The following is a 144,179-nucleotide window of genomic DNA, read 5'->3' on the forward strand; positions in this document are numbered from 1 at the left end:
ATTCATTAAAGGTCTGATGCTGAAGCTGAAGCTTCAGAACTTTGGCCACCTGAATAAAGAGCCAATTCATTGGAAAAGACTTTGATGCTGGGAAAGAGTGAGGCCAGCAGCAGAAAGGGGTGACAGAGGATGAGACGGTTGGATGGCCTCATCAATTCAATAGACATGAGTTTGAGCACACTTAGGAGCTAGTGAAAGACAGGGAAGCCTGGCTTGCTGCAGTACGTGTGGTCTCAAAGAGTTGGACATGACTTACAGATTGAACAACAAAGACTTGTTAAAGCAGTGCTATGATATATATACACTGAATAATATTAAAAGAAATATGAGAAATATTCTAGTAGCTTAGATTAAGAATAAATTTAAATTTCTACTTTAATGTTATATTTTCAAGTTTTCTTAAATTGTAATCAACTGCTTTAACACATGGTGAATTATTTCATTTTCATACCTCTTCTAGAGATTATGTGACTTGTCTTAGAATTTAGGGAAAGTGACTTTAATAACTATGAACATAAAGTGAATGTGCAAGGCTTTTTTAATTTAGGCTTTATTGATTTTGTTTGTTTGTTTTTTTGTTTTTGACCACATAGCATGGCTTTTGAGATCTTAATTCCCCTCCCGGGGATTGAACCTAGGCCCTCTGCAGTGAATGCATGGAGATAACCATGAACCATTAACCACTGGACTGCTAGCCCTTAACCGTTGAACTGGCATTCCAGCAAGTGTGCAAGGCTTTAGTTAACACAAACCTGATAAAACTAGGAAACCTGCAATTTGGTCCCTAATCTTCAATTTGATTTAAGATCAATTCACTTCAAGCATAACTTTTATACACTACTGAATATGTTGATGATGCAGTTGTGTATACTCAGATTATTTAATATATTAAATAATAAATTATAAATATAAATAATAAATTATAAATAGGATAAATATATTAATATTTAATATACTCAGTTTTATTTAACACTAAAAATAATCAAGTGATGTTTAAATGTTCCAATTTATTATATACTGTATAAATAATTTATTTCCAACTTTGATGTCAAAATTATTATGACAAGAGAAGAGAACTTGCTTTTTCTACAATGTTTTTTCCAAAGAAAAACCAAATAAGCCTTTCACTATATAGTTCATTAAACTGACACTGCCAGTCAAGTTTCCCTAAGAGCCAAAGTGGATGAAAACGTCAAAGTTTTATATTTATATCTTGATTCACTCTGTTTGGATTTATCACATTGTGACAAATTTATTACCAGAGCTTTACCCACTCTGAAGATCCTGAAGTGTTTCATTATGAAATACAAAATATGTCTACAGGATCATACAAATACCCAATGATTGAATGCAATCTTTGCTAGATATTAGAAACTCTATATTGTATCCATTGTTGGTAAACAGCATCTACTTTATATCTTTGACTCTATTTTTATGATGATTCTACTTTTATGATTTTATGACAGCTTTTAAGATGGTGTCCTATCTTTACTCTTTTCTAATATTTTCACAATTTTTCACTGAATAACTTTTGACATGGTTTTTAAATTGTCGGCTTATGAGCATCTGGTAGTTGGTGTAAAAGGGGTCACTTTGCTGTGTATTTTGTCTAGAAGTTACAATTAGTTCAGTTCTTATGTTCCATCTTAATGTACAGTTCAAATACATGTTGTATTTAGTTAAACTGAGCAACAATGTCACATACTATAACTTCTCATCCAGAAAGAACTGAGCACACTGCAGAGATAAATGTCTCACTGGGCAATACACAAAGCAGTTTATGTTAGTGAAAAATAAAACCTAAAATTAAAATTACATGAACAACAAATGACACTCATATTTTTAGAGGAAAAAAAATGCCTAGAGCTATTTTATTTAACTTGGCCTTGCCATAGGGAGATGAAAATTTTTTGACTGCTCTTATCCATCCACCCATCCAAGATAATTTTAATACTTATCAAAACATATTTTAGCAAAAAAAAAAAAAAAACCCTCTGGAAGCCAGGATTTGAAATTATGTAGAATGCTTAGTTTGAACTAAAATAATGTTGATTAGAATTTCTGGTTTGTCTATCTGTATAGAATCATTTCTGATACTTTATAGCTATTCTGTCATGAAGTATTTGAAATATTTAGAGAGGGTTAGCTGGAATAGCCCAACTAGGAAATTCTTTCGTTGGAACTGCAGATTTCTGAAAACAATATTTTGAAGAACTATACTTCTCTTAACCATGATTATTTGATCCCATCTTAAATTTCAGATAGTGCACACATAGATTGTTAATGGAAGACATATAATCTGACACATAGTCAGATTAATGGAATTAGAAATTCAATCCACGAAGTGGCATATAGCCTAATAAATTACTTACTACTCTAAAATAAATCACACTTTACTATATTTCTAAAACACATCAATTATATGTTAATTATTTATTTATAAAGGAGTTTCACAAACAATAAATTTAATGAAAGTTTAACTTAAGAAAGGAAATAATTCTAATAGTATAACCAAACAGGACTCTATAGGGCCTTCCCAGGAGAGATCCCCCCAAGTCTTCCACTTGCATCTAGTTTGTAGAAAAGCTTTAGTCTCCCAGGCCTCCTTTCTGAGTCACAGAAATTTGGCTCAAGAGTTATGATTGGGAAAATGTGAACACATAGTAATAAAAAATAGCAGTAGGGCCAAAAGAACTGGTAACAATTTAAACAACAGATCAGTCATACAGCAGAGTCACAGAATCTCTAGTTCCCCTCAAAGGACACAGATAACAGTGTCTGAAGCACATTCCTGAATTGTTTTTCGGGTGCTAAAACCCACACTAGATGGAAGAAGATAATTGTATGATGGCCATGAAACACACAGCCCCCAGACCAGCTGGAGCCTGAGGTCTGACGGCATTAACCTCTGTGGCATCACCCTATTTCCTCACCATCAGCCAATCAGAGATCATACAGGAGCTGATCACATACCCTGTGACCATCTCTCACCTTGCCTTTAAAAACCCTTCCCTGAACTCCATTGGCGAACGCTGGTCTTTTGAGTATGAGCCATCCATTTCCCTTCCTTGGCCCCATGTTAGACATCTTGCCATAAACACTGTGCTTTTCCTTCACAACTCAGTGTCAGCAGATTGGCTTCACTGAGCCTGGGCAAGCAGACCCAAGTTTGGTTCAATAACAGAAGGATTGAGAATTTATAATTTATAAACTTTGATTCAATTTATAACTTCAAACTATTATCAATGTTGTGCATTATGTTCTAGTTTTATATTTAATTGCATTTAATCACAAACCATACAATTCATGCTCTTTAAATTTTGTTGCTTTGGGTGCACATGGGCTAAGTCACTGCAGGCATATCTAACTCTTTGCGACCATATGACTATAGCCCACCAGGCTTTTCTGTCCATGGGGCTCTCCAGGCAAGAATACTGGACTGGGTTGCCATTTATTCCTTCAGGGGATCTTCACAAATTAGGGATCAAGCCAGCATCTCTTATGTCTCCTGGACTGGCAGGTGGGTTCTTTCACTAGCGCCACTTCCCTTTGTTGCATTAATTTAGTTTAAATCATGTATGGGCTACAATGATGGCTGAGCAGGTAAGGAGTCCACCTGCAGTGCAGGGGATGCAGGAGATGGGGGTTCAATCCTTGGGTCAGGAAGACCACCTGGAGGAGGAAAATGGCAACACACTCCAATATTTTTGCTTGATAAATCCCATGGACAGAGTAGCCTGGTGGGCTACAGTCCATGGGTCACAAAGAGTCGGACACGACTGAGTATATACACTTAATTTTTTTTTCCAAATTGATTTAAGTAACTGATATTCACTGTGGGATTAACTCTGTTTCAAATCAAATGACTGGCACTTAGCTGGCATCATCTCTGGGACTATATTGAATCTTTCTATGACCATCTGCCTTATTGTCAAAAAAGCAAAAAAAAAAAAAAAAAAAAAAGTTAAAAAATAGCAAAAAAAAAAGCAAAATAGCAAAAAAATTTTAGCAAAATAGCAAATAAAAGTTGTTATGAGGTTTGAAAGAGTTAACATTTATTAAGAGTCTAGATCACTGCCCGGCAAACATTTAACAGAATAGTATTATAATGTAAATTTCATCTATTTGTATATTTTTACTAGTAAGTAGTTTTTTCACTATCAAAGATTTCATATCTTATTTGTTTTCTAGTTTGAGTTTATATTCCTATTCAAATATTTTCATTCTTCTCTTAGAAATTTTTCTCAATTCCTCCAATTATTTTAAAAATGAACGTTCCCTTGGATTTCATCTTAGCCTCACTTCTGCATCTACATGCTTTGCTTAAAGGATGCCATACAGTGCTCTGGCCTTAAATGCCATCTATATAACAGTAACTGGAAGATTTATAGATACATCCCCATTTTTTCCTTGAACCACAGAATCATATATACTACTACCTGCTATATTTCCATTAGTCTGTCAAACTGGCCTCAACTTGAGGTGCCCCAACAGAATTCTTGTTTGGCCTCACTTTTCTCAAGACATAGCTTCCCCTTGATCTTCCCCATGTTTGTAGACAGCAATTGTACTACTCTCCCTCAGTTGCCCACGCTGAGAGCCTAAGGGATACCTTGATTCTACTCATCCCTTCTCTTCCACTCTTAATTTTTCAAAAAGCTTTTAGACTCAACCTTAGAATAAATGCCTCTTCATTCCATCTTAACTATAATCACTATCATTCAAGACTCTTATTTTTTAATTTGAATTATTGTTAATAGCCTATCAACTCAATCCCCTGCTACATTCAGTCCTCTTTTAACATATACTTATTATAGAACCCAGAGGGATTTTGTATTAGATAATTTTTCTCATCTATTAAAACTCTCCAGGTTAGGGTTCATACTTTTCTACATTTGAAGACAATTTTAAAGCATAAACCTACATGATCTTTTAACTGCCTATATTTCAGATTGTGCCTCAGTGATACTGTGGTTTATAATAAGAAATATATATTTGCTCTTCCTAGTTTGTAACTAAAACACTTGGAATTTCCTAAATGCTGATAGCAACAAAGGTATCCTTTGCTGTGTGAATGAGCTGACTTTGGAAAACATCTAAGGACAGGGCCTGTTTACCATGAAAGCCAACCAAGAATAGAGGACTGAAACTTTCACTCCCTCCCACTAATTTCCTCACAGTTCTGAGAGGCTGGTAAGTCCAAGATCAAAGCACTGGCAGGTTCTGTGCCTGAGGAGAGTTCACTTCCTCGTGGAGGGCACTTTCTAGCTGTAACTTCACATGGTAAAAGAAGTAAGACAGCTCTCAGTTCTCTTTTATTAAAAATATTACTCTCATTCGTAAGAGCTCTGTTCCTATGACTTAACTGCTTCCAAATGGACCTACCTCCTAATACCATAACATTGGGAATTGGGTTTTAACATATAAGTCTTTATGAACATTCAGATCACAGCATTAACTAATGTATTAAACATACATAAACTAATACTTATATGTATGAATTTATAAGATGTGAAGTAATATTCACAAGGAATCTATGTTTAATGTTGTTCTTATTAATCTCTATCTTACAAATAATGAAAATGCAGCATAAGAGAGTCAAATAATGCTCCCACAATTATAAAACCTGTAAATCAAGAATCAGGATCAAATTCAGACATTCTGAAACAAAGCCCATAGACTTGATTTCTAAGCCATTAGATCGATAAAGACAGAATTAATTGTGTGCTTGCTGATATGGAATGCTGAACTTTTACCTTGCCATTCTATTTTTTACTAAGATACATATTTTTCAATCAATTATTGCACCAAATTTCTTTGCTTCCATTATCGACTATTCAGACTCCCTACCATAAAGTTAGAAATACTTCTTAGTGATACAGATTACTAAAAAAATACATTTGAAATATAAAAATAGTGCTCATCTGCATATTTACTGACAAATCTAAGGAAATAAGAATGTGATGCTACATTTCTCAAGTCATTTCTGGTGACTGACATAATGTTTACTGAATTGATATATTTTTATATTGACATATATATTCAATACATTTTAAAAAGCTAGGTAAAAGAAACCCACTCCCTCTAATGTGACTCTTTGTTTTCACCACTCTGCTCAGTGAATTTCTGCAGCACAACCATACCATGGTGGACCTGGTGTTTCAATCTTCACAAAAATTATATTAGGAAGTAGAAGAGTTGTCAGCAACAATCCATCAGAGATACCAGGAAAAGCGATTTTTGTATTTAAAATAATTATCCTTAGATGCTGAGGTCATGAGTCTCAAGGAAAATCCTAGTATGCCTTTTTTTTCTTATTTATAATTTATTGAATGTGATTTATCTTCATTCATTTAGAGAATTCCTGCTGCTAGCTTTATGGCAGAATTTTGCATATATTTTGCTATAGGTGACATTCATTTTTGTTACATATTTTATTCATGTTTAATATGCAAATGTTTCTCAAACCAAATTACCATATATATATTTGATAAAATGCAACATGATATTTTTAAAAATTAAAATATGACACATATTTAAAAGAGGCAGAATACTGTCTTCAGAGAGAACTTTAAAACTCATCAGTGTTTAATATATTTGCTATATTTCTTGTTGTTCAGTTAACCTCACAGGCTGTAACACTGACCGTGGTTTCTACTAATCTTATCACAGCACTCAGCAAGAGTTTGAAACTGCTAACAAACCTCTGATTTTTGAACAGATGTAGGAGTCACAGTAATACTTTTCTATTCTCGACTAAAATTGGATACTCCTTCCAATTTACATAATCAATACTACATTAAATATATTATGGTTGATTTTAATAGTTAAAGAAGATCATAAAAGTTAATGTTAGAGGCTGGATGTTATGGCAAGTTGTATTGTACGAGCTTTTAAAAAACTGTAACTTTCACTTTGTCATAATTACTATATATCTCAATCTCAAATTTTCCCAACTATAACAAATGTACTTGACTCCCAGCACAATCTTCTAAAGCTGATATCATATTGAATATTATTTTTCCTTTTTATTTTTTCCATTTGTTTTTATTAGTCAGAGGCTAATTACTTTACAATATTGTAGTGGTTTTTGCCATACATTGACATGAATCAGCCATGGATTTACATGTGTTCCCCATCCTGAACCCCCCTCCCCTCCTCCCTCTCCATCCTATCCCTCTGGGTCTTCCCAGTGCACCAGCCCTGAGCACTTGTCTCATGCATCCAACCTGGGCTGGTGATCTGTTTCACCCTTGATAGTATACTTGTTTCAATGCTATTCTCTCAGAACTTCCCACCCTCGCCTTCTCCTACAGTCTAAAAGTCTGTTCTGTACATTTGTGTCTCTTTTTCTGTTTTGCATATAGGGTTATCATTACCATCTTTCTAAAGTTCATAGATATGTGTTAGTATACTGTATTAATGTTTATTTTTCTGGTTTACTTCACTCTGTATAATGGACTCCAGTTTCATCCATCTCATCAGAACTGATTCAAATGAATTCCTTTTAATGGCTGAGTAATATTGCATGGTGTATATGTATCACAGCTTCCTTATCCATTCATCTGCTGATGGGCATCTAGGTTGTTTCCATGTCCTGGCTTTTATAAACAGTGCTGCGATGAATATTGGGGTGCACGTGTCTCTTTCAGATCTGGTTTCCTCAGTGTGTATGCCCAGGAGTGGGATTGCTGGGTCATATGGCAGTTCTATTTCCAGTTTTTTAAGGAATCTCCACACTGTTTTCCATAGTGGCTGCACTAGTTTGCATTCCCACCAACAGTTTAAGAGGGTTCCCTTTTCTCCACACCCTCTCCAGCATTTATTGCTTGTAGACTTTTGGATAGCAGCCATTCTGACTGGCGTGTAATGGTATTTCATTGAGGTTTTGATTTGTATTTCTCTGATAATGAATGGTGTTGAGCATCTTTTCATGTGTTTGTTAGCCATCTGTATGTCTTCTTTGGAGAAATGTCTGTTTAGATCTTTGGCCCATTTTTTGATTGGGTCATTTATTTTTCTGGAATTGAGCTGCAGAGTTGCTTGTATATGTTTGAGATTAATCCTTTGTCTGTTTCTTCATTTGCTATTATTTTCTCCCATTCTGAAGGCTGTCTTTTCACCTTGCTTATAGTTCCCTTTGTTGTGCAAAATCTTTTAAGTTTAATTAGGCCACCATCAGCCTAATTCCAAAACTAGACAAAGATGCCACAAAAAAGGAAAACTACAGGCCAATATCACTGATGAACATAGATGCAAAAATCCTTAACAAAATTCTAGCAAACAGAATCCAACAACATATTAAAAAGATCATACATCATGACCAAGTGGGCTTTATCCCAGGAATGCAAGGATTCTTTAATATCTGTAAATCAACCAATGTAATACACCACATTAACAAACTGAAAGACAAAAACCATATGATTATCTCAATAGATGTAGAAAAAGCCTTTGACAAAATTCAACATCCATTTTATGATAAATACTCTCCAGAAAGCAGGAATAGAAGGAACATACCTCAACATAATGAAAGCTATATATGACACACCCACAGCAAACATTATCCTCAATGGTGAAAAATTGAAAGCATTTCCCCTAAATTCAGGAACAAGACAAGGGTGCCCACTCTCACCACTACTATTCAACATAGTTTTGGAAGTATTGGCCACAGCAATCAGAGCAGAAAAAGAAATAAAAGGAATCCAGATAGGAAAAGAAGAAGTGAAACTCTCTCTGTTTGCAGATGACATGATCCTCTACATAGAAAACCCTAAAGACTCTACCAGAAAATTACTAGAGCTAATCAACAAATATAGTAAAGTTGCAGGATATAAAATTAACACACAGAAATCCCTTGCTTTCCTATACACTAGCAATGAGAAAACAGAAAGAGAAATTAAGGATACAATACCATTCACCATTGCAACAGAAAGACTAAAATACTTAGGAGAATATCTACCTAAAGAAACAAAAGACTTATACATAGAAAACTATAAAACGCTGATGAAAGAAATCAAAGAGGACACAAATAGATGGAGAAATATACCATGTTCATGCATTGGAAGAATCAATATTGTGAAAATGAGTATACTACCCAAAGCAATCCATAGATTCACTGCAATCCCTATCAAACTACCAATGGTATTCTTCACAAAACTAGAACAAATAATTTCACAATTTGTATGGAAATCCAAAAAACCTTGAATAGCCAAAGCAATCTTGAGAAAGAAGAATGGAACTGGAGGAATCAACCTGCCTGACTTCAGGCTCTACTACAAAGCCACAGTCATCAAGACAGTATGGTACTGGCACAAAGACAGAAACATAGATCAATGGAACAGAATAGAAAGCCCAGAGATAAATCCATGCACCTATGGACACCTTATCTTTGACAAAGAAGGCAAGAATATACAATGGAAAAAAGACAACCTCTTTAACAAGTGGTGCTGAGAAAACTGGTCAACCACTTGTAAAATGAAACTAGAACACTTTCTAATACCATACACAAAAATAAACTCAAAATGGATTAAAGATCTAACTGTAAGACCAGAAACTATAAAACTCCTAGAGGAGAACATAGGCAAAACACTCTCTGACATAAATCACAGCAGGATCCTCTATGACCCACCTCCTAGAATATTGGCAGTAAAAGCAAAAATAAACAAATGGGTCCTTTTTATTTTAATGTCAATTTTCTAACATAAATTGATGTCTCATGTTTCATTATTATAATTCACTATTTTATTATAGATGAGGATTAATCTCTTCTATTTCACACCAACGTTGAAGTAGTTCAGTTACTAAGTTGTATCCAACTCTTTGTGACCCCATAGATTGCAGCATACAGGCTGCCCTGTCTCTCACTATCTCCCAGAGTTGCTCAAACTCATGTCCATTGGAGTCAGTGATGCCATACAGTCATATCACCATTATGAACATTTTAATTGCAAGTAAATACAATTATGTGATTCCTTTAATTTTCTAATGAACATCAATAATATTATTTACTTCCTTGATAACTTCATTTTACCTGAATCTTGAGAGGCAAAATTGTAAAGCAGACACTTTGTTATAAATTATGAAAACAGTTTTTTGGTGTACCATATTAACCTTTTGGAACTTGTTAATTTAACCTGTTTTACTATAAACGCAAGTTGGCCTTTTCCATTTAAGGCTATGGTTCAAACTTAATGAAAAATTAAAATAACATGAATATCTTTCTTTCCAACATTTCTTTACAAAAGTGCCAAAGTTTGTATCCAGCATAGTCACAGATGAATAGTTTTTGGATGGAAAAAAAAAAAAAAAAAAAAACCTGTTTCCTTCAATATTTTCAATGAGCAATAGCAGACTAAAATTTCAATAAGTCCTAAAAACTCTTTAAATCATGCTTTAACAAGCCTTTTAAAATATGCTGCTTCTGTACTCCCTTCTCTCTTCCCGATTTTTTTCCTCTTCTCTCTCCTCCTCTGACCCTTCCCTTCCTCTTCCCTCTCTTCTCTCTTGTCTTCTGTTCTCTTCTTGTCTCTTCTTTTCTCTACAATTTAAAGCCAGTAAGCTGAGCACACATGTTTATAAGTAACATGCACTCTGGAGTCAGACTTATTGAGGTAAAATCCTTGCTCTGGGTCACAGCACTGTTGACCTTTCTACTTTGTTAACATGAGTTCTTTCTTTTGTGTGTGTTTGTGTGGGGGGGCGGGGTGGTGGTGGTGGGAGGTCTTTATTAAGTGACACTTAACTTTGGCCACCTCATGCGAAGAGTTGACTCATTGGAGAATACCCTGATGCTGGGAGGGATTGGGGCAGGAGGAGAAGGGGACGACAGAAGACAGAAGATGAGATGGCTGGATGGTATCAGTGACTCAATGGGCATGAGTTTGAGTAAACTCTGGGAGTTGGTGAGGGACAGGGAGGCCTGGCATGCTGCAATTCATGGGGTCGCAAAGAGTCGGACACAACTGAGTGACTGAACTAAACTGAACTGAATATTAGTCTTTATTAGTCTCAAACATGAAATTTTATAATGATTGTCTTTTATGATGTTTGCATTCAAAACAATTTAAACAAAGTTATATTTGCTTTTATATGTTCTGAAAATATCCACGACAGGGGAAAAATGTTACTCTTAGTAGAGAGAAAACAGCAAGATAAATATTTTTAATGACAAATCTGTAAGCAGTTTTACATTCATTTTCTTACTTAATCCTGAGAATAGAACATTGAAATCAATGTTCACAATGCTCATTATATAGTAAGGAAAGAAACTGGAACTAGTTGCTAGAGTGATCTGAAGCCAGTATATATAGTATACTATAGTTCTTTATGGTATTCCAAGACAGAATTAACATACACTATTCAACATACTTATTTGCAACAATCCTTGATTTCAGAAAAGACAGAAAAGAATATGCTTGTATCTACTTTCTAAGATTGTTTTCTGTCCTATACTTTACTTAATCCAAAGTAATTCATCAGTAGAAAGTTAAATGGTATTCATAATTTTTTTTTTTTGGATTTTAGGACAAAAATATTACAGAGACACAATCACTCTAAATATGTAAGAGGTAATTTGTTTGCATTATAATTAGCTATTCTTCCTTAACAAGGTGATTTGACATTGTGAAGTATCGATGCTGCCATTAAAATGCCTGTGAAGTCATGTTCTTTATTGCTAATTAGGAAGTCTTTTAATATAGCTGAAGTCCATTGTCACTAATTACTACCCTAATAGAATATGTCTGTATACATACTGATTGCTTGAAATACACTTTGCTTTTTGTGAGAATAGAAATGATCTGACAGGGATGCTGCCTTGGCTCATCTTTTCTTTAAACAGCAAAGAGGAGGAGAATGAAAACAGGAGAAGGGGAAGAAAGAGGTGTAGTGGGGAGCAGGAGCGGAAATGGGAGAAAGAGGAAAGGAGGGGAAGGGAGTAAGGAAGAATGAAAAGAAAGATATACAGTGTATTTGGTTATTATATTTCCCAGAGCAATAGATTGAGTTGGAAGGTGGTGAATATAAAATGTAAACTTCCATTAAATCATTTTATAAACCTTTGATGGCAAATTTTAGTTCTCATGTATGCTTATACTAATATATCCACTTTTCCTGGAGCAATTTGCATCTTTTTGAGTCTGTATACTTTACCTAACAAAAATTCTCCCCTACCACACAAGGAAAGAATATAAATAAAGCAAGAAAATAAAAGGAAGTGAAGTAATTGGACAAAGGGAGAATAGTCACTGAATATGCATGCTCTACTAGAGTTTAGTCCCATCAATATTTCCACATTATTGAAGCTATTACACTCTCTGTGGCTATAGTTCCAGCATATATACAGTGAAATAATTGAGCTAAGTAAAAAACTTAGGTGATTTTCAGTTATATAATTTATGATGATTTCAAATATGAAAGGTCATTTAAGGTATTATCAGAGAGGAGTGAATGACAGAGGAGTGGATAAAGAAGTTGTGCTACATATGTACAATGGAATATTACTCAGCCATAAAATATAAAATAATGTCATCTGCACCAACATGGCTGAATCTAGATATTGTCAGAGTGAGTGAAGTAAGTCAGAGAAAGACAAATATATGATACTGCTTATATGTGGAATCAAAAAATACAAATGAACTTATTTATGAAACAAAAATAGAGTCACATATGTAGAAAGCAAATGTATGGTCAGCAGTGGCTAAGAAGCTGGGAGGGACAAATCGGGAGACTCAGAATGACACACAGGCTGCCTAACAGGTAATTAGTGAGGACCTGCCCCACGCACAGGGAGCCCTCCTCAATACTACACAGTGACCTAGACGGGAAACGAGCCTAAAAAAAAATGGATATACGTGCATGTATAACTGAGTCACTGTGTCATACACCTAAAATTAACACAACATCGTAAATCAACTACACTCCAACAAGTATTTTAAAAAGAAAAGAAAAAAAAAAACAACAAAAATCAAAATGATGTGAATGTCAAAATCAGGTATTTTAAATTATTTTCTGCTACCTCCCTCAGGCTCTTCCCTTTTATTAAACTCTGCTTTCTCAGTATGCTTAATGTTTATCTAAAGGAGTGTTTCTTGGCAATCTGTATTTTTAATCTTGCCCCAAGTAGAGTTGATGCTGTAGGTTCCAACCACACCTTGAATTTCAAGGTTCCAGGGAATCAGATGTCATCAGTTTAAATCTCCTCTCTTTTATTTCCCTATTATAAAAATACTACTTCTCCTTTTTTTAATCAATATATGTACTACTTAAATGCCAGGTAAAATTACAGGGTTGCCTCACAATTCTGAGACTTAGGAGTTTAATTTAAAACATGCAGCAATAAGGTATAACATTTTCTCTTAGTTATTACAGGGATGCTATCTAACTCTGCATCCCAGACACTATTTAGCAAAGCAGAGTTCCATATATATTGCTGTGATTTCAAAACCATAAAAACATGCATGGGTAGCTTTGTGTTTGAAGGCAATCCACAGGCTAGATCCAGACATTGACGGAGGTTTCATTCTTTTCTACAGGTGATTTTCTTCAACTATTGTACCTAATAATAAGAAAGCATCACCTGTCACATTTGCTTTCTAATGAGTTCTTTAAAACCTTCTGGGGGCAGCTATCTTCTCACCCTGAAGTATCAAATAGCTGTCGTGTTGCACTAAATTATTCTCTCCCTTTCTGAACCTAGAAAGCCTAAAAAACTTTTTATCCTTGTCTATTTAATTTTTTAAATTCCTTGCAGAATACTTTTTTGTTATTACAGAATAATTGAGGCTTTGCAGATATTCCTTATACCAATAAGAATAATTTATTTGTGCCATTAAGATTCTTATACTTTTCTGATGTACTCCCTGAAATTAGACTCCAGAAACAAATATGATGTTGACAGAGTTAAAGTGAAAGTCGCTCAGTCATGTCTAACTCTTTGTGACCCCAGGGACTCTATAGTATAAAGACTGTATACATATATAGTACATAGACTGTACAGAATTCTCCAGGCCAGAATACTGGAGAGGGTAGACTTTCCCTTCTCCAGCAGATCTTTCCAACCCAGGAATTGAACTGGGGTCTCCTGCATTGCAGGTGAATTCTTTACCAGCTGAGCTCCAGTTGGAGGTTAGCAAATTAATAAGAATCCTCTTTAAGTCAAAGTTAAGTTGACTTATAGCACCAAATCTGATCAAATCTAATTGATGTTTTTCAGAAAACTCTATAAGATATATTTTTGGAAAAACAAAACAAACAAACAAAAAAAAAACTCAAGCAGTTTTCTTTCCTTAGTGAGCAGAAACTTCTGCTCACATGAAGGAACAGAGAAACAGAGCAAATGCAGAGTAGCAAACCAATATGAAAAACCCATGTTGGTGGCTGAGAGTTCACCACCATGATGTTTTGGGGAGCCCTCTACTCACAGGTTCATGTGTCTAATTACAGAGCAGACCAATCAATTTTGTTCACAGACCAAATTAAATGAATATGGATAGCCCTTTCACATAAAATCCCCCAAAGACACGAAGTCTGGATTCAGACCCCAAAGAGGAATTGTTAAATTTTCCCTCCATGACCACACTCCTTTACAAATAACAACAATACAAGATTCAGTTCTTTTTGTGGAAAAGCAATAATGTGGTCACTTAAAACACAATTTTATCACTTATACCTAATTACTTCTCAGCCATTAAGAGTCACACTTATCAATAAGAGTCAGATCTTCATTGTGAATTTTATTTGGTTTCCATTCTAAAATTTGTGTAAATATGCTCAGTCTCTAAGTTATTGAGAAGCCCCATGCTCATCCATTATATTTTAAATAATCTCAAACTTTATTTATAATACTATGTGCATCAATTAGTGACATGTTTAAGAAAGTGACTTTGTTATCAATTTACAACCATGAGAACCAAAGAAAAATAAGTGAGAAAAGAGCACACAGATAGAATTTTGCAATTTTAATAGAACAGTAGCAGGAAACTAAAATCTAAACAGATAATTTTTTTTCTATCTAACTGGAAGTTTTCAAAGATATCATGGCACTAAAAGCTAAACTTTTCCTTTCTTAAAGTGAAGAGATTTTTGATTGGTTAATTAGTCATTCTAGAAGAAACATTTAATAAGTCATAATTGGCAGGATAAATATTGCCACCCTTACAAGCAGTTCAAAACCTGTTTGTGAGAGAATTTTTGCAAACATCTGTATTCATTATTATGTTTTGTAACTGTAATTAGAAATTCAGAGGAATGTTAAACAAAGGTTAGTTTTGAAGCAATCTCCACTGTATATTTTATATTGCTGTGTGCATTACTCTAGTTTAAAGTGATGCATTTATCCTGATGTCCACAATACAGAAAGACAGCTCTTTCGTGGTAATTCTGAGAATTAGAAAAACTGTCTAATATTAATATGGCTTGAAAAGTAATTTGCAATATATGCAATGAATTTGCATTTATTACTGTTGCTGTATTGTTACAGAGAATTTTCCATGTATTCTATTTGGCATATGCTGTAGTGCATATAGAATTTTTTTTTTTTTCCTTCAACTGACAGATATTGAACAGAGTGAAGCTAATCAGTACAGTTTAGCTCTCTGGCTCTAGTAAACTCTGCAATGATTCTCATGGGATATGCTAAGGTAATGCTAAAATAGGTTATTATAAGTCAAAATATCTTTGGGCAAAACTAAATTGCTTCCAGAATCATTAAGCCTGCTGACTAAGGTTTTGTAGCCTGTTAAACATGATTCCTCCTTTCATACAGCTTTTCTTAATTCCTCTCAGTTTTTATTGCAGCTTCCATTTTTTTATTCATTCACAATTGCATTATATCTTATTTTTTTTTAAACATATCTGAGTTGAATTTTACTTTCATTGATTGGAGGACTTTAGAAGGGATTTGTGAAGGAAATAAAAAACTTTCTCAGGTACCAGACATAAACAATGAGTAAGGAATAGAAGTAAGACAAAGAACTGTACTAAGGAGTGGTACATGGGTGAACAGTCACTGTAATTTCTACTCTTCCTCAAATTACTAGTATCCTTCAGTTATTAGACATATTTTGTCTGCAGTGTTCCCAAATGTGCTATATGTATATAGCAATTTAGCACCAATTTTGTAGTATTTGCTTTTGTACCATTTTGACAACTTGCCAAAAGTTATAAAGTTGCTAGGATCTATACCCTCATCTATAAGGGCATAACCTTTTCAATAGTAAGGCTGTGTCTCTGATTCAGAACAAGTAATTTAATCTTAATGAAGGGCAGACAAGAATCAGCAGAACACTGGGCTCGACTTCAGTAAGGCATAAACGTGAAGTGTCACAGAGGTCATCTGGCAGATAGGGAAGCAGTGGCCTGCTGTCATTGAGACACAGAAGAAGGTATATCATACCATGATTTTGGAGAATTTTCAAATAATTCATGACTTTTGATATTTAATTTAATGAATTTATTTCACCATTTTATATTCACATATTTACCAAGTACCCTATTCACCATTTGGAACATACATACAATATGAAAATACTGACACTGTATCTAGACTCATTCAGTTTCTAGTTAATAATGAGTGAGCAATGGCTCCACCTTAGGCAATGACAAAAACCTTACTTTAAATCTGTCACAGTAATTTAGCAAAAATAAATAAAGATGTGCCATGAAAGTAACTATAGCGAACAAAGGATCCTGTGACTTATTTTAATATAAATCCTGATAATGAAGTCAAGGTGAGAGGAAGGAAACAATGCTTGCATTGCAAGTAGAAACTGGGTGGAGGCGGTGGGGTAGTCACTACGTCGTGTCCAACTCTTGAGGCCCCACTGACTGTGGTCCACCAGGCGCCTCTGCCCAGGGAATTTCACCGGCAGGAATGCTGGAGGAGATTGCCATTTCCTTCTCCAGGGGATCTTCCCGACCCAGGGATGGGACCTGGGTCTCTGGCATTGCAGGCAGAGTCTTTTATCACTGATCAACCAGGGAAGCCAGAGAGACTGGATAGGGGTTAGGATAATTTCTGAAGTGACGCATTTTGGTTAGGCTTTTAATCATGTTAGAATTAGCTTTAAACAGTATGTGCAAAAGGTGGTAGAAAAATATAATTTCATAATATGTTTATGAAATACAAGCATAGAAATGCTAGCAATATATTTTATAATATATCACTTATATAATATCAATGGGACAACTTATTCATTAGTTCAAAACCTTTTTGATAGTCCATTCTGATTCTGGATCAATTACTATGTTAAGAACAATAATGATGAACTTAACAAATATATATTAACCTTTAAGGAGTCTAGTGGGGGAAATAAAGGCCATTAAAATAATTGCAGAACATGCATGAATTAAAAAACAGAAGTGAAATGTACCAAAGAAACATATATTTGACTTTAACCAGAAGTCAGAGAAAGACTCTTGCAGAAAAAACATCTTAGTGGAACTTTAAAGCATGAAGAGGAGATAGATGGTGGTGTGTTAGAACCAAGAGGAGACAATTTTCCAGACACAGGAGAGTGAATCTGTAGTAACAGAATTTAAAAAGCAATTTCATATTCAATAACTTGAAAGTCCTCCACTATTTCAAATATAATTAAAAAAGGGGGGGGGGAGGGATTAAGACACAGTCAGAGACTAGATTTTGAAGGTACATTCAGGTCATGGACATCACCAGATGGCCAGTATCAAAATCAGACTGATTATATTCTTTGCAGCCAGAGATGGAGAAGTTCTAAACAGTCAGCAAAAACAAGACTGGGAGCTGACTATGGCTCAGATCATGAACACCTTATTGCCAAATTCAGACTAAAATTGAAGAAAGTGGAGAAAACCACTAAACCATTCAGGTATAACCTAAGTTAAATCCCTTTTGACCATACAGTGGAAGTGGGAAATAGATTTAAGGGACTAGATCTGATAGACACAGTGCGTGATGAGCTATGGAAGGAGGTTCGTGACACTGTACAGGAGACAGGGATCAAGACCATCCCCAAGAAAAAGAAATGAAAAAAGGAAAATGGTTGTCTGAGGAGGCCTTAAAAATAGCTGTGAAAATAAGAGAAGTGAAAACCAAAGGAGAAAAGGAAAGATATTCCCATTTGAATGAAGAGTTCCAAAGAAAAGCAAGGAGAGATAAGAAAACCTTCCTCAGGGATCAATGCAAAGAAATAGAGGAAAACAACAGAAAGGGAAAAACTAGAGATCTCTTCAAGAAAATTAGAGATACCAAGGGAACATTTCATGCAAAGATGGGCTCAATAAAGGACAGAAATGGTAGGGACTTAACAGAAGCAGAAGATATTAAGAAGAGGTGGCAAGAATACACAGAACTGTACAAAAAAGATCTTCATGACCCAGATAATCAAGACGGTGTGATCACTCACTTAGAGCCAGACATCCTGGAATGTGAAGTCAAGTGGGGGTTAGGAAACACCACTGTGAACAAAGCTAGTGGAGGTGATGGAATTCCAGTTTAGCTATTTCAAATCTTAAAAAAAAAAAATGATGCTGTTAAAGTGCTGCACTGAATATGCGAGCAAATCTGGAAAACTGATCAGCAGCTGAAGTACTCGAAATGGTCAGTTTTCATTCCAATCCCAAAGAGAGGCAATGCCAAAGAATGCTCAAACTACTGCACAATTGCATTCATCTTACACACTAGTAATTTAATGCTCAAAAATCTCCAAGCCAGGCTTCAGCAACACATGAACTGTGAACTTCCAGATGTTCAAGCTGGTTTCAGAAAAGGCAGAGGAACCAGAGATCAAATTGCCAACATCAGATGGATCATTGAAAAAGCAAGAGAGTCCCAGAAAAACATCTATTTCTGCTTTATTGACTGTGCCAAAGCCTTTCACTGTGTGGATCATAATAAACTGGAAAATTCTGAAAGAGATGGGAATACCAGAACACCTGACCTGTCCCTTGAGAAACCTGTATGCAGGTCAGGAAGCAATAGTTAGAACTGGATATGGAAAAACAGACTGGTTCCAAATAGGAAAAGGAGTATGTCAAGGCTGTATATTGTCACCCTGCTTATTTAACTTATATGCAGAGTACATCATGAGAAACGCTGGGTTGGAAGAAGCACAGCTGGAATCAAGATTGCTGGGAGAAATATCAATAACCTCAGATACACAGATGACACCACCCTTATGGCAGGAAGTGAAGAGGAACTAAAAAGCTTCTTGATGAAAGTGAAAGAGGAGAGTGAAAAAGTTGGCTTAAAGCTCAACATTCAGAAAACTGAGATCATGGCTTCTGGTCCCATCACCTCATGGGAAATAGATGGGGAAACAGTGGAAACAGTATCAGACTTTATTTTTCTGGGCTCCAAAATCACTGCAGATGGTGACTGCAGCCATGAAATTAAAGGATGCTTACTCCTCTGAAGGAAGTTATGACCAACCTAGACAACATATTAAAAAGCAGAGACATTACTTTGTTAACAAAGGTCCATTAAGTCAAGGCTATGGTTTTTCCAGTAGTCATGTATGGATGTGAGAGTTGGAATATAAAGAAAGCTAAGCGCAGAAGAATTGATGCTTTTGAACTGTGGTTTTGGAAAAGACTCTTGAGAGTCCTTTGGACTGCAAGGAGATCCAACTAGTCCATCCTAAAGATCAGTCTTGGGTGTTCATTGGAAGGACTGATGTTGAAGCTGAAACTCCAATACTTTGGCCACTGGATGTGAAGAGCTGACTCACTGGAAAAGGCCCTGATGCTTGGAAAGATTGAGGGCAGGAGAAGAAGGGGACAATAGAGGATGAGATGACTGGATGGCATCACCAGCTCAATGGACATGAGTTTGGGTAGGCTCTGGGAGCTGGTGATGGACAGGGAGGCCTGGCGTGCTGCGGTTCACGGGGTCGCAAAGAGTCAGACATGACTGAGCGACTGAACTGAACTCCCGTCTCTGTGTTCATATGCAACAATTTTTATTTTATTCCAAAGAAATAAGTGATATAAAGTTCTTTTTCTTTTCCTAATGTCAAAAAGATACAATAATCTTTGCAATAAAATTTTGTTCTCTTTATTGTGGAAAATAAATTGTTATGGTTGTGTGAACTTAAGTGCTTTGAGTATTCTCTAATTATTGAATGAAGAACTGTGTGTGTGTCTATATGTGTCTGTACACATGTCCATTAGATTACGTATGTTAACTTTGTTTTCCAACGTCTGTTATTGCTTTAACAAGTTGATTTATTAATTTCATGTAATAATGGTGAATTATTAATCTTATTCTTATTGACAACCTTCTTCAAACTGTGATTCCTTTAGGTCAGTAGCTAGTCTAGCTCTACTTAACATGCAGTTGCCAAATGCAGCATACAACCCCATATACTTTTACCAAATGTTCTCATGAACACCAAGTACTGTAAAAATACTTGATTGTAGTATCTTTTAAAAGTTACTCTACAGTTAAATTAGGTAACAGTTAATGATTTTCTCCATTTTTCCCAATGATTATTATTTCTGTTTTCCCTTTTGTCTTGTCATTGTTTGAGCATTTTTATACCTCTACCATTATATTTTTTAGTATTTCTTTTTCCATAAAACTTGATTATTACTCTAGGGTTTATTCTGCACATATTTGATGTTTCACATATTTGATCTGCATGGGAGTGCACTTCCCGACCAGAGACTGGACCTAGTCCACGAGAGTCCTAAGCACTAGAACGCCCGGGAACTCCCTCAGTCTACATTCAACTAACAAATGCTGACTCATTCTGGGATGAAGATGTGAGTCCTTAGGGGATTACCAAAGAATGCTGCATTACTATCTTGGGGAATGTACTCTTTTTGTTTTTACAGGATGTATGTTTGGGGTGATGTCAACAGAAGGTTGCCCTATTTTGCATCTGTATTCAGTCATGTCCAGCTCTCTGCATCCCTATGGACGATAGCCAGTCAAGCTTCTATGTCCATGGGATTTTCCACGCAAGAATACTGGAGTGGGTTGCCATTTTCTCCTCCAGGGGACCTTGCCAACCCATTCATTGAACCTGCATCTCTTATGTCTCCTGCGTTTAGCAGGTGGATTCTTTAATGGCTGAGACAACAGGGAAGCTTTTTATTGGTGAGTATCAATGGTGATTATCTCATCTTCTTCAGGATCTAGTTAGTACACAGGAAATGTATAGTATACACCACACTGTACAATATATGCCAAACAGTGATAGCTCAGGATGTCTATCTCTGTCCTCTCTCTCTCTCTGTTTTAACATCTATGACACCTCCATGTGATCAGATTGCTTTTCTAGCAAAGATGGGCACGAAAAAGGACAGAAATGATATGGACCTAAAAGAAGCAGAAGATATTAAGAAGAGGTGACAAAAACACACAGAAGAACTATGCAAAAAAGAACTTCATGACCCAGATAACCACCATGGTGTGACCACTCACCAGACATCCTGGAATGCAAAGTCAAGTGGTCCTTAGGAAGCATCACTATGAACAAAGCTAGTGGAGGTAATGGAATTTCAGTTGAGCTATTTCAAATCCTAAAAAATGATGCTGCTAAAGTGCTTCACTCAGTATGCAAGCACATTTGGAAAACTCAGAAGTGGCCACAGGGCTGGAAATGGTCACTTTTCATTGCAAATCCAAAGAAAGGAAATGCCAAAGAATGCACAAACTACCACACAACTGCATTCATCTCACACACTACCAAAGTAATGCTCAAAATTTTCAAGACAGGCTTGAACAGTTCATGAACCATAAACTTCCAGATGTCCAGGCTGGATTTAGAAAGGCCAGAGGAACCAAATATTGAATTGCCAACATCCGTTGAATCATCAAAAAAGCAAGAGGTTTCCAGAAAAACATCTGCTTCATTGACTATGCCAAAGCCTTTGACTGTGGCTTACTTCACTCTGTATAATGGGCTCCAGTTTCATCCATCTCATTAGAACTGACTCAAACGAATTCTTTTTAATGGCTGAGTAATACTCCATTGCGTATATGTACCATTGCTTCCTTATCCATTCGTCTGCTGATGGGCATCTAGGTTGCTTCCATGTCCTGGCTATTATAAACAGTGCTGCAATGAACATTGGGGTACATGTGTCTCTTTCAGATCTGGTTTCCTCAGTGTGTGTGCCCAGCAGTGGGGTTGCTGGGACATATGGCACTTCTATTTCTAGTCTTTAAAGGAATCTCCACACTGTTCTCCATAGTGGCTGTACTAGTTTGCAGTCCCACCAACAGTGTAAGAGGGTTCCCTTTTCTCCACACCCTCGCCAGCAATTTTTGCTTGTAGACTTTTGGATAGCAGCCGGTCTGACTGCCATGTAATGGTACCTCATTGAGGTGGTTTTGATTTGCAAGAAATGCCAGGCTTGATGAAGCTCAAGCTGGATTCAAGATTGCCAGGAGAAATATCAATAAACTCAGATATGCAGATGATACCACACTTATGGGAGAAAGTGAAACTAAAGAGCCTCTTGGTGAAAGTGTAAAAGAAAGGTGAAAAAGTTGGCCTAAAACTCAACATTCAGAAAACTAAGATCATGGCATCTGGTCCCCATTACTTCATGGCAAATAGATGGGGAAACAATGTAAACAAGAAAAGAGTTTATTTTGGGGGGCCCCAAAATTACTGCAGATGGTGACTGCACCCATGAAATTAAAAGACATTTTTTCCTTGGAAGAAAAATTATACCAATCTAGACATCAAAATTAAAAGCAGAGACATTACTTTGCCAACAAAGTACAGCTAGTCAAAGCTATGGTTTTTGCAGTAGTCATGTATGGGTGTGAGAGCTGGACTCTAAATAAGCTTAGCACTGAGAATTGATGCTTTTGAATTGTAGTGTCAGAGAAGACTCTTGAGAGTCCCTTGGACTGCAAGGAGATGCAGCCAGTCCATCCTAAAGGAAATCAGTCCTGAATATTCATTGGAAGGACTGTTGCTGAAGCTGAAACTCCAATACTTTGGCCACCTGATGTGAAGAACTGATTCGTTGGTAAAGACCTTGATGCTGGGAAAGACTGAAGGTGGGAGGAGAAGGGGATGACAGAGGAAGAGATGTTTGGATGGCATCACCGACTCAATGGACATGAGTTTGAGTAATCTCCAGGAGTTGGTGTTGGACAGGGAAGCCTGGCATGCTGCAGTTAATGGGGTCACAAATATTCAGACACACCTGAGCAAATGAACTGAACTAATTCATAGTCAGTCATCCCTATTAATAAGAATCACAAAGTTTGAACAGTGGACATCAGCATCCAAGCTGTTATGTGAACAAAATTTTATGATATAGAGGCCACGTTCTGTAGGAATTCTCAGCTGAATTTTCACTATAGCTCAAGGATGGGCCTAGGGACAAAATATAAATGCACCAACACTTTATATATGGCAAAGGTGGCATTATTATTATTTTTTTTTTACTTAAAAGGTTCTTCCTCCATATCAGTCAGTTTAGTTCCTCAGTCATGTCTGACTTTGTGATCCCATGGACTGCAGCACGCCAGGCTTCCCTGTCTATCACCAACTCCCGGAGCCTACTCAAACTCATGTTCATTGAGTTGGTGATACCATCCAACCATTTCATCCTCTGCTGTCCCCTTCTCCAGCCTTCAATCTTTACCAGCATCAGGGTCTTTTCAAATAAGTCGGTTCTTTGCATCAGGTGGCCAAAGTATTGGAGATCAGCTTCAGCATCATTCCTTCCAATGAATATTTAGGACTGATTTTCTTAAGGATTGACTTGCAGTGGATCTACTTGCAGTCCAAGGGACTCTCAAGAGTCTTCTCCAACACCACAGTTCAAAAGCATCAATTCTTCAGCACTCAGCTTTCTTTATAGTCCAACTCTCACATCTATACATTTCCTTTATATAAGTCATTTAGTTTGGAGAAGAGAGTGATTATCAAGGCATGTAAAATCATACACTAGATAATAATTAAATTACCCAAATCCTGACTTAAACTTTTAAAGGTATTCTCTAGTGAATATGATGATTTTTCAACATTAAAATTATGTATCAACCATGGTGATAGGGAAAAAATGCAAAAGTTTTAAGTATTTAAAGTACTTAAGGGAATCATTCGTCTTTTTTGGCATGAGTTTTTCAAATCATATTTCTATTGTTTCCTCTCTTAAAAGTGTTTTAAAATGTATTACCTAAATTTTAAAAACCCTGAACAAGTGGTAAGCATAATAGAAAGTATACAATCATAAATGCACATTGCACAGATTAATTGTAATTTTGCAAAAATAAATATAAAATCACAGATTTTATAAATAACTAAGATATTTTTAAAAAGTATCTTTACATTCTGAAGCCACACATGCTTAGTGTTTTGTTTCATAATAAATTTAATTGTGGTCCAATATACATATCAATATTTCCTAAAATTAATTGCAAAAATTAATCAAGATTTTAAAAAGTTATTATATCATTTTATTTGAAAATAAATAAATAAATAATCGAAGAACCAATGGAAAGGGAGAGGAATACAAATTAGATAAATTTACAAATCAATTATGATTCTTTAAGTATGCAATACCATATCACAAATAAGACACTCTCCTATATCACAAGAATATATGTTTATATATATTTATCTCTATAGTGTCATTGCTATCAAGACTACAACTCCAAAGTAAACATTTCTAGTAGGACACCCAATCAACAACTGGAATTTACTATGAATTAAATACAAACATCCTTCTTGCTTTCAAAATTTTCATTTTATATTTCAGTCTGAAATAGCCTTCAAAATCTAATAAAGTCTCTCATTCTCCAAGGCTTTTTCAAACATCTGCTGCACAACTGTATTTCTGTCCTTTGTATATTTTTGTGATTTATAACTTTAAATGCTATAGCAATTAAATGCTATATGAGTTCTGTTTTCAGGTAGAATATAATACAACTGATGGTAACAGTCTTATTTATTTTCTATTATACATATACTTAATGCTTTGTGTTCAGTATCCCAGATACTCAAAAAATGTTAGTTAATTATTAATTAAATGGTATGATCATTTCTAAAATTGTTATTTACATTGATGAACATGTGTAAAATTAAGAGTAAAACTGTGTATAATCATTGAAACATATTAAGTAGTGTTTCAAGATTATGTGCACTATTTGCTACATCGAAGATATGATTAAAATTTTATATCAGTAAAACAAAACAGAAGATATATGGCTAAGCCTTTAAAAAGAGTATTTGATATGTATTACTGGTAAATTTTGTACTAATCAAAAAATTTACAGGAGACAGTATGTCATCACATTTTATCTTTAACAGGTATCACTGTAGGAAATTATATTTCCTGATATCCTGTATTTTCCACTACCAGAATGGAACGTCACTTGCAGAAGCATATTTACTATAATTAAGCATTATTTCCAAATTACTGCTATCAAAATTAAAATAAACTTCAGAACTGAAATTATTCTAAACCTACAAAAGCTATTACTCAAACGAATGAATACATTCTAGAACATGAAAAGAAAGAATACCACATGTTCCCAAGGAATAGAAAAATAACTTATTAAACAGTAAGATATAGAACACAGGCCATGAAGCCAAGTATTAAGCAAAGTGAAGAGCAGTGGTTGAGCTGGACTCCAAGTACGTCCAGCCCCAAATGATATATGCTGATATCAAAATAAATAGAAACCTTATTTTTTGCAGAGAATTGTTTCAAATCATCAAATAAATGGAAACCGTGAACTTATCAAAGTAACCTAACTTGTATTGCCATCTCAAGAAAGATAAGCAAATATCTGGCTTAATAATATTCAGACTAAAGCAAATCTAAAATGTGTAATATATAAATTATTAAAATAACAATGTTACAACAGCAGTTTTATAAGGAAGAAAATGTTTCACAAATAATACTAGTATAGTGTATTTGATTTTGTTATTTATATTAACAAATATTAATTAATGAATAAAATAAATGAATGGAAGATTAAAATTTAATTGAATATTTGAAAATAACATGAAAAATAACTTCCATACCTCATCATCAGCATATAAATTTTTTTCACTTTTAAACACTTATCAAGGCCAATTACAAAATGTTTATAGAAAATTAATGAATTTGATAAGTTGCAGACTAAGAAATTCAGAAAATCAGTGGATGATTTGATTTTTTTTTATCTGTTCTGCTCCTTAACTCTTTGAGTTTTACTATAACTTGTTGCTGTTTTTTCTCCTTTTTCATTTCCATTTATTGAACAAATATTTCCTCGGTACTGAATGAGTCATGCTCTATTATAGATATTTATAGTACATCAGTGAACAAACAAACAAAAATTCTATATGCAGGAGCCATTAGTAGAGATCTAATAAACCTAATGAATGACTAAAATATATAATGCTTCTGAAGGTGAAAATTTCTATTGAAAAAATTGAATAGTAACAATACTAAAGAATGTGAAGGAGAAATAACATTTTTAAATGTGTTTAAATGTACTAACTCACATTTAAGTTCAGAACGATTTATCCATGATGCTGTGAAAGTGCTGCACTCAATATGCCAGCAAATTTGGAAAACTCAGCAGTGGCCATAGGACTGGAAAAGGTCAGTTTTCACCCCAATCCCAAAGAAAGGATATGCCAAAGAATGCTCAAACTACCACACAACTGCACTCATCCTACACGCTAGAAAAGTTAATGCTCAAAATTCTCCAAGACAGGCTTCAACAGGACGTGAACCATGAACTTCCAGATATTCAAGCTGGATTTACAAAAAGCAGAGGAAACAGAGATCAAATTGCCAACATCCACTGGATCATCGAAAAAGCAAGAGGGTTCCAGAAAAACATCTACTTCTGCTTCATTGACTATGCCACAGCCTTTGACTGTGTGGATCACAACAAACTGTGGGAATTCTGAAAGAGATGGGAATACCAGACCACCTGAACTGCCTTATGAGAAACCTGTATGCAGGTCAGGAAGCAACAGTTAGAACTGGACATGGAACAACAGACTGGTTCCAAACAGGAAAAGGAGTACATTAAAGCTGTACATTGTCACCCTGCTTATTTAACTTATATGCAGAGTACATCATGAGAAATGCTGGGCTGGATGAAGCACAAGCTGGAATCAAGATTGCCAGATGATATATCAATAACCTCAGATATGCAGATAACACCACCATTATGGCAGAAAGTGAAGAAAAACTAAAGAACCTCTTGGTGGAAGTGAAAGAGGACAGTGAAAAAGTTGTCTTAAAACTCAACATTCAGAAAACTAAAATCATGGCCACTGGTCCCATCACTTCATAGCAAATAAATGGGGGACAATGGAAACACTGATGACTTTATTTTTTGGGGTTCCAAAATCACTGCAGATGGTGAGTGCTGCCATGAAATTAGAAGCCACTTGCTCCTTGGAAGAAACACTATGACCAACTTAGACAGCATATTAAAAAGCAGAGACATTACTTTGTCAATGGTTCAGGTAGTCAAAGCTATGGTTTTTCCAGTAGTCATGTATGGATGTGGGAATTGGACTATAAAGAAAGCTGAGCGTAGAAAAATCGATGCTTTTGAACTGTGATGTTGGAGAAGACTCATGAGAATCCCTTGGACTGCAAGGAGATCTAACCAGTCCATCCTATAGGAACAGTTCTGAATATTCATTGGAAGGACCGAGGCTGAAGCTGAAACTCCAATACTTTGGCCACCTGATATGAAGAAATGGCTCATCTGAAAAGACCTTCGTGCTGGGAGGGATTGAGGGCAGGAGAAGAAGGGGATGACAGAGGATGAGATGACTGGATGACATCACCAACTCAATGGACATGAGTTTGAGTAAACTCTAGGAGTTTGTGATGGACAGGGAGGCCTGGAGTGCTGCAGTCCATGGGGTCGCAGAGAGTCTGGCACGACTGAGCGACTAAAATGAACTGAACTGAACTGAACCAGTTCTTAAAAGTGAAAGAGTTAATCACTCAGTCTTGTTTGACTGTCTGTAACGCCAGAACTGTAGTCTACCAAGCTGCTCTGTCCATGGAATTCTCCAGGAAGGAATATTGGAGTGGGTTGCCTTTCCCTTCTTCAGGGGATCTTCCAGACCCAGGGATCGAATCCAGGTCTCCTGCATTCCAGGCAGATCCTCTACCATCTGAGCCACTGTACTTGGTGTTGACTAACTCTCTTTTATGTTATTATAAAAAAATCACATCATGTCAATTATATGTTGATGGTTTTTTAATGGAAACAAAATATATTTTTACAAGTTTTTCTTTAGGAATTTTAAAGAAATTCCATTTGGCTTCTGTATTACAATTTTTTATATAAGGTGATCGAGCCCTCCTTTGTATCATAATTACTTTATATATTATATGATGTTTGTGTTCGACTATTTTCCAAATTTTCTCCATTTTTTTAAATTAGTTTTCTATGTTGTACCTATTTATCTTACTATTTTTGAATAAGATAAAACTCCTTGGCTTGGGTTAATAAACTCCTTATATATATGAAAACTCTGTGTTTCATAAAATTTGGGAGTTTTCTAGTCTTTAAAAAAAAAATCCCTTATTTTTTTTCCAATTGCCTCTGAAATTCCAATGACACATATGCTAAATGATTGTTACTGTTTCACATTTTAGTGATGTTCTTTTCTTAATGTTTTAAGTCTTCATGCATATTCTGTATCTATAGACTATCTTCAATTTCAATTATCCACTTTTCTGCTACGTCCAATCTACTGCTAATTCTATTCATTAGATTTTTTTTTACAGATACTGTACATTTTTTCTATAACTTACATATCTTTAAAAACAGTTTCTATCTTTATACTGTAGTTCAGTTCAGTCGCTCAGTCATGTCCGACTCTTTGCGACCCCATGAATTGCAGCATGCCAGGCTTCCCTGTACATCACCAACTCAAAGTCATGTCCATCGAGTGGGTGAGGCCATCCAGCCATCTCATTCTCTGTCGTCCCCTTCTCCTCCTGCCTCCAATCCCTCCCAGCATCAGGGTCTTTTCCAATGAATCAACTCTTCGCATGAGGTGGCCAAAGTATTGGAGTTTCAGCTTCAGCATCAGTCCTTCCAATGAACACCCAGGACTGATTTCCTTTAGGATGGACTGGTTGGATCTCCTTGCAGTCCAACAGACTCTCAAGAGTCTTCTCCAACACCACAGTTCAAAAGCATCTATTCTTCTGCACTCAGCTTTCTTCACAGTTCAACTCTCACATCCATACATGACCACTGGAAAAACCATAGCCTTGACTAGACGAACCTTTGTTGGCAAAGTAATGTCTCTGCTTTTTAATATGCTATCTAGTTTGGTCATAACTTTTCTTCCAAGGAGTAAGCATCTTTTAATTTCATGGCTGCAATCACCATCTGAAGTGATTTTGGAACCCCCCAAAATAAAATCTGACACTGTTTCCAATGTTTCCCTATCTATTTGCCATGAAGTGATGAGAACAGATGCCAAGATCTTAGTTTTCTGAATGCTGAGCTTTAAGCCAACTTTTTCACTCTCCTCCTTCACTTTCATCAAAAGACTTTTTAGTTCCTCTTTACTTCCTGCCATAAGGGTGGTGTCATCTGCATATCTGATGTTATTGATATTTCTCCTGGCAATCTTGATTCCAGCTTGTGCTTCTTCCAGCCCAGTGTTTCTCATGATGTACTCTGAATATAAGTTAAATAAGCAGGGTGACAGTATACAACCTCGACGTACTCCTTTTCCTATTTGGAACCAGTCTGTTGTTCCACATCCAGTTCTAACTGTTGCTTCCTGACCTGCACATAAGTATTTCAAGAGGCAGGTCAGGTGGTCTGGTATGCCCATCTCTTTCAGAATTTTCCACATTTATTGTGATCCACATAGTCAAAGGCTTTGGCATAGTCAATAAAGCAGAAATAGATGTTTTCCTGGAACTCTCTTGCTTTTTCAATGATCCAGTGGATGTTGGCAATTTGATCTCTGGTTCCTCTGCCTTTTCTAAAACCAGCTTGAACATCTGGACATGCACAGTTCAGATATTGCTGAAGCCTGGCTTGGAGAATTTTGAGCATTACTTTACTAGCATGTGAATTGAGTGCAATTGTGCAGTACTTTGAGCAGTCTTTGGCATTGCCTTTCTTTGGGATTGGAATGAAAACTGACCTTTTCCAGTCCTGGGGGCCACTGCTGAGTTTCCAAATTTGCTGGCATATTGAGTGCAGCACTTTCACAGCATCATCTTTTAGGATTTGAAATAGCTCAACTGGAATTCCATCACCTCCACTAGCTTTGTTCATAGTGATGCTTTCTAAGGCCCACTTGACTTCACATTCCAGGATGTCTGGCTCTAGGTGAGTGATCACACCATTGTGATTATCTGGGTCATGAAGATCTTTTTTATACAGTTCTTCTGTGTATTCTTGCCACCTCTTCTTAATATCTTCTACTTCTGTTAGGTCCATACCATTTCTGTCCTTTATTCAGCCCATCTTTACATGAAATGTTCCCTTGGTATCTCTAATTTTCTTGAAGAGATCTCTAGTCTTTCCCATTCTGTTGTTTTCCTTTATTTCTTTGCATTGATCCTGAGGAAGGCTTTCTTATCTCTCCTTGCTATTCTTTGGAACTGTGCATTCAAATGGGAATATCTTTCCTTTTTTTCTTTGCTTTTTGCTTCTCTTCTTTTTAACAGCTATTTGTAAGGCCTCCTTAGACACTGTAGTTACCTACCTGTTAATTTTTATATCCATATTTTCTTTAATTTCTTAACTGCAAATTGCAATTCTTTTGCCAACTTTTATTGACTGCTTTTTTCCTTAAGCATAGTGTAAAATTTCTTCTCATGCCTAATATTTTTGCTTCTTGTTCATTTTTAGACTAGATATTGCAAATGGAAAATTTTTAAAAATTTTTGATTGTGTTAATTTCTTCTGCATATGAGTGATGTTGGTCTATGTAGTATTTATCTATAGTGAACTTAAGCTCCAAATGCTGTCTCCCTGTAATGGAAGGCAGCTGAACTCTTTGCTTAGGTTTTTCAATCTTTCAGTTATTCCTTTTCTTTTGAAGCCTGATGTCGCTCCCACCCATGTGGGACTTCCCACTTTCATGTTCCTCTCCTTACTAGAATCCATCCCATGTTTTAACAACAGCTATGCAAGCTCTTGACTTTGCAAGCAGCAACGCCATGGCTTTCTGCTGGATTTCTGCTTGCTCTCTAATGTACAAACTTCAGTGTGCATTTATGTATAAAGCCGTAGAAATGCAAATGTTCTATTATACAGTAACCTTTTTAAACCACATATTCATTCCTAGGGTTTCATTTAGTTTCCATTTTGGTTGCTTTCCAGTTCCTCTGGATACTTAAATTTTTAAAAATGTACTTTGTTCACAGTTAATAATAATTATTCTGAATATCTGGAAACAGAACCCAATGTCATGCTTTTTCAGCATAGAAAATGAACATTATAGTGCTTCTGTGTCTTCTAAAAATCTAAGAAAAGTAATCCTCATCAGTTTCAGGCTAAATCACTTTATGCAAACAAACACATAATTAGAATATCAGTAAACTCATGTGGTTATAATTAATGTAGCACACCTGCAAAGTGATTACCTAAATCAGTCTAAATTAGATGTCCCAGATACTTACATTTACCATTAAGAGAAAAACAAAACTTTTATATTTAATTTTGTTTGCAGAAAAAGTATGACTCATTTGTGTTCCGAAGTCCCAGAATAGTGATTACTGTTGCATTAAACATTGACAGTACCTCTAAATGTGCAATGAGCGCTACTTCATTTCATATATAATTTGAAGTCCTCATAGGCTATTAAGAAAAATTGTTAACATTTATGGACAAATAAGAGAAATGGTTTACTTTATGTTTAACATCTCCCTAGAAGGGGGAAGAATGACAGAAAAAAAAAATGGTAATGCACACAGAGCTTTGACTGTCTCAGAGTAATACACAACATATCCATTATTTATATCTATTATTACTTTCAAACAATATTTCCTGACATTAAAAAAATAAGAATATCCCTCACTTACTAGTGACCTATTTTTACCACTCTTTCCATTCCTGTTACTAAGCAACTAAAAGACCCTAAAAAATATTAAGACAATCTGTACATATCTCATACACAGTAATGTACATCAAATGCACTCTAAAAGCAAATAAAAAATAATCCTTTCCTATTTGTATTTTTGAGGATTTACAGGACTGTCACAACATCATATACCAACATTTTCTATCACAATACATTTTATATAGGGTTTTACTTGAGGAATTTTTTCTATGTACTAGACAAGAAGATTCAATGCTTTAAAAATCTTTTAAAATGGAAATTGTACTGTGAGGATTTAAGTTGTCTTCATTTCCTTCCTGACTTTCAGTGGTAAGAATACCCAAAGTTCTTTCACATTCTTTTTGAATATATCTGTCAACTTCAGCCTTCCTTTTGTTTTATGTACCCTATCACTTCATCCTCGATTACATTTTTCTTATCAATATTGTCTTCTCTCATTAAAAAAAATAAAAATAAGAACTATAATCTTCCCAGCCAAGCAATCACTGCTTTAGTTCTTAGTAGGAAGATCTGATCCAGATCTTGCATTTAGTATAAAATCTAGATAGGACCTTGTTACTCAATAATAGACTCAGCAAGCAAACTTTATGCAACAATATAACATTCTGCTACAGGTTCTCTATTTATTTCCCCACCTTTTCTTGACTAAAGATTACACATAATTTTTCAGAAGACTTAAACACAGAGAGAGAAAAAATTATTGAAGTTATGAAGTCATCATACCAGCAACAGAGTAGTGAGGTTTTTGAGTCCTTTTGTTTTTTTAACATGTAAAGAAGCATGAGGAAAAATCAGCTTTCCTCAGTTAACTTCAATAAAATCTTCAGCTCAAAATTTTCTGTTGAGTAAGCGACACTCACAAGCATATATCTAAAAATATCTTTGGCAGTACTATATTTTTACTATGTTTTAGAAATCTTGTTAAGAGTGATATACATATATGACTGATATGCAGTGTCAGTAAACTCAGCATTTGAATTTAACACTGAATTTTAGTATACTTTTAAGAGAAGTTTCAACTTGTATGTTAATGATTTATGTTACCAAACAACTCACAGCATTGGTATCACTGACTTACATTTTATTCTTGGATTTCACTCTGCTGTTTGACCTAACTTAATCTCTCTTTCTCATCCAATTCCATTCCATATTTGAAACAGGAAGAAAAAAGATAATATGGCATTTCACTTTTGAGAGACATTTATCACTAGGAAATTCTCACTCTTTATATAGAGGTATGGCCCAACATTAACCTTGGATTTTATAGTTTTGAAGCCTTAAGCTTTTCAAAGATTTCCTCAAATTTGCTGAGTCATGAATTTTATATTTTCCATGACTCTAGATTCTGTGTTCTCATATGTTATATTTATACCACACTTAAGTAGTTGAAACAAAAGCTGAGTTACTGTAACAAGTGAAGTGGAAGTTGCTCAGTGGTATCCGAATATTTGCAAACCCCACGGACTATCATCCAGTTCTCAGGCCATGATACTGCAGTGCATAGCCATGTTCTTCTGCAGGGGATCTTCCCAGCCTGGGGATCAACACCAGGCCTCCCGTATTGCGAGTGGACGCTTCACCCGCTGAGCTACTGGCAGAGTAGCTACCAGGGACGCCCAAGGCTGCCACAGATCCACCTGCTTGCTGATGGAAACTGTTAACCTCCATGAAGCTGGCTACATGGATTATCCAGGTCTATACACATGTCTACTCTAAATAAACTCTTTAAGAGCCCAATTTTCTTCTACTGCAAGGCTGCATCATCCTCTAGGTCATTTAGTTTTCAGGCTGGTTTTTTAGAATTCTGCTGGTTGGATGGGGAAAAAGAGGGGAGTAAATCAGTAATTTAGGATTCTGAGGCATCACTAGCACACATTACTTCTGGTCATAAACCAGTGGACAAGTATAACAGAAAGTAGATGACAAAGTGTTCCCAGAAAGCTTTGTGACCCCACAACTAAAATTCCAAAGAAGAGACAAACAAAATGCATGTGTGTGTAATGGTCTCCTAATATTTGGCCCCCTCTGACGATATTTCTACCTATGCACAGAATATGTTTATTCCCTCCTAAAGTAAGAAAATAAAATCTCATATATTTACTACATTCACTTGAAATTTCAAATATCTAGACGATGTGCAATCCTCTATCAATTTAGATGTAACTTCTCATGACCACCCACTCAACCAAAGTTCAGCACACTTTCAATGTATAGTAGCCCAAAACAGGTTATTTATACCAATAGTGTGCAAATACTTTAGTAAAAACAATAAAAATGGGGAGACTGGAAAACAATTATTGATAGTAATTTTTAAATCTATCTTGGCAGGATTTATGAAACTTCTGACCATAGCAGTGAGATAAACTCTTTCCTTAGACAATCTAGTCACCCCTAGTGCTTCTGTCTGGAATAATTTCATTACCCATCATAGTACATTAGAACTTCTACAATAAAATGCTACAGAATGGGTGGTTTAAACAATTAACATTTATTACTCACAACTCAGGAGGCTACAAAGTGTTGAGGACCTGCTTCTCGTTTATGGATGGCCATCTTCTCTCTGTGTCCTAAGGAAGTGGAAAAGACAAGACAGCTCTTTGGGGTCGCTATTTATAAGAGCACTAATCACTCTCATGAGGGGCCCACACTCATGAACCGATGACCTCCCAAAAGCCCCACCTACTAATACCATCACATTGGAGGTTAAAACTTGAACACATGAATTGGGGGAGACACAAACACTCAGACTATATAACATCCTTTATATTTTATGAACTGTGTTTTTGCCCTATGTGAGGATAAGTAACACATAACCATCTATGTCTACTGTCTGCCATTACATATTTTGCAGTAGGTGTTGGAAAATACACTTTGCCTTGTGGTGTTTATGGTGCGCTATGAAGACCAGGCTTATTATCTCTCTCACATACAATATCCAAAGCTTCACAGGCTTCTAATTTATTGTCTTTTACTCAGCACTATGAGCTAGCTCAGTTCAGTTCAGTCACTCAGCCATGTCTGACTCTGTGATGCCATGGACTGCAGCACTCCACGTTTCCCTGTCCATTATCAACTCTCAGATCTTGCTCAAACTCATGTCCCAAGAGTCAGTGATGCCATCCAACCATCTCAACATCTGTTGTCTGCTTCTCCTGCCTTCAAACTATCCAAGCATCAGGATTCTTTCAAATGAGTCAGTTCTTCGCATCAGGTGGACAAAGTCTTGGAGCTTCAACTTCAATATCAGTCCTTCCAATGAATATTCAGGACTGATTTCTTTTAGGATTGATTGGTTGATCTTGCAGTCTAAGAGACTCTCAGGAGTCCTCTCAAACACCACAGTTTGAAAGCATCAATTCTTTGGCACTCTACCTTCTTTATAGTCCAAAAACTCACATCCATACATGACTAATGGAAATAACATAGCTTTGACTAGACAGACCTTTGTTAGCAAAGAAATGTCTCTGCATTTTAATATACTGTCTAGGTTATTCATAGCTTATCTTCCAAGGAGCAAGTGTCTTTTAATTTCATGGCTGCAATCACCATCTCAGTGATTTTGGAGCCCAGAAAAATAAAATCAGCCACTGTTTCCACTGTTTCCTGATCTATTTCCCATGAAGTGATGAGGCCAGAGGCCAAGATCTTAATTTTTTGAATGTTAAGTTTTAAACCAGTGTTTTCACTCTCCTCTTTCACTTTCATTAAGAGGCTCTTCAGTTCCTCTTCACTTCTGCCATAAGGGTGGTGTCATCTGCCTATCTGAGGTTATTGATATTTCTTCTGGCAATCTTGATTCCAGCTTCTGCTTCATCCAGCCCAGCATTCCACATGATGTACTCTGCATATAAGTTAAATAAGCAGGGTGACAATAAAAAGCCATACTCCTTTTTTATGAACTGTGCTTTTTCCCTGTGTGAGGATAAATAATATGTAACCATCCATGTCTACTGTCTGCCATTACACATTTTGCAGTAGGTGTTGGACACCTACTTTCCCAATTTGACACACTTCTTTCCCAATTTGGAACCAGTCTGTTGTTCCATGTCTGGTTCTAACAGTTGCTTCTTGACCTGCATACAGATTTCTCAGGAGGCAGGGAAGGTGGTCTGGTATTCCCATCACTTGAAGAATTTTCCACAGTTTGCTGCATAGTCAAAGGCTTTAGCATAATCAGTAGTCAAAGCCTTTGGTGTAATCAATAAAGCATTAGATGTTTTACTGGAATCCTATTGCTTTTTCTATGATTCAGAGGATGTTGGCAATTTGATCTCTGGTTCCTCTTCCTTTTCTAAACCAAGACAGAACATCTGGAAGTTCATGGTTCATGTACTCTTGAAGTTCTTGGTTCAGGTCCAGTTGGAGCCTGGTTTGGAGAATTTTGAGCATTACTTTACCAGCGTGTGAGATGAGTGCAATTGTGTGGTAGTTTGAAAATTCTTTGCCATTGCCCTTCTTTGGGACTGGAATTAAAACTGGCCTCAGTCCTGTGGCCACTGCTAAGTTTTCCATATCTTCTAGCAAATTGAGTTCAGCATTGTAACAGCATCGTCTTTTATGATTTGAAATAGTTGAACTGGAATTTTATCACCTCCACTAGTTTTGTTCCTAAGGCCCACCTGACTCCATACTCCAGGATGTGTGGCTCTAGGTGAGTGAGCATGCCATTGTGGTTATCTTTTTTATGAAGATCTTTTTTGTATGGTTCTTCTGTGTATCCTTGCCACTTCTTAATATTTTCTGCTTCTGTTGGGTTCATACCATTTCTGTCCTTTATTTGGCCCATCTTTGCATGAAATGTTCCCTTGGCATCCTTAATTTTCATGACAGATTTCTAGTCTTTCCCATTCTATTGTTTTCCTCACTTTCCCTGCATTGATCACTGAGGAAGGCTTTTTTATCTCTCCTTCATATTCTTTGGAACTCTGCATTCAAATGAGTATATCTTTCCTTTTCTCCTTTGCCTTTAGCTTCTCTTGTTTTCTCAGCTATTTGTAAGGCTTCCTCAGACAACCATTTGCCTTTTTGCATTTCTTTTTCTTAGGGATGGTCTTGATCACTGCCTCTTATACACTGTCATGAACTTCTGTCTATAATTCTTCAGGCACTCTGTCAATCAGATATAATCCGTTGAATCTATTCTCACTTCCACTCTGTAGTCATAAGGGATTTGATCTTGGTCATACCTGAATGGTCTAGTGCTTTTCCCCAGTTTCTTCAATTTAAGTCTGAATTTGACAATAAAGAGCTCATGATCTGATCCACAGTCTGTTCCTGGTCTTGTTTTTACTAACTGTATAGAACTTCTCCATCTTTGGCTGCAAAGAATATAATCAATCTGATTTCGGTGCTGACCATCTGGTGATGTCCATGTGTAGAGTCGTCTCTTGTGTTGTTGGAAGAGGGTGTTTGCTGTGACCAGTGCATTCTCTTGGCAAGACTCTGTTAGCCTTTGCCCTGCTTCATTTTGTACTCTAAGGCCAAATTTGGCAGTTACTCAAGGTATCTCTTGCCTTCCTACTTTTGCATTCCAGTCCCCTGTGATGAAAAGGACTTTTTCTTTCTTTTTTTTTTTTTTTTTTGAGGTTAGTTCTAGAAGGTATTGGAGATCTTCATAGAACCATTCAGCTTCTTCAGCATTAGTGGTTGGGGCACAGGCTTGGATTACTGTGATATTGAATGGTTTGCCTTGTAAAGGAACAGAGTTCATTCTGTCATTTTTGAGATTGTACCCAAGTACTACATTTAGGACTCTTTTTGTTGACTATGAGAGCTACTCCACCTCTTCTAAGGGATTCTTGCTCACATTATTAGATTTAATGGTCATCTGAATTAAATTCACCCAGTCCAGTCTACTTTAACACACTGATTCCTAAAATGTCAATGTTTATTCTTGCCATATCCTGTTTGACCACTTATAATTTACCTTGATTCATGTGCCTGACATTCTATGTTCCTATGCAAAATCGCTCTACACCATCTGACTTTACTTCCATCAGCAGTCACATCCACAGCTGGGCATTGTTTTCGCTTTATGCTCAAGCTCACATTATTGTAACCTCATGGGCTTCCACTCTGTTGGCATTAACTCAGCACTGTGTGTGAGTAGTGCGTGCAGTGCTCAGCCCTACTGTAGTTTTTGGTTTGCACTCTGCACAAATATCCTTCTCTCTCATTTAAGAGGAAGCTACCCTGTGCCACGTAAAACAATAAACTGCCTGTAGAAAGGTGCATCTTTATTTGATACTTGCACTGGGGTCACCCCACCCCCCTTTATTGCATGGTTTAGTAGTCTTAACAAGTCTTAAGGGATATCTTTTTGAATAGCCAAATGTCCTGCTCCTTTGGAAATAGGTACATTTGGTTTCCTCATACTGTGGTTCCCCAAATCTCTAAATTCTTTTCCTTCTATTACTGCTTACTAACTAGCAACTTTTTACCTGAGTTCATGTCTTTCTTTTGCTATTTTGCTAAAGCAGCAAGAAGCAAACATATACTCCTAACTCTCTGGATACTTTCCCTCCAGCTATATCTCAGTAAGCACAGGGTAATTAACAGTAAAAATGTTATCTAATATTTTTGCCAAAGCATTGTAAGTCTAATCAAGTCTAGAAGTCAAATTCTAGCTGCAATAAGTTTTTCCTTTCTGTCAACTTGTCAGCCAATTCTAAATTATTTGTTTTTGTCACATCAACTGCCTTCTGAGATTAAGTATCTCTGCTAGAGTAAAACAATAGCTACTAAAAGAAAAAAAAAAGAGCCCTGAGGATAAGCATTTGAATAAATAAAATTTTTATTTTTCTCTCTTCCAATCCTGTTTTCAGGGAATGATATTTCTTTCATTTTGAGTTTCTAATACCTTTTACAGCAGGGATTCTCAACGTGCATCTGTATTAGTGGAATTCTAGGAATTTCTGAGATTTTCAGGTGACTTCAAATTCAAACTAATTTGCACACCAATACTAAGAGACTATTTGCCTTTTTATCCTGTGTTTATATTTGTACTTATTAATTGCATTATTCACCATCATGCAATTACAATAAAGTATTAAATGCAGGGTTGTGTAACAATTGCCTTGATTAAACAGTAAAATTAAATTTTCTTAAATATCATTAGGCACACAATTTTTTAACATTCTGTGTAACAAAATTATAAATACACATAAAGAAATTCTGCAAATTCTGGAAAATATAATGATTTTCTCTAAGTAAAGCATCTGTGTGATTTTTCTGTTTGTGGGAGTGTGTTTTGCATTTGTTTTTGTTGTTGCTATAGAAAACCAATTTTATTTGAAAAAAAATTTGATGGATGAACATAGGTACAGACTTGGTTATTTGATAGATTGTAATTCTTTTAATTAACATTGTACAAGGATGAAATGACACTGTTACTAAGAACAGAACTTTGATATGAAATAATCCTTTTTTTAGAAAACTCATATCTGCAGCTATAAACTTGACATCTTTCCAACACTTAACTGCTTTTTCTGATGAGACTGGTGAAATATTAACAAATCTGAATGTTGGTATTACCTAAGGACATGTGCCAAAATTGGAAGATCTTATAAACCACTGAGCCAAACTTAAAACAAACTGCACAATATATCAAAATCATTGCTGTATTAAGTTTATTGTAACAGAGTGGAAAGATTTTTTCGACACAGTTTCTATTTTCACATCATGAATAATTTTTATCAAACTAGAACTTGTAAAGCTTTGATGGAATATTGAATATTCACAATTATTGAAAAATGTCATTAAAGTAACTGCATTTGTCCAACTACAGGTCTGTGTGACACTAAATTTTCATTATATACTTTGACCAAAATAATATATTGTCATCTTACCATCAGTTACATAAATAATTAGAAATGAAAATTCAAATGCCTTCCTTTAAACCAGACATTAATGAGATCTGAAGAAAAAAAAAACTAGAATGCTGTTTTTCTCAATAATACTTTTGGAAAGATAATTTTCTTCATAAAATGTGTGATTCACTTGCCGTTCAGTTGCTAAGTCATGCCCAACTCTTTCTGACACCATATCTAAAGATGAGAACCTAGAAAACATATTCCAGCTGCTTGGTCAAGGCCACTTATCTACTATTGTTATGGAGGATTTTAATGGACTTTATAGCTGTTACTCTTCTCTTTCACACAGTCTGCTATGACAGAAAAATAATACATTCTAATTAGATTTTTTACCACACTCAAATATATTTGTGAAAAAAGTGGCCCTTTCTTATGTAAATAGGAAAAGTAGAGAAAGGTATCCATGACAAAAACAAGAGACTTAAATATTTATAATCCCCAAAAATTTCTTATGAGTTGGCTACTCAGCAGCCTCTTTCGGCCATTGCCCTTTTGATGGTTAATGTTTCCATCAATGTGATGGCTAATTTATGTCTCAACTTGGCTGGGCCACCATGTCTTAATAAAATACATGAGGAATATGAGAGAGTGAGAGAGACAGAGGGAGAGAGAGAGATTTTAAGGAATTGGTTCATAACAGGTAGGCTTATATATGTATTTATAAATATATAAATGTATTACCACAAAAGGACCCGCTTCCTGAGAAATATGCATGCAGGTCAAGAAGCAATAGTTACAACGGGACATGGAACAACAGACTGGTTCCAAATTGGGAAAGGAGTAGGTGAAAACACTATATTGTCACCCTGCTTATTTAACTTATATAGAGAATACATCATGCAAAATTCTGAGCTGGATGAAGCATAAGCTGGAATCAAGATTACCAGGGAAAATATCAGTAACCTCAGATATGCAGATGAAAACACCCTTAAGACAGAAAGCAAAGAGGAACTAAGGACCCTTTAATGAAAGTAAAAGAAGAGCGTGAAAAAGGTGACTAATAACTCAACATTCAGAAAACTAAGATCATGTCATCTGGTCCCATCATTTCATGAAAAATAGATGGGGAAACAATGGAAACACTGACAGACATTATTTTCTTAGGCTCCAAAATCACTGATGGTGACTGCAGCCATTAAATTAAATGACACTTGCTCCTTGGAAGAATAACTATGACCAACCTAGACAGCATATTAAAAAGCAGAGACATTACTTTGTCAACAAAGGTCCATCTAGTCAAGGCTATGGTTTTTCCAGTAGTCATGTATGGATGTGAGAGTTGGACTATAAACAAAGCTGAGCACAGAAGAAGTGATGCTTTTGAGCTGTGGTGTTGGAGAAGATTCTTGAGAGTCCCTTGGACTGCAAGAAGATCCACCCAGTCCATCCTAAAGGAAATCAGTCCTGGGTGTTCATTGGAAGGACTGATGTTGAAGCTGAAACTCCAATACTTTGGCCACCTGATGTGAAGAGCTGGCTCATTGGAAAAGACCCTGATGCTGGGAAAGATTAAGGGCAGGAGGAGAAGGGGACGACAGAGGATGAGATGGTTGGATGGCATCACTGACTCAACGGACATGAGTTTGGATAAACTCCGGGAGTTGGGGATGGACAGGGAGGCCTGGCATGCTGCAATTCATGGGGTCACAAAGAGTCGGACATGACTGAGTGACTGAACTGATTCAGATATAATCCCACTGAGCTGTGGTTATTTGACATTGGTTTGTTTATTTTGCAGCTTGGCAGAATAAATTGAAGCTGCAATGAAAAAATGTGCCAACATGACATCATGAGCAGATTGGTAGTAAAACAATATGTTATAGAATATCTGGATTAAGACAGCTGGAGATATTTTTCTTAAATTATTTTCTTGAATTGGAATATATATGCATACACACACACACACACACACACACCTTGGTAAATCTAAAAATTTTGTAGCTATATTTAAGAACGCATATAGAAACCAAACAACATCATTTTATTATTTAATCACCTTTAACTGATTGTGATATGTTTTAAGTAAATTCTGTATGCTAGTAAACTACAGAAACCAGAAGCATACAGCTTGTCAAATTTTCACAAACTGAACACAGCACACACTCATATCAATAAGTCAACATCCATAGAACAGTAGAAATCTTGAAACTTTTCTGTGTCCTTCTCTCAGGAAAACCACCATCCTGACTTCAAACAACATAGATTTGATTTGCTATTTGAGGACTTTAGCTAAATGATAACTGAACAGTTCATGTGCTTTATATCTGGTTTCTTTTAAAATTATGTTTGGAAGTAACATCCACATCACTTATGGAATAGCGGTTTGTTCATTCTCATTACTTTTGTCAGTCCTGAATACTGTTGCTCTGAACCTTCTAATAACTGATTTTAGTTCGATATATGTATGAATTTCTGCTGAAAATACAACTAGAAGTAGAATTGCTGGATTATATTTGTTTTTTCTCTCTCAGTGTCCACCCACAAGTATCTGAGATTTGAAGGTATTCCACATTCCCAGCAACACCTGGTATTATAAGTAATTCTGGCAAGTGTGTAGCTCTATTTCATTGTATTTTTCATTTATATCCTAATTAAATTCAATGCCTATTCATGCATCATTTAGGTATTTAGAAAGCCTCTCTGTGTGAAGTAACTTAAGTTTCTAAGCCTCTTTTGGTTACTGAACAGGGTAGTTTTATCTTATTAATATTTAGGAGTTCTTTGTATACTACAGATATAAGTCCTTGTCAGATACCAGAATTGCAAAGATCTTCACTCAATGTCAGTTTTTCACTTTATCAGTGATTTATTTTGATGCCCAGATGTTATCATTAATACTCAGCATTATAATTTTACCTTTTATGGTTAAAGGTTTCTATGCCCCAGTTGAGAAATCTTTGCTTACCATCTGTCATAAAGATATTCTCATGTGTTTGATTCTGAAAGTATATTGCTTTATCTGTCACATTTACTTTCACAATCTAACTAAAATTGACATTTATGAATATTGTGATTTAGGAATCCAATTTTCACCCCAAAGGATCCAATTGACAGTGTACTAATTATTGAAAGAACCATCATTTTTGCAGGACACAATGGCATTGATTATGTCACAAATAAGTTGACTGTACATGTGGGAGTCTGAGAATATTATTTTTTATTCCATATTTCATTAATTTAATTTCTTATACTAATGCTGCCTTTATTATTTATTTGGATTTGAATAAGCTTTATATTATTCACGTCCGAGGTCAGAGAAATTCCAGTAAGACAGTAGGCACTGGGAGAGGGCATCAGAGGGCTGACAGACTGAAAACCACAGTCACAGAAAACTAACCAATTTGATCTCATGGACCACAGTTACAGAAAACTAACCAATCTGATCACATTGACCAAGGCCTTGTCTAACTCAGTGAAACTATGAGCCATGCCGTGGAGGGCCACCTAAGATGGACGGGTCACGGTGGAGAGTTCTGACAAAACGTGGTCCATTGGAGAAGGGAATGGCAAACCACTTCAGTATTCTTGCCTTGAGAACCCCATGAACAGCATGAAAAGGCAAAAAGATAGGACACTGAAAGATGAACTCCCCAGGTCAGTAGGTGCCCATATGCTATTGGAGAAGAGTGGAGAAATAACTCCAGAAACAATGAAGAGACAGAGCCAAAATGAAAACAACTCCCCCGCTGCGGAGGCGACTGGTGATGGAAGTAAAGTCCGATGCTGTAAAGAGCAATATTGCATGAATATTAGGTCTATGAATCAAGGCAAACTGGAAATGGGTAGAGTGTATGTCGACATTTTAGGAACCAGTGAACTAAAATGGACTAGAATGGGTAAATTTAACTCGAATGAATATTAAATGTAAAAATGTGGGCAAGAATCCCTTAGAAGAAATGGAGTAGCCATTACAATCAACAAAAGAGTCCAAAATGCAGCATTTGGATGCAATCTCAAAAACAACAGAATGACCTCTATTCGTTTCCAAGGCAAACCATCCAATATCACAGTAATCCAAGCATATGCCCCAACTAGTAATGCTGAAGAAGCTGAAGTTGAACAGTTCTATGAAGACCTACAAGACCTTTTAGAACTAAAACCCAAAAAAGATGTTATTTTCATTAAAAGTAGGAAGTCAAGAAACACCTAGAGTAACAGGCAAATTTGGCCTTGGAGTACAGAATGAAGCAAGACAAAAGCGAATAGAGTTTTGCCAAGAGAACGCATTGATCATAGCAAACACCCTCTTCCAATAACACAAGAGAAGACTCTCCACATGGACATCACAGATGGTCAACACAGAAATCAGATTGATTACATTCTTTGCAGCCAAAGATGGAGAAGCTCTATACAGTCAGCAAAAACAAGACTGGGAGCTGAATGTGGCTCAGATCATGAACTCCTTATGGCCAAATTCAGACATAAATTGAAGAAAGTAGGGAAAACCACTAGACCATTCAGGTATGACCTAAATCAAATACATTACGATTATACAGTGGAAGTGGGAAATAGATTTAAGGGACTAGATCTGATAGACAGAGTGCCTGTTGAACTATGGACAGAGGTTCATGACATTCTACAGGAGACAGGGATCAAGACCATCCCCAAGAAAAAGAAATGCAAAAAAGCAAAATGGCTGTCTGAAGACACCTTACAAATACTATGAAAAGAACAGAAGCCAAAAGCAAAGGAGAAAAGGAAAGATATACCCATTTGAATGCAGAGTTCCAAAGGAGAGATAAGAAAGACTTCCTAGGTAATCAATGCAAAGAAATAGAGGACAACAATAGAATGGGAAAGACTAGAGATCTCTTCAGGAAAATAAAGAGATACCAAGGGAACATTTCATGCAAAGATGGGCTCAATAAAGGACAGAAATTGTATGGACCTAACAGAAGCAGAAGATATTAAGAAGAGGTGGCAAGCATACATAGGACTGTAGAAAAAATATTTTCAAGACTCAGATGATCACAATGGTGTGATCACTCACCTAGAGCCAGACATCCTGGAATGTGAAATCGACTTGGCCTTAGGAAGGATCACTATGAACAAAACTAGTGGAGTTGATGGAATTCCAGTTAAGCTGTTTCAAATCCTAAAAGATGATGTCATGAAGTGCTGCACTCAACATGTCAGCAAATTTGGAAAACTAACCAGTGGCCACTGGACTGGAAAAGGTCAGTTTTCATTCCTATCCCAAAGAAAGGTAATGCCAAAAAATGTTCAAACTACCGCAAAATTGCACTCATTTCACACGCTAGTAAAGGAATGCTCAAAATTCTACAAGTCAGGGTTGAACAATACATGAACCATGAACTTCCAGATGTTCAAGCTGGATTTAGAAAAGGCAAAAGAACCAGAGATCAAATTGTTAACATCTGCTGGATCATTGAAAAAGCAAGAGAGTTCCAGAAAAACATCTATTTCTGCTTTATTGACTATGTCAAAGCCTTTGACTGTGTAGATCGCAATAAACTGGAAACTGAAAGAGATGGGAATACCAGACCACATGACCTGCCTCTTGAGAAACCTGTATGCAGGTCAGGAAGCAACAGTTAGAACTGGACATGGCACAACAGACTGGTTCCAAATATGGAAAGGAGTACATCAAGGCTGCATATTGTCACCCTGCTTATTTAACTTATATGCAGAGTACATCATGAGAAACGCTGGGCTGGAAGAAGCACAAGATGGAATTGAGAATGCCGGGAGAAATATCAATAACCTCAGATATGCAGATGACACCACCCTTATGGCAGGAAGTGAAGAAGAACTAAAAAGCCTCTTGATGAAAGTGAAAAAGGAGAGTGAAAAAGTTGGCTTAAAGCTCAACATTCAGAAAACTGAGATCATGGCATCTGGTCCCATCACTTCATGAGAAATAGATGGGGAAACAGTGGAAACAGTGGTAGAATTTATTTTGGGGGGCTCCAAAATCAGTGTAGATGTTGATTGCAGACCTGAAATTAAAAGACACTCCTTGGAAGGAAAGTTATGACCAACCTAGATAGCATATTAAAAAGCAGAGACATTACTTTGCCAACAAAGGTCTGTCTGGTCAAGGCTATGGTTTTTCCAGTGGTCATGTATGGATGTGAGAGTTGGACTGTGAGGAAAGCTGAGCGCCAAAAAATTGATGCTTTTGAACTGTGGTGTTGGAGAAGACTCTTGAGAGTCTGTTGGATTGCAAGGAGATCCAAGCAGTCCATCCTAAAGGAGATCAGTCCTGGGTGTTCATTGGAAGGACTGATGTTGAAGCTAAACTACAGTACTTTGGCCACCTCATGCGAAGGGTTGACTCACTGGAAAAGACCCTGATGCTGGGAGAGAGTGGGGGCAGGAGGAGAAGGGGACGACAGAGGATGAGATGGCTGATGGCATCACCGACTTGGGCATGAGTTTGAGTAAACTACAGGAGTTGGTGATGGACAGGGAGGCCTGGCGTGCTGCAATTCATGGGGTCGCAAAGAGTCAGACAAGACTGAGCAACTGAACTGAACTGAAGTGATTTAGTAGCAGCAGCAGCATCAAGAGTAAAGGGTTACATTTTCTGACTATATATTTGTTTATATTTTTAACATTATTAGTATTATTTATACTTAATCTTATTTTAGAAGGCATATAGATATGGAATTTTAATATTTATCTTTCTTTTGATTCAAAATAAAAGGACATATGGTTTATATTAGGTGATCCTTATATGTGTGTGCATGTACATGTGTGTTTTTGGTAATTGCTAGTTAGTGAGATAATAAATTAATGAGCATTTTTTTCTATTTATCAAGTATGAGTTTTCTATGCTAGAATTACATAAACTTTGTTCTTTAATTTTTAAACTATTTTGAATTGAATATTTGTTATGTGGAGTTGAAAGCATTTTAAGTTGAATATTTGATTGCAGTATACCAGAGCAAATATTAGATGATGCATTGTATGTTTACAAGCAACGAAGATCTGAAACCAAGAATTCAATGCTTGGCAAGGCGTGAGTATCACACACACTTTACCTTACAGTGTCAAAGATTATTTGGGAGCAACAGTGAACAATATATTTGGGGATAATAGGAAACTAAATACTTTGGATTGGTAATAATGGCCTCAAGATGGGCACTAGTGTTAGTGTAAATACTAACTTTCAGTATCTTAAAGGCAACTTAATGAAATTAGAGAAGCCAGAATAGGAGAGGAAGACAACTGAAATAAAATCAATTCTTGGCAGGAAGAAAGTTTCAACTGATAAATGCTTAATGTGGGAGATGCCCCCCCCCCCTTTACACATCCTCTAAAATCATTTAGGACCATATTTCATAGCAAAGCCGAGGCAAGGATTCATCAGTAAGTCATCAGAGGCTTAAACCATCATAATCTAGGTAATAAAATTTAGTGAACACCTCTTTATGTTTACTAGATAGATGAATAAGATGTGTGCAAGTGAAAAAAACTGGATAAACAAGAAATGCAGAAACACAAATTAGCTTAACCATAAAAATCCATATGTCCATTAAAATAAATCTATACCGAATTTCAACAAAAATATTTTGAAATGGTGGGAAGAGGAAAGGATTTTAGGTAGAAGAAGCATTTGCTGCAGCAGCTCTCAGCTGGGAAATAGGCTCATGTATTTGAAGAACAGAAAGAGACTGTAAAGCCTGGAGGATGAAGGGGAAGAGTGGCGTTTGGCATGAAATTATATTAGAGAGATTGTGGCCATGAATGCATGACATCACATTTTGTCATAAACTTTAAATATGATCCAAACTAGTAAAAGGCTATTAAACATTTACATTTGGAAGTCATATAATAATTATTATTATTTTTTAGAAAGATACCTGTCTTTAGATACCTGTCTTTATCTTTGGAAAAGAAACAAACAAACAAAAAAAAGGAATAACAGGGACCAGGTTGTAGACTCTTAAAATAATCTAGTCATGAGAATTGATGATATCTTTACCTTGATGGCTTTGACTAGCATGACAAAAGTGGCAAGTTGTGGGAGCCATTAAGTTAGGAATGTATTTGGTAGAAAAACTAATAAAGTTATATGAACTGGGTGTGGGGATAATATGTATGAGACATATGAAAAATTATTTCTAGATTTTTGACATTATCAATTTGATAAGGGCACATTGGGGGATGAAGTGATCTCTTAATAAATTCTTTTAAAAATGGGGAGCAGGAGGCCCCTTTAAGAATCAAGATTAAAATTCTGAGACAAATACTTATATCTGAACATATTTACAAGACATATTAAGGTATTTATATCCTTGAAAACGGTCCCAAGAACCAGAGTTCAATGAACTCAGTTATGGCAGGTTTGCTATTAATCAATGATACTTCTTTTGACAGAGCTCTGGTGGTTCACACGGTTGGTTGGCCATGATTTTATTTCTTTTCTATCCCTGGAGGCAGGGGCAGCTGTGCCACTAGGTACTGATCAGTAGTACCTGGGTGAAAATGATGTGCACAGCTGTTGCTTAAAAGTGATACAAATGAAGTTAATTGTGCCCCACAATTTCCATTCTCTTATTCCTATTTGAAATACAAACATAGTGACCATATTTTCACTGTAGATATGAAAATAAACTAAGTTATGAAAATAAACTAGCAGTGAAACAAAAAAATCGAATCGAGAGGAGAGGACATCTACTCCTCTTAGACTAGAATCTTACATGAAAGACAAGCTTCTACCATAAGTAATTCTTAATCACCTAGAAAGTGATTAAAAGTGATTAAGATAAGCCTATATCTTAACTAATACTTGCTGAAATAAATGAAAAATATTGAGTTGACATGGACTTTGTCAAGACAGATTTATAGCCTGAATCACATTTTCAAAGACTCCAATAGGATTAATTACTTGGCTGCTCTTGATGATTTGAAAATTAAGTTGGAAAGTGGAAATCCTTTAACATATAGATCATTTAAACCTATAAAATTCTCTGCAGATTAGGAAAGAAACAAGAAACAACATGACAACAACAAAACATCAGCAACTAAAACTTCTTGAAATGGTAACCTCTTCTCTAACTTACAGTAGCAATGTGTGAAATTAGCTTTGGTTTCAGGTCAGTTCAGTTCAGTCGCTCAGCCATGTCCGACTCTTTGCGACCCCATGAATCACAGCACGCCAGGCCTCCCTGTCCATCACCAACTCCTGGAGTTTACTCAAACTCATGCCCATCAAGTCGGTGATGCCATCAGCCATCTCATCCTCTGTCGGCCCCTTCTCCTCCTGCCCTCATTCCCTCCCAGCATCAGGGTCTCTTCCAATGAGTCAACTCTTTGCATGAGGTGGCCAAAGTATTGGAGTTTCAGCTTCAGCATCAGTCTTTCCAATGAACACTCAGGACTTATCTCCTTTAGGATGGACTGCCTGGGTCTCCTTGCAGTCCAAGGGTTAGCAAATAAAAATTCAAGAGATCATCTTCTTCTGGACACAGATGCCTCCTTAATGAACTTGGAACTGGCATTGCCACAGGTGCACAGAATCTAAGGATGTTTAATTGCTTGTTCTTGCAAAATCCTGGCACACTAAAGCCAATATGTTTTACTTGTATATGTCACTTAGAAAATCTTGCATACTCAAGCAAAGCCTGTATTTCTTCCACCTGTGCATGTCAACGTGTCATGACAATAAGGTTGTTCTGGGCATTGAAAGCAGTAAAAGAGCTTGTCAGTTATTATAAGAAAAATGACAAGATCAAAGCACAATAGTGACTGGCTAACTCCAGGGGCTCAGCTTTTTAGCACTTATTCTGTTTCTCATCCTATTAAAATCTCTTATCTGAGATGCCTGTAAGGGCTATTGTTAAATTTAGTACTTGAATACTGTTTCTTGATCAATGTTGACCAATACATTGTGTATTTTTACAAGTCTAAAGGCAACCCACTCCCATATTCTTGCCTGGAAAATCCCATGGACAGAGGAGCCTGGCAGGCTGTAGTCCCTGGGATCACAAAAGAGTCAGACATGACTCAGTGACTAAATAACAACCACAGAAAATAATGCTTTACAGGGTTGGGTTACTTTCTGTTGTGTGGCAAAGTGAATCAGCTACATGTATACACATATCTACAGTTTTTGGATTTTCTTCCCACTCAAGAGAGTCTTGAGTGGGCCAATGGTAGGGAATCCACCTGCAATGCAGGAGACCCGGGTTCGATCCCTGGATCAGGAGGATCCCCTGGAGGAGGGCATGGCAACCCACTCCAATATTCTTGCTTGGAGAATCCCCATGGACAGAGAAGCCTGGTCACAAAGAGTCAGACTCAAGTGACAGCATGCAGGCATGCAAAGTGTTGAGTAGAGTTCCTGTGTTACACAGTAGGCTCTCACTAGTTATCTAGTTATACATAGTAACGTTTACTTTACACATAATAAACTAGGGAACTAGGGAAGAGTTTACTGTTAAAAATTGTGTATTTTTAACATAGTAAACGAGGGAACCTGGCATGCTACAGGCCATGTGGTTGCAAAGAATCAGACATGACTGAGTGACTGAACAAGAACAAATTCTCCAGTAATTCTTTATACTGCATTAATTGTCTATTTTGGTAGGGTAATGGAAATCACTGTGTATAAACTTAAAAAAGCCTCAGAGCAGATTAACATATACTATTTCCATATTTTCAAATGAAAGTGTAATCTACTAAACTTCTAGTCTAACCTTAGTAACTACAATATAAGTAAAACTGAGAAATAAAAAGAAGAAAATGGTATAGTTTCTCAAAGGGAAGTTTTACTGTTTACTAACTTACAATGATTTTCACAGAAGAATTATAATATTGGCATTCTGTGATAGCAAAGTAAGATATATTATGCTGTTTACACATTCTTGTATACATGTGTATGTATATAAATACACTATACATCTTATATGAAATAATTAAAACAAATAAAACACTTTGTATAACGAATCTGTTTAAATTTCTTAACCCTGTTAAAATCACATGGGATACTCTTCATAAAACATCTCTTTTTACCTACATTTCTCTGTTTGCTGTTTAGTATTGATTTTTAAACGCTGAAATAATTATCATACAACCAGTCCATCCTAAAGGAGATCAGTCCTGGGTGTTCATTGGAAGGACTGATGCTGAAGCTGAAACTCCATCACTTTGGCCACCTCATGTGAAAAGCTGACTCATTGGAAAAGACCCTGATGCTGGGAGGGATTGGGGGCAGAAGGAGAAGGGGATGACAGAGGATGAGATGGCGGGATGGCATCACTGACTTGATGGACATGGGTCTGAGTGAACTCCGGAGTTGGTGATGGACAGGGAGGCCTGGCGTGCTGCGATTCATGGGTTCACAAAGAGTCGGACACAACTGAGCGACTGAACTGAACTGATAACTTAGCAGTATGCATTCCTGATTTATGTTAAAATATTTGTTACTTTTGGTTGCTTTTTCTTATCTGTGATTTCAAAATCAGACTTTAACCCTGAAGTTGGTTTTCGCGCATAGAATTTAAGAAATATTCTAAATTTAAGCAACCAAAATCTGAGGTACTCAGAAAATAAGTATTTCTATTTTTTTCTTCTTTTCATACAAAATCAATTTTATTGTAAGTTTTTATGAGAATTCATTGAGATAATGCATTCAAAAACAGTTAATAGAATTCTGGTATATTTCAGTAATAAAGCATTTTTTCCTCACATATTTTAAAATTCCATTGGGAAATGACAGAAATAAGATTTTAACTAGAAATCTCTAACGACTCTGATGGTATGGACTCTGATCAATTTCATTTGTGACAGGTGCATTTTCGAGGATACACCAACTGTGCTATATGTGAGTTACTACTGACACTCCCCCATCAAAGCAGTAAAAGCAGTGAGGAGGAGGAAAATCATAGAACATGATAAAAACTATGCAGAATAAGATGAGAAGAAAATCTTTAAGAGAACCAGAAGTAGGAGCATAAGAGACTAATTAATCAGTTTCTTCCAAAAATAATATTAAGACACGGTAGTGGCCAAATGTATATAAAAATGATTAAGATAGAAGATCTAAACATGATAAATAATTCTGGAACCCTGAATTGGAAATACATATATATACTAGAAGAAGCAACAAAAACAGGAAAATATAACGATATTTGTGAATTTTTTGCTTATACAGAGCAAAGAGAGGTAGAGGCAAAACCAAAAAAAAAAAAAAAATTCTGTGTATTTCATATATAGCAGGAAAGATAACATAAATGCTATCACAAGGTAAGATTCTATAGAAAAACTGAGAGTTTCTAAGAGATCTGCATGCATATATCTTCAAATAATGAACATAAAGTAGGGATGACTACAGGATGCCATGATGTAAATGATGATTAAATAACATCTGAACAAAATTAATTACTTGTGGACAGTTTTGAAAAAATTCACTTTGACAAGATTGAAAGATTTTTTTTTTCTCAAATAAATAAAAAGAAATTTGCCTAATACAAACTGGCTAAAACTTTCTTAAAAGAACCCAAGAAAAGCACCAGATAGTTTACTGTAAAAGTTGAAATGTTATTACTAAATGGAATTAGGTTATGGAGAAATAAGATAGTTACCTCACTGAAGGATTTTTATTTATGAAAGATAAAATGTTACTTGATAAACTAAAGGGCCTCAGATAAACCACAGCCAGAGCATAATTAAATGAGCTTCTGTACAGTGTTTTAGTTTTGAAGGCTAAAGACACAATTGAGCTTCTTTCAAAATGGGAAGAGAATTTTATGTTTTAAAATATGATTCATCAGAGGGGGAAAGTAAATTAAGAGCTATTTGCTTAGACATTGTAAATGGTAAAATTACCTAAAAATGGGGGTAATAGGGAGAATGGAGAGAATACACCCAGATGTTTAAGTGTTCTCAGCACTCCTGGGAATTTATTTATCCCAGAGAAATAAAGATTTATGCTTACATAAAATCCTGCACACAAATGTTTATAGCAATTCTATATATACTATCAAAAACTGATGACAACCCAATGTCCTTCTGTGAGTGAATGGTTATACACATAGATTTGGTATGTACATACTGTGGAATACTACTTAGCAATGAAAAGGGGGAAACTATTAATATTCAAAATAACTCAGATCTCTAGAGAATTATGCCACATGAAAAATGTCAACTGTATGATTCCATTTATACAATACTCTTGAAATGACAAATTTATAACAATGGAGAACAGATCAGTTGTTGTCAGAGGTTAAAGATGAGGTGGAGATGAAAATCAGTGTGGCTATAAAAGGGCAACAGGAGGAATCCTTATGTTAATGGAACTGTTCTGTATTTTAACTATCAATGTCCATATTCTAGATACGATATCTAGTAGTATAGTTTTGCAAACTGTTACAACTGGCAGAAACTGGGTAATGGTACTGTATTCATTTTGTACGGCTATAGATGAATCACCACATTCACAACAAAAAGGATATGAGGAACAGAAGATTTGAGGACATCTTCTGAATTCAGAATAGTACTTAGAAGAAGGAAAAGAGAGAATGCTTCAGAAGCAATTCTGAAATACATAAGAAACTACCATACTATTAAAAAGATTCTCAAGCTCTGGAGTCAAGGTGAACTATAGTTTTGGATTTTTATGTATTTATTTTAATATTCTAAAGTAAAGAATTGAGTTCAAGAAACATCTGGGCTTATGATATACTATTATTATGGTCAAACATCTTTGCAAAATTTGTTCTATTTTGTCTTTGTTTAATCTAGCCCCAGTCCTTAATCACCATCAGCACCCTATCTTTAGTGTTTAATGCATTTTTTAATACACTGTTGATCTGATTATTTAACTTTGCATGCATGTGCATACATACTCCCAACATATATACATGCACACATACATGCAAAATATTGATCTATGTATCTAAACATTTTATAAATAAAGTTGTTATAAGGTTACTTGTTGTATATTTTTCATTCATAATTATATTTTCAATATATGCTTTTATTTTAATATGAAGCAATATTCTTATTTTCTGATTACAATACAATATCATGTTAAAAGTATATATATAAACAAGATCTGCAACAATCAGGTAGGTTACTGCTAACACTTCACTCATAAAAATATGGTAACAAACATTCTTATTTTCCTGTATAATGTCTTTCTGAAATTGCTTATACGATCTTAAATTTTTAAAATATGTCTTGATATTACAAAACTGAAACATATGAATATTAAAATAAGATAATGCAGTACAAATTCAAATATGAACATGAAATACTGATTCCTCTTTCTTAATAATCTCATTTGTTTGATATATTATTAGTCATTAATTAATTTTTAATTCTTCTTATTTTGATTTTAGATGTCTCTTAACCTAGCATAGGGCTTCCCTTGTGGCTGAGCTGGTAAACATTCTGCCTGCAATTCTTTACCTGTGTTCAATCCCTGGGTTGGTAAGATCCCTTGGAGAAGGGAAAGGCTACACACTCCAGTATTCTGGTGGAGAATTCCATGGACTATATACCCCATGGGGTCGCAAAGAGTTGGACACAACTGAGTGACTTTCACTCACTTCACTAACCTAGCATAAAGTGATATTTTTTTCAGTTTAGCCCAATTTTCTCTGCTTTTTAATTAAAAAATTTAACAAAATTTATATAGCATATACTTTTTTTCCTTACTTATAGTAGAACTTTTGGTTTTATTTTTGGAGTGACTAACAAAGTTCTTCTCTAGTACCCATCCCACTTTCTAAGTACTCGTCCCATTTTCTAGCCTAGAATTCATGAGTGTGATTTGGGAGGAGGGATCGGGATGGGGAACACATGTAAATCCATGGCTGATTCATGTCAGTGTATGGCAAAAACCACTACAATATTGTAAAGTAATTAGTCTTCAACTAATAAAAATAAATGAAAAAATAAAACAACGAAAAACTAGTTTGCACTGTAAACTCAGAAAACTTTAATACACAGAAACAAATATATTTTCATCTGAATTTGACAAGAAGCATATCACATTTTCATTCCTCCACATACTGAATTCCCTATATTGGAGTTATCCAGGTGTTTACTCCATTTCCTTGTTCATTTTATAAATTTATGCAAAATAACTTAAATCAAATTACACTTTGCATGTTTGTTTTCTCCCCACTTATTATAAGGTGAAATGTTTCCACTCAAAAATTTATATCTTAAAGTCCTAAGCCGTTAGCACCCAGAATGTGAACTTATTTGGAAATAGAATCACAGAAAATTAATTAATAATTAATGTCACACTGAAGCAAGTTGCCTGCCTAATCCAATATGTCATGTGTCCTTAAAAATGGGGAAATCTGAACAAAGATACGCACACAGGATGAATCCTATGTGAAGATAAATCTAGAGACTAGGGTACTGTTTATACAAGCCACTATTTGAATACTTAAAAATTGTCAGCAAACCACCAGAAACTGAGAAAGGCATGAAGCCGATTTTCCAGAGAGTCAAAAGAAACCAACCTTGTCAATACCTTGATCCAGGACTTCCAGTCTCTATAACTGATATAATAAATTTCTGTTCTTTAAGCTACCTAGTTTGTGGTATTTTGTTGTGGTCACTCAAGCAAGTTAATATACCACCATTTTGAAAGTATATCTTAATCTTTTCCTCTCTGCTAATCTTGAGCTCATGTAATCATTCTCCCACACATTTCTGTGTCAAACATTCTTATCTCCTGTTTTCCTATGCTATGCTCAGTCACATCCAACTCTTTGTGACCCAATGGACTATAGCCTGCCAAGCTAAATGCTCTATCTACTCTGCTTCATTTTCACATCTTACTTTGTCTATCAAGGTTGTCAAAACAATCCCAGTGATAAAGTAAGTTCCTCACCTTCTTCTCATCTTACTTCAATTGATCTTCTCCCTTGCTTTCTTTTCCAAACTCAGAGCACAATATTCAGGCTCATAGGTCCAGCTTTTACTTCGGTTTTCCACAGCTCATACAATTTCATCTATTGGAGTCTTCTGAAATCATTTTAGATCATATATAACTCTGATGATCTGTGCTGTCTTTGATTAAGCAAATCTCAGATGTAGCTTACAGTTTTTGATATATATAATCCATGAAGGACACTGTCTTTCAACATACACTGCTCTGATCATTCTTTCTGTTTATGAAAGTATTTTTAAAGCTTTGTCAGGGCAACTGAGCATACTTGGAGATATTTTTAACCTTCTCTTTTCTCAGATGTACAGTTTTTTGAGACCTTGTTTTTTGGGGGAGGAGGAATGAACATACAGAAGTATAAATCTGATGTAGTCTGGGTGAGTCTTTCTGATTCTGTATCAACTCTTGGAATCATATATTTAGAGACATAATTGGATGCCGCTTGAGAGTATCCATGAAATAAAGCTTTTAACTACAACCATTGGAACTACCTACAATTTTTTTTTTTTTTTTTTTGAGGAGAAGTAGGGCTTACATAATAAGATAAGCACATATATTACTCCAAAAATATGCCTCCCAATCCAGATACATCAATGATTTAGTGACAGAAATCCTTGGTACATGGTCATTTTTAAAATAGAGCTTCCACAGCCAAGATTTATCTTTTTTTCCCTATCTATTGTCAATTTAAAGTAAAGTTAACAGAATATAAATCAGACATGTTTAGTTGATTGAAATGGTAATATTCAAGGCCAATTTCTTTTGAATACTATTTACTATATGCTATTCATGAAACAAAATCAATTATATTGAATAACAAATTTGTCATTTTATTTCATGTTCACAGTGATTTCTATATGTACTACAATAAAGGTGTAAATATTTTTTAAAAAGAGAACTAAAAAGAATAAAAAGTCCAATACTTTTCCTTGATATAAAAGAACTTTCTGTTTTAAATACTGGGAAGTAAATTAACTTATAATTATTATACAAAATATTCAAATATTATTTAAAGAAAAATATTTATTAAACTAGATACTAGATATATGATTTATACTTTTTTTTAAATAAAAGATGACCTTTTTTACCCTGCTATATTTTAAACAGAGTTTTAACACTCCATGATATTCCAGTTGCATGAAATATATATTCCATTATATTTCCCTTTAGGGTTTTTTTAAGCCAAGGTAATCTGATGTGCAGCACGATGATACAGATAAATTGGTAGTGACACATACAATTTTTTAGAATTAATTTATGTGAAAAAGAACCTAAATAAGGCTCTTGGGAACGGTGAACATTATGTATAAGCTATCTTTTTTAAGTCTCTTTCTTTAAACAAAAGTTTCATAGAGCAAGGTAATATTCCTTAAATCCCTGAGCCTATAAATGATTTCCAAATTGAAGAAAATACCCAAATCTCTACAAGAACTATAGTATTACTTATAGTTCTACTCATTGGGAAGTCATTATGTGGATTGAAACATGCATTTTATTCTCTATTGGATCTTTTAGAAATAAAAAAAAAGTCAGTTTAATAGTAAATGGTAAAGTGATAGTAAATAGGTGAAGTGAAGTGAAAGTCGCTCAGTCGTGTCTGACTTTTTGAGACCTCATGGAATATACAGTCCATGGAATTCTCTAGGCCAGAATACTGGAGTGGGTAGACTTTCCCTTCTCCAGGGGATTTGCCCAACCCAGGGATCGATCGAACTCAGGTCTCCCACATTGCAGGCAAATTTTTTACTATCTGAGCCACTATAGTCAGCAAATGAAGTTAGACTAACAAAAAGTGAGATACTGCTTTATTCTTTCTTAAATATTTATTTATTTGACTGCATCAGGTCTTACTTGCCTCATGCAGTATATTTTGTTGGGGTGCAAGGGCTCCTCCTAGGTGCAGGGCATGGGTTCAGCAGTTGGGGCCAGCATGCTGAGTTGCCCTGCAGCATGTGGGATCCCTGTTGTTTCAGTTGTATATCTGCTTAGTTGTGTGGGACCCTGTGAGCCTGTGGACTGTCGCCCGCCAGATCTGGGATCAAACCCATGTGCCCTGCATTGGAAGGTGGATTCTTAACTACAGGACCAACAAGGAAGTCCTAATGTTTTATTCTATACTGAGTCTTAGCCATATAAGTCTATAACCTGAATTAGCTCTAAGCAGAATAAACCAGTTGGGCCAGTCTCAATAAACCCAATCTTCTGAATTAATTTAAATAAGTTCCTACATCAAACATGGGTTTTGCAAAGAAGCACTTAGAGCTCTTCTGTTTTGGGTATGTATTTCTTTTTGAATGAAGGTGATTACTAAAGTCTAAGCCTTCACTGCAGGTATGGTATTTAGTTGCTGTGACTGGCATGTCTGTCCAAGTTCAGTGATGAACTGAGACTAACTTCTTTTTGATTTTAGGACAAAATAATTTTTAACAATTTAGTGTAATAAAGTCAAGTCAAGAGTTTGAAATCACATTTACTCTGGAGAAGGATGTCTCATTCATAAGAACAAGCTGCACTGGAACCATAGTGGAAAAATGAAATTAGGGTGATAACTGATGTGGATTTATTGTCTGTGAATTTACATATATATATTTTTTCATGTAACTGAGTCCAAAGATTAAATTTATATATACCATGAATGAGCAAATAAAACTTTGCATAAATTTCAGACATTTTTTAACCTAGACAAGCCCAGGTACTAAACTTTGTATATTGCCTAGCACAGCAACAAGCACACAGCAGCCTTCTAAGTCATATTAAGCAGATAATTATAGAATTTAACAAGAGTTTCAACCACTTTTAGTTTTCTATCCAGTTCCACAATTTTACATGTAACCTGTATGCAAATGATTCCAAAATTACTCTTGAACCCCAGATATATCAGATATCAGTAACAGAGGATGTTTAAAAGTTGGCACAGGAAATTTAGCTGGAAAAGGAGATACAGAGAGGAAGGGATGATGGGCATACACAAATTACAAGTGTGAACTCTATTGAAGTACACAGTCAAACAATAATTGCTTTCGTAGTGCTTCAGTAAGAATCCTAAAAGGATGAAATATTAAGTTCAAAAGTGGGAATACTAAGTTCAAGAGTGGGTACTCTAAATTCAGACATGAACAAGGAAGTCTGTAGGAGGGCCTCTGGAGACCATCTTGGAGTGCAGGAACAATAAACTAAGTGGCTTTGATATTGGATAGATAGTATGCACTGTTATTCACATCATTCTAGATGACAGTAGGCCATAGGATTAGAAGGAAAGATTAAATTCAGTTTCAAAGTTTTCAGTGAAGGCAGGTAAGTTTTAAAGAAAGGAGTCAATGACAATAGTAAGAAAACAAAATTCAATCTGTCTCAAATAAGTTGTGTTTGTCTCAAGAAAACAGGTTAGTAATGATCTGATACTTTCAGTGACAACAAAAGACACAAGCTCCTGACAATGATGCATGTGAGTGAGATACTGAAAAATAAAAATCTATAACTTGAGAATTTTGCAAGGGAAGGACAGTCAAGATGGATGGCTATATTCCAGTGAAGGTATGCATTTGTAAATAAGATTCATAGAGGAATCAAGGGTAAGGAAGAATTTTGTAATTACTCAAGACAAAGTCAAACAAAAGCATTAAGTCCATGATTAGGGAGAGAAAGGAAAACTGTTAAATAAGAGAAGTACACAGAAGAATAGGCACTGTTCTTATTCACTCAGTCCTGTTCAACTCTTTGTGAAGCTATGGATTATAGCACACCAGGCTCCCTATTCTTCACTATCTCCTGGAATATGCTCAGATTCATGTCCATTGAGTCGGTTATGCTATGTACCCATCTTATCCTCTGCCACCCCTTTCTCCTTCTGCCTTCAATTTCCCCCAGCATCAGGATCTTCTCCAATGAGTCGGCTCTTCACATGAGGTGGCCAAAGTATCAGAGCTTCATCTTCAGCATCAGTCCTTCCAATGAATAGTCAGGATTGAGTTCCTTGAGGATTGACTAGTTTCATCTCCTTGCTGTCCAAGGGACTCTCAAGTGTCTTCTCCAGCACAATTCAGAAGGACTGATTCTTAGGCACACAGCATTTTTATAGTCCAGCTCTCACATCCATACATAACTCCTGGAAAAACCATGGCTTTTACTATACAGAACTTTGCAGACAAATTGATGTCTCTGCTTTTTCATAAGTTTATCATAGCTTTTCCTTCAAGCATCAAGCATCTTTTAACTTCATGGCTGCAATCACAGTCTGCAGTGATTTGGGAGTCCTAGAAAATAAAATCTGTCATTGTTTCCACTTTTTCCCTCCAATTTTCCATGAAGTGATGGGACCAGATGCCATGATTTTATTTTTTCTTTAAATACTGAGTTTCAAGCCAGCTTTTTCACTCTCTTTCACCCTCATCAAGAAGCTCTTTAGACCTCTTCATTTTCTGCCATTAAAGTGATATCACTGCATATCTGAGATGGTTGATATATCTCCCAGAAATCTTAATTCCAGCTTGTGATTCATTCAGCCTGGCACTTCAAATAATATACTCCCTGTGTCTCAGTGGAAAAGAATCCACCTGGAGTGAAAGAGGTTACCTACATGAAGGAGATTCAGTTTGATCCCTGGGTTGGGAAAATCCCTTGGAGAAGGAAATGGCAACCCACTCCAGTACTCTTGGCTAGGAAATCCCATGGACAAAGCAGCTTGGAGGGCTACAGTCCAGGCTGTCGCAAGAGTCAGACAGCATTTAGTGACTAACCCACCACCACCGCCATTCTACATATAAGTTAAACAAGCAGGGTGACAATATACAGCCTTGTCATACTCCTTTCCCAATTTCGAACCAGTCAAGTGTTCTATGTCCAGTTCTGATTGTTACTTCTTGACCTACATACATATTTCTCAGGATACAGGTAAGATGGTCTGGTATTCCCATCTCTTGAAGAATTTTCCAGCTTGTTGTGATCCAAACAGTCAAAGGCTTTAGTGTAATCAGTGAATCAGAAGATGTTTGTTTGGAACTCCCTTGCTTTATCCATGATCCAACAAATGTTGGCAACTTGATCTTTGCTTCTTCTGCCTCTTCAAAACTCAGCATGTACATCTGGACATTCTTGGCTCATGAACTGCTGACGTCTAGCTTGAAGGATTTTGAGCATTACCTTGCTAGCATGTGAAACAAGCACAACTGTATGGCAGTTTGACCATTCTTTGGCCTTGCCCTTCTTTGGACTGGAATGAAAATTGATCATTTCTAGTCGTGTGGCTATAGCTGAGTTTTTCAAATTTCTTGGCATCTTGAGTACAGCACTTTAACAGCATCATCTTTTATAATTTTAAATAGCTCAGCTGGAATTCCATTACCCCCACTAGCTTTGTTTGTAGTAATGATTCCTAAGGCCTACTTGACTTCACACTCAAGGATATCTATCAAGATATCCCAGTTAAGGAAGCTTGTGTCCATGTTTTGGTGGGTGAAGCTGGATTTGTTATCTCTGGAGTGCAAGGAAGTTCTCTGGAGAGCTATACTAACAAAGCTACAGTCATCAAGACTGTATGGTACTGGCTCAAAGACAGAAATACAGACCAATGGAACAAAACAGAAAGCCCAGAGATAAATCCATACACTTATGGACACCTTATTTTTGACAAAGGAGGCAAGAATATACAATGGAGAAAAGACAATCTCTTTAAGAAGTGGTGCTGGGAAAACTGGTCAACCACTTGTAAAAGAATGAAACTAGAACACTTTCTAACATCATACACAAAAGTAAACTCAAAATGGATTAAAGATCTAAATGTAAGACCAGAAACTATAAAACTCCTCAAGGAAAACTTAGGCAAAACACTCTCTGATATAAACCATAGCAGGGTCCTCTATGACCCACCTCCCAGAGTGATGGAAATAAAAGCAAAAATAAAAAAATGGGACCTAATTAAACTTAAAAGCTTTTGCACAATGAAGGAAACTATAAGCAAGGTGAAATGACAGCTTTCAGAATGGGAGAAAATAATAGCAAACCAAGCAACTGACAAAGAATCTCAAATATATATAAGCAGCTCATGCAGCTCAATTCCAGAAAAATAAATGAGCCTGTCAAAAAATGGGCCCAAGAACTAAACAGACATTTCTCCAAAGAAGACATACAGATGGCTAACAAACACATGAAAAAATGTTCAACATCACTATCAGAGAAATCCAAATCAAAACTACAATGAGGTACCATCTCACGCTGGTCAGAATGGCTGCTATCAAAGAGTCTACAAACAATAAATACTGCAGAGTGTGTGGAGAAAAGGGAACCCTCTTGCACTGTTGGTGGGAATGCAAACTAGTACATCCACTATGGAGAACAGTGTGGAGATTCCTTAAAAAACTGAAAATAGAACTGCCATACGACACAGAAATCCCACTGCTGGGCATACACAGCAAGGAAACCAGAATTGAAAGAGACACGTGTACTCCAATGTTCATCGCAGCACTGTTTATAATAGCCAGGACATGGAAGCAACCTCGATGTCCATCGGCAGACAAATGGATAAGAAAGCTGTTGTACATATACACAATGGAATATTACTCAGCTATTATAAAGAATGCATTTGAGTAAGTTCTACTGAGGGGGATGAAACTAGAGCCTATTATACAGAGTGAAGTAAGTCAGAAAGAAAAACACCAATATTAATACATATATATGGAATTTAGAAAAATGGTAATGATGACCCTATATGCGACACAGCAGAAGAGACACAGATGCAAAGAACAGACATTTGAGTTTGGTGGGAGAAGGCGAGGGTGGGATGAGTTGACAGAATAGCACTGAAACATATTTATTATCATATGTGATGTGGATGGCTGGTCCAGGTTCGATGCATGAGACAGGGTGCTCAGGGCTGGTGCACTGGGATGACCCTGAGGGATGGGATGGGGAGGGAGGTGGGAGGGGGGTTCAGGATGGGGAACACATGTGCACCCATGGTGGATTCATGTCAATGTATGGCACAAACCACTACAATAATGTAAAGTAATTAGCCTCCAATTAAAATTAATTAATTAAAAAAAGAAAAGGATGTCTGGCTCTAGATGAGTGACCACAGCAGTCTGGTTATCTGGGTCATTAAGACCTTTCTTGTATAGTTCTTCTGTGCATTTTTGCCACCTCCTCTTAGGGTCTCCTGTTTCTGCTAGGTTCTTACCATTTCTGTCCTTTCCTATGCCCATCCTTACATGAAATATTCCTTTGATATCTCCAGTTTTCTTGAAGAGATCTCTAGTTTTTCCCATTCTGTTTTTCTCCTCTACTCCTTTGTTAGAAACTATATTTAATTAAAGCATATCAAGTTTGGGATATTCCTATGATATTACTGTTCTTACCTAACTTTTTACACCAAATTTGGATTCCCTTCTTTTACTTTTCTTAAAAATCTTATGTTTGGTATTTATTTTACATTTCTCTCAAAATAATATATACATTTTCTTTACAGCATAGGACTTCTCAACTCTAACAGCACACAGGAATTACCTAAGGAGATGTGAAAATAAATGAATATAAAAGATGATGCCCTGGTCCCATCCCAGCTATTGAATTAATTGATAGGATCAGTGCTGGCAGGTATGGAAATCTCCTTCAATGGTTTTAATGTGAAGACAGAGATGAGAACCATGCAAGTAAATTATCTCACAAAGATCCACCAGCCCTTCTTCCTCTACATGTTTCTTGTGAACTCCAGAGTCACCTCTGGGCTTCGATGCTGCACCACAGCAATGCTTCAGTAAAGACGTGGCTGCAGATAGCACGGCATGCTGTAATACCACTCGCAAATGGAAAACTGTACAAAAGGCAATCAGCAACAACATTCAGAGCTTTAGGTGCTCAGTAACTATCATTAAATCCTTTTTGGAGGAGTATGTAATAGCTTAGTCACTTGGTCCAAATAACTTGAATGCTAAATCACAGACAGCTGGGTCCATATCGTCCCCATTGTTCATTCTTGAATAAATACACACAGTAATAAACTATGGTAAATAAAATTAATCACACATGCTTATGTACATAATATGAGCCTGCTGAATGTTGGGCTGTTTTGAATCTATGGGTCTGTTGAAACAGTCTTTGTGGGTAAACAGTCGCAGATGGGCACATTTTCTCTATTAAAAACACCTGCAAAAGGTTGCTGGAAAAGTTTCAAAAAAGCTTGAATGATTTCAAAACTTATTTTACTCCACCTGGTGATTGATGGGTTTGCAGTTTTTTCCTTAGGAATCCATGTATTATTAGAACATTCTGATTACCTCACTGATGCCATCAGAGGAACCAGGCAAGGTGAATATTGTATTTCTATGCTTCATTCCTTTATGTATTAATCTCTTCCTTTCATCACTCAGTCATTACTTACTATATAGAAAGATCTCTGCAGGTAAGTGAATAAAATGCAAATAATTCTGCCCCAATTATATTTCTTTCATATTACCCATTCTAATGAACAGAATTATGTAGAAACTTGAACAAATAATTTTATCTAATTTATTAATCACTTGAAACAATCTTTTTCCCTAGGCTCAGCATTGCTCCTACTTATATTCTGAGATATTTCCACTCCTGAACTAATAATAAAAACTAATAATAAAACGGAGCCTCCTCACCCTTATTTTCATTTATTCTTTATTCACCACACTAACTCTACTCTTACCCTATCATATATCCTTAAATATACTATTAATTCAAGTACAAATTTTGAAAAAAATATATATTTTAACCCTGTACAGAGAGGAGGCATCAAGAAATTGTGAAATTCCAAAACAACTATGGCCACTACCAAGTACAAAATAAAAGAGGACTAGCAGCGTATTAATGAAATGACAAACTCTCTCTTCAAATGTATTTTTATATTATAAGTAAAGTTGTACTTCTGCTGTACTGAAGTCATGTTTGTTTAATCAATGTTTTTAATTTTTCATCTCTCTCTTTGAAACTATTTGACAAAACAAAGAAAGAAACATTGTTGTATTGTCTGTATTTTATTCAATCTGTTTTGTGTTCTAATATCCCTCTTGATCATATGTCAATTTAAGGGAGATTATGCCACGTCCCTAAGACTCTGGAAGTATATGTCTTTGGAATGAGACAAAAGGGATTCATGAATAAATATTACTTAAAGGCAAGGTGTTTAACTTTATTCTTATTTTATGGATACAAATTGTAGTTCACCTTCCACCAAGTATAAAATAAAGGACAAGCGAAAGTTTTATTTTATTATATGCTTGATATAAAGCTTCGGGCTATTAAATGTCAATTGCATCATTAATTTGTATGCTGATAACACACTTCATAGCTACACCCACAGATTTGCGTTTCCGTAAATATGAGTGCGGCTGGCCATCTTTTCACATGCTGGTGTCATCTGTGTGTCCTGTTTGGAAAATGTTCATTCAGTACCTCTGCTTATTGTTTCAGTGGGTCACGTGGGTTTTTTGTTGAGAAGTATTAAGGTTTTAATATATTTTGGACATTAAAAACTTAAAGGTTATATAATTTGCAAATCTTCTTCCAATCAGCAGGTTGTCTTTTTGCATTATTGATGATTTCTTTTGCTGTGTAGAAGCTTTTTTGTTTGATGCAATCACATTTGTTTACTTTCATTTTTGTTTCCCTTGCCTAAGGAGACAAATTAAGAAACATATTTTTAAGACCATGTCAAAGAGCATATTGCCTAGGTTTCCTTCTAGGAGTTTTATGGTTTCAAGTTTCATATTCAGGTCTTTTATAAATGCTGAGTTGATGAATGTGTACAGTGTGAGAATGGTCTAGTTTCCTTTTTTTTTGCATGTTGCTATCATGTTTTCCCAGCTCTATTTATTACACAGACTATGCTTTCTCCATTTGCCTTTTTTTTTTGTTCCTTTGTCATAAATTAATTTTCTATACATGTGTTTGTTTCTTTCTGGGCTCTAAATTCTGTTCCACTGTATGTTCTATCCTATGTATCTTTCTGCCAACACTATCCTGTTCTGTTTGCTACTGGTGTGTGACCCCATAGACGGCAGCCCACCAGGCTCCCCCATCCCCTGGGAGTCTCCAGGCAAGGACACTGGAGTGGGTTGCCATTTCCTTCTCCAATGCATGAAAGTGAAAAGTGAAAGGGAAGTCGCTCAGTCGTGTCCTACTCTTAGCGACCCCATGGACTGCAGCCCACCAGGCTCCTCTGTCCATGGGATTTTCCAGGCAAGAGTACTTGAGTGGGGTGCCATTGCCTTCTCCGGCTGTTCTGTTTAATACGGCTTTATGATGCACTTGAAATCAGAGCGTATGATACCTCCAGCTTTGTTATTTTTCTCAGGATTACTTTGGCTAAAGGGGTCTTTGGTGCTGCCACATAAATTTGAGAAATTTTTTTGTTCTCATGTGAAAAAATATCCTTGGGATTTTGATATGGATTTCACTGAATCTGTAGATTGCTTTAGGATATATGGACATTTAAACAATATTAATTCTTCCAATCTGTGAGCACAGAATATCCATTTGTTTATGTATTTTTCATTTTCTTTATACAATGCCATATAGTTTTCAGTGTATAGATTTTTCACATCCTTGGTTAAATTTATTCCTGTGTATTTTGTTATATATGTTGCTATTATAATTAGGATTGTTTTCTTAATTTCTCTGCTAGTTCACTGTAAGCAAATGGAAGGGCAGAAGTGTTCTGTATGCTGACTTTGCTCACTGAAACTTTAATGTATTCATTTATCTTTGTGGAGTCTTTAGGGTTTTCTATATATAAAATCATGTCATCCACAAGTAGTTAAAGTTCTACTTCTTTCTTTCCAATTTTGATGCCTTTTATTGATTTTTATTGCCTAATTGTTCTGGCTGAGGCTTCCAATATTCTGTTGAATAAGAGTGGTGAGAGTGATCACTGTTGTCTTGTTCCTTGTTGTAGGACAGCTTACAGCTTTTCACCGCTGAGTATGATGTTAGCAGTAGGTTTGTTATAAATGGCTTTTATTATGTTGAGGAACGTTCCTTCTACACTTTATTGAGATTTTTTTTTCATAAATTATAACTGAATTTTGTCAAAGTTATTACTGCATCTACTTAGCTGATCCCAGATTTTGATCTTTCATTTTGTTAATGTGGTCCATCATGTTGATTGATTTGCAAATATTGAACCACCATCGATCCCTGGAATAAGTCCCACTTAATCATGATATGTGATACTTCTAATTTTGTTATTTAGTCGCTAAGTTGTGTCCTACTTTCTTGTGACCCCATAGACTGTGGCCCATCAGGCTCCTCTGTCCATGGGATTTCCCACTGGAGAGGGCTACCACTTCCTTTTCCAGGGTATTGTCCTGATTCAGGGATTGAACCTGCATTTCCAGCACTGGCCGGCAGATTCTTTACCACTGAGCCACCTAGGAAACCCTGATACTTCTAATATATTACACTATTTGACTTGTTAATATTTTGTTGAAGACTTTTATATCTGTGTTCATCAGACATATTGGTTGTACTTTTCATTTTTTTTGTATTGTCTTTGTCTGATATTGGTACCAGGGTGATGTTGGTCTCAAAATTAGACAGAAAGTGCTCTGTCCCCTTCAGTTTTATGGAACAGTTTGAGAAGGACAAGTATTAAATCTTCTTTGACTCTTTGGTAGAACTCACCTGTGAAGCCATATCATTCTGGACTTATATTTTGGAGGAGCTTTTAAAGTATTTTTCAATTTTATTTATGTTTGGCTGTGCTGGTCTTTGTTGCTGCACAGAGCTTTTCTCTATTTGCAGGAAGCAGGGGCTACTCTCCAGCTGTGGTGAATGGGCTTTTCACTGAGTGGCTTCTCTTGTTGAGGAGCATGGACTTCAGTATTTGTGGCACATGGCTTATTTGCTCCACAGAATATGGGATCTTCCCAAATCAGGGATTGAGTCTGTGTCTCCTGCACTGGCAGATGGAATCTTTACCACTGAGCTACCAGGGAAGCCCCTGTGGAGGAGTTGTGTGTTCAATGTTTTAATCTATGTACTACTGATGAATGTATAGCTTTTCTATATCTTCATGACTGAGTTCTGCATGTTTGTATGATTTTAAGAATTTGCCCATTTTTTTTTTCTAAGTTGTCCAATCTGTTGTGCATAGCATAGCAGCTCATATTGTTCCCTTATAATCCTTTTTTTCCCGCCATGGCATCCATTGTAATTTTCCTCTTTCTTCTCTGATTTTAATTATTAGCACTTTCTTTGTTTTCTCACTGAGTCTAGCTAAAAGGTTTGCCAATTTTGTTTATCTTTTCTATTGTGTTTTTAGTCTATTTACTTCCTTCTACTAACTCTGGACTTCATTTGTTCTTACCTTTTTTAGTTCCTTGAGGTGTATGGCTAAATTATTTGAATTTTTTCTTGTTTCTTGAGGTAGGCCTGTATTGTTGTATTGCTATAAACTTTCCTCTTAGTACTATTTTTTTTTTGCACTAAATATATTTTAGTATGTTGTACTGCTGTATTTCATTTTTATTTGCCTTCAGGTATTCTTTTTCTCCTTTGATTTCTTCATTGACCTAATAGCTGTTCTGTAGCAAACTATTCTGTCTAAACATAATTCCAGCTCTTTTTTTCTAGCTTATTTCTAGTTCATGTTGGAAAAGGTACTTGGTATAACTGCTATCTTCTTAAACTTGCTGAGACTTGCTTCATATCCCAACATATGATCTATCTTGAGAAGGTTCCATGTGCACTTCAGAATATGCATTCTGCTACATTTGGATGGAATATTCTGTAGAAACACATCAAACTATCCAGTTTAGTGTTTCATTAAAAGCTGTTTTTCCCTGTTTCCTGTTGACTTTTTACCTGGATGATCCACCCACTGACAAAAGTAGGGTGTTAAAGTCCCCTACTATTATTATCTTGTCAATTCCTCCCTTTAGTTCTGGTAATAAATGCTTTGTATATTTTGGCTGTCCTGTTAGGTGTATATGCATTACTAACTATTGTGTCTTATTGATGAATTATCACCTTTATCATTATACACTCTCCAATTTTGTCTCTTGTTACCTCTTTTGCTTGAAGTCTATTTTTTCTGATATGCGTATTTTTCCTTTTTCCAGCTGTCATTTATTAGGAGTATCACCTTCTATCCCTTCAATTTTAGCCTGTTTGTCTTTAGAACTGGTGAATGTCTTGGAGGCAGCATATATTGGGTCTTTTGTTTTTTTAATCCATTTAGCCACTGTTTGTCTTTTGACAGATAAACTCAATCCACTTACATTTACTGTAACTGTTGGTAGTTGAGGATTTAGTATTGCCATTTTGTTTTCTGGTTGTTCTGTATACAGATTGCTTCTTTTTCCTTCTGCCATTTTAGTTTGGTGGCTTTACATGGTATTTTTCTCAATTTTCCCTTTATTATTTTATGTCTCCACTCTAGACATATTTTGTGGTTACTGTGAGGTTTGTTTAAAAGTCTCATATTTGAAACAATCTTTTTTTCTGCTGATAGCATCTTATCTTCAGTTTCATATATAATAGATACAAGGAGGAAAACAGCATGCTCCATTCAGAGTCTACTGAGCTAGCTTCTTCCCTCTACTGAATTAACTATTAACCAATAATTCTGATGATTTACATAAACATTTTAAATCAGATTAATACCTACATAAGAGTCTAGTCAAAAAGACATATAGGTGTACACAAAATAAGCAAGAACTGAAAAGATTTTATGGTTTATCACCAAATTAGACCTTACCAAATCAATTTTCTCAGTATGCTTTGGAAAGTCACCATTCTTTTCTATCTGTGCCCACCTTCTGTCCATTACACTCATTCCATTGGATCAGAAAACAAATGTGAGAAAATTGCCTCAAAAATATTCCTGCTAAAATATTAATTAATGAAAAGAGAGATGTGTTCTGCAACTCACATTATCAGACAACTGAATTTAACATTCTGATTTTAGAATCCAAAACATGGCCCAAGAAACATCACTAAAGAAAAGAAAATTAAAGTTCAAAATGTTATGCCTATAAAATGGTAGTTTTTAAAAAGTGGAATGCAGGTAGAATGTTAGAAGATAATACTGGACACAGGTGAATTAAGAGCATGAAGTGTAATGGAAAGTTAAGGGATATATGGAATGTGACTTTTACTTGAATTAATGATTTAAAAAAAATAGGTTTACAAAAATTGTTCGTACAATATAAGAAAACTTTACCTTTGAATTTCAGATACATATTTGTCATTGGATGTAAGGCTTGGTATAAAAAACACTGAGTTCTTCCTTACTGTATTTTCCTTCACTAAAAAATTCAGGTCATGTTTTGCAAATTTCTAAAAGTTTCTAAAGGTCAAAAACATTACAAAGCAAAGTCCTCAGATTATCATGCAAAACAGAATAGTTCCATTTTGGGGTATAAAGAAACACAACTTGGTAGTTACCAGCAGTGATAAACTTAAAATTAAAAAATAAAAACATGAATCTTATTTGTACACTGTACATTTTCTAGTACTAAAAAAAGGAGATATATCTCAAGAGATTAAATAGAATAAAGAAAATATCAAAATTAACATTTCCATCGTGACATTTAAAATAAATACTAAAATATGTGAGTGTAGCATTGGTTAAATTATCTTAAAGAACAAGGGTAATGTTAGCACATTTTTTCCTCTCATAAAAAGATGAGTTTATATTTAGAATCAGAATTTCCTACTACACACATGTAAAACAATTCTGAAGAAATTAATCAAACCTATTAAAAATGTTTTACTTTTTTAAGACTTTTTTTCAGTCAAACAACATATATAAGACCCAATATTACAAAACAAAAGCAAAATAACAATTTATACCAATAATTAGCTTGGTACTAATTAAATTCCATAAGTTTCTTTCTAAATTAAAATTACCCATCATATTTAATCTCATTAAAACTAAAATTTACCCAGTTGACAGAGCCTTAAATTTTAGATTTGATGTAATTTTGATAAAAATTATACATGTGATCACTCACTTAGAGCCAGATATCCTGGAATGTGAAGTCAAGTGGGCCTTAGGAAGCATCACAACCAACGAAGCTTGTGAGGTGATGGAATTCCAGTTGAGCTATTTCAAATCCTGAAAGATGATGCTGTGAAAGTGCTACACTCAATATGCAAGCAAATTTGGAAAACTCAGCAGTGGCCACAGAACTGGAAGTGGTCAGTTTTCATTTCAATCCCAGAGAAAGGCAATCCCAAAGAATGCTCAAACTACTGCACAATTGCACTCACCTTATACACTAGTAAAGTGATGCTCAAAATTCTCCAAGCCAGGCTTTCGCAATACGTGAACTGTGAACTTCCAAATGTTCAAGCTGGTTTCAGAAAAGGCAGGGAAACCAGAGATCAAATTGTTAACATCTTCTGGATCATCGAAAAAGCACGAGTTCCAGAAAAACATCTATTTCTGCTGTATTGACTATTTCAAAGCCTTTGACTGTGTGGATCACAATAAATTGTGGAAAATTCTGAAAGAGATGGGAATACCAGAACACCTGACCTGCCTCTTGAGAAACCTGTATGCAGGTCAGGAAGCAACAGTTTGAAATGACATGGCACAACAGACTGGTTCCAAATAGGAAAAGGAGTACGTCAAGGCTGTATATTGTCACCCTGCTTATTTAACTTATATGCAGAGTACATCTTGAGAAAAGCTAGGCTGGAGGAAGCACAAGCTGGAATCAAGATTGCTGGGAGAAATATCAATAACCTCAGATATGCAGATGACACCACCCTTATGGCAGAAAGTGAAGAAGAAATAAAGAACCTCTTGATGAAAGCGAAAGAGGAGAGTGAAAAAGTTGGTTTAAAGCTCAACATTCAGAAAACTAAGATCATGGCATCCGGTCCCATCACTTCATGGCAAATAGAGGGGAAACAGTGGAAACCCTGGCTGACTTTATTTTTCTGGGCTCCAAAATCACTGCAGATGGTGATTGCAGCCATGAAATTACAAGACACTTACTCCTTGGAAGGAAAGTTATGACCAACCTAGATAGCATATTAAAAAGCAGAGACATTACTTTGTTAACAAAGGTCTATCCAGTAAAGGCTATGGTTTTTCCGGTGGTCATGTATGGATGTGAGAGTTGGACTGTGAAGAAAGCTGAGCACTGAAGAATTGATGCTTTTGAACTATGGTGTTGGAGAAGACTCTTGAGAGTCCCTTGGACTGCAAGGAGATCCAACCAGTCCATCCTAAAGGAGATCCGTCCTGGGTATTCATTGGTAGGACTGATGTTGAAGCTGAAACTTCAATATGTTGGCCACCTGATGCGAAGAGCTGACTCACTGGAAAAGACCCTGATGCTGGAAAAGATTGAGGGCAGGAGGAGAAGGGGATGAAAGAGGGTGAGATGGTTGGATGGCATCACCGACTCAATGGACATGGGTTTGGGTGGACTCTGGGAGCTGGTGATGGACAGGGAGGCCTGGTGTGCTGCGCTTCATGGGGTAGCAAAGAGTTGTACATGACTGAGCGACTGAACTGACTGATACAAGTTGAGAAGAGCTCAGCTACATTTTCCCAAGCACTTGAAACTTTTTTTAACATATATTATTTTCATTATCTTTCCACTTCTTGGTTACTATCAATAAGGAGTACATGTATGAGTCTATAAACCATAATCTTAAATTCACTTTGAACGTTGGGAAGTAGAAAAATTGTTCTTCAGTTTAATTCATATTTTCTAGGTGTTTTTTTAGAAAATCTAGATATAGGAAAACCTAATATAGGTAAACATTAAAAGGTAATTGTTTACAAGTGTAAATATGCTACATTTGCCAGTTTGGACTCAGGTATATTCTTCAATTAAATCTGTAACATTTCCATAATTTTAGTTTGGATATCCACATTTCCTGGAAGTAACCCTGTTGCTTTTTAGTAAATTGACCCCATAATTTCCTGGAACTCTTTGGAAAACCTGATTTTCTTAACCTGATTACTACTTCTCATCATTTATCCAGAGTGACTGGCTAAAAAGTGGGCAATAAGCCTGTTTTGTTGAATGAGACATGAGGAAAAATCAGCTGCAGCTCCTTAGAATTTCCATTCACATCCTGCAGATTCTACATGGAAAGTCTTAGCATCAGAGGTTGCTGCCAGTCATTTTGCCTCCATAAGGAAAGCCAGCCTTAGAATGTAGTATGTATGTATACTACAAAACAACCAGCTTCCGTGATGGCTCAAATGTAAAGAATCAGCCTGCAATGCAGGAGTTGCAGGAGACACAGGTTCAATCCCTGGGTCAGGAGGATACCCTAGATGAAGGCATGGAAACCCAGTCCAGTATTCTTGCCTGGAGAATCTCATGGACAGAGGAGCCTTGTGGGCTACAGTCCATAGGGTCGCAGAGTCAGACATGGCTGAAGTGACTTAGCACGCGCACGCACGCATTACAAAACAACAGTTTACAGAAGAGAGTTTGCTTTTTCTGATACTGTCAAATCTAGATCAACATTAAGTTGACACAGTATGTAAGTTTTTCAGTTGTTGAGTCAATGCCCAGGACAATTGTTCTGGGTCTATTTATACTGTTTCACTTAGAACTAAAAATTTCCCCCATTTGTTTCTAAAAGTTAACTTTTTATAAATTCTGTTTTATATCATGACATAATTACATTAACATCTATACAGCAAAATGTGCAAATCTAGGAAGCTGATCATAGGTGGAGATAAATGTTTAAACTCTTTCCATTCACCATTTTTTATAGAGGTTAATTTACACATAAAAATGTATAAAATTGCTTTACTTCTCTTGGTTTATCTATCAATTTCTTGGAAGTGCAAGTGTTCATATATTTTAAACAGAGCAAATCAAATAATAAATATCATATTTGAGATCCTAACTGTTAAAAGAAATCATGTGTATTGAATAGGAGCTTTAAGTGAAAGTTGCTCAGTTGTGTCCGACTCTTTGTGACCCCATGGATACACAGTCCATGGAATTCTCCAGGCCAGAATACTGGAATGAGTAGCCTTTCCCTTCTCCAGGGGATCTTCCCAACCCAGAGATCGAACCCCGGTCTCCCGCATTGAAGACAGATTTTTCACCAGCTGAGCCACAAGGGAAGCCCCAGAATCCTGGAGTGGGGAGCCTATCTCTTCTCCAGTGGATCTTCCAGACCCAGAAAGTAACTGGGGTCTCCTGCATTGCAGGCTGATTCTTTACCAGCTGAGCTACCAGGGAAGCCTGAATAGGAGCTTTAGAGGGCTTAAAAATGAATTAGTGATTATATTTACTTACAATGTATCTCTTCAGTATTTCAATAAAAAGTATTCTAAACTGTTTAATAATAATAATAAATAATCTAAAGTGATTCTTTTGTACATTAATGCATGAACAGTTTTGCATTATAAAATCACAGTATTGCTCACATTTTGCCTTCTAAAGCCTGTACTTGTAGTCTTGAATTTTGTACAATGTGAAATTGTAATGCATATTAAAGAGGATTAGTCATGTGTATTGCTGTTTAAGTTTGGTTACACTTGTAGAGTCCTCTCCCTTCCCCTGCTGTATTTTCCTACATATTTCTGCCCATTTCTGGTAATTATTTGGAAAAAAAATGAATTAGGTCTCACCTATCTGTCCTAGATTTCAAAATCTCATAATTTATTAAGGAAGAATTGGGTTAAAAATCATCATTTTTGTCTCTTAACTGAGAGCTGTAAAATTTCTTATGATATTGGTCTTAAGATGCATTCTAACTGTTGAAACTTTAAAATATCTGAATGTATGAGACAAGGAGATTTATCTCAGAATCAGAACTCAGTTTTGACAGCTTGGTGTCATGTCTTCCCTATAAAGAACACAGGCAATTAAAATGTTTCATTATATCCACAACACAAAACCAACTGAATAAAGATTAGAAACAGCTTGGCTTATGGAGATACAAATAGAGTCACTCTTTCACTTACATTTATTTTTATGTAAATAGATACTCACTATAATAAAATATAATCCTAATACTCTTTTAAAGAATATACTTCATCTTATTAAAATAATAAAGGGCAAAATATTTACATCTTTTTAAATATAAGAATTAGAAGCCTGGAGATTATAACTTTTTCATTACCAGGAATTAGCTCCTAAAATCTGAAATACTTAAACTGTATGTAAATGCTAATAATATCAATTATAGTTTTACTATAGTTTTATAGTTTTAAAACTGTATCTATAGCTTTAAATGGAGAATTGTGAGGAGTATATCATGAATTGATGAATTATATAAGCAATGTGACTTGCTCTTTGTATAGCAAAATCTTCTTTTCAAATAATTTATTCATTTAATACAATTTGAGCAACATATATACATATTCTATAAACTATGTATCTGAACACATACACTTTCTTCTTAAAAATTTAAACTTGGACATATTTTTATATTAAAAATTGTATACTTAAAATTGATTCCAAAATCACGTATTTGGAAGCAGTCTTTTTTATTTTTTTCAGTTACAAAACCCATTGATTTGGAATCCAACCACCTGCTACAGCAGATGAGCACCTCTTCCCCTCTGAAAGGAGAATGCCTCAATCTGTGCCTGGGATCTCTTTTAGGCTATCTTTTCTTTCACTGATTATTATCTATTCTTTCTCTTCAATATGTAATCAGATGCATGTAACTTCATTTTTCTCATTTTAAAAAATATATTTTCAAACCTCATCATTCCAAAAATTAGTAACAACAACAGCAGCAAAGCAATGACAACAAAATTCCGTGGGTCCCACTCTTCCTCCTGTTCTCAAGAAGTAAGCTTTCCTTCATAACCAATGTTCTCAAAACGTTTGGTTATTTTTATTGTTCTGATTCTCTCACCTACACGACTTGTGACTGACCACACTGGATTTTGCCTCAATGACCAAAACTACTGGATCCAAACCACAGCTCCTCTGTCATTAAAACCAGCCTTCCTTCTACCCCAGAGTGTGGCTCCTTCCCCATCCATTCCTGAACTCCGATTTGCTCTACATTCTCTTTCATAATATTCTCATGATTTTCTTTCTTCCTCACTAAACCCCAATTCAGTCTCCTTTGCAGATTTGTTTTCAACTGCAATACAGTTTTAAGTTTAGTCCCTCCAGGTTTGGACCTAAAAAGACTTTTCATCTCAATCGATGTCCTCTCTCTGGATGATCTTACCCATATTCTTGGTGTCAAAATCCACTTACAAATAGAAAACTTAAAAAATATGTCATCAGTTCTGATCTCTCCTCAGAGATTATGATGGAAAAAGATTCTTTGACATCTCTATTTGAATGTCTTAAAAATATTTCATACTCAACATTCTAAACCATAGCAGAAAGTTTACATTTCACTATGTAAGTAAACATTTTGCACTGTTACCTATTAATAAAAGATATTTCCAGTTATTCTGTTATGCAAGATAGAAACTTTGGAGATATTATTTAACCCTTTCCTTCTCTGCTGCTGCTAAGTTGCTTCAGTCGTGTCCGACTCTGTGCGACCCCATAGATGGCAGCCCACCAGGCTCCGCCGTCCCTGGGATTCTCCAGGTAAGAACACTGGAGTGGGTTGCCATTTCCTTCTCCAATGCATGAAAGTGAAAAGTGAAAAGTGAAGTCGCTCAGTCGTGTCTGACTCTTAGTGACCCCATGGACCAGAGCCTACCAGGCTCCTCCGTCCATGGGATTTTCCAGGCAAGAGTACTGGAGTGGGGTGCCATTGCCTTCTCTGATTTCCTTCTCCAGTCATGCCCAAATCAGACCCAGCAGCAAGTCCCGTTGATATAACCTAAATTATATCCATTAAATGTAATCATTTTATTTTGATAGTAACTCCCCCTCCCTGCCCCTCTCCAACCACATCCACAAAGTAATTCAAGTTACAAGTGCTCATTATGTATCTTAGAGAATATTAGTTATTCTGCCAAATCCACTTTCCCGTTTTCATTTCATTCCCCATTTCTGCATTGGGAATTCTAAAGTGCAAGTGAGATGTTGAGGGGAAGTCCTTTATTAAAATATGTAAATGACTTCAATTACCTTATACATAAACAAAAGTCTTTAATATTTGCCTCATGAAATGCTATGTGATTTGACCTCTACTTGTCCCCAGAAACTTCTGGCAATGCGATACCATGATCAACACTAATGCTTTAAATAAACTTATTCACTGAGGTATACTATACATTCATAAAAAAAGAATAAATCATACCTACATCCAGATGAGTTTTCATTACATAATCACACATATACAAAGATAATTTTCTTGAGAAACAGAAACCTTGAAAACATTTTCTAGGTCCAAGATGGAGTCGTTCTGCCTGGGGTGACATGGCAGCAAAGTGAGCTTTCCTGTTCTTATAAATGCTCCTCTTAATCAGAAACATAGAATATCTAGTCAGTCAATCCCAAACCACCGAGCCAACTCTGGGCTCTATACATATTTACCTTTTCCTGGATCTTTCTAAAGAAGGTCAGCCATGCAACCCCAGCCAAAACCGTGCGGTCTCTGCACTGCTGCTTCTGACACCCTATAAAACTTGCTCTTGCCTAGACATCCGTCAGAAAGAGTACCCCACTGCTTGTTAGGCACTGAACTCTCCCAATCCACAGTTTGAATAAAAGCTATCAAACTCATTAAAATTGTTCTATTTTTTTTGGTCATTTAACATCTTTTTTTTTTTCCTTCCTCTATTTACATCATTACCTGTGTATTTTATGTTGATTTGCCCCACTGCTTACAAATTTTCTAAGTAATTTCATTGTTCTATTGAATTTTTTTAGTTGCAATCATTTTATTTTCCTAGGTTAACTTTTTCAGTGAGTGTAGGTTGGTTTGTTTTTCTTTCATTTTTGTTGGTAGTGATTAGCAATCCATTGATTATTTATTCTCCCTCTTTTTTGATCACAAATGTTTGGCAAAATTCTCCATTCTCCATTTTAACACCTGTTTTCTGAATAAATTAAAACATGGTTATTTTAAAATCCATGTACGGTAATTTTATGATCTTATTATCTTCTGATTTTCTTCTCATCTCTGCCCAATCCTCTACTCTTTCTTTTCTCCCTTCTTCCTCTTCATTTTGTATGTGACTCTTTCCATTAACATGATTTATGTTCTTTTATTAAAAGCTGGCTATTTGGTATCAAAAATAATGGAGATAACTTAAATTCTTTCTAATGGTACCTTCTTCTAAACATTTAATTTTTTGCTCTCTAGAATGCTATTAAAGTACATGGGGATTAGTCTATGGGTTGCAGCCCATCTGGAACTAGATAACAGCCTTTGTGAAGATTAGTTTATTGCCTGTTTCACCTTAAAAGGAAGTCTGTGATGTGGTGTTTAGCACTATTTCTATAATTTGGTGAACCTTGAAATCAATTTTTCACTCTTAGCTACTGCTTTTGCAAAAGTTTTAGTCCCTTGGCCCTGTTCACTAAACACCAATGCAAAGTGTTTGTATTTTATGTTGTACCTCTTTTTGCAATTATGGAAATGCTTAGTATCTTTTTAAAAATCATATCTTTTCCATTCTATCATCTTTTACTTGAATATTATTATGTTTATGAGCATTCTTAAATTACTTGTCATGTATCTTAATTTCACAATATTCTTCTAATTACATATCTGGACTATATTTAATGTCTTCACATTTTTTCCAAGTACAAGTTATTAATTTTTTCCTCAAGTTTATCTTAGTGTGCTTCATAAAGAGTCCAGTATGCTTTAATAATATGTATTATGTTTTTTATTTCTAGAATTACTTATTTTTAAACTTCTCCTGGACTTTCTGTAATTCTTATTTTTAGTTTATCTTTTAAGCTTTTGATTTTGATTTAAATTGTATAAATTTCATCTATATTGCATTCTATATAAAATTACCAAAAAAAAGAATTTACCTTATTTTTTGTTTCCCTGTGTCTCTTACTCATGATTCTCTTTTGAATGCATGTATTTTGACATGAGTGCAAATGCTTGGGAAATTAATCTATATTCTTTGAGGTCTGTTTTGAATATGTGCTTTTCCAGAGAGAATTTGAATTTCTAGTTGGCTAAGTGTGATAACAACTTAAACAACTTTATATAAAAATGCCCCCATGGAACCCTCCTACACTGTTGGTGGGAATGTAAATTTGTGTAGCCCCTATGGAGAAAACAGTATAGAGGTTCCTTAAGAAAATAAACACAGAGGTGCCATATGATGCAGTGACCCCACTTTTTGGTATGTATCTGGATGAAACCATAATTCTAACAGAAACAAGCACCCCAATATTCACTGCAGCACTACTTATAATAACCAAGACATGGAGACAACCTAAATGCCCATCAGCAGATGAGTGGGTAAGGACACATGGTGCATACACAGTGGGACATACACACTCAGCCACAGCCGCGTGCAGCAGCATGAACGGACCGAGAGACTCTCACACTGAGAAAGCAAGTCAGGAAGAGAAGGAAAAATACCACATGATACTGCTTATATGTGGAATCTAAAATGTGACACAAATGAACTTAGCTATGAGACAGAAACAAATTCACAGACATAAAAAGGAGAATTATGATTGCCAAGAGGTAGGAAGAAGTGGGGAGGGATGGACTGGGAGTTTCGGGTTAGGATACTCAAAATATTATATATAATCTACAGACAGTTAAGTCCTACTGTATAGCACAGGTAACTGTATTAAATATCTTGTGATAAATGATATGGAAAATAATATGAAAAATAATGCATATATATATAAATGTACATATACATATCATACAGTGTATATGCTATATGGTACATACAGTATAAATTAGCACAACACTGCAAATAAGGAACACTTCAGAATAATTTCTTAAATGGCCTCATTTTATTTTTATATATTTCACAAAATAAAATTTAATTTTATTCATGCTATTTTATGACAGTTGTCTTCTCTGCAAATTAAACATAAATTTTTTTCCCACCTACTCAATAAAAGAATCAGGACAAGAAAGATTCTTCAAAGACATCTTTTTCACAGTGGGTTTAACTTTTTCTTGAATATTATAATGAAAATATATGAAGATGTCTCTCTTTATGATCCTACTTCTATAAAAGTTTCTACTAGATTCCCTAATAATATCTACAGATATTATTTTCTGAGTTATTTTAAAGCACAGACTTCAAAAGAGATATCTAATGTCTAAATTTACTAGAACTTAGCTGGTATATTAAGGGTTATATCTGGCCAGGATAGAGTTAAATAATACTGCACCAAATATTTTACACTGCAGGTGTCTGAGCCACCAGGGAAGCCCTGCACCAAATATTTTAGATTTCCTTATGTAGCTTAAAATGTTCAGTTCAGTTCAGTCGCTCAGTCACGTCTGACTCTTTGTGACCCCATGAATCACAACATGCCAGGCCTCCCTGTCCATCATCAGCTCCCGGAGATTACTCAAACTCATGTCCAGCGAGTGGGTGATGCCACCCAGCCATCTCCTCCTCTGTCGTCCCCTTCTCCTCCTGCCCCCAATCTCTCCCAGCATCAGGGTCTTTTCCAATGAGTCAACTTTTCGCATCAGGTGGCCAAAGTATTGGAGTTTCAGCTTTAACATCAGTCTTTCCAATGAACACCCAGGACTGACTCCTTTAGGATGGACTGGTTGGATCTCCTTGCAGTCCAAGGGACTCTCAAGAGTCTTCTCCAACACCACAGTTCAAAAGCATCAATTCTTCGGTGCTCAGCTTTCTTCACAGTCCAACTCTCACATCCATACATGACCACTGGAAAAACCATAGCCTTGACTAGACGGACCTTTGCTGGCAAAGAATGTCTCTGCTTTTTAATATGCTATCTAGGTTGGTTATAACTTTACTTTCATGGAGTAAGTGTCTTTTAATTTCATGGCTGCAATCACCATCTGCAATGATTTTGGAGCCCCCCAAAACAAAATTCTACCATTGTTTCCACTGTTTACCCATCTATTTCCCATGAAGTGATGGAACCAGATGCCATGATCTTAGTTTTCTGAATGTTGAGCTTTAAGCCAACTTTTCACTCTCCTCTTTCACTTTTATCAAGAGGCTCTTTAGTTTCTCTTCACTTTCTGCCATAAGGGTGGTGTCATCTGCATATCTGAGGTTATTGATATTTCTCCCAGCAATCTTGATTCCAGCCTGTGCTTCTTCTAGCCCAGCGTTTCTCATGATGTACTCTGCATATAAGTTAAATAAGCAGGATGACAATATACAGCCTTGACTTATTCCTTTTCCTATTTGGAACCAGTCTGTTGGTCCATGTCCAGTTCTAACTGTTGCTTCCTGACCTGCATACAAGTTTCTCAAAGGGCAGGTCAGGCAGTCTGGTTTGCTCACCTCTTTCAGAATTTTCCAGTTTATTGTGATCCACACAGTCAAAGGCTTTGGCATTGTCAATAAAGCAGAAATAGATGCTTTTCTGGAACTTTCTTGCTTTTTCAATGATCTAGTGAATGTTGGCAATTTGACCTCTGGTTCCTCTTCCTTTTCTAAAACCAGCTTGAACATCTGGAAGTTCATGGTTCACATATTGCTGAAGCCTAGCTTGGAGAATTTTGAGCATTACTTTACTAGCGTGTGAGATGAGTGCAATATGCGGTAGTTTGAGCATTCTTTGGCATTGCCTTTCTTTGGGATTGGAATGATGTTACTGGGATTTTATTGATCAACCAGGATTCACATTATCTTAGCTCTGTATATTTATGTGTGGTGGTGTGACCAAGTGCCAGGCAATAGAACATGTGCAGAAGTAACAAATGAAAGTTCTAGATATAGACCTAAAAAAATCTCTCACAGAGTCATTTAATTATCTTCTTTGGTCCCCTGGTCAGTGTCCATGTGCTGACAATGGCAGAGCCACAGGACTGTAGGAGCTGCTTCTGCTGCTAAGTCGCTTTTGTCGTGTCCAACTCTTTGCGACCCCATAGACAGCAGACCCTCAGGCTCCCCCGTCCCTGGGATTCTCCAGGCGAGAACACTGGACTGGGTTGCCATTTCCTTCTCCAATGCATGAAAGTGAAAAGTGAAAGTGAAGTTGCTCAGTCATGTCCGACTCTTAGCGACCCCATGGACTTCAGCCTACCAGGCTCCTCCATCCACAGGATTTTCCAGACAAGAGTACTGGACTGGGGTGCCATTGCCTTCGCCAGGACTGTAGGAGAGTAGATCCTAAATCACCTAAAGAAGAGCCTCCAATAGCACTTATTTAACTTTTCATAAACAAGAGGTAAACTTTCTTGTGTTAAGTCAGTGATGTTTTAGGTTTAACCCTTACAGCACTAGCATTACTTTATCTAATCTATAAATTGGTCACTTGCAGTGCTTTCATAATCCACGGGGCATTTCCTTAATGTTAGGTGACAACAGCTAAGATTCATAGAAGATGCTGGTAGAGGCTTCATAGAACACATAAAATCATAAAATTAGAACAAAGAAACATGGATCTATTGTAGTAGTAATTACAGATGTTTCCCAGTATTTCTGTCTCAGCACATTTCCTACATACACGTTATATTTCCCAGTTCCTTCGTGGTTGGAGGAGGTCCTCCTTAACTAATCTCATCCAAATGGGTTTCCCAGGTGGTGCTAGTGGTAAAGAACCTGCCTGACAATGCAGGAAACATAAGAGATGTGGGTTCAATCCCTGGGTCAGGAAGATCCCCTAGAGGAGTACATGGCAACTCACTCCAGTATTCTTGCCTGGAGAATCCCATAGAAGGAGGAGCCTGGAGGGCAATAGTCCATAGTGTCACAAAGAGTCACACAAGACTGAAGCAACTTAGCATGTAATGTGCTTAGTCACATCTGCCAGGTTCCTCTGTCCAAGGGATTTCCAAGGCAAGAATACTGGAGTGGATTGTCATTTCCTCCTAAAGGGTACCTTCAGAACCCAAGATCAAACCTGAGACTACTGCCTCACCTGCATTGCAGGCAGATTCTTCAGTTGCTGAGCCATCATTATGTCATCTTTACTTGTAGCTCACTAGTTCAGGAGGACCTCATTTGTAGTTGAATAAGGTCCTCCTCAACTAGTCCCATCCAATGAACTACAAGTAAAAGTAACATAACACTTTGGGACTAGAGCATTAATTACAAGGTATTAGTTCTACAAAGTTCTCTCTCTTTTTTTTTTTTTTCTGCTCAATTGACCAGCAATCTTCCTGGAAGTAACTGTACTATCAGCTTTGATTCCACAGTAAAGATGTCACAAAGCAAAACTCAGAGTCACATAGTAATTTGATATATAATGGTAATCAGTGAAGGAGAAATGTTTTGTCTCATTCCACTGTGGTAGAAGTTGTTTGGTTCTATAGTGTAACCTGCACTATACCCAAGCTAAATAATGCTGAGATATATAAGTTGCAATATAGACCAAGTGCCTACTAACCTAAAACTGCAGAAGAAATTGAAAATGGTATTTTAGAAGGATATTGGTAGCAAATTGCTACATTTAGCAACACATTAGATACGAAACTGTTGAGCTCAAGAGGATTTGCTCTGTTTACAAGCCAAGTAAAATGGAAGAGGGCAAAAATGTTGTTCCAGCAGAGCTGCAAAAGGTAACTGATTATAAGCTGAAAATGTAAGCAGTGAACTCCAAGTCTCTGAGGAGTATCTATGTGTGAGGAGTAATTTTAGAATTACTACATGGAATTCATCACCAGACACTTGAACTGAATTGCCCTATAGAAGAAGAAAAAAAAAAAACAAAACATGAAGTTCTAATATCTTAAGTTTCTGAGATTTTGGGTTTGTTGAAGCAGTTATTTGATTCTAACATACTAAAACTTTTTATTTCTTATATTCATTTTCTCATTTGATTATTCCTTATTATCTTGTAAAACTAAATATATTTGTAAATATACACTTAAATTTATATTTTAAGAAGCTCTTGTGTTTTTCCCCCACTGGGAGAATTTTGAAATATATATAAGTCATCATATTAACAGAAATAGAAGTATGTTCCCTCAGATTTTAGCAAATAATCCCTAATTCAGGGAAACTTTCTAGGTTTCACTATCTGACATTCTATTCCAATGCAGCAATTATGTAAATTTAACTAAGCCACTTACAATTACTAATATGTATATTTACAATTTTTCTGGGAAGGTATTTTTCAATTACCAATCTATCTCACTTTAAGACCAAGGAAGCAGAGGCTTATTTTTTTCCTTTTAATTTACTTCTGTGTTTGATGACTCTAGTAGAGTTCTTAAAACATGAAAAGATAATAAATATTTATAATTCCTCTTACATATTATCTCTTTTAATTAATGACCTTTTAAATATTATTATTGCACTCATTCATACAAACTTTAAACAATGTAAGTACAGGAAGAGATTTTTCTGATATGGAAGGTCCAACCTCAAATGTATGAAAGCATTCACAAAAATATTTTACCAAATAATGCCAATTATAGTATCAAAATTGAAACACAGCTCAGTAAATATCTGTTTGTCACATCTATGTCCAAGGCAGTATCCAGAAACTTAAAGAAGAAAAAGGTACCAATGGGAAGACTTAGCTGTATCTGTCAATTTAATTAAAGTCAAAATGAGTGTACAATATCTCATACCAAAGCAGAACACAGAGGTATTGCTGGAGCCATACAAAATGGGTCACTATACTATTATTTGTCTTACTTGGGCAATTTTGTGAGTAAAAGGAGATGCTACTGACAACTATGCTGGTACAACAAGCATAATCTGGAATTAACCCTAGCTAACTGGGTTGTCTATACTGATTTACAATATCAGCATCGAAGAATAAGAGTAAAAGAGCCCTTTTTCTTGAGAATAAAAAATGAGAGTTTTTTGGTTGTTATTGGTAATTGATTAAGAAAACTGAATAGAAGTACTGAAAGTATTACAGGTACACAAACTCGTATAATAAAAGGCATTTTACCCCCCAAATCTAGGAAATTTCTATGAACAATTTAATGGTTTATTTAATACATAAAGATGGATATTTTTACAAAGCTCCCAATTCTGTAGAGACCAATATTATTCTTATTTTAAATTTGAGCAAACACATTCAGAAAAATTAAAGCTCATGCATAAGTTATTAATAACACAGATGTTAAACTGCACATTTAATTTTAGTCCCAGTGAAGATCTATTTTTTTCCAGTAGTCATGGACAGATATGAGAGTTCAACTATAAAGAAAGCTGAGTGTCAAAGAATTAATGCTTTTGAACTGTGGTGTTGGAGAAGACTCTTGAGAGTCCCTTGGACTACAAGGAGATCCAACCAGTCCATCCTAAAGGAAATCAGTCCTGAATGTTCACTGGAAGGACTGATGCTGAAGCTGAAACTCCAATACTTTAGCTACCTGATGCGAAGAGCTGCCTCACTGGAAAAGACCCTGATGCTGGGAAAGATTGAAGGTGAAAGGAGAAGGGGACAACAGAGGATGAGATGGTTGGATGGCATCACTGGCTCAATGGACATGAGTTTGAGTAATCTCTGGGTGTTGGTGATGGACAAGGAGGCCTGGTGTGCTTCAGTCCATGGGGTCACAGAGCCGGACACGAGCAACTGAGCTCAAGATCTATTTGGTGCTAGAATAGTCTGTATGAGAAGACAGTACAGGATGTAGTGAATTTGAATACCAAAATTATGAAAGAATACATCATTTTATAGGTAATATTAATTCACTTAAATTTGATTAGGGAAATGGTGTGCAGTTTCAATAGCAAGATGTTCATAACATGCTGCAGTGAATTGCAGTTACACAAGACATTATATTAAGGGCACATTTAACTGTTAAAATAGTAAGAGTATCATTAGACACTGCTGATCTTGTGGGATTTGTTACTTTACTAACCTGTGGGGGGAAATGATGTTCAATCAGTACATGCTACAGATGCTAGTGCTGACAAGCAACAATTATGGTTAAGTCAGAGTAAGGAACTCACCTCTGTTTATCTCCTCCCACATGCCTCATAAAACACTATATGAACTGTATAAAATTCATGTCAAAGTAATTTCTCAAAATAACTAAGAGAATTTGGTTAATGCCTCTGATATTAGTTAACAGAATAACAAACTTACATGAAAAACTGCATTCAAGTAATGATACAATTAGAAACTGATCTTGAGCTAATGCACAAATTCACAAAATACCAACTTTTGTTCAAAGTTTTAAGGATCACAAAATACATGAACTCCTGAAAGCTGTTTCTTAAAGTGTGCGGCATAGATCATTTAATTGAATATATATGAAAAGTAAAACTAAATAATTTCTAGGATACTAAGAAAGTTTTCCTTTGAAGATGCAGATGTGCTTTCATATTTTAAAAGTGCACAATATGCCATCATGAAAGAGTAAATACCTTAAATTTTAATTATTCTAACTATACTTTTTTCTTCTCTTCCTTAGCATTGTGCTAGAGACTTTTAAAAGGAAAGTCATCATCTGCAGTTATTTTTTTCCGATCCCTTTTATGATATTCATGCCCACTGTCCTGCTCTCAGATTTTGGAAGTGCCATGAAAATGCCCAAGAACTTGCTCTGCCCCAGTGAGAGATGTCTAAGACCACTCTAATTGTATCTGGAATGTAGTCATCCATTTCTACCTACATAGGGTGCTTCATGTGTATTCTCTTGTCATAAGTATTTGTTCTGGCTTCCTTATTTTTTTTAACTTGTGCAACTTAGAGTTGTACCTAGGAAAAGTTACTATCATTTTCATTTTCTCATATGTCTGGCTACCCATACTTTTAAATACTTTCAGGAGTATAAAATTCCCTTTGCTTCTATTTTTATACTTCCTGTTTTCCTCGACCAATGTTTCTCGTAGACATTCACCTGCTGCTCAATTCCATAAATGCAGCCTTACTGTGACCTCTGGAATGTTTTATACACATTTTCTCTAAACTTTTCTCCATTTCCAGCCAGTCTCTCAGTAGGTGTCTGTCCATTAAAGGTTTTATTTTCAATTATGGTAATATAATGCCAAGATGCATATAATATGTACAATTAAATGGTCTGAATTGTGTGTACTGGCATATCAGAAGATGATGAAGAAAATGGCACAGAAACAATATTTGATGAATTAATGTCTGAGAATCATCCAAAAATGATGAATATCATGACCAGCAAATTCAAGAAGCTTGGTAAATATCAAGTAGGATAAATAGAAACTAAATCATGTCTAGTCTTGTCTTAGAATGCTGAAAAGACAATACAAGCAGAAAATCTTAAAACTCATCAAAGTTAACAGAGACAATAATTTCAAAGCAGCAACAGTAAGACTAATGCCTTTGTTAACAGAAAATATGAAGGCAGGAGATAATAAAATGATGTCTTTAAAGTAATGAAAATGACAATAACAATACTTGTGCACTTTCCAACCTAAAATTCTGTACCTACCAAATTAGCACAAAAGTGAAGGTGAATGAAGGCATTAATAAACAAAAAGAAAAAAATCAGATTTTTGTTTCAAATAAGTTTCAATTTTAAGAGAAGGTATAGGAATTTCTTTCAGGATAAAGTCAGTAATTTCAGATGAAATCATAAAATTGAAACAAATAATGAAATATACTAAAATAGGCAAACATATAATTAAATATAAAAGTAGCAATGATCTGTAGCAGTAATTATAACAATGTCTTGTGGGGTCTTTTACCATATATATATATATAATATATATTATATAATATATATATGAGTAAAATTTAGTGATTAAATAATGGAAAAGAAGGAATGGGGAATGGAGTTGAATTAAGTTCAGTTATAACAGGTGAAGAATGTAGTCTCAAGAATAATTAATAAAATATTTATATAAGATGTGGACATTAAAAATTAAAGGAAAAGTATGTAAAAAGTATGTAAAATGAAGTTGAGAAATGAGGAATACAATGGCAAAGAACAGACAGGACAGGAAAAAAGAAAAATAGGTAATGGTAAACTAAGCTCAACTAATTTAGAAATTTATATTCATTATGAAAAGACTTATTTCTTTACTGAAAAGCTAAAGCTTGTTACATTAGATAAAAAATAAAATGCATTAAAATTCAAAGCTTACAGATTTTAAAAATAAGGACATGACTAGTTTGAAAGTAAAAAGCTGAAAACCTTAACTAGAAATAAAATGTAAACGTCTATACTAATATCATACAAGAGATTTAAACGAAAGAGGTATTACAGACTCAAAGAGATAGTCCATAAAGATGAAAAAAGGCCAATAAATAGCAAACATATTAATAACATGAATTCCAAGCTTATTTTTTAAAAGGGAACATCAGAGTAAGAGGAATAGATAAATTACAAACATAATCAGATATTTTAACACACTTCTTTTGATAATGAAAGAACAAAACTAAAGATCAGTAAGGACTATGTCTAGTGTATTTTAAGAATGAAAACTTGTGTTATAAATTGCTAAAATCACTGCATTAAGAGAATAAAAGAAAAATAGTGTATTTCAATATACCTTATGATAAAATTTCCAGTAATCTAGTGAAAAAGTGATTGGAGAAGGAAATGGCAACCCACTCCATTGTTCTTGCCTAGAGAATCCCAGGGATGGCGGAGCCTGGTGGGCTGCCGTCTATGGGGTCACATGGAGTCAGACACAACTAAAGTGACTTAGCAGCAGCAGCAGCAGGAGTGAAAAAGTGAAAGTCAAAGTTGCTCTTCGCGTCTGACTCTTTTCTGACCCCATAGACTACACAATCCATTGAATACTCCAGGCCAGAATACTGGAGGGGATAGACATTCCCTTCTCCAGGGATCTTCCCAACCCAGGGATGAAACTCAGGTCTCTAGCATTGCAGGTGGATTCTTTACCAGCAGAACCACAAGGGAAGCCCAAGAATATTGGAGTAGGTAGCCTATCTCTTCTCCAGCGGATCTTCCCAACCCAGGAATCAAACCAGAATCTTCTGCATTGCAGGCGGATTCTTTACCAACTGAGCCATCAGGGAAGCCCTAGAATTATCCGGGAAGTAATCTAGAATCAGAAGCAAATATTTCCAAAGTTATAAAAAATATCTACAAATACCCTATTGGCATCTTATAATTAATTGTTAACTATCAAACTTGTCCTTACAAAAGATGGTAACGATAACCCTATATGCAAAACAGAAAAAGAGACACAGATGTACAGAACAGACTTTTAGATTCTGTGGGAGAAGGCGAGGGTGGGATGTTCTGAGAGAACAGCATTGAAACAAGTATACTATCAATGGTGAAACAGATCACCAATCCAGGTTGGATGCACGAGACAAGTGCTCAGAGCTGGTGCACTGGGAAGACCCAGAGGGATGGGATGGAGAGGGAGGCAGGAGGGGGGACTGGGATAGGGAACACATGTAAATCCATGGCTGATTCATGTCAATGTATGGCAAAAACCACTACAATATTGTAAAGTAATTAGCCTCCAAATAATAAAAATAAATGGGAAAAATAAATAAATAAAAAGAAGCAGCATTAAAAAAAAAGACAAAAGATAAAGATGCATTTTTGTTCACTCTTTGGTTCATTATTATGATGGACTTCCTAACTAATGTAGTAACACAAAATAAAGATTTAAAAGACATAAAGCTCTTATGCAATTGACATGAATATATGAAAACTTTCAAAGTACCTATAAAATGCACTATTAGTAATAAGTCAATTAAATACATACAAATCAACCATATTTCAATATACTGACACATGAAATTAAAAATGTAATCTAAAATTTCATTTAAAATAGCCTAAATAAAAATTAAAAAAATAGCCTAAATATACTAATTATCAAAGAAGAGTCTAATATGGTCAGATCATGTTGCTGACAGAAATTTAAAAGACAAACTCAGCTGTATACCATATTTCTTAATTAGCAAATAACTTAGGATGTCAAGTTATTTTGATATCCCCAAATTATATTGATTCAATACAATATATCGCCAGTCCAGGTTCAATGCATGAGGCAAGGTGCTCAGGGCTGATGCACTGGGATGACCCTGAGGGATGGGATGAGGAGGGAGGTGGGAGGGAGGGTCAGGATGGGGAACACATGTACACCTGTGGCTGATTCATGTCAATGTATGGCAAAAAACACCACAACATTGTAAAGTAATCAGCCTCCAATTAAAATAAAAAAAAATCAGCATAAATAAAAACAGATGTGATAAAAAACAAAATACAATCCCAAGGAGCTTTAACAGTTTTATAGTTGTGAAATTTTGCAACATGATCTTAAAATTTATATTTGAACAAAATTGCTTTAGAATAGCCTAGACAATCTTGAACAAGAATTCCAAGTTGGAGGATTTATTCTACCAGATTTTGAAAGTTACAATCATACAATATTAATTACGAGGGTGTTTCTGATGTGAGTACAGAGATGGAATCAAGTAAGTTGCTGAAGAATATATACACACCTATATACAATTATTTTTTTACAAAGATATAAAGAAAAATCACAGGAGATGCTTGTTCAGTAGCTCAGTCAGAAATGGTTAGTCATTTAAAAAAAATGGTACTGTTTCAAATAACCTTTTTGAAGCACGGTACAATTTTCAAGTTTGAAAATACGTTTTTTTTATGATTCAGTGGTCTGTTGAAAAATTCCCACAAAAATGTAGCATTTTATTTCATTTCTGAGAAAACGGCCTCTTTCTTTAGTTCCTTTTCCAAAGAATTTCCAAACAAAAGTATTACTTATAAACAAAGAAGGATGGACCAAGACAAACAGTATTTACTTACCTAAAACCCTGTTGGAGGAGGTCACGGAAACGACATAACGGCTGACTGAACCGAGAGCAGGACGGGAGGAATCCCCAGGGCTCGGACTAGCAGGCTCGCCAAGGAAGCATCCCCGCCTCTTGGGCCTCGGAATCTAGGCCCCGCCCACTGCTCCCAGTGCGCAGCCGCAGCTCTGCCAAGGCAGCATCCCCGCCTCCTGGGCCTCGGAATCTAGGCCCCGCCCACTGCTCCCAGTGCGCAGCCGCAGCTCTGCCAAGGCAGCATCCCCGCCTCTTGGGCCTCGGAATCTAGGCCCCGCCCACTGCTCCTAGTGCGCCCGCAGCTCTGCCAAGGCACCATCCCCGCCTCCTGGGCTTCGGAATCTAGGCCCCGCCCACTGCTCCCAGTGCGCAGCCGCAGCTCTGCCGCGGGCGCAGCCTGCCGTGAGCTATGCGTTAGTGACACAGTCTAGAGAGAACTGAAGGGTGATGGAACCGCATTAAGGATGCTTTATAAAAAGTTCTAAGCTTCTGGTTGGCGAGAGCAGAGGTCTACCTACTCACTTGTGGCCGCCAAAGACGAACCTTATCAGTAAGTCGCCTTGCTTATTAAAACTTAAATCCACCACCTACCAGTCTGAGGTGGTCTATCCCTCTCTTCGTCCTCTCCTGGCTCTCCTCAGAAGGGATGGCCGGTTTGGAATTTCACCCCAACTCCCCAGATTGTGAACCAACAAATCTGAGACAGATTTGTTTCTGTGCTTGGCTTATTGAAAAAGGAACTGGGAGTTTGTGGAAATGTATATTTGTAGAGTGCAACTTATTTCATGATTTACAATGACAGGTGGGAAATAATTTTTGCTTCGCTTTGATGTTTCAAATAAGTGCTAGGGAGGAGAAAGTTATAAAAACTAAATTATATATTGAAAGTTAACTTATTTTAACAATTTTTAGCAATTAACTGAGTAAACTATATCCAGAAAAAGATAGTGAAAACTTTGCCTTAATCATTTAAAATTAATATATCAAATAGATTACATCATATATTGTTGATAATAATGGAGTTATAGTAGTGTCCTTACATTTCATATCTAAGCACATTATTTCACATTTCATAAGTCATTCCAGTAGATCAATTTACGGGGAACCTATAATGTAGTGTTTGATATGAGACCTTCTCTTTAACATATGCATTTATACAGCTATAAATTTCCTCTAAGCTTTGATTTAGTTTCCTACCACAAGTTTCAGTGTTTGTTTTTCATCTTAAAATGTTTTCAGAGAAATTTTTTTTGTGATTTATTCATTGACCCATTGGCTCTTTTGGAATGTAATGTTATGTAATCATCACATGGTTTTGATTTTTAATTTTTTCCTGTTACTCGTTTCTAATTTTATTCTATTATGGTGTAAGAATAGGTATTGTATTGTTCTGTATCTTTTAAATTCATTGGAATTAGTTTTATGGTCTAGGATTTCAGCTGTTCTGGATTGTGTCCAATGTGTACTTGAGAATAATCTCTGTTCTGCTATTTTATGGTGGAATATTTTATTTATGTCTGATCTAGTTTACAGTTATAGTTTATAGTGTTGTTAAGGTATTTTATTTCTTTATTGATCTTCTGCCTAGTTGTCCAATCAACTGTTGAAAATTAGACATTGGAATTATCATTGCTGTGTTGTCTCCCTCAATTCTGCTATATTATTTATTTCCCTTAATTTTTATTTTGTATACATAGGGGCTTTGTTTTTATGTATACCTATTTTTGTAATTGGTATAGCTTTTTGGTGGATTGCCTCTGTTGCCATTTTTAATGATCCTATTTATCTCTAAGAACTTTTTTGTTTTAAATCTACTTTGATAACAGTATAGCCATTTCAGCTTTAAGTTTGCTCTTTGCATGATATACTTTACATTTTTTAATTTTTCAAACTATTATTAATAGTATGTTGAATCTAGCATGTCTTTGGTAAACAGCATATAGTAGGATCTTGGTTTTTTGTATAGGAGAACAACCTCTGTCTTTCATATTGATAGTATTTATCAATACATATTTAAGGGTATTGTTTATATGGTTGGATCTACCTTTGCCATTTTACACTTCGTCTCTCTCTGTCTTATCTCTTTTTTTCTTTTACTCTGATATTCTCTTTTGCATTATATGAGTATTTTCTAATATATATTTTTAATACCACTAAAGGTTTTTAGCTATGTTAATCTGATTTCCCTCATGGTTATACTGCAGCTTACCATATACATTTTAACTTATCTGAATCTACTTTAGATTTAAAATAGCTTAATTCCAGTGAACATAAAAGCATTTCTCAGATAGTTTTATTACCCCTGCCCACATTTTGTACTAGTATGATATACGTAGTGCATTTTTATATGTTATAAGCCAGAAATGCATTTTGAAAATATTACTCTATATAATTTTATGTCTAGTAGAAATTTTAAAAAATCACATCTATAGGCAGAATTTGTTATATTAACCTCCTTGTTTACCATTTCTGTTTCTCTTCATTTGTTCCTGTGAATTTGAGTTATTGCCTAGTGTTGTTTCCTTACCTTCCTCCTGTGGTTTTGTTCCCAATCACTGTTTCTGTTATTATTGTCAAATATATTTTTTTCTATGTGTTACAGGTACTAGAGTAAAATTATATTCTTATTTTTAAATTGAAAATTTTAGTAAATCAGTTAAAAGAAGAAAGGAGAAGAAATATAAAATCATACTTCTTTTACATTATGTGATTACATTTCAAAGGCCTCTATATGCATGTGTGTGCATGTATTCAAATTACTAAGACACTTGCTTTCAGCCCAAAGAACATCTTTTAGTATTTCCTGTAAAGCCATGTGCAAGAAATAAATTCTCTGAGTATTAGTTTGTTTGAAAATGTCTTTACTTTGCCTTCAGTTTTGAAAGATATTAATAATTTTTTCTGGCTAGCAGACTCTAGACTTTTAGGATTTCTTTAAACACTTTGAATATATCATTCTACAACCTTTTAGACTTCATTGTTCCTGATGATAAATCCACTGTTAATTTCATCAGGGTTCTTGTATATATATAGTGAGGGCATTTCTGTTCCTGCTTTCAAGGTTTTCTTTTGTCTTTGTCTTTCAACACTTAAAAAAGTTTAGACCCCAGGAGGGCTCTTCTTAGTTGTGTCTTTCCTTGGTTCTCTCTCAGTTTGATGCACCAGTTTCACTGGTCAAGGATCCTGCAGGGATATTTAACCTCTGATCCTCACGGGTAGTCCTTATCCAGCACGGCACCTCTAACTTACATCAGCCTTTCAGCCTTGGCAAGGGTCGATTCAGGATACACCATTCTCTGCTATTCTGCCTTATGATTGGGAAGAAAGAATCTTTTGGCCATACTCTTGCCTGGAAGAGAACTTTTGCAATGTGAGGCTGCTGGTTGTGACCTGTCCCTCCAGAAGAAACAATAAGCTTTGGTTGGGGGTGGAAGGTGGATGGGGGGAGTCCATGTTCTTGAACACCTCTGCCCAGAGGTGAGCTTCTGTCACTGAAATGGTACAGTGAGAAAGGGTCATGAAACTAATGCCCCAGACTCATTTTTTCTCCAATATTTGGTATGTTTAGCTTTTTCTTTCATTTGCTGTAATTACTTAGGATAATCTCCATACACTTTAAATAGCTCTTCTTAAGTACTTTTCCTAATTATGATTATGTTACTGGAGATTTCACACAGTTATTCATGCTGCCAACGAGGAACTTGTCCATCCTAAAATTTCTTGTTTAAGCTATGCTTCAAGATTTCTATTACTGGGAAAAATATGGTATCTGATCAAGAGTATATTTAGCCCAAATGTGTTTCAGTGATTTGGGATTATTTTAATTGTTTCTCCTAGTAAAAGCAAGTTACATGTACTTAAATGATACAGTTTCTAATTGAATATTGATAAAGTCTTAGTTGTATCAGTTTTCTACTACCACTGTAACAAATTATAACAACCTGAGTGACTTAAAACAACACAGATATATTGCTTAGTATCAAGAACTCAACTGAGCTGGAATTGAGAGCTAAACTGTTAGGTGTTGGAGTAGCTGATTAAAGCAATGAGCCGAAAATGAGTGTTAAGGCTTTAATATCTCACTATACTGGTATAAGCAAGAGGTTAAAACTGGAGAAACTTCCTGTCCCATTTCCTCTGTGGAATTTTGTACCAGTCGAGTGTTAGAACAATCAGTGCAGATGTGTGAACCCTCACTGATATAGCCCTGAACCAAAGGGTGCAGCAGTTATATGGATTCGTATTGGAAGAGTCTAGAAGTAGAAAAGTACTAGGTACCAAGTTTGGATGGGGGGAAAAAAAATTTGAGATTTCTCCCACCTCCCCTACTTTAGAAGGCCTTGGTAGAGGTGCCTGAAGAGGACCTCTGCACAAGGTCTCAAATAAAGAGACCTAGAAATGAAGGCAATTGAACTAGGAATGCAAATATATAAAGAGCATATAAAGGGGCCTGAGTCCTTCACTGCAACTCCCTTCAGAGATTACAAAGCCCTGGCTGTGCACAAAGCCTGCTGTATGTGTGTGTGTGTGTGTGTGTGTGGGGTGGGGGCGGGGTGGGTAGGAGGGTGGGCAGCTTTTCCTATGAGGCCTGCCTAGTAAAACCTTTGTAGTTGCCTGTAGCCAGTCCTAAACAATCATGGTTTTGCCAGTGCCAGACTCCTCAGTTATGGTTCTGTAGATCTGAAGTCCAAAATTGACTTTCTGTTCTAAGATCAAGAGATAACTGAGTTGTGTTTCCTTTAGAAAGCTTTAGGAAGTCATCTATTTTCTTTTCTAGCTTCTAGAGATCAGCTACATTCCTAGACTCTTGGCTTCTCCCTCATTTTCAAAGTCAGAAAAATGGATCACTCTGACATTGTAGAACTCTAACATTGCTTCCATCTTCACTTCTCTAATTCTGACTCTCCCACTTTCCTCTTTTAAGGTAAAGATACTTGTAATTACAATCAGCCCACCTGGATCATCCTAATCTCTTTATTTTAGTCAGCTGATTAGCAGTCTTAATCACATCTACAACCTAAATTCCCTTTTGCTATGTACTCTTACATATTCATAGATTCCTATGATTGGAGCCATTATTTTTCCTACCATATTTGCATATCTCAAAAACCAGGTAACTGTCCCTCATTCTGCCAATATAGCCAGACCATTTACTTAAATTACTTCTATCATCACCCACATGAGATTTCTGTTCTTTATTCATGTCTCATATAAATATTCAAATCAAGCAAATGTCTGTCTTATAAGTAATTATGGACTCTAGTGTCATATATCCTTTCCCTGTCTTTCTTACTTTCTGCTCCTAAATTACACATCTGTGAACACATCTTTAGACTTTCTTGGTGGTTACTCATGTTCTCAAGGCTGCATCTTTACTGCCATCCTAACATGGTTGCTATTGAGTGTATCCTAACAAGCTATGTCAAGACTCACTCCATTGCTGCCTCAGATTATATGTAGCACTGGTCATTTACCAGAATTTTAGAAAGACACTCCTCAAGAAAGAAAAATACACAAAATCTCTGTATGTCTGTGACTTAGTGGGGGGTGGTGTAAAATCAATAATTAGGCTTATGATTCAGAGACAGTGAATAAAGACAAATAAATTATGTGTATGCAGTGTTGTTTGAGGTATTCACTTACTTTCCCTCTGACACTGGTGGAGTCTGTAGTGATATCCCTTTCATTCTTGATACTGGTAATTTGTTTTCTTTTCTATATATATCTTTCTCTTTCTTTTCTTTTCCCCTCTCTCCAGCCTCTGCCCTCACCTTACCCCATCCCCACACCAGAACTCTATGTTTGTCTCTCTTTGTCTCTTGCAATAGTCTCTGAAAGTTTATCAATTTATTGATCATTTCAAATTTTGATTTTTAATTTTCTCTGTTTTCTGTTTTAAATTTTATTTATTCTTACTCTCATTTGTATTATATCCTTTGTCCTTGTTTTGCATTTAAATTTTTGGATTGTTTTTCTGGTTTGTGAATTTGAAAAGCTTAACTCATTAATTTTATATTTTTCTCCTTCATATGTATATGTATTTTTCTCTAAAGAATGACTTTATTGTCTTCCACAACTTTTGGACTTTTTAACCCATACAGATGTTTCATTTTGAAACTATTTTATGTTAAAAATATTTTTTGTCTTATTTTTTTTCAGCTCCATTTTATTATGGTCAGAAAATATACCCTCTGTAGTATCAATGATTTTAAATGTTTGATATTTGTTTAGTGGATCAGTATTTAGTCTACATTTGTAATTGTTTCACAGGTACTTAAATGTATTTATATGGATTCTGCTGTCATTGGTTGTAGCTTCTGTAAATGTCAGTAAGTAAAGTTAGTTGATGGGGTTTCCCAGATGGCTCAGTGGTAAAGAATCTGCCTGCCAATGCAGGAGAGATGGATTTGATCCCTGATGCAGGAACATCCTCTGGAGAAGGAAATGGCAATTCACTCCAGTATTCTTGCCTGGAGAATTCCATGGATGGAGGAGCCTGGCCTGGTGGGCTATAGTCCATGGGGTCACAAAGAGTTGAACACAACTGAGAACACACACACACACACACACACACACACACATACATATTCTGCCTTTAAGTAATGTTATATCATGTAATATAAAGTGTAAGAAACTTATGATAGTATAATTCATCTCCCCATTTGTGGTATTATCATCCCATATATCTGAAAAATAACAAAAGGACTGTCTAAATACCACAATAAAATAACAATAAAAAATAAAATAAACAAAATAAAAATAATAGCAAAAACTGTCTAAATAACATGATTTCTTTATGAAATAGTCAAGTAAATATATAAATATAATTTGATAAATGTTCATTAATAGTTTATTATATAAGTTTATCCCATTCTATTGTAAATTTTTCCCAAGCCAGGATTAATATATCATGTTTTATTAAATGTTACAAATAATCCATATGAGAAGTTTGCCTTCTCAGTCAAAACATTGCAATTAAGAACATTGGTAAAGGGGGTTTGATTTGTTTTTCATTAGCATACACAATTTAAAAAATTTAGGGGCAAATAAATACATTTACATAAAGGAGGAGTTGAAATATCGACAACCTCAGATATGGAGATCACACCACCCTTATTGCAGAAAGTGAAGAACTAAAGAGACTCTTGATGAATGTGAAAGAGTAGAGTGAAAAAACTGGCTTAATATCAACATTCAAAAAACTAAAATCATGGCATCCTCTCCCGTCTCTTCATGGCAAATAGATGGAAAAGCAGTAGAAACGGTGACAGGCTTTATTTTCTTGGGTTCTAAATCACTGCAGATGGTGATTACAGCCATGAAATTAAAAGATGCTTACTCCTTGGAAGAAAAGTTATGACGAACCTAGACAGCATATTAAAATCAGAGACATTACTTTGCCAACGAAGATCTGTCTAGTCAAAGCTATGGTTTTTCTAGTAGCATTTGTAGATGTGAGAGTTGGACAATAAAGAAAGCTGAGCACCGAAGAATTGATGCTTTTGAACTGTAGTGTTGGAGAAGACTCTTGAGAGTCCCTTGGACTGCAAGGAGATCCAACCAGTCCATCCTAAAGGACATCAACTGAATATTCATTGGAAGAATTGTTGCTGAGGCTGAAGCTCCAGTGTTTTGGCCACCTGATGCAAAGAGCCAACTTATTGGAAAAGACCCTGATGCTGGGAAAGGCTGAAGTCAGAAGGAGATGGGGATGACAGAGATTGAGGTGGTTAGATAGCATCACTAACTAAATGGACATGGGTTTGAGCAGGTTCTGGGAGATGGTGATGGGCAGGGAAACCTGGTGTGCTGCAGTCAATGTGTTCACAAAGAGTCAGGCACACCGAGCGACTGAACAACAACAAAGGAGGAGCTGTGTGTTCCTAAGTGGTTTATATGTAAGTAGAGGAAAATTTGAGTTCATAATATGTCTTCTTTTTGTCTGAAATTTGGGACTGGAGCACGGGTCCTGAGGTGTCCATGCTTCTAGGAATTGTACATGAGGGCCAGATGGACTTCTGTAACTGTAAAATTAGGATTAAAAACTTCAGAGGTTTCGTTTTTCTTTCCTTTTCCAAATTACTACACTTGATTTTGTTGAAATAGTCTCTCTAACTTGAATTTTTATTTCATGAATTTTCCATTTTTTTGATTATGTATTTATAGGCATAGTGTTATTACCACAGTAGTGTCTTTTGCACATATTTCTGATTTTTTATTCATAACAACATTTTAATCACTCTATGGATATCCATCAATTAGTTTTCACTGCAAAAATAATATTATAGTTCATATAAAACAAGATAAAAAATAATAAAACAGACAATATAGAAATAACATATCTGGAATATTTACACTCATGATCACTGATCATTTTCATGAACTGACTCTAGAAATACTGCATTTATTTGGCTCGGAACTTCACATGGGTACCTTGGGGTTTTAACATGGACATTAATGCCCAGTTTATTAATCTGGCTTATGTGTTAATCTGTTTTCATTTGTAATAGTTCAAAAGGCTTTCAGTTTATTAACATGTGTGTGGTAAATATTAAGTACATTTTACTTTAAAGGTATAGGTTATAATTTCTTGTCTAAAAATTGTCCAGTTGCTTTATGTATGAATACATAATTCCAAAACTTTTTGTAAGTTTTATTACTGTTGTTGCTGTTATAAAGATCTTTATTGAGGCATAATTTTACATGCCATAAAATTCACCCATTTTATATGTACAGTTCAGTTATTTCATTTATACAGCTGTGCAGTTATCATCATAATCCAGTATCATGATCAGTTTCTGTTTTCTTAGTCCATCTTTTCTATATGGTGAAGGAGGACTTATTCTTTGAAAGACCTCTTCAGTGAAAGATGGGTGGAGCTGAACTCTAAAATGACCTATATGAGATTTCCTAGTCTAATGATATCTCTCTTTAATTTGACATATGCATCTTTCTGGTACAAAATGAATTCTAACAGTATCAGGACATTTTTTGCTACGTTAGAAGGAAAATTTGAAAGGTTGAACAGGGCAGACATAGACTAGATTCTGTTTGGTTGTTTTTTTTGACCTTTCTGTAAGTGAAAAATTTCCACAGAATATTTCTTACTGTTGAAGTTTCCAACTCAGATGTAGGTATTGAATGGAAGCAAATGTGAGCAGTTCTCTGATGCTCCCAAACCATGCTTGTGGAGAGCATTGCTCACATGCTGCCCACATCTCCAGCTCACCTGAGAAGCCAGTCCTATAGTCCCCAGGCTGGGGCTACCTCTTCTCAGTGATGTACCCAGAGAAGGAAACGTCAGTGTATTCACCTGGCTCCCTACCACAGAGACACCTTCGGAAAGAAGTCACCTGAGACAGGTTAGCACGAAACACCTGCCCAACCCTTGCTCCAGCCTCCTACCTGCAGAGAAGCAGAGCAGGACACCTGGTGCCACAGGTGGACTATACCTGGAACAGTGGGAGCAGAGAGCATGGCTTCATTGTTGGTGTGCTCAGTCATCAGAGGACTCTGGCTTCCACTCCTCAGCAGGCTAGCCTGATCTGGACTCTTCATTCACTCTGAGGAATCCCAACCCCAGAGGAAACCCCATGCCAGGACCTCTGCCCCAGACAGAGGAACACATCTGCCACTTCCGCACCCTGACAGTGTAAGTTTTAAAAGGCAAAAGAGGTCTAAAATGTTTTTACATATCTGCAGGTTATTATAATTCATTTATAATATATATTTTCCAATGGTTGTGGAGAAAAATATTTTCTGTAAAGATTTTATAAAATCTTCTGACTCAACTGACTGGAAAGGAAACACTTGGTAAAGTAGTCTTCAAACATTTGTGAAATAAAATGAAGGGAAAACACTTCCATGGAGCCAACAGGCAGAGTTGTATTGAAATGGACATTAAACCATTTTCGCATGCACAGACTAATGAGTTTATAGGGAATGGTCCCTGATTAAAACAGACTATCTTACTCAAAAAATGTGGAGCAAAAGAATCTTGTTTTTATATTATATTATAAAATATTATATTTACACTATAAATATTATATTAATGCACAATAATATAATTAATACACATAAATATATTAATACACATTATATCAATACTACCATGAACCTATGGTGTTATATAAGGAAAATTGAAGTTTATGTCTACCAAATCTGCAACTTAAATCTTGGCCCTCAGAAATTATTAGAGGTTTTCAACAGTTTCTAAGAAAGTATAAATAGGAGAGTTGATATCAGAATTACATTTGTAGTATTCTCAATTCAGTGCATAAATTTGTGTTTATGTTCATGCCAGTGTGTGATTGTGGGTGTGTTTCCATGCACCATGATGTAAACTTGCTATCAGTATGTTAGTTGACTGTCTTGTTTTGCTAAGTATTATACACACATATTAATTCCTGTTAAATATTTTAAAGAATTTCTGTTTCAAATTATTTATATATACCTATATGTTTTAATATGATTGCATAATATTTTATAAGAAGTGTAGTTTGCATAAATTTACCAATTTGAGTTCTTGGGTCAGGCATGTATTTTAACAGTGGAATAGCAAAGTAGGCTGAAATAGTCTAAGCTTTTAGTCTGTCTTGGAAATGAGACCAATTGCTTGAATAGGGTATCCTCCAGTTTGGGAGCAGGTTCACACAATAGACACAACTGTAGCTCAGTATTATGTTTCTAAATAGAAAATAAGATTGAGAGAATTAAAGTGATTTTAATATTTCTGTATCCTGTTGAGTTATTCTTCTTTATTTTAGAAGTTTATTTCAGTCTAAGTAACTGAGATTGATGATGATCCACCATAAGCCATCTGTTCTCACTTGCCTTTACCCAGAACATCCTAAATTACTTTGAACATTTTTCAAAACATTTTACATTGTTCATGTTTTAACTTTTATTTTAGGCTGCATACTTTCTAAATCATGCAGAATTTCTGTGTTCCATCAATAAAACATTAAAAATAGTAAGAATCATCTTGCTTATTTTGCCAATATTGCTTATCAAATGTTTGGAAAATATTAAATTTGATTCTGTGATAGATCAATCATGAATTCTTTACTTACGAGGGTTAGAGAAATTAGAAGTGCAATGGCATGACCTTTGAGTAAGTATAACACATTATACATGTAAAAATAAAGATACGTATACTAAACACATATGCATGTATACACACATATGTACATGCATTCTGATTGTTATAACAGATTATAATAATTTAATGGCTTAAACCAATGCAAATTTATTATCTTAGAATTCTGGGGTCAGAATTCCAACATGGGTCTCACTTGGCTAAAACCAATGCATCAGCAGGGTTGTATTTCTTCCTGGAGAAAAATAACAGGAAGAATGTAGGAGAGCATCCACTTCCTTACCTCTCTCAGCCTGTGGAGACCACCTGCATCCTTTGTGGCCCTTACCTCCATCTTCAAAGTCAGCAGTGGTGGGCAGATTCCTCATGCTGCCATCTCACTTGGTCGCTCTAAGTAGGAAAGATCCTTTGCTTTTTAAGTGCTCGTAATAGATTGTGCTCACTTAGGATATTCATGATAATCTTCCATCTTTAAGTTATTTAAGCTTAATTATTTTTGCAAAATTCCTTATGCTGTCAAGTTAACCTGTGCAACAATTCTGAGGATTAGAGTGTGGCTATATTTGGGGACTATTACTCTGTATAAACTGCTGAACATGAGACCTATTTAGTAATATTTAATAATATCAAAAGTCATTTGATTCAAAATGTGAAAAATCACAAGTGCTTTCTTTAAGCTTAATATAAAGTATGCAGTTAATATTTTCAATGTAATATTAAGTAAGCATATATTTATTGACAAAATAGGAAATGATTAACTGTAAAAGGAAACATTTATAAAATTGTATTCATTAAAACTGAGAATTTTGGTCACTGAAGGCATTATTAGACTGAAAAGGAAAAGCGAGGGCTCATATCGAGATTATATTAAGTGCACCTAAACATCAATAAAAAGTGATTACAAGATGCAATAGAGAAAAAAAAAGCAAAACGCTTGAATTTTCATTTCATCAAGAATAAATACAAAATTTCTGTTAGCATCTGTAATGGATCTTAATATCATTGGCCAAAGCAAAATGCAAATTAAAACCTTAATGTGGTGGCTTAGATGGTAAATCATGCAATGATTACCATGCAATGTTGGCGATAGATCTGGATTTGGGTTGGGAAGATCCCCTGGAGGAGAGAATGGCAACCCACTCCAGTATTCTTGCCTGGAGAATCCCCATGAACAGAGGAGCCTGGCAGCCTACAATCCATGGGGTCACAGAGAGTCTGACATGACTGAGTGACTAAGCACAGCACATACACCTACCTTAATGCTATTTTTTTTTTAACTGACAATACCAACTTTGATAAAAAATGTGGAATGATTGACACTGATATACTGCTTTTAGAAGTAGAAATTGGTACAACCACTTTGGGAAACTACATAAAATGTATACCAATGTTAAATATATGCTTTCCTTATAACCCATTCATTCCCCTCCTAGATATATATATATCTATATCTATATAGATATAGATATATAATAATGTGAGTACCAATATTTGTCAAAAATGTGGAGAAAGTTTATATTTTTTAACACTTGTTTATATTAGCCTCAAAGGTAAAGCAACTAAAATTCTATCAACACTAAGATAAATAAATTGTGATATGTTAATACAATGGAACATTAAACTCAGTAAAATGTAACAAACCACTACTACATACAACATGTGTCAATTCAGTAGAAATTGAAGAGCAAAAACATTAATACCAAGCAGTATGTAGTATGTAATTGCACCCATATGAAGTTCAAAAACAAGGGTAAATCTCTGGGGATAGAAGTCAGATAGCAATTACTCCCATAGGTGGCTTATAGACAGTAATGTGAAATGAGAGACACCTTTGTGGAAAATGTCATGTATCTTGGTCTAGGGTGCTGGTTATATAAGGATATTTATGTGTAAAATCTTATCAAACTGTATCACATCAAACATTAGTAACATTTTACACTATGCATGTAGTATTTCTGCTAAAAATATAAAGAATCACCTGGAGTGGTGTTTGCTATTAATAAATCAATTTCTGGCAAATACTTCATCAATCTTATATGAATAGAAAGTATGAGAGCTTTTTGGAAAGTCTCCAGGTGATTCTAAACCACAGTTTGGATAGAGAGCCACTTTAATAAAAATTTCTGGAGGACTGAGATGTAAAGAGACTGCTTAAATACTAAATAATCAGCAATTTGGCTAGAGGAGTAGAAATAATAGAGTGCAAAAGCTACAGGGGTAAACCCACTCTGAAACCAACCAACAGTACCAGATAAGGAGATAATGGCCACTCATCTCCACCACCACATTGGGAAAGTTCCTAAAAGGCCCAGAACTCTTTGAGGTGACCAGATGTTTTCCAGATATTATTGAAACAGACTATCATTTCCAGTAGTTGGAAGATCATAGCATGCATGTTTAGCCTCCTAGCTCTTGCCTTCTGCTTGTTTTGTGCGTGTTCTCCTAAAAATGTACAATTGGAGAAATAACAAACATTTTGAAAGACAAGGTCATCAAAAATTAAGATCTGGCCTTGCAATTTTCTCTCCTCTTTCATGTGTTAGTCTTCTTAGGAGTCCTAAATTCCAACCTCTGTCTTCCCAACGGTGGTTCCCATTGTTCCTCATAAAAAAATCAGATTTTGATGCAATTGGATGGTCATAAGGAAGGCATATACTTAGCATTAGTATAAACTGTTACACAGTTTTCCAATTTTACAGTCCCCAAACTACTGCTTTCCATTCAGTCTCTCTTACCCTGGATGATAATTGGCAAATTCTCTAAAAAGAAAAATGCCCTCACTTATCTCAGATACTCAACTCCTTTACTCTTAAAAAAAAAAAAAAATATATATATATATATATATATATATATATATATATAATGGAACAGTCATTTTGTATATTGTTTCCAGATATAGTAGTGGTAGAGGAGCAAAAGTAAATAAGCTTATATTCTTGATATAAGAGAAGGTACATTACTGGTATTTTTACACTCTCTCTAGACAAGGCAAGAATGCCAGAACCCTACAGATTTCCTTCCTACTCATGTGTTATACTGAGCAGTTTTATTAGATAGATATAGAACATTACATAAGATATTATTGCTATTTTTAAGTCAATTATATATATATTTACTGACAGAGTTTCTATTTTAAATGATTCTCTTAATGTCAAATCTCTCAACCATCTGGGATGATTTCCTCTCTGCCTTTTATATTTCCATAAATACAGATGTGCTATTGATAAATTACCTATATTTTTTTTCTGAAAAGTCTTTTGCATCTTATTCTCTTTTATTTGGTGAGAATCTGGACTAGCACATATTTTCTTTACTAAGAAAAATATATTGATTCTGGCTTCTATTGTTCCTCATAAAGTGTCAGATTTCAGTGCAGTTGTTACTTATTTGAGATAATCCAACCACCTTGCAATAATTTTTAAATTTGCACCGTGTCTTTGATTTTCAGCAGTTTTTCCTCATATATATATTTATGCTTAGTGTTTTAGGCTTTCTTGAATATATAACTCTGTATTTCACATGCTTTTATGTTTCCATTCTTTAAGTTATAATTATTATTTGGTGCTCTTTTCCAGGTAACCAATTATTTCCTCAACTATACCTTTCTTTCTCTCAGTATTTTTTGGGATTATGTTTCATCATTTTCTTTGACTAAAGCATAACAAAAAAATAATTTATATATAAAGAACTTGACAAATATTTACATATGTAAGCATATCTATAGCCACCACCTAATAAAGATATTGATTGAATATTTATAATACCCTGGTAGATTTCTTTCATCACCATTCCTGTCGAAGATAGCAATCATTTTTATATGAGTCATCATAAACTAATTTTGCCCTGTCTTGAACTCATATGAATCCCCACCCTGAAAGTGAGAAACTTGGCTCTATCTACCAATCCATTCACTTAATTGTTCATACGTGTATAGAAGCTATCCTCGCTCCGTCGTGTCCCACTCTTTTCGACCCCATGGTCTATAGCCTGCCAAGCTCCTCTGTCCATTGGATTTTTCAGGCAAGACTACTGGAGTAGGTTGCTATTTACTTCTCCAGGGGATCTTCCTGTCCCAGGGATTGAACCTGGGTCTCCTGCATTGCAGGCTCTGAGCCACCAGGGAACCCCATACATGCATAGCATTGTTAAAACTGTTAACCAGGACCTCCAATGTAGACAAGTATGTCAACCAAACTGTGGTGTTAATGAACAATATAATTTGCTTTATTTTACAAACTCCATTCTTTCCAAAGTTATTTAGGTCAGCATTTTTCTGCTCACCATGGAGGTTTCATACATGCATAATTCATTTAAATTGTTTTCTCTCATCCTGCATCCCATCCTATAATTTCTTGTCCTACAAAATGATTTTTTTAATTTACATACATTAAGGTACACTCTGTGTGCTAAGTTTTATGGGTATTAATATATGCTTAGTGTCATATTTCTACAATTACAGTATCATACAGAATAGTTTCAAATACTCTTGAGAATCCCCTGAACTATCTATTCAACTCTCCTTTCCTGTTCCCAGAATGCTATATCTGTTCCTTTTTTGAGAATAATATTTTGAGTGTTGTTTTATTCTGCTCTGTGTTTCATCTGTGTCTGCCTCTTTCCTTTCAACTATATAGTAACTTTTCATAATTGATTGATGCTTAGGTCCAGTAAACAGTTGTCTCGCTTCTTTTAAAAGTATGTGAAATGTTTATTTGAAACTGTATTTTGATTTGGTTTCGAAAAGAAACTGTTGATAACTTTAATCAAAGAAGTTGAAAAGATTTTCTAACCTTTTTGTAGATTTTATCTTGTCTGTGATTGACACTTCTAATTCTATCTACTATATACTACTAAAGTCTTTTTATTTTCAGAGCCATCTTTAATTGGCTTTTGTTTATAGCATCTATGTTCTTGATCAACATACCATCTTTATTCACCTATCATTATTATGTGATTCATGCAAAACAGTTAATTTACCATTAATATGCTAAGAGAATATACCAATCAACAAGGTACTTATTACCTCTTTAAAAGCTGTGCATATTTTAAAAACTTTGCCATTAATATGCTAAGAGAATATTCCAGTCAACAGGGTACTTATTACCTTTTTAAGAACTGTGCATATTTTTAGAAGAGGGACCAGGAGGAGGAGATAAAAGAAGGGGAGAAGAAACAGAACAGAAAGAGGGAAGAGGAGAACAAGCACAAGAAGAAAGAGGAGAACGAAACAGAAGAAATACACATAGAAATAAAAATGGAAGGAGTAGGAGAACATGTGATTATGTAAAGAGATCTTTCATAAGAGATTTAGTCAGCTCCTTTACATAGCCCATCATTATGTTAAAATATATCTACTCCACTATTTCACTATCACAAAAACTTGATTAGGAAATAATCTTTTCATTTGCTACTTTATAAATATATTTTAAAAGATAATGAAAAATATTTATAATTAAAACATAAATGATCTTTTGAACAATTTTTAACACGTTAAATAGTTCATTTTTTAAGAGATGAACATTTATTATCAATTAAATATCATTATTTTGCAGTTGTTATATGGGTGGAATTATTAAAACATTGCCAAGTCAGCCACTATTTATAAAGGTGCAATAACTGGTACATTTTGGAAATTTAAAATTTAGGAAAAATAATTCAGGTACAAAGTTAAACGTTAGGGAAACAAGAATACTAAAAAATGGATGATCACTTTATAAGTTTTTTTTTCTATGTTGGAAAAACCTAACATCCAACCAATGTTAATGTATAAGAAATTTTTTTGTAAAATGATTAGTCTCACAGAGACATACACATATTGACATAATTCAACTTATGAAATATAAATTTTGCTTATAGAATCATATTATAAAAGTTTTTTTAATACATTATGAACCCATCCACATCAAGATATTATTTTCATTTCATTTTTATTTCTTATTTTAGTACTCTTATAACCCACAGGAAGTTTAAAAATTAAGCCCTTCTTAGCTGCACTAATTGTAAACATGACGAAGCTAGTCAACTATTTTATTTAAGCTGTTCAAAAACTATGCTGATAACATTGTTATAATATATAATTTATATTAATATAATAGAAATAATATTGTTAAAATAGATTAAAATGTATTAACATAATTTCAAAAATCATTTAAAACAAATGTTAAAACATTAATTTGGTTGGTTTATCCTAAAAACTTTTATTAGAAAAGTATTTTGAGTAATATCAAATTCCATATAAAATAAGATCGCCAAGCTAACTTATTTCAACTTAAAATAGAAAAAAAATTCATGATAAATCATTTTACATATTACCAGTTTAAAAGCCTACTCTTTCAAACTTCAATGTTATCTTTTAATATATTAAGAATACTTGCATTGAAAATATGTATTAATAATGAAACCTGGAAATGCCTTTATGTGATTAGAATTCTATTTCCTCCATACACAACAGACAAAAAACACTTAAGAGATTTTTGATAACATGAAGCCAAATTAGCCAGAGAAAATCAGAATAGTAACAAACCTATCAATGGTACTCTAAATTTAGCAAAGATTATAAGAAATCTGCCCTCATCTTCCCAATTCTGCAATTTTCACTGCAGCTCCTTTGAAGCCTATTGTAGCTTACTGCAATATTTTATTTACCCTTTCCTTCATTTTCATCACTTCTTTTAAAAATTAAAATTAATACTTACCATTTGTTATTTTACAGTATTTTAGACTTTTTGTTGTATTTCTAAGAGTCCCCCAACTCACAAAGAAACAAGTGCTCATTTTATCAGAAAATGAATATATCTATATATATTGACTTAATGAACAGGATGATTTTCACAATACTGTAACATCTGTGTTTCTTGCAATGAAAGATGTTCTATAAACTCATTTGACTCCATAAAGCCAAACTAATATAATTACTGTAGAGTAACCACAGTGAGATGCAAGTATTAATTCAAGAAGCTCACATTAACATAAAGGCCTTTTCAGATTGGAGGCAGCCAACTTCACCAATAAAATTTGGGTACATTCAAAGTGTTTACAGTACTCTATTTCCTCAGAAGTCTATATTTTGGGAGAATTATAAACAATTATAGCATAAGCAAGAGAGAGGATTAGAATTTTGGAAGTAAGCCATGTGAGCAGCAGTTCATTTGTTTTGTAGAATCCTAAAGTGAGACAAGTCCATCATTTTTAATATGAGAAGATTTTCTATCCAAAAAGGAAAACCTGCCTTGAATTCATCTAGAACTGAAAAACATCTAAAAGTAGAATGCATGAGTAAACAAACCCAACTTCAAAAAAAAGTACATAAAAAATAAATAGGTATTTGCAAAAGTAAAACAGAACTTTGCTGTATTATTTAAGGTGATAAAATTGAAAATATCATAGTTTAAAAATTACTATAAGCAACTGAGCAATGTACAATATTTATAAGTGAGGGGGTTACTATTAAAATTCAATTTTTAAATAATTATATTACCAAATTAATGGAAACATGATAATTTACACTAATGGGCAGAAGCGTTAGTAAAACAGTAAATCAGAAATTGCAGCAATAATATACGAGGGTCTAATTTCTCACAGCACTATACTGCCAAATTAAATCTTGGATGGAAACTGATGTTCCATTTTATTTTATAATTATTGACTTGGCCATGAACTTGCTACTCACTGAAAATAGTTATGAATGATTGCCCAGTTGTTGCTGGCAGGTAGAAGAGCTGCTGAAAGTTGAGCAACAGTTTCAACATCTTAGTAAAGTTTCTATGTGTGAATGAAGTAATATTGGTAGCAGATGAGGCTTACTTATAACCACACAAATTTGGCCATGTACATGCAATTGTTTAAATATTTATAATTAAATACTATTAATTAAAAATTATAAAAAGACCAGAACTTCAAAAGTGAAGTGACCAGTTAATCCTATTTTTCTTCCTTATAATCTAAAAATCTATGTTTTAATTGGTGGTATTTTTTTAAATTAATATTTTCTGTAAATGAATGTTAAACAGGAATCAAGTAGTATAAACAAAGAATTATGTTAAAAATGTATATTTTTATAAACCATGTGTAAATGCAACCTAGTATTTCCTACAGAAATATGCTTGTGTTTTCTGTAACATGGAGTTTAAACATTGCTGGAGAAGATAGGACTAAATTCTGAATATAAATGTATCCAGTGTACATTTACATATTTGACAACATCAGCTGTAAATTGGGTTAATCATTTAGAACACATTAAAAATTATATTTTGGTTTTAAATTTATTAATTTGGTAAAATGTATAGATTTGTAACCTAGGATTGGTAATGATTTTGCTGTAGCAGAAAAAATAAACTGTAGTTCTGTTTATACTCTTGAAACATAAATGCATTTTTCTTTACAAAACATAGGTATCATCTGTAAGAAACATGAGTTATAACATGAAAGAGTATATGATAAAATGATTAAATAATCTATTCACGCCACCATCTTGTTATAGTATGCCAGAAGACTATCTTTCTCTTGAAATTTAGTGAGTTCACAAGAATATACCTCACTTATAGGTGGTTTATGTTTTGGGATATTTAGGATTAGAGATAGCAGTGCTCTTTATGTTAAGATCATGTATGTTAAGATCATGTAAAATTGAATACTGGCCTAATGGTTATTTCTCCAATAAGGGTTATCATTAATCTGTTGCATTTTCAGTAAGACTTCTATTTACATTCTGTTTTCCCAACAACACCCCGGCTTCTAATTCTTGACAGAAGGCTTTAAAGACAGAAGCAGCTTACACTTCTATCTGTTAATGATCCTCATTTGAATGATCTATTCACAAGTTGGCAGAGATGCAGCCATATTGCCTGACACAGCTGATTATCATATCTTAGCAAATGAAGAGAGCCCTAGGGCATTAAGAACTCTCAAGTATTAATACTGGTTTTGCCACAAGGCAGTTACATAAACTGACAGTTTGGCAGAGGCATGCCTCCTTGCATACTCATATACTGATTACCTCTGAAATATCATTAATATCACTAAGTTTTCAGTTACAGTTCAGTTTAAAAAAGTCAGCCATTATGGAAGCAAAAAGTATGAACAGAATACCTTGATGCTATTATCGTATCTATTATGCAGAAGTTTATCAAATTGAAAACCTTAAACATAAATAATGAAAATATAATAAAATGTGTTTTTCTTTTTTTCTGAAAGTGTCAACTGTACATGGAATGTGCTTCCAAATTTTAGACTTTAGAACTATGTAAGATTTCTCACAAAAAGAATTTGACTTAGAAACCATTAAGAAGACTTTTAATTGACGTAAATTTTGTTTGAACACATAAAATGTTTTTCATAAAAGATGTCTAAAAAAGGATGTTTACATTTTAGAAGGAACATATACCAATGTTTTAATTGTTATATTAAGGACATTTTTCTGTAATATTAATGTTTAATATTGCTTAAATATTGATAAGAAATGTGAAACTGATGAGGTTTTAATGTTCAAATGATTCTTTGAGGACCACAGTAATTTATAAAAGTCAACAGTTACAGTTACATGATTAATTACAATTATCTAAAAGTCATGGAGAATATTGGCATCAATCATCTGAAGTATATTTTTACCTAAGTTTTGTCTTAAGTATATTTTATATTCCATAGAGAAGGTAATTTCCTCCTATAGAACTTAATCTATACTAAATTATTGCATGGCACTTTAAAAGAAAGTAAGTGGAAAATTGCACAACCTGGTTGTAACATGTATGTTCCTACATACTTAAACTTTAAGTTCTTGAATTATTTAGTGTGATGATTTTAACAATATTATGTTTAAATCTTTTAGTGTTTGACATTCTCCATGCCTAAAATTGAGCAAAAGCAAGTGGATAGAGAAAAGACCCTTAATTGATAATTACTCTTGCTTTGTATAAATTAGCAGAAGTCTTGGGCAAAGCCTTTGCAATACACTGTGATGCTTCTACTTTGTCTAAGCAATTATCTCTTCTAATCATCAGGAATGATATTTTACATCTTATTCATTCTTCATAAAACTCCAATGTTACTTTTGATGCATGATTTTATTTTGTATTTCAATGAGAAAATATAAACAAATCTTAATCCTCACTTTTTATTACCTTTCTTTAGAATAGGTCTCGTTTTTAAGTTTATTGAGATATAATTCACAGACAGTATTATTTCCCAACTTAAAATGGATAATTCAGTGGTTTGTAACATGTTCAAAGAGTTGTGCAATCGTCATCAGGTCAATTTTTGAAAACTTTTACCTCCCCAGAAAGAAAATGTGTACCCGTTATTAATAACTCCCCATTATTCCCTAGTCTCTTAAACTCTACATTACAACTTCTATAATTTATTTATAGGCATATTTTGTACACAACATAAAAATGGAATCATATGATACCTGGCCTTTTGTATGTGGCTTTTATGACTACTTTCACATAGCACAATACTTTCAAGGTAGTGAAAGATTAAGATGAAATGGAAAATCCACAGAATATTTCCAGACAGATCTCTCTCCTATTTGTTTGTTTCATATGTTTCACCATCAATATACTGTGTTTCACACATAAGGGTTTTCTATAGGAAAATTCATACCACCCTAGGGCAGTTATATTATCCTGACAACTTTAGTATCATCTCTTCCCTAGGCTCCCAGGTAAAGTTTGCAATCTCATGAACAGCTTTTCTTCCAGTTCTTCCAAATGTAGTATTGCAGGCTTTATAATCATCTTTACTTCAGGTTACCTGGCAAGGGTAGACACAGGTAGGCATGGCAATCACTGGGTAACTGAGCCATTAAGTTGGCAAAGACTGTAGGTGGAAATGAAAATCATTTAGTGAAAGTACATGCCCTCCTTGAAGATATTGTTATCTCATGCCTGTTTTGTCAGTAAAAATCCACTCAAATATAATTCCTGAGTTTACTAATTTTCAATTTTTTAAATGTTTTCTTTTAGTTCAGTCACTCAGTCATGTCCAACTATTTGTGACGCCATACCAGGATCCGTGCAGCATGCCAGGATTCCCTGTGCATCACCAACTTGAAAGAAAAATGTTTTCTTTAAAGGGCCATGGGGCTTCCCTGATAGCTCAGTTGGTAAAGAACCCTCCTGCGATGCAGGAGACCTGGGTTTGATCCCTGGGTTGGGAAGATCCCTGGAGAAGGGAAAGGCTACCCACTCCAGTATACTGGCCTTGAGAATTCCATGGACTGTATATTCCATGGAGTCTCAAAAGAGTCAGACATGACTGAGTGACTTTCACTTCACTTCACTTAAAGGGCCATATGGTAAATACTTTAGGTTTTGTGGATCATACACTATGCATCATAACTAATCAACTCTGCCACTGTAATGCAAAACCAACCATTGATAAGTTGTAAAAATGAGGACAAACTATCATTCAATAAAACTCTATTTGTAAAAACAGGTGTCAGGCTGCAGTTGTCCTGAGGGTCATATCTTGCCAGCCTCTGCTCAGTTTTATCATCAGCTTCATAATGATAAGTAGTGAATTGCCTCTGAATCCATCTGTCACTTCTTTCCTCCCAAATCTTTCTACTTTCTCCTCCTGGTATATTACCAGAAAATTATCCTAAATTCTCAGTCTCCTCTTTGCAGTACCTAAAACCTAGACCTCCTATATGCCACCGTTTTCACCATCTATCTAAAATGTAGGCCATGGCATCCACATCTTCAGTTTTATTTCCTTTGTCCTCTCTAGCCATCAAGCCCCAGGAACATTTTTAAAGAAACACTTGTTGTCAATCGAAAACCTCCTAATTTCAATATCACTAACAAGCTTAGAGAGTTCCAGAAAAAACATCTATTTCTGCTTTATTGACTATGCCAAAGTCTTTGACTGTGGATCACAATAAACTGTGGAAAATTCTGAAAGAGGTGGGAATAGCAGACCACCTGACCTGCTTCTTGAGAAACCTGTATGCAGGTCAGGAAGCAACAGTTAGAACTGGACATGGGACGACAGACTGGTTCTAAATAGGAAAAGGAGTACATCAAGGCTATATATTGTCACCCTGCTTATTTAACTTATATGCAGAGTACATCATGAGAAACACTGGGCTGGAAGAAACACAAGCTGGAATCAAGATTGCCAGGAGAAATATCAGTAACCTCAGATATGCAGATGACACCACCCTTATGGCAGAAAGTGAAGAGGAACTAAAACACCTCTTGATGAAAGTGAAAGAGGAGAGTGAAAAAGTTGGCTTAAAGCTCAACATTCAGAAAACTAAGATCGTGGCATCCAGTCCCATCACTTCATGGCAAATAGATGGGGAAACAGTGGCAAACTATTTTTCTGGGCTTCAGAATCACTGTAGATGGTGATTGCAGCCATGAAATTAAAAGATGCTTACTCCTTGGACAGAAGGTTATGACCAACCTAGACAGCATATTAAAAAGCAGAGACATTACTTTGTCAACACAGGTCCATCCAGTAAAGGCTATGGTCTTTACGGTGGTCATGTATGGATGTGAGAGTTGGACTGTGAAGAAAGCTGAGCACTGAAAAATTGATGCTTTTGAACTATGGTGTTGGAGAAAACTCTTGAGAGTCCCTTGGACTACAAGGAGATCCAACCAGTCCATCCTAGAGGAGATCAGTCATAGGTGTTCATTGGAAGGACTGATGCTGAAGCAAAAACTCCAATACTTTGGCCACCTCATGCAAAGTGTTGACTCATTGGAAAAGACCCTGATGCTGGGAGGGATTGGGGGCAGGAAGAGAAGGAGACAACAGAGGATGAGATGGTTGGGTGGCATCACTGACTCGATGGACATGGGTTTGGGTGGACTCTGGGAGTTGGTGATGGATAGGGAGGCCTGGTGTGCTGCGATTCATGGGGTTGCAAAGAGTCGGCCATGACTGAGCGACTGAACTGAACTGAACAAGCTTATGTTGCTTCCTAAACACAGCATCCTGTCTTTCTGTGTGGTTTTTTTTTTCCTCAGTAACTAAAAATGTATCTATAATTTATAAAATTTAGACTCTAATTGATTGGGTAAATGTCATTCTATTAAGTAGCCCTAATACATTACTCACTTATTCAGTTTGTATTCTGTAGCTGATATTGCATATCATGTTCATATATTCACCAAGCTATCCTATCCTTCTGTCTTTTGTTGCCTGTGTCTTAACATTCCAGAAGAGTCTTATTGTTTTTCTTAACTTGCACTTGAACAGGGAAGTTCTGCTGGAGTGAATCACACAATAAGCAAGAGGAAAGTCACTCAAAAATCATAATTTAGTATCTTAATTGAAGCTTCAACTGTTCCTGGGAAATATATTGTTGTGTATGTGCAAACAACTCTGCTATAGTCTTCAAATGTTCCTAGCCTTTGTCACATTCTTTAAACTTCAGAGCCCTCCCAGCCATTACTTCCTTCACTCCACTTAAGAGAAAGTCTGGTCTACTGCTAAATCTGTTCACAAATGTGCAAAACTATTTTTATTGAATTCACTCTATTTCTTCTGTTCTTCAATTATAGTAACGGCTGTGTATCTCATACTAATGCCAAATCCTTTTCCAATCCTTTGACTGCCCCCTCTTCCAATTATATCTTGTCTATTGAAATAGAAAAAATGTACTCAAGGATTCAACATTGATAACAGCATTGGGATTTTCCTTGGGGAAATCACTGTTACTCTATTCAGACAAATATGGTTCATGTGGAGTTGATTTTTTCCTTTGACTTCAGAGTTGAGTGTGTGAACATAGCTTGACTGGTCAAAAGCTTTGTATACTCTTCAGAGTATTTGGTTAGAAATGACTGCTTGTCTCAGAGACTTTCAAAATTAATAATGTCCTCAGGTTTAAAAGAGGCACTTTCTGTTTCCTCACCATACCTTAAACTTAAGGGAATGTAAACCTGCACTGCTGATAGCTAGCTATGAAGAAGTCAAGTAATAATAGAGGGGAGGAGAGCTGAAATAAGAGAGTTAGACCTATGATCTCATAATATGAAGTCTTGAATTGTAGTTTGCCAGAAGATTTGTCACTGAATGTTTAGTAATATTAGGAAATAGGTTACTTTTTACTTTGAATTATGCACTGATTACTTACATCAAATATCCTTGAGTATAGATGTGATTGCTTTGTAATTTACTCATTTTACTCATCTCCAATATAGCACTCACTCATTATTATTTCAGAAAGGCAACCCCCGGTTTGCTTACCAAAGGCTGCTATAGGACAAAATCCAGTAGAACTTGTCTGTTTGGTTTCACTTAACATTTTAGCATCATTTGGAAGTGCTTAATACTTCCTTCTTCTTGATATAACATGGAATAATTATGGAAACGGACTGTACATGTCTTTTGTAATAGTGTAAGACTGCCTCCTGAGTTTTGAGACTTTCTGAAGGATGTTCCAGTAAAGATCTCAGGGATGTTGACTGTTTGGTTCAGTCATAAAAATCACTTTTTCCCAAGATGTCAGTCTCTTATTACTTAAGGAAAAGCTGGTTTAGTAATATGAATAACATGTAGATCTTTCTTTAAGTAGCTGAACTTTACAATTTAATGTTGATCAGATTGATATTTTGTATGTCAGGGGTATTACAAATTATACAAGATATGAGTAGACATATCTCCATAGATATTTTGGATACTTTCTATGACTTTAGGATCAAAGAATAGATAGTTTGAGAATTGCTTTTTTTCACATTCAGGTTATGTAATACATTGCTAAATAATTATAGTAAACTCTTTAACCTTAAGTCATACTATCAGTGTATGTGGTGTGTTCTCTCAAAGAAACAGAAGGGGGTCCTAAAAGATGATACATGATGGAATTTATTTAAAAATATTCATAGGAAACTGTTCAGTTCCCAATAATACATTACATCCAATGAAGAATTTTTAAATATCCCTATAATCAATGTTGACAGTTATAAATAATCAAAGGGGTGAAAATTACTTGTTAAAAATTCTCTTGGGAGTAACATCAGCAAAATGGTGGAATAAGCGGTCTCAGTCCTCATGTTCTGACAAAAACACCAATTTGATAACTGTCTATGGATGAATAAATGTTTATGAGTCTCCCTTATAGCACCGCAGTTGAACACAGCAATGAGAAGATGCATTGAAAAGGTTAAGTGCAGTTTCATCTTACCTCAGTCTTCTCTCCCCGAGATCAGCACAGTTCAGCACTGAGAGAGAGAGAGAGCCCTTTGTGGGATATCCTATGGAGGAAAGAGGGGGCAAAGTGGGCACCTGGCCTCCCAGTGTTTCAGAATGCTACCCAAGAAGTCTGTTTCTAATGCATTGCACCTGGGAGTCTAAGGAAATCAGCTGGACTAGTTTGTTAGGAGTAACTAAGAACAAAGAAAGGCGGGAATTCTCACCAATCAGTACAGGGATCTCAACAACTGGCCCACAGACCACCTCTTCTATAACTCAATAGCTGAAAACAGACAACTCAATTAAAAAATCAGCAAAACAACTGAAAACACATTTCTGCAAAGAAGACATTTGGCCAGTAAGTGTGTGAAGAGGTACTCAATATCACTAATCATCAGAGATATGCAAATCAAAGCCACAATGACATATCACCTTATAGCTTTAAGGATGGCTGCTCCTAGAAGACAAAACAAAAATAATACAAAACTACATACACAAATAAACTAGTATTTTAAGGATGTGAAGAAAGGAAAAGTTTGTAGACTGTTAGTGGGAATGTAAATTGATGCAGCCACTGTGGAAAACTGTATTACATGTTCTCAAAAAATTATAAATGGACTTACCATATCATCCAGATATGCCATGTCTGGGTATTGTTTCAAAAGAAACAAAATCAGTATTTCAAAGACATACCTGCACTTCCGTTTTCATTGCAGCCTTATTAACTATGGCCAAGGTATTGAATCAACTTTTATTTCCTCATTGACAGGCAAGTGAATAAAGAAAAGATGGTATCAACATATAGCGATATTATTCAGACTTAAAAAAAAATCTTTCCATTTGCTATGTGGATGATGTTATGCTAAGTCAAATAAGTCAGACTCAGAAGGACAAATGCTATGTAATCACACATGGGTGAGAAATCTAAAAATCAAGCTCATAGAAGCAAAGAGAATGGTAGTTGCCAGGAACTGGGAAGAGGAGAAAATGTGGAGGTATTGGTCAAACAGTCCAAAGCTTCAGTTATGCAGAACTTCTAGAGATCCACTCTGCATTTTAGTGACTATAGTTAACAATACTTAACTATACTTTAAAAATTGCTAAGAAAATAGATTTTATTTTGTGTCCATATCACTCACAGACATATAACCATACACACACAAATAACTAAAGAGAGTGGGAGGAAACATTTGGAAGTGATGAATATGTTTATTTCATTGATTGTGGTGATGTTTTCATGGTTTATACTTATATCCAAAATCAAGTTGTATATAATAAATATATACAGCTTTTTGTGCATCAGTCAGACTTCAATAAAGTTTAAAAAATCTATTGATACTGAAAGAGTTCAGTGAATCTTATGTAGTTATAACATATTCAGATGCAAGATGTAAATATAATTTTTAAAAGTTTTTGATCCATAAAAAATGTGAATCAAAATTATGAGCCATTTCCAAAAATCTTTACTAAATAATACAAGTTCTGAAATAAGGCTGAATAGTTTAATATTATAAGGAATGTAATATTCTGCCAAGAATTCACACTAAAATTTATAGAGGAACAGATTTTGTGAAACAATTAAATGCTATTCATTCTGTGTGATGATGTGTTGAATTTATTATGTGTATGCTAATTTATTTGTATGAAGGTTCTGCCATGGAGTCTTATGCATATGTGTATGAATATTTCCTTGTTATGCTTGGGTGTACTCCAATCTCAACCAAGAGTGAAAAATGAACTTTGGGGGAAATTAGAATTGCTACCAAAATACTAATCCTGTCAAATAGGAACATTTTTACATATGCCTTGAGTAAAATGAAGAAGACATTTGTAGACTTGAAAAATGTAGGCTCATTCACAAAAATGAATCCACATACACTGAGTGTTTGGCATAATGCAGATAATATTTTATGCAAGGATGCAACCATAAGTTGACATTTGAATGTTAATGTTTCTAAAATTTTCAACAGCTTTGTAGTTTGAACATATATAGTTTGATGTGATACTAGATCACAAGATGTAAGAAATACGTTATAGCTAGGTGATAGATAAGGAGAAGGAACATTTGGACTGTTGAAACTATGAAGAACACTTTATGAAGCTCTGTGTGAGCGTAGCACTAGTAGGTTTTCAATGATGTTAAGCTTGTTGAAAATGTAAAACATAAATCACTTTAGTACCAGACTATTGTGTTGTTTCAGCATTTTATCTTGCTTCATGTACATGTAAGATTATTTTTCATATTAAATAATACATTATCTTTGATTTATACTTATCATAAATTAGATTTAAGAACATTCTTCATTTATATAATTTACTCTAAGATTACCAAGGACCTTATTATCTACTGTAACAATATTTTCAAGCAGGAAAATATTATGATTTATGGAGCAGATCCAATTGAATATGTCAATAATTTGATATATTTTACCCATAAAATATGGGCTTTTGGGGGCAATAGTGGTAAAGAACTTGCCTGTCAAAGCAGCAGACATATGAGAGGTAGGTTCTATCCCAGTGTTGTGAAGATCCCCTGGAGGCGGGAATGGCAACCCACTCCAGTATTCTTACCTAAGAATCCCATGGACAGAGGAGCCTCGTGTGCTACATAGGGTTACAGAGTCAGCTTAGCATGCATGCACATCCATAAAATATAAAATTTTAAAATATGTTGTAATTTCATTAAAGAATAAAAATATAATCAGACAAATACATCCTACAGAAAAAAACAGTCATGCAGTTTAAGAAAATCAGGTGGTAGAATTTATTATAGCTCATAAAATTATACCATGAATATTTTTTATTCCCATGACATAATTTACAGTTTACCTAATACATACACATTTAAAATAATATCAATGTATAAATGTAAGTTGCTTTTATTTCTTAGATTATATTTTAATGTTAAAATAGTTTAATTTTACAAATATGATAAAGCAAATGTGTTAATCTTCAAATAAATGTTTTAGACCATTAACTATATTTAGTAATATTTTTACTATTGCAGTGTCTCAGTTTTGATATTAAATTATATAATAACTTACTCTGTAGGTTGTTTTTTTTTTTTTGCCACTAAAATTAAGTTACATTTGGTGGAGACTGAACATGTATTATAGATTCTTGTAACAAATCTTTGAAATGCATGAATTATAAAATAGAAACTTATAAAACTATAATTGCATAAAATAACTAGATAGCTTATTTAACTAGAAATTATCAGGAGTATCTAAAAGGCAGAAAAGAGGAAGGGTTGGCTTGAAGAATGGTATCAAAACCAGTAAGTTTACAGTCATATGATAGAAGTCATGTGTCGAGTTTGATGTGTTTCCAAATGTGGTGGAGAGCAATAAAAGAAATAGATACAATAGTAGCCAAGAAGTGTGATAGTGGGTTCTCATGACTAACACTGTACTCTCACCAATTTTTCTCTTTTTCAGAAAATTAAACATATGCTTATTTATTTATTTATTTAAATAATTTATTTAAATAGATTTAATTTAATAAATTTTATTTAAATTTATTTTATTTAAATTTTATTTAAATAAATAATTTATTTAGATAAATAAATTCCAGTGTAGGTGACTGGAAGATGCTTTTTCTTTCTTTTTTTTTCCCATTTATTTTTATTAGTTGGAGGCTAATTACTTTACAATATTGTAGTGGTTTTTGCCATACATTGACATGAATCAGCCATGGATCCACATGTGTTCCCCATCCCGATCCCCCCTCCCGCCTCCCTCCCCATCCGATCCCTCTGGGTCTTCCCAGTGCACCAGCCCCGAGCACTTGTCTCTTGCATCCAACCTGGGCTGGTGGTCTATATGGACCTTTCAATTGCGTTACAACATAGTTGCCCAAAATGAAAGTGTGTGTGTCAGCACACACTTGGACACAAATGTTCACAGTAATTTCATTAAAAATAATTCAAAACTGAAAGTAAGCTAAAATGTCTGGATAAATGGGTTGTTTTATGTCTCTACAATGAATATTAATCTATCAAAAAAGGAAAGAAATATTGTTGCATACAACATGAAAGAACATAGGACAAACTATGGTGAGAGAAAGAAATGATGCTTGAAGAAATATGTAATGGGTGCTTCCATTTATTTGAAACTCTAGTAATGGAAATATAATCTATAGACAGGAAAAAAATTGACTGAATTTAAGAGTGGACCTATTATGCAAAGTGAAGTATGTTGGAAAGAAAAACACCAATAAAGTATATTAACGCATATATATGGAATTTAGAAAGATGGTAATGATGACCCTATATGCGAGATAGCAAACAAGACACAGATGTAAAGAACAGACTTCTGGACTCTGTGGGAAAAGATGAGGTGGGATGACTTGAGAGAATAGCACTGAAACATGTATATTACCATATGTGAAACCTATCGCCAGTCCAGGTTCGATGCATGAGACAGGGTGCTTGGGGCCTATGCACTGGGATGACCCTGAGGGATGGGATGGGAACACATGTACATCCATGGCTGATTCATGTGAATGTATGGCAAAAACCACCACAATATTGTAAAGTAATTAGCCTCCAATTAAATTAAACTTTTAAAAAAGAGTGGAATGAGAAAAATTAAGAAGTAGCTCAACAGAATTTTTTAAGTTGATGGAAATGTTCTATATTTTGTTTGTGTTGGCATTTAAGAGTATATCTTTATTAAAAATTTATTAAATTGTACAGTTAAAGTAAGAAAAATTATAATTAACTGGGCTACAGAATAAAATCAACAAAATTTAGAAATGAACTTTTGACAAAACAGAACAGCAAATAAAAAGTCACAGATGAATGACTAGAGCACAACTGGGAAAATAGTGTTTTTACTGTGAAGAAACCTTGCAGACACCACTTTAAACAGGTGTTCAGGTACCACCACCAAATAATATATTACTTCATACTCTTTGATATAAGAAAGTCACTTCACCTCTGTGATATTCTCCCCCCTAATCTGTAATCCCAGATTAATCATGAGAAAACATGGAACATAAAGATATTTTACAAAATACCTGGTTAGCACTCTTCGAAATATTGAGTTTGTGAGTAACAGGGACAAACTGAGAATCTGTAGCAAACTGAAGTAGAGACATGACAACTAAATGTTTAGATTAGAATCAATAAAGGATTAGTGGGAAAACTGGTAAATAAATTCTAAGACTTATAGTATTGTCAGTTTTATAGTAATGTTAATTTTATAAAGTTTATATGTTCTCCATGGTTACATAAATGTTAACATTACAGGAAGGTGACCAGAGGGTATATGGAAATGCTCTATACTACCTTTGAAACTCTTTTTATAAATCTAAAATCATTTCCAAGTAAGCCATTTACAACAATCGCATCTTTCACCTACATGAGAAAGAAAGTGATTTACAGCTCTATCCCTCACAAAAATCCTGTTTTGCCTTTCCACTTTGTTCAGTGGGAGGGTCATCTTGGCAGCATGCAGTCTTGATTTTCTTAATTATTTTGTTTATTGTCTATCTTGCTTTTCAAAAAGTAAACTCCAAGACTATAGGGAATTTGTCAATTCAGTTAAATGTGATACCTAATGTACCCAGAATTTAGTAAATATTCAAGTTGAATTCAAATTTAGCATTCTGTGGGTTAGAAATATATTTTGGGTATAACTATTTAATTTCTTTGGCTTCCCAGGTGACTCAGTGGTGAAGAATCCAGCTGCTAATGCAGGAGATGAGGGTTTGATCCTAGTTCGGGAAGATCCTTGGAGAATGGCAACCCACTCCTGTATTCTTGCCTGGGAAATCCCACAGATAGAGGAGCTTGGCAGGCTACAGTCCATGGGGCTCTAAAGGGTCAGACACGACTTAGTGACTAAGCAACAACAAATTTCAATTCTTATTATTTTGAGGTTCAAAAAAAAGTATGTTGCAGAATCCTTGTCAAATTTCTACAATACACTCCTCAAGGCAGTGACTACATCAATTTACAGTTTTATAGGCAAAATAAAATGTATATATAATATTCAATTTTTATTATTTTTTATATTGAATATTAGCCATTTCTGGCCAGATAATAGAATATTGCTAGCCATATTCCCATTATAGCCAGTTTCTACCTGTTTTAAAGAGATAGTTAACCATGTTGTTCTTGATTTAAATAATTGTAATAGGCAGTAAAATGTCATATCATTGCACATAAGAAGAGTAATGCATAACCTTAGATTAGCCTCATTATTATGAAAATGTAATCCCTTTAAAATAATAGTTTAATATATGAATTGTGCTTTTGCTAAGACTTTGATACATATTTATTTCTGGAATTTTATAATCCTCATATGACAGCCAAATATAGCATATGTTTTTTGTTAAAACTTATGACATTTTGTTGTCTGCACAAATCTTTGACTTTTCACCCATACTTCTGTAAAATTAATTATGTTTGCTCTTGCTTTGGAGCATTTGATGGATTATGTAGCTATGATTTGTGTATTAATACTGAATGTTGAAGTTTATAAAGTCTCATCTATAAATTTAGTGGTGAATCAAATTAGAAAGGAGTGACAGAAATAAAATGAGAAATAAAACTCTAGCATAAAGCAAGTATCATTTAAATTGATTGCACTTTGGAAAATATTACTTAATTTTCAGAACCATCATGTTACATCCAAAATAGTTATAGACCTACTTAATAACCCAATAAGGAATAATTAAAATATTGCAAGTAGTTTTAAAAAATGTGAATGTGCTATTTATAAAATGCTTTTATTTTTAAATAATTTTAAGCTTTCAGAGGTATTGCAAAAAACTAGAAGGACATTTTCATTTATCCTTAGCCAGTACCCCTAATGTTTATAACAGTTGTAGAATACAAAAACTAAAACCTAAGGCATTAGTACTAGTATAATATTAAGATGTATACCATGTATGCTATTTGGATTACATAGAATTACTTGGAGTATGTTACAGATACTCTAACCTGTAACAGTTCTAACTTTGTCTTCCTTTGTCTTTTATGACATTGACATTTTTCAAGTACTTGTCAAGTATTGTGCACTTGACGTCCCTTGATATCTGATGTTTACTTTTGATTAAATTGAAATTACGTTTTTCAGAAATAATGCTACAGAAATGAAAAGTGTTCTTTTCAGTGTATCATATCAAACATTATTTCAATATCTCTTCATTTTGATGATGTGCGCTTTCATCACATAGGTTAGGTAGCATCTGCTTTCTTTCTTCACTTCTCCCATTTTAAAATTTTATAATCAATATATATTTGGGTGGAGAAATCTTGAAAAGTGTGAGAAACAAATTCACCAGAGTATATACACTACTTTTGGTCTTTATTTACCAAAGTTATTTAGATTAACTTTTTTCTTCTGCATCTCCTCAAGCACTATTACATAATTCATTTGTAGCACAAGTAGATTTATTTTTCTGTCCACTTTCCACTTGAATTTCCTGCACACCATGATTGAACTTTTCAAATTTATATACACTTACAATTCACTCCATATTGTGTAGTTGCTATAGGTTTTGACAAATACAGATAGTCATTTATCTACCACCACAATAACATATGGAATAGATTTGTCAGCCCAAAGATTCCCTCAAGTTGTCTCTTTCAGCCAGTCTCATTTCTTACTCCAACCACTGGTAATCACTGACTTATTTTCCATTTCCATATTTGTATGTTTTGTAGAACATCATATATATCTAATCATATAATAGTCTTATGAGTTTAGTTTCTTTCCTTTAGCAAGATATATTTAATGTCTTGCATGTGTGAATTAATAGTTTGTTTCTCTTTATTGCTAAGTGTTATCATTCCATTGCTTTAAAGTACTATGGTTGATACCTATATTATTGTCATATTTTGATGATTATGAGCATAGCATCTATAAATACTCATGTAATTTGTGTGTGTGTGAACATTGTGCTCATTTCACTTGGCTTAATTCCTCAGAGAGGGGTTTTAGGGTTGCATGGTAAACAGTTTTGAGGTTGGTTGTGATATTCTATGTTGTTACCAGCAATGAATAAGAGTTACAGCTGTTTTAAATCCTTAAAAAGAAAGGGTTAAGATGCAGTCAGAGACTGGATTTTGAAGGTACATTCATGTTGTGGATATCACCAGATGGCCAACACCAAAATCAGATTGATTATATTCTTTAAGCCAAAGATGGAGAAACTCTATACAGTCAGCAAAAACAAGACCGGGAGCCGACTGTGGCTCAGATCATGAACTTTTTATTGCCAAATTCAGACTTAAATTGAAGAAAGTGGAGAAAACCACTAGACCATTCAAGTAGGACCTAAATCAAATCACTTAAGATTATACAGTGGAAGTGAGAAATAGATTTAAGGGACTAGATCTGATAGACAGATTGCCTGATGAACTATGGACAGAGGTTCATCACATTGTACAGGAGACAGGGATCAAGACTACCCCCAAGAAAAAGAAATGCAAAAAAAGCTAAGTGACTGTCTGAGGAGGCCTTCTAAATAGCTGTGAAAATAACAGAAGTCAAAAGCAAAGCAGAAAAGGAAAGATATTGCCATTTGAATGCAGAGTTCCAAAGAATAGCAAGGAGAGATAAGAAAGCCTTCCACAGTGGTCAATACAGAAAAAATAGAGGAAAACAATAGAATGGGAAAGATTCAAGATCTCTTCAAGAAAATTGGAGATACCAAGGGAACATTTCATGCAAAGATGGGCTCAATAAAGGACAGAAATTGTATGGACCTGACAGAAGCAGAAGATATTAAGAAGAGGTGGCAAGAATACACAGAAGAACTTTACAAAAAAGATCTGCACAACCCAGTTAATCACTACAGTGTGATAACTCACCTAGAGACAGACATCCTGGAATGTGAGTTCCAGTGGGCCTTAAAAAATATTACTTAAAAAATATTAGATAGTGGAGCTGATGGAATCCCATTTGAGTATTTCAAATCCTAAAAGATGATGCTGTGAAAGTGCTGCCCTCAATATGTCAGCAAATTTAGAAAACTCAGCAGTGGCCACAGGACAGGAAAAAGTCACTTTTCATTCCAATCTGAAAGAAAGGCAATGCCAAAGAATGTGCAAACTACTGCACAATTGCAGTCATTTCACACGCTAGTAAAGTAATGCTCAAAATTCTCTGAGCCAGGCTTCAGCAATACGTGAACCATGAACTTCCGTGAACTTTCTAAAATCAAGCTGGTTTTAGAAAAGGCAGAGGAACCAGAGATCGAATTGCCAACATCAGCTGGATTATCAAAAAAGCAAGAGAGTTCCAGAAAAGCATCTATTTCTGCTTTATTGAGTATGCCAAAGCCTTTCACTGTGTGGATCAGGATAAACTGTGGAAAATTATGAAAGAGATGGGCATATCAAACCACCTGACCTACCTCTTGAGAAATCTGTATGCAGGTCAGGAAGCAACAGTTAGAACTGGACATGGAACAACAGACTGGTTCCAAATAGGAAAAGGAGTACGTCAAGGCTGTATATTGTCACCCTGCTTATTAAACTTATATGCAGAGTACATCATGAGAAACGCTGGGCTGGATGAACCACAAGCTGGAATCAAGATTGCCAAGAGAAATATCAATAACCTCAAATATGCAGATGACACCACCCTTATTGCAGAAAGTGAAGAAGAACTGAAGAGCCTCTTGATGAAAGTGAAAGAGGAGAACAACACAGTTGGCTTTAAACTCAGTATTCAGAAAACTAAGATCATGGCATCCGATCCCATCACTTCATGGCATATAGATGGGGAAACAGTGGAAACAATGGCTGACTTTATTTTTTGGGGCTCCAAAATCACTGCAGATGTTGATTGCAGCCATAAAATTAGAAGACGCTTACTCCTGGAAGGAAAGTTATGACCAACCTAGACAGCATATTAAAAAGCAGAGAGATCGTTTTGCCAACAAAGGTCCATCTAGTCAAGGCTCTGGTTTTTCCATTAGTCATGTATGGATGTGAGTGTTGGACTATAAAGAAAGCTGAGTGTAGAAGAATTGATGCTTTTGAACTGTGGTGTTGGAAAAGACTCTTGAGAGTCCCATGGTCTGCAAGGAGATCCAACCAGTCCATCCTAAAGGAGATCAGTCCTGGGTGTTCATTGGAAGGACTGATGTTGAAGCTGAAACTCCAAATACTTTGGCCACTTGAGGTGAAATGCTGACTCATTTGAAAAGACCCTGATGTTGGGAAAGATTAAGGGCAGGAGGAGAAGGGGATGACAGAGGATGAGATGGTTGGATGGCATCACCAACTCAATGGACATGAGTTTGGGTAGGCTCTGGGAGTTGTTGACTGACCAGTAGGCTTGGCGTGCTGTGGTTCATGGGGTTGCAAAGAGTTAGACATGACTGAGCAACGGAACTGAACTGAACTGAATTGATTTATTCTGTATATTTTGAAGTCCAAGTGTTCCAATAAAATTTTTGAAAACATTAGCATTTGTTTATTGAATTGTATTTTCACCTTAATCAAAAACGACAAATACATTTTCATGGATCTATTTATGTAGTCTCTGTGTTATTCCATTGATCTGTGTGTTTATCCTTTTAATAATAGTTTCTTGAATGCTGTCTCTTCTTTTTCACAAGATGTGATATAATTTTTCCAAATTCTATCATTTTTGTATATAAATTTAAAAATCAGTTGGTCAGTAGCTGTCCAACTTGATTTTAACTCAGAATGCATTCAAGGCTACAGATCCTACTGGAAAGAATTGACATAGCAATGTTTAGTCTTCCAATTCAGAAGCGTGATAAACCTTTTCCTTTATTTAGGTGTTCTCTGATTTCTTTTATACATGTTTTCAGGTTTCATCAGGCATTATCTGTATATTTCTTTAGATTTATATCTAACTATTGTATTTTCTGTTAATATACACTGTATTTTATTTAAAATTTCAACAGTTATTATATGGAAGTGCAGCCAGTTATTATACATTGACAATTTGCTCTGTAACTGTTCTAAATTCATGTTGATTTTCTGTGATTTTTCTTATACTAGTTTTGGGTTTAATTTGATCATTTTCCAGTTTCTTTAGGTAATCTTATATTGATGTTTTTAAAAATAATATAAGCATTTTCTGCTTACATTTTCCTTTACTCACACCTCTGTTTCCTCCCTCATATCTCAATATTTTTATTTTCATTTAATTCAGAGTATTTTTATCTTCTTTCTATACTTTTTTTCACCCATGATTAATTAGAAGTGAATTGTTTTATTTCCAAATGCTTGGAAAATATCTACATATCTTTCTGTTGTTGATTCAGAGTTTAAATCATTTATGGTCTGAGACCACCTTTGTGCATATTATTTTCTTTTAAGTATGTTGAAGGTTATTTTAGGGCCAGGATCTGGACTGTATTAGTGAAAAGCTCATGTTTACTGGGGGTGAATGTGCAGTCTGCTGTTGATTAGTTGTGTGTCAATTTTGGTAAAGTTGATGGAGAGTATTGTTTAGGTCACCTGTATCCATATATGTTGTCTGCCTACTTGTTTCATCCATTACTAAAAAAGCTTTGAAGTTGACATAACTCTAGATTTGTTTATTTTCCTCTAAATTATGTCAATCTTTGTACAGTGTAGATTAAAACACTCTTTGTTGTTCAGTATGTACACATAATTCTCTAGCTTTGTTCTGAATAGTATTTGAATGGTATGATTTTTTTCATTTTTTACCTGTCTAATTCTCTACATTTAAAGCAGGCTACCAGTAGGTAGTATCTAATTAGATTTTTTTTTTAACCCAGGGATTCTCTCTTATCAATACTTGGTTTTCTTACATAATTCAAATTTAATGTGATAATTGATAATGATTGAAATCTCATGCTTAGTCACTCAGTTGTGTCTGACTCTTTGTGACCCTTTAACGTATTCTGCCAGGCTCTGCTGTCCGTGGAATATTTCAGGTGAGAATATTGGAGTGGGTTGCCATTTCCCTTCTCTAGGGGATCTTACCAAGCAGGGATTAAACCTGTCTCTCCTCTGTCTTCTGCATTGCAGGCAGATTCTTTACCCACTGAGCTGAAAATCCCTCCCATTTGCTATGTATTTCCACTTTTTCTGACTTCTCTTAGCTTAAGTAAGTTTTTTATATGACTCTATTTCATTTCCTCTGTTAAATATTTGTCAAACTTTTATTAAACTTTAAAGAAAGCATAAAGTACTTTAATATACTATAAATACAAATACTTTTGCAATTAATTGCATTTTAGATAGTTCATTGTCTTTTACTGCACTTAAACTAATTAAATATTTTATCTTTGCTTCATTTTCAGTGTTCTTCATTTCATTGTGTGAAATGTTTTTGTCTTATATTCTGTTCCTTCTGTCTGAAAATTTCCTTTGCCATAACTTGTAGAGAGTCTGCCAGCAGTAGACTTTCATGTTTCTTTTTACTGTTTAGATTATGAACAATATTGCATTTAATCTAGATATCAAATTTTGGGAAAACTGAGTTGTATAAATATGAGAATTGCAATCTATTATTATACTATATCAGTCTGTTTAACATAGTTATTTGCTTTTCTCAGTAACATTATGTACTTTTCAACATAAATGTATTGCAAATTTTAATGAGACTTTTTGTTTCATTGATGCTATCATAATAGCATATTTTGTCATTTATGTTTTCTATTCAATTATTTATAGGATATAGAAACACCATTTGCTTTTAAATTTTGTATTTTAATCCAACAATGTTATTTTTTTGTTGATTGTTTATCTGGCTTTTTTTTTTTCTGTAAAGATTGTAGCATAATTCATTCGTCCTTTCCAGTCTTTGCAACTTATATCTTTTCTCTGTTGCTAAACCAGTATTGTTGTATTCATCATCTCTTTTTCTTGAAATATAGGGCTCTTCAACTCCAAATTTTAGCTCTAACACAGTTTTTTATTTAAATTCATTTTGTTTTTTGCTGTCATTTATTAAAATATGGATGCATACTTAATTCATTTTCAGCTTTGTTTTTATAATATATAGCCTTTATATGTATAAGTCTCTCCCTAAGATATGCTTAACCACATCATCCAACTTTTACACATTATCTGTTCATTATTGTTTAGTTCAAAATATTTTCTAACTTCAAGCTATGTCCTTTCTTGACTAAGAATATTTTGAAGTGGAGTGCATAATTTTCAAACAAATAGGCAGTTTTCCAATTGTATTTGTGGCTTTTCCCCTAGATTTGCCAACAGGATCATATCTGTTCTGAATAATAAAAATTTTTGAGATATATTGATTTTTTATATCTTAGGATAAGGTCAGTATTTGTATATGTTCCAGGCCCACCTCTAAAGAATACATATTCTGCAGTTGATGTGTATTCTATTTATTATTTTATTTTTTTATTCTGTTACTTAAGATAATGGAATACTATTCAAAGAAAGAATGACTTGGTATATTAGACTGAGAGTTTTGAAGCTCTGACGGAGAAGGCACTGGCGACCCAGTCCGGTATCCTTGCCTGGAAAATCCCATTGATGGAGAAGCCTGGTAGGCTGCAGTCCATGGGGTCATTAAGAGTCAGACACTACTGAGTGACTTCACTTTCACGCATTGGAGCAGGAAATGGCCTCCCACTCCAGTGTTCTTGCCTGGAGAATCCCAGGGATGGAGGAGCCTGTTGGGCTGCCATCTATGGGGTCGCACAGAGTCGAACACGACTGAGGCGACTTAGCAGCACCAGCAGCATTGAAACTCTGAAAGATTAATTTAACATGAAGTCACTTAAAAGCACTATCAATATAATAGTAAATGATAATTTTGTGACCACTGAGTTGAACAATTCCCCCAAAGGCTGGCACTGTTTTATCTACTTTTGTACACCAATAGGCCAGCACGCAATAGGAACTTGATTGGTAGCTATTAAATTGAATTGAAATAACCATCTTTTGAAACTCAGTCATTTATCACCAACTAACTTATAAGCACCTACTTAGTATTTGGCACTCTTTTAGATGTGTAGGCTCTAAATGTAAAAAACATAGTCCTATCCTCAAAAGTTCCCATCCCAGTAGAGGAGAAAGACAACTGTGCAGTTAATTGGGTTTGGCAAGTAACATGTAGAACAGAGTTCTGAGCACTGACTTCACATTAGAATCGCCTGAGAAGTTACAAAAGAAATCTTATGCCCAAGACCTGCCCCAAACTATTTGAATTAAAATATTTGGGAGTGCTTTAAAGCCATAAATATTTTGATGCTTTTTCAAGTAACCTGATGGGCAGGGTATTGACATATACTGTGGTGAGGCAAGAAAGTTGAAAGGAAAGGTGTTCATAATAAAACCTAGTCGTTATTTTAACTGGGTTGTGACAGGCCATACTGATAAAATAAGCAGGGAATGAGATGACTTGAAGCTGGTCTTCAGTTTTGTGAATGCAGGGTTTGTTTTTGGCTCACCTTTACCCTTTGTACCACCTGAAACGTCTGTGCGTTGGCCACGTCTCTTTCTTGTGGGCTCAGTGCTCAGTCATGTCCAGCTCTGTGCAACCCCACAGACTGAAGCCCGCCAGGCTCCTCTGTCCATGGGATTTGCCAGCAGGAATACTGGAGTGGCTTGCCATTTCCTCCTCCTGGGGAGCTTCCTGACCCAGGGATCGAACACATGTCTCCTGTTTCTCTTGCATTGCAGGCGGATTCTTTACTGCTTGAGTCATCAGGGATGCCCTCTTTCTTGGCACGACTTAAATCTCAGTTGGTAATATTTTGGCTATTATAAGAGTTCACTGGAGACTCACTTCAATTTCTTAGCATCTCTGCTACAGCTGTAAACTAGGAAAGTGCTTCAAGGGTCAGTATTAGTCCCCATCAATGAGCTTTTCACTTCCTTTCTGTCATTAATCAGTCCTATAAATCCTTGTCTCCTTGGTAACTGCCCAGTGGCACAAAAGTATCTAGTTTACCATTACAGAAAAGAGAAATTCTTTTTATACTTTGTATGTTGTCAATATTTTAAAAATTATATTCCCAGTAAATGAATGGAAAGTCTCCCATTTTTTGTTTGATTATAAAGATGAATAAATATGAATGTTTATTATATAAATATTATATGTGTAATATAAGTATCAAATATGAATATATAATTGTACTGTAGTGAGGTTTGCATGGTTTGACTTTCTGCCTTACATTACTGAGTGACATCTCTTGAAGTATATGCTTAAGTTTTAAAATTTTATACCTTTAAGGAATTTAATCTTTTAATTATACACTTAATATAGTTATATATGTATGTGTGTGTGTGTGTGTATATATACATATATATATATACACATTATTCACTTTACCTTGGTAAATTTATTCCTCTACCAGGGAAGATTTAGGATTGAAAAACATTATTTTTTAAACTTGCTGTTTTCACTTACATCTTTTTCAGTTTATTTCCTCTTTGTATCCTCTTTTCCCCTTCCCTTGCCATTTTTTTTAAAACTTTTCCTTCTTCTTCTCTTTGACTTTGTTTTATTGTCACTATTGACTAATTTTAATGAATAGGGATTTTTTTTAACATTGTAAAATAAAATCTAAGCAATGCTATATATGCCTTAGAATTTGCTTGGATAACTGTATACTAGTATTTGCAAATATCATAATTTTTTTCTGATTTTCAGTTATGACTTGCCACTCTATTTTGAATTTATATATGTGTGGTATCAAATATTCTTTCAAGAGAAATCATATTTTAATTGTATTTAACTTTGACTCATAAAAATACAGCCTGAAATTTCATTTCTTTGACTCTGTTATCTGAACTTTAAAACAAGGTATTATATAGAATAATTTTTAACTTTAAGTTTTGTAATTAATGTTGTCTCTTAAATTAGCTATATGACATGAATCTCTTTAAATATATTTAGAAATACACTCATTACTGTCCCATGGGCTGTATACAGTATGGGCCCCATGGGCTGTATACAAGATGATCTCTGTCATTTGCTTCTTACATATGTGGAGAAAATTGATGCCAGAATAATTGTAAAGTTGATGAGCTATATGTATATGAATGTCCATATATCAACAAAAGACATAGTTCATTTATTAAATGAATAAAATATGAAAACCAATGATTTGTCAATCCTAATATTTTCCTTTAGTATACTGCAATGTTTAGGAATCAAAAAAACATATTTAGAATTTTGTAAGCATACGTAACCTTGAATACACTCATACTTGGGATACTTCCATAACTAACACTGAATGAAAAAAAGACAGACAGGTGACAAGCATGATGGAGTTTCAGTTGCCTGGTCATTAATGTGTGCCTTTCTGGGATTAGTAAATTGTTTTCATTATATTCCAGATATGGGAAAGTAGAGATGTCTGAACTAATTGCTAGAAGGACATGAGAAAGCAGAGATATTGTGTATAGTAAGTAGGTTATTGATGAAAAACTGGTATATCTTTTCAGTGGTACATGTCATAAATATGACTTGAATGATTTTTATGTGGCTTGTAAGGATTATTTTTAAGGTATTTATTTCCCATTGAGGTTTCTTTTTGAGATATTACCTAACTTGATCTATGTATTAGGTATTAGATTTAGCTTCTAAATTTCTATTGCTCTTTTCCAATATAAAATACATAATAAATAAAATACACCCCTTTTTCTTCTAATTTTATTTTAATAAATGTGTTATATGCTGAAAACAGTTTCAGCATTGTTTCAAATAATGCAGAGATTTACAATAAGTAAACTAATTTCCATGAATATATATATTCAATTAATATATTCCCTTTGATATATGACTTTAAATATATCTTTAATAATAATTGTATCTCAATGTATTTAGAGATACAATTATTATTTAAATAATGTATATAAAATTGCTAGAAATGTCATGAATATGCTTACACCAATTTTAATTGTGAATGGCTTCAATAAAGAAAAAGACAGCAGATCTATGAATAAAGATGAATTTCTAAATTTGAAGCACATTTTCTTCCACTGAACTCCAAGTTAACCAAGCTTATGTAGTTGTGCAGAAAACCCATCTTTTTGTAGAAAAATATCTCAGAAGTGTAATGAGCAATCTTATATCCTAGTTAAATCACCCAGATGTTATATCTTATTATAATATTCCCCAGAAAGTAGGAAGAACAGGTGGTTGGTTGTATGCTGGAACAGAGAGAGAGGAAAGGATGCGTGTTTTTTTGTTTTTTTTTTTTTTGTAAACTGTCCCAAGTCAGTTATTTTTTCCAAGAGTCACAACTCTTCCAACAGGAACATGTTTCTTTCTAAGCTGTTTAATTCCACCAAATTCTATTTTAGCCTATTTCATATCTGGGTCTCTGCCACAAACAAACTGTTCTTGGTCACTGTGTTAAAACAATGATCCACAAACAGTCTGTTTGTGTCAGTTTCAACTCAAAATATATTCTGTATTTCTTGCTAAGCTGCCAGTACTGTAGACTAAACTCAATGCTTAAAACTTGAAAAATGCAAGTTCTTTCTCTTATATAGGTACTTTGTATTTTTCAATATTTTTATTGGCTTCTCTTTGCATCATAAAAAATCTCTTTGGTACCTTTAAACATTTATCCATAAAAAATAATAAAATCTCACTTCTAAACACATATACATCTCTAAAATTATTAATAGTAAATATCTTTGAAAATTTCTAAACTGTTCTAACTAAATATACTAAAAATGTTGTTCTTGAGGTACATGAGCAAATGTATTTATCAGAAGTAAATGTTTTAATATAGAGTTGTTTTGCATTATTGCTTAAGAAGATTTTGGAAAACAGTATTTATATCAAGTATTTATTGTATATTATTTTTTCCTAAATTTTCTAGTTGGCTATGACATGAGAAGATAATTACTATTGATTTCTGTAGGCTGAGCTTGTATCCCATATATGTGTTACATTATGTAATTAATTTATTTGTTCATTCATTAGCTTCTCTAAGTAGGGTATTGTATCACCTATAAATAATGACCGTATTTTCTCCCTTTTTGTCTTCATGACACTGATTCATTTTTCTTGCTTTATTTCATTATCTGTAGACTATATCATTGGCAAGCATCAGTAATTATCTATGTTCATTATTCTTGCAATATATAAAGACTTCCTCTCTTCCTGTTTGAGCACTACATATATAGAGATTTCTTCAGTATTCTTAATCTGTGTATGCCAAAAAATATTTTATTATTCTATCATATTATAGATAGATGTAATATTCTGGTTTCAATTGTTTCCAAACAACACATAGCATAGGATTCTGATTCCATGAAATTGAGAAACAAATGAGGTGCCCTGATGGTTATACTGCTGTCTGCCTGGAAGTGCTTTACTGACTGCAGCAGAGTCAGAGACAGCCAAGTAGAGCATTGAGTTTTGGAGAGAGTTTGAATACTGGAAAGGCTAAAGCAGCTGAAATTCATGGAGCAGAGTAATAGAAAGAGCAGTGAATAAAAATACAGAGCTCTCCAAGTCGCATATGTAGTTGCTTACCTCTGCTGGGACTAAATTGAAACTCCTCGAGATCTGTAAAGATATACAGAGGAACTATACGCTAAACAATTCTAAAATGTCACACAAGTTTCAAAGACATTCAAGTGTCAATGTACAAGAATAAAGATACTCCTTGACATTTAGGAATGACCTCCAGAAGGATCAGCCCAATAGTAGAAGAGCTAAACTGGCCCTAGCATAAAGGCTAATATTGATTTGCACCCCAAAATACAAAAATATCATAAATGTAGCAATCTAGTCTTCAGATAGCTTAATTGCCTCCCTAAGTATATTTCAAAACTTCTTATAGTAAGACAACACAATCAGAAACTCAAAATTTGGCAATGTCTATATCCAATAAGGTTACTAGATATATACTGAAATTATGATAATGCAGCCCTAGGAGAAATATGTCAGTAGAAGCACATCTTGAAAAGATAGTGATGCTCAAATCAATAATGAATAATTTTAAAAGGTTATTATAAGTTTATATGTTCAAGTATTTAAAGAAATAGCATAAAAACCTAGGAGTAATATAGATTTTTAAAGAAACATTTACAGGTAGAAAACACAATACATTATATTTATAAAATTTTAAATGGGCTAAACAGTACATTAGACACTAGGAAAAATAGAAGAAAATATGAAGACACAGGCATGGAAACCATCAAAACATGAGCTTTCCAGTATGATAGAGTCAGTTCACCACACAACATTTCAGTACTCAATAATCACACAAGGTTTTGAGACACTACTTTAGACAGTGCATATTATAAGACATTTCTATCACTGTAGAGTCCAGTTGGAAAATGCTGAGCCACATTAAAGCACAGAGAGAAAATGTCCAGAATAATTAGATCTCCAAAGGATGATGGTAAGCAGAAAAACATAAAGATAAATAGCCCAAAATATTCTAAGTGTGATGAATACTGTAATCTGCAGGTCTAAAATAGCAGCAAAATTTAAACAGGATAATTAGACATCTACAGCAAGGGACATCATAACCTAAATTAGTGAAAATTAATGTAAGAGAAAATTGTAAAAATGTTTAAATTTAAACGAGAGAGAGAGAGCAATTCATTTGCTCTCAGAAGAACAATCATAATCTTCTCATCAAAAATAGTGTCAGCCAGAACACAATGGAATGATATATTTAACAACTTATTTAATAAGCTGATGAAATAAGTTGGAGGAGGGAGAAAACCTAAAAACTTAAAATTCTACACCTAGGAAAATTTCTGCAGTAATAAAGCCAAAATAAAATCAGACAAACAACAGTGGAGGAAATTTTTTGCCAGCAGACAAATACTGTATAAGAAATTAAAAATGTTTTCAGGCAAAATATAAACAGCAATATATGAAGCAATGTTAAAAAAAAATCACCAGAAGTAATAAGTATGTGGTAAATAAAAAGACTTTACTTTCCCTTTATAAAATTATTTTATGAAATGATGGCATTAAATAGATAACCATCATCTTAAGTTATATTTGTGTTGACAAATCCTGTAACAGAGATAACATGAGTTTATTTGACTTTTTAAAACTTAGGTAGAATTAAAGTTCTCTCCCTGAATTATATTTAATACTGATAGCTCTAAAGGCATATCTGTTTTAATTAAAACAGTAAACTTAAGCTACCTTTTATTTACCAAATATTATGCTAGATCAGGGGAAATTGAAAAAACATTTGGGTTAGTTTCCATGTTTCTGAGAATAGACTTGATTTGTTTGCCTTTAAGCTATTTAAATAGAGCTCATGAACAAATTGTCAGGGGAGTATGTAATTTCCTCAGTTCTGTCTCACCACGGCAAAAATTTGAAGCGATGGACAGACCAGTGTTATAGCTTGGTTACAGCTCAGTTTAAATGGCAGACCCATGCTGCAGCTTGGTTACACCTCAGTTTAAACTGTGGACCAGTGTTATACCCAAAAGAAGTGCAGAGAAGAGAAGAGAGAGACTCAATTTTGGCTCCTCTTTTTATATGATTTTTCTCCTCCCTCTGAGCCAATCCTAGGTAAATTAGGCTAGCCAGGAGGACTGTTTGCTTCACCTGAGTTTCTCACTCTGGTCCTTGGACTTCTTTGTTCTGTTTTTACAGGCTTTTTCCTTTCTTTGTCTTTTAGCCACTGCTATTTTGGACTCCTTTTTCCTATTCTGACTACGTAACAAAATACACTTAGATAATTCTATCCAGGGGTAGGAAAACATCACACATCTGTAACATACATACATAGACAGAAACAGAGACATATAGCTTTTATTTTAAGATTTTAGCCAAGAGATCGAATGCTTGTTGTATGCTAACTCACTTCATCCTGTCCAACTCTTTGTGACCCTATGGACTATAGCCCACAAGTCTCCTCTGTCCATGGGATTCTCCAGGCAAGAATACTGAAGTGGGTTTCCCTGCTCTCCCCCTGGAGATCTTCCCTTCTCAGGGATCAAACATATCTCTTACATCTCCTGTCTTGGAGATGAGTATGATAATGCAAAACTCACTAGTTTTTATGAGAAAAGTTGCATCCAACTTGTTCCTGGCAGATCAAATAAGTTTACCGCTCACATAACTAGAGCTTTTTACTTACTTATATGAAGCAAACTTTTAAGATCTTTCATAGTTCTTGTTTTCAAAATAACCTCTTTTTTTTTCCTTTTTTCCTTTTGATAAGAATTACCTTGGTTTCTGGAGATGACCAGGTAGAATGTGTTGATCTAAATCAAATAGACCACCAGATATTTCTCCAATCAAGATATATTCAAGATCAATAGAGAATAGTAATTTGGTATCTGTTAGCATGGCAAGGAAATTTCTGGATGGCAAGGAAGATGAACACTTTTATAGCTGCAAAGGATGTTGGGAGGACTATAGTAAACAGAGGCCAATAGCTTTTAATTGGCTGACTTGTTGCCAGGAAAGGAGTCTTTTCCCTGTTGAACTCTGCTGTCTTCATGGATAGAGAACTCTTCTGATCTCCTGACTAATTTAGGTTTCTGTTTATTAACTTTTTTTTTAACAAGAAAAATTAAAGGCACAGAGAAAAAGTGCAAGTTTCAACAAGTTTCACCATTGTCCCCCTGAGTCCAGATATGTTATAGTATCTGTAAGTCTTTTGGAGAAGGCAGTGGCAACCCACTCCAGTACTCTTGCCTGGAAAAATCCCATGGACAGAGGAGCCTGATAAGCTGCAGTCCATGGTGTTGCCAAGAGTCGCACACTACTGAGTGAATTTACTTTCACTTTTCACTTTTATGCATTGGAGAAGGACATGGCAACCCACTCCAGTGTTCTTGCCTGGAGAATCCCAGGAATGGGGGAACCTGGTGGGCTGCCATCTATGGGGTTGCACAGAATCAGACACAACTGAAGCGACTTGGCAGCAGCAGCAGGGGAGGATTTGGAATTTGTAAAAAAGGATAGGTGGCTTTTGAATTGTTTCTGGAGCCACATTTCAATTCTTGTACTAACTCAATTTGTAAAATAAAAGTAGTTGTTTTTAATTCTTCAAAGAAGTTGGCTGCAACCTGAACAATAGAGGTTCACACACTCATCCAGCTACATTATCCTTAGTCTGTTTCTCTTTATAAGCAGAAAATCTTAAACTAAGATGAAATTTAAAATACTACCATGTTCTAGATTTAGAGTTCTGTATCTTTAGCATATTTTAGTAAATGCTTCTACAGAGTTTTCAGGAAAAAAAATTTTCTTGTTTTGTTTTTTTTTCTTTTTGGGTACATACTTTATTTATGATCCTGAATTATCAGCTTCAGCTTTGCCAACTTCTCCCCATAGAGCTACTTAAATTATTTTTAAAAGCAAATAAAAGTTTTTAGTATTGCATACTGTCAGGTTTCACCCAAAACAAGCAGTAAATATTCCTAGCAGTATTGAACGACCTCATGAATGCAAGAAACTGAAAGTGAAAGTCGCTCAGTGGTGTCCAGCTCTTTGAACCGTGTGTGGGATTCTCCAGGCCAGAACACTGGAGCAGGTAGCTGTTCCCTTCTCCAGGGGGTCTTCCCAACCCAGGGATCGAATGATTCTTTACCACTGAGCCACAGGGAAACTCAAGAACACTGAAGTGGGTAGCCTATCCCTTCCCCAGGGGATCTTCCCAACCCAGGAATCAAATTGGTATATCCTGCCTTGCAGGCAGATTCTTTACCAACTGAGCTATCAGGGAAGCCCATGAATGCAAGGGTCATCCCTCAAAAGGGCACAAAAATTACTGCTCACACAAGATCCAGAGCCACTCCCAAAAACCCCTCAAAAGAAAGACTTAGTTCTCCTGAGAGCTGGCAATAGTAACACACTAGCAGCAAATGAGGTTTTCCTCACATTCCTACCTGGCCGTGTTTTTCAAGCCCTCAACCTTAAGGTTGCCAAAAAAGTCCTCAGGGCACAAAATGAGACAAATGAGAAGATAATAACAATGTCTGGAGAGAAAGAAGATTAATGACCAGTGGGTACCCAAAGGGAAATTCTCAAATCACAATTCAAGGATCTAATTCTGTTTTTGTTTTTGTTTTTCTGCCAAATGGAATTTAGAAAGGAAGGGACAAAGTGACATTTTAACTTCCTGTCTTGACCAGACACCACAGAAGGAAATCAGGGAGAGCTGACTTTAGAGAGTATTCTCACTTCTACCAGTTTTCCTAGGATTCTGACTGCACAGAGAGTGGAATATCCTAATGGGTCTCCTGGTCACCAGAAGTTATAGAGGAGGGAGAATAATTTTCTCTCTACTTTTTATGATGAGTTTTCAGTTAAGACCCCATTTTCCTTAGGGCATATCTTAAATGGATAAGCCTAAATTAAAAATTCTCCATGTGTCTACTGTAATTCAAGATTATCTTTGGTAGGACTAACCTGCTTGTTCAGTCTTAAAATTGTATTCACCCATCACCTCACAGTGGACCTAGTCCAGTTTAAGTGGGACTCAGTCTAACCCTGAACCAAGTCTTGCTTCTAACTGAGACCTAGTCTGACTCCAGTGGTTTCCAGACTCCATCTGGTGGGGGGGGGGGGGGGGGGGGGAGTCTGAAAGTTTACAATGTAAAAACCGTGGAGCTGGGACAAAGAGGGGCTGACCATTTCCCCTCAGAAGCAGGGAGAAAGCAGGGAGCTCAAGGGGCCCAGCTCATGCCTATTATCTGGCTGCTCATTGCTTCTCCAGGAAATTCAACCCACTCCAGTGTTCTTGCTTGGAAAATCCCATGGACGGAGGAGCCTCGTGGGCTGCAGTCCATGGGGTAGCTAAGAGTCGGACACGACTGAGCGACTTCACTTTCATTTTTCACTTTCCTCAACTGGAGAAGGAAATGGCAACCCACTCCAGTGTTCTTGCCTGGAGAATCCCAGGGACGGGGGAGTCTGGTGGGCTGCCATCTATGGGGTCGCACAGAGTTGGACACGACTGACGCGGCTTAGCAGCAGCAGCATTACTTCTCCACCGTGTGGGCATTTCCTTTGGTTTCCTCTTTTAACTTCTTAACTGTTAAATAATTATCTGAGGCATATTAAAAATTTTTAAGAATTTTTTAGGGCAAAAATCGATTTAAATCCAGCAGCATCCGGTGAGGTATATAGAAAGGAGCTCTGAGGAGCTGTATAAAATGAGATTTTATAGCCAGAGGGAGCAAGCAGAAGGAAATTATACTAGGCAAAATGTGTTGGTTATTTCAAGGTTACTTTCCTTTAGGGGATGGTAGGGGGTCTATCAAGCTGATTACCTAGCCTTTGCTAACCAGGTGATTTCTGATTGATTGGTTTAAAATGTCATTTCTGGAAGAGCCAAAACTGTGATTAATTAAATATCAATTTGGTGATGTGGAGTTAGTATACGGAAGACCATATTGGAGATGTTGTCTTTTTAGCACATTAGGCATTAATAAATAATCATAGGTTCAGATAAAATGTTAATGACCATTTCTAGATTATTCAATTATCAGTAAGGGCTTGGAAAGTATGATATGACAACATTTCATTTTCGTCTCCATAAATGTCATCCTATTTTTGAAAGTCTTCAATTTTAACATGGATATAAAGCTATACAATTATGATAGTCCAAAAATAAAATATAATTTTAATATGTATAATTGTGATTAACCTAAGCAAGTATTTTAAGTATTTCAGATAGAAATATTTTCACTTTTTTCATCAAGAACAGAAGGATGCATTAATATTTCTCACTTCATGTCAAATAATACTTGATATATCACTTTCTCCTTTAAATTAATATATATTTAATTTTTTCTATTTCCTGTTCCCATCCTGTCCCAACTACTACCCTAGGCAGCAGTGATTCTAATGTATTTGATACCATAACTACAATTTTGATTGTGTTTGTTTTATACAAATGTGTGTGGTTATTCTCTGTATTTGTTGTTGTTCAGTCACTAAGTCATGTCCGACTCTTTGAGACCCCATGGACTACAACACACCAGGCTTCCTGTCCTTCAGCATCTCTTGGAGCTTGCTCAAACTCATGTCCATTGAGTCCATGATGCCATTCAACCGTCTCATCCTCTGTCGTCCACTTCTCCTCCTGCCTTCAATCTTTCCAAGCATCAGTCTTTTCCAATGAGTCAGTTCTTCACATCAGGTGGCCAAAGCACTGGAGTTTCAGCTTCAGCATCAGTCCTTCCAATGAATATTCAGGATTAATTTCCTTCAGGATTGACTGGTTGGATCTCCTTGCAGTCCAAGGGACCCTCAAGTGTCTTCTCCAGCACCACAGTTTGAAAGCATCAATTCTTTGGTGCTCAGTCTTCTTTATGGTCCAACTCTCACATCCGTACATGACTATTGGAAAAACCATAGCTTTGACTATATGGACCTTTGTCAGCAAAGTAACGTCTCTGCTTTTTAATATACTGTCTAGATTTGTCATAGCTTTTCTTTCAAGGAGCAAGAGGTTCCTTGAGGTTATGGTGAGCACTCTGGACTCTGAATTCAGCTATAAATGGAATCATGACATAATTTCATTTTTTAAAGTTTTCTCTCCTCTCAACTCAGTTTTATCTCTATCTATGCAATTTGATGTTTATTACTTCAGTTTGCCAATCATATTTCACAGCATTGATTTTAAAAAAAGTTATTCATGATAATTGTTCAAGATGATGAGGCAGACTTTATTCAAGGGGAGTTACTGTCATAGGTGTAGGGAACTCTGCACTGGATCTTACAGTGGGGGAGAAAGATTTTACTAGACTCCAAATACCAGAAATTTGGGAATTTATAGTCAAGAGTATATGAGTGAGGGTAAAGTGGATGGGAAATTACAAAGAAACAGTCAGGGGTAAAAGGGTGTTCTGGTTAAACTGACTGTAATCTGCTAAAAGCAGACTATATCTTGGAGATGTAGCAGGATAAAGAACTTAGTTTGATATTGAAGGTGATCAGATATGGAGGAGGGATTCTAGCTAAACTGGCTTAGCATTATTTTTGCTAGAAATTGAGCAATGCAGAGATGAACACAGAAGTCCAAAGTTGAGGCTTTGTTGGAAAGGAGCTCAGAGGAGCCTGAATAGAATTTGGTTAAGGACAGAATCTGTCAGCATTCAAACATCAGATGTGGCTCCTAATTCATATGCTAGTATAATTCATATTATGTTTGGACAACTTGATAACCTCTCTGAAAAATAAATAAAGAAAAACTGCATTTTCAAATGGAGTTGGATAGCCCTGAAGCAGATACCACTCAAGTACATACCACTTTTGCAGAACACACTTAGAAGGAAGATAAGAATATTGCTTTTCTTCTGGTCTGAAGGAGTACATTGATCACATGAGAATTTGATCCTGTTCTTTTAGCCATGGCCTACAGTCAATGAGAAACCTCCACAACCTCAAACTCTTAATCTCCCCCAGTCAACTTTTGTTCAAAACAACCCTCCCCAGTTTTTGCCTAAGATTTAATAAAAGCAAGTTCCCCCCACCTTTGTTCTCTCGACTTGCCTATGTTTCACCAGAGCTTGCCTATCCCAAATTGCAGGTTTCTGCTATTTCCAAATAAACCCAATTTACTGGTAAAATAATTCACTATTTTATATATGAGCTTGACACCTCCAACTTTAACACAAACAATACTATGATGTGTGTTCATTATTAGCTTTTTAATACCTCTATTTATTAATATTATTTTGAAAGCACACATAAGGTTTTTGAACCAGAGGAGATTAATGTTTGGGCTTCCCCAGTGGCTCAGCAGTAAAGAATCCTCCTGCATTGCAGTTAGATCCCTGGGTCAGGAATATCCCCTAGAGAAGAAAATGGTAACCACTCCAGTATTCTTGCCTAGGAAATCCAATGGACAGAGAGCCTGGTGGGCTACAGTCTATGGGGTTGCAAAGAGTCAGACATGACTTTGCAACTAAACACGGATAAGAAAATTATTATTTATGACAAATAATAGTTGGTTTCCCTGTGTTACCAAAAGTGGGGTCTGGCTGTTGGTTGCCCAGAAGCCAATGAAGAGGCCAAGTTGGTGGAGAGGATGGTATCATCTGGTAGGAGAAGTAGAGGAAGGCAGAAGTCTGTCCAAAGGTCTACTCTCCCTGCTGACAATCAGGGAACAAGAGCTTTTATAGACAGATGGAGGGGCCTACATGCGGAAATCAGTGCTCAGCTCTGACAGACATCTTGAAATTGGTCATCAGTGATCTGATCAGTGTCATCTTGATTGTTTGATTGTTTTCAGTGCAGTTGATCTTCAGTTCCAGGGTCAGTTTCCATTTCTTTAAGGCCAGTTCTTGGAATTGTGGCAGCTTATGTCTTGGGCGCAGTCTGGCCATCATGTAGTTAATGTCTTCCACCTGTTGGGGGGTTTCAGCATCTACAAGACAGCTCAGAATATTATTTATACCCCTTGAGGAGGAACTAAAGGTTCTTTACTATACTTAATGTTTACATTATTATTATTTGACCCCATTGACTGTTTTCCTTTGTTCCTACATGTTCTCATTCCTCTGATTTAACTTATTCTTTGATTAAAATTTTCCACAAACAAAAGACAAGCAGAGGACATGGT

The 144,179-nt window shown here is 35.2% G+C and overlaps 1 long non-coding RNA gene across 2 annotated transcripts; it reads right to left on the reverse strand.

Moving 5' to 3' along the window:
* Nucleotides 1-33,131: 33,131 nt before the first annotated feature.
* On the reverse strand, nt 33,132-90,555 carry LOC110135495 (uncharacterized). 2 transcript variants are annotated; one of them, XR_011482582.1, is made up of 3 exons: nt 90,447-90,555; nt 34,521-34,588; nt 33,132-33,825 (listed from the first exon to the last, which is right to left on the reverse strand). It is a non-coding gene; the product is annotated as an uncharacterized lncRNA (long non-coding RNA). The 2 variants fall into 2 exon arrangements; XR_002313387.2 differs by lacking the exons at nt 33,132-33,825; nt 34,521-34,588 and adding exons at nt 64,894-65,402; nt 69,664-69,727.
* Between the last annotated feature and the right edge of the window lie 53,624 nt (nt 90,556-144,179).

This window comes from Odocoileus virginianus, chromosome 21 (assembly GCF_023699985.2).
Source record: "Odocoileus virginianus isolate 20LAN1187 ecotype Illinois chromosome 21, Ovbor_1.2, whole genome shotgun sequence".
NCBI lineage: Eukaryota > Metazoa > Chordata > Mammalia > Artiodactyla > Cervidae > Odocoileus > Odocoileus virginianus.